General features: G+C 34.0%; 1 protein-coding gene across 1 annotated transcript; it reads right to left on the bottom strand.

Moving 5' to 3' along the window:
- Nucleotides 1-58,134: 58,134 nt before the first annotated feature.
- Nucleotides 58,135-108,925, bottom strand: LOC129218015 (transmembrane protein 164-like). The gene is made up of 5 exons (XM_054852193.1): nt 108,587-108,925; nt 103,895-104,014; nt 94,378-94,462; nt 65,174-65,274; nt 58,135-63,319 (listed from the first exon to the last, which is right to left on the bottom strand). The coding sequence occupies exons 1-5, from the start codon at nt 108,923-108,925 to the stop codon at nt 63,029-63,031; spliced, it is 936 nt and encodes a 311-aa protein (XP_054708168.1). The 3' UTR covers nt 58,135-63,028.
- Nucleotides 108,926-144,179: the final 35,254 nt, after the last annotated feature.

Below are 144,179 nucleotides of genomic sequence, written 5' to 3'. Positions count from 1 at the left end.
ATAATCTGTTTAATAAAATATGTAGAGTTTTTTGTTGTTCTTGAGCACTGATTAAAAATTTCCCGATTTATCTGTTGAAAATCACTGTATTCTGTCAGTGCATTATGTTTTTATACATCATTCATTAAAACTTTTTATACAGTTTAACTTCAAATTATTTGACAAAAAATCCCAGCAGATTCCATCGCTATTTCCATTTGAAATTGCATTTGAGGAAAAATATCAGCAATTTGACGCAGTAAAAAACATTTATCGCCGCTTGAATTTCATTACGTTTCATAACGAAACTACCATTCTTGCCACTCTAATCTCTCTCAAACCAGTCTCCGTGCTTGGTCATGGCGGCGAATGGAAGCAGTATACGAGTCGTTCCTCTACCCTAATATAGAACTCTTTGGCTGTAGCATACCCACAAGTCACTTGTTCCTCGATTCTGCAGCAGGTGCAAGATACCCTGAATGTTCCCGTGTCAACCAGAACCATTTCCCGTCGTTTGGTCGCACGCACACGTGGTTTGCAATCACGGCGTCCGTTAAGAAGACTGCCATTGACCCCACAACAGGGGCGGATCCAGAAATTTTTGTAAGGGGGGTCAGGTTTTAATGAGCAACATTATACCATCTGCGAAAAAAAGCATGAGGTGCTATTAGTCAAGCAGGGGAGGGGTGTTTCAAGCTGGGCACGTTACAGTAAGTTTTAACTACTGCCTTGGTAAGGTAAACGGCAGTATCTGCAGAAAAGAGTTTTCGAGATATTTGAAGAAACGTGTGTTGGATTCAATACTAACAATAGGAAAATGTTGGAATTAGACGCTTTTTTCGCGGCTTATTTTTCGGGAAACCAAATAAGCGAGCTTGTACAGTCAAGCTAACGTACAACAGATGACAAAAACGTTTAAAAAAAATGAAAAATTAAAAATTTGCAGTTACTGCCCTTTACCCCCTGATTACAGCTGTAAAATTGTTGGAAAAAGCACACACATGTGGTCTGAGGCGGAAGAGTGCTCTGAAAAAACGTTATGATCATTAGAGATGATTGTTCGTTTGAAAATGAACAAAAAACAAATAGCCCAGCAAATAAACCCGGTCGATCCTTTGAACTATGACGCGCTGAAAAGAAATACCTTACAAAACCACGCAAAAAAAAAAGTTAGCATTGATATCATGTACTCTTTCTTTGGATCCAAAAAAATAAAGTTTAATAATAAGCATTATGAAATTCTTGTCACAGGGGGGTCAGCTGACCCTTTGATCCTCCCCTGAATCCACCCTTGCCACACAACATAAACATCAACGTTTAGTATGGTGCCGGAGTAGAGAGACGTGGATGACAGACTGGCGATATGTCGTGTTCTTAGATGAATCCCGCTTCTGTTTATCCAGTGATAGTCGCCGCATACGTGTGTGGCGTCCACGAGGAGACAGATCTAATCCGGCAGTAACTGTGGAACGTCCCACCGCACGACAACGCGGCATAATGGTTTTGGGCGCAATTGCGTACAATTCCATATCACCTCTAGTTCGTATTCAGGGCGCTATGACGGCCCAACGATACTTGGATAATGTGCTGCGGCCGGTGGCAATCCCTTACCTTCAAGGGCTACCTAATGCAATTTTTCAGCAGGGTAACGCCCGACCACACAGTGCTCGCATCTGCCATGCTCTCCAAGGCACACAGATGCTTCCCTGGCCACCATACTCTCCTGACCTGTCACCAATCGAACATGAGTGGGATGTGATTGGACGCCGTTTGCAGACTCTGTCCCTGCCTAGTTCAGAAGACGAACTGTGGCAAATGGTTGAAAGGGAATGGAGAGCCATCCCTCTGGACACCATCCGCACCCATATTGACTCTGCCTAGACGTGTTTCTTCGTGTATCGCTGAACGCGGTGGTCCTACATCCTAATGAGCCGACGCCGTTCTCACTCTGTATTCTGCCTATCATTTTGAAATTAAGATCATTTATTATTCCTTGCTGTCCCTGTCTTTTTCCAAATTTCATCACTTTCTGACGACTCCTTCTTTGGTGTTGCATTTTCAATGTCGAGCAGTAAGGTAATGCACTAGTAGTGGCCATAGTTAAGCATATTTTGTGTCTTTTTTAAACTGTGGGTCTACAATATTGATTCCATTTTTAAAACTCAATGAGCGTATTATAGCCCAACTATTCCTCAATCGTCCCATTTTCTAAATATGCCAGAATTTCAATTTTTCAATTTTTTATCCATTTTTTCCCAAACTTCAAATTTGATCCATTAGTGGCCACTCCAAAATCTGAGATTTTCAGTAGTGGCCACATGCATGAGTCAGTAGTGGCCATCTGACATTCTTTCCTTAGAAATTACATTACTTACTTTAAATTCAAATAGCTGATGAATAAAATTGAATCAATATGATAGTTGCATTAAGTACCAATGTACAGTGAAATCCCATTACAACGAATACCAATATAACGAAATATTCGTTTCAACGAAAGAACTTTTCAGTCCGGACTTCATTTCCATTGCGCTACACGAATTCCATTGCAACGAAATTCCCGATACTACGAACAAATTTTGAGGTTCCTTGAAGCTCGTTAAAAAGGGATTTCACTATATTAATCACATTTTTATAATACATTTCTTTCTTCAAAGTATATACGTACTTAGGATAAAATAAAAAGTTTTCAGTAGAAAATTTGCATTTGTAATTTTTGTACGCTAATGTAAAAAATAAAGTAGAAGAAAATGTATGTACTTATATAAGTATTATACATATAAACATTGGTAAGTATGAACTGAATAATTACTTTCTCTTCAAAATCATTCATGATTATTAATAAGGTAAGCACACCATTCAATGTAATTGTAGGACAATTTGTTTCCTACAACTTACCAAGGCACATCAGTGGATATAGGAAATTGGTTGCGTAAGTTTTCAATACTACTTAAGGCAGGGTATCCGCGCACCTGGAAAGTCATGGAAAGCAATAGATTTTGGCTATGATCGAAAATGGTCATGGAAAATCATGATTTTCGACCAAAATTACTCAAAAATCATGGAAATTGACAATCGGTCATGGCTTTTGAGTTCAAGAACATGCATATTTATCGAATTCTACGGATTGGATTAAAAATACGCATCTTGGCCATTTTGGACGCTTTTTTGCGTCAATTCCAAGTTTTCACACATTTCGAAATCCGATTGCATCCGTTTCTATGTGATTTTACCATTTGGACATTTATAATTATGTATTTAGCATTATTTTGAACCCTCCTTATATGTCTTATTGTGTAGTTGATGACTTTTAGACTTCTAGTTTTTGCCGATCGCATTCAATGCGAAAATTTTAAGTCTTCGTTTTGATTCAAGAGACTCATAAAAATTATCATTAATTCTCAGTTGTGTCTTGAGTTAATGAAGATTTTAGAAAATAAAATCGGTCTGAAGAATTAACTACGGACGTTTTGAACATCGATAAAATACAGAAATCAGGGAATTTTCAAAGGTAATTTTTTTTAAAAAGTCCGTAAATGTTACATATTTCACAAACTCGGAAATTTTACAATATTTGTAACCTATCCTAATACTTTGGCGGTAAATATCTGGTATTGTCTGGTAAATTAATTTTTAAGTACTTTAATTTAATATTTTACTTTTTTCTGATTATTTATGTTATTTATTGTAAACATAATTTGAATAACCACTAAATTATTGCTAGTCACAGATATTTTAGAAAACTAGTAGTAGTACAATGCTCGCATTTTGTTATTCGGTAGTACGGTATTCGGTTCGTCCCCCTTCCCAAAAATTTGAATTTCGGGTGCCCTTGACTATTAACAGTCATAAATAAATATGAATCAAAAGGTTATTAATTGCTAAATCGGTTCTAGTCGCCAAACTCCCGTTTATTTTATTTTTTATTATTTTTTTATTTATTTTTTTTAACCAACAAGCTATTTAATATTTTTTCCCTCTGTGATATGCGCCTGAAGGCTAGGGCCTAGGGGATGGCGTGATGAGTAATTCTGGCCCGTCCATACAAGGTAAACGCACCTAGCAGTCGCCACAGTGAAGCATATTTTGTGGCTTTTTTAAACTGTGGGGCTACAATATTAATTAGTATATTTGAAACTCAATGAGCATAATTTTGCCCTACTCTTTCTCAATCGTCCCATTTTTTTTAAAATGCCAGGATGTCAATTATTCAATTTTTTCCCCAAACTTGAAATTTGATCCATCAGTGGCCAGTGTACATGAGTCAGTAGTGGCCATATTATTGTTTAGAGATTACCACCGGGTGGCCTCTACTAGATCACACAATAATTTTACATTAGAAATGAGGCAGGTTATTATGTTAAAGTATTACAACTTATTAAAAGGAAAATTGAGTTGATTTATGAAAAACCTTCCTGATTCAGTAGTGGCCACTCGGTGGCCACTTTTGAATTTCCTAACAGTTTTGGTACTAGTAGTGGCCACATAAACTGTCAGCCAATAAAAGAACTATTTGGAGTTGAAAACGTTCCAAACATGATCTTTCACATTTCATAACATGGTAACAGCTCTAAAAATATTATTTTTGAGCATTGTTCTATTCATAATACAGCACAATGTTTTTATACCTCGTTACGAAGAAGCGTTAGAAGACAGCTGAAAAAACATGGACAATCCAGACGACCATACTAAATAATTTATAATAATTTTCCATGATGCTCTACCTACTCCTCCTTGAACTGTTCACTACAATATAGCCTGAACTTTACCTTTTGCAAATTTGAATCCATTGGGAGACCTGGAATCCTTATTTTTCAAATATAAACCTTAAAGTGGCCACTACTGGTGCGTTTACCTAATATATATTTCAGACTTTTAAAATAATAGCTTTCGAAAATATTAAAGGTCAAAATTTAAAATTTAACTTTTGCAACATATCTTAAAGCTTGTTTCAAGATCTTTAAAATTGTATCAAGTTTTTATATGTAGTGCAATTAGAAGTGACGAAAAAATTATGTGTACCTAATTTCGATTTTTTTGTAATGACCCCGAATTGATGAATATTTGTCTTAAAAATTGAAACTTGGATTTTTACTAATATTACCAAATGCTATCTGAATGAAATTTTAGAAAAATCAGAAGGGGTTAGCTCGAAAATCCGAGTTTTTTGATCGATTTGATATTTAATGACCCTGATAGTCATGAAGGAAGGTGTGGTTATTTCCAACGTTTGACTAACTATTTCACAAAATTTTCCAGGAATATATTAAACATAGAATTAGCAGAGTGGGGCTTCCATAAATGAAGTCACATTTTTTTCCCCAACATCTTTGACCCCGCCCCTCCCTCCTTTGCCACAAAGTGTCACCCTTCCTTTTCCCCTCCCCTCTTTGTCACACGTCACGCTATTTTACATAAACATTCTTATGAAGCAGATACAATGTCACATTTCTTGTCACTATCTCACGAACTCCTCTTCACCCTAAAAGTGTAACATCACTTGTGGACAACCCAGTGTCTAAATTACATAAAGTATACACTACTGACTTCATACTGACTGTGAAAACAAATCAAGAAACGTTTTAAAATATCAAGACAGTGTAAATATTTTATAAATGTGATGGAATTTTTGTATAGGACTCCATATAAACTATTTGTCAGTGAAAGGCTACAGGGATCAAAGGGGTCACTTAACCATCACATGTTGTAATCAAATTTACTGATGATAGAATCCATGTCAATTTAACCTTGATGGACTCGGATTTTTTTTTTTTTTTTTTTTTGAATTTATGTTAAAATTAATAAAAAAAGTATAATACGAGTGTTTTTTTGGTTTTGCCCAAAAAAATTCCTGAACCGAGATACAAGCCGCCAAAACTGGCGGCCCGGTCATCATTTCTCACTAGCAATTTTCGAAAAATCTTTTAAGTTCTCTGGTTCAGAAACGGTTCAACATATTCTATTACGGTTTGTTTTATTTAAAATTTTTTTTCCTTAAAAAAAAATAAACACATTTTTCAAAATTTAGCATACGTTTTCTGTCCACAGTCTTTTGAGAAAAAAAATTCAAACATTACCCCCCCCCCCCCAATGCCAATTTCAAAAGTTTATTATTATTATTATTATTTACTGTTGATTAGTACCACTGCGTACTACATTGCCTGAAAAATTTCATTTAGTAGCAAGTGGCCAGAAAAAACTTTAAATTTTGTTCTGAAGCAAAATTTTTATTTTGAGTCGCCACTATTTCTATTTTATTAATTTTAGTGAAAACAAGATGGCAATGCGCGAAACGAATCTTTCAGCACTACACTGAAGGGTTTGAATGCGATAAAATGTTATGACCCGAGCTAACGGTTACGGAAATAGAGGTCTTGCAGGTTAAAACGGAACACCCTGTATATATATATATATATATATATATATATATATATATATATATTGGTTATAAATTTATTATTAAAAATATATTACTTAAATATCAATCAAACGAAATGACCTACACATACTTAATATAAATTTAATGTAATAACATTTACGTACCTACCCAGATACAGATATACGTACTTGCTGATTTGAAGTCCTTTGCGAAAGCAAGCTCAGTTTTGTAGTTTATAATTTTTGACTTCAATAAAACATTAAATAGTAAAAAACTTCAGTAGATTTTCTTTCTTTTTTTTTTTTTTTTTGGTTTCTTTGAGCATCTCGAGCAATGCGTTCTACGCATTCAGCCTAAGTTCTACGTCGCATTTTTGTAGTCTTAAGACAAGGGGCATCCTAATTTGCTGTCTCCGCTGGAAGAAGAACTTCAGAATTCTGCATGGAATTTCGAGTACAGGATAGATTGGATGAGTGCACTGTTAAAAATGGGTATTCAAAAATAATGAAAATTTACTCATTTTTGAATACTTTCATTACTCAATATAGCTCCGAATCAATAAGGTTCAATTTTGAGAAACACATGTACCCATTTTTTTGAGTACATTCTGGTAATCAAATATGAGTACACATTTGTTTCAATTATAAACACATTCATTTATTAATAATGAGTTTTTAGCTCAGTTATATGTACTCATTTTTGAGTACATTTTTGAATCAAATATGAACACATTCATTAATTAATAATTAGTTTTTAGCTCAGTTATATGTATTCATTTTTGAGTACATTTTAAAATCAAATATAAATACATTAATTAATTAATAATGAGTTTTTAGCTCAGTTATATGTACTCATTTTTGAGTACATTTAGAAATCAAATATAAACTCATTCATTAATCAATAATGAGTTTTTAGCTCAGTTATATGTACTCATTTTTGAATACATTTAGAAATCAAGTATAATGGCTTATTTCAAATATATGAATTGGGTCAGCTCACTTTTGAAAACATTTTGAATTCACATTCTAAGTATTGCCATGCACTTTAGTGCAATTATCATTTCAGTCATTTAAAAGTCCATAAAAATTTTTGAGTAAAGTAGTGTGAAAATAAGTGAATTTTGTGTTCCATTTTTTTAAATGCATAATGTAAAAAAAATTCCGTAAAAATTACGGTTTTTTACCGGCAGCTGGGTTGGTTGTGCAAAACTGTAAAATTTGCGGAGAATACCCCTCAATAGAATGGTGTTTTACTATACAAGGCCAAATTTTTCCCATAAAATTTACAGAGGGGCCGTGGTAGCCCGATCGGTAGAGTGTCGGATTCGGAGCCGGAGGGCCTCGGGTTCGAACAACGCCCCCTATATCTGGAAGGCCTGCTCACGGGCGAGTCACGTGGTCAAAATGAGGCCAGTTTCTCTCGCGCCGTGACTTGACGGAAATCGGTCGGGAAAGCGCCGTGCGTACAATGTAACACGAATTTAAATATTAAATAAAAAAAGGTGACGCATATCTTTTTTCAATTAAATCACCAATCTAATAGAATAGACAGCTTATTTCTACTTCACCTCACAGAATCACTTATTTTACTAATTTTATAAGTGAAACTTGTGCGTTTTCCAGGGCAGAAAATTAATCTTCAAATTTTACTTTCACACGTTTTCAAAATTTCAAATAGACATCGGGGGGTTGGGGAAACTTGTACCGTAAATAATTATAAAATTATTTAGAGCGTACATTTTTTTCATGTACGGTTATTAATAAATGAGAAATATTTTATTGAGTCTTGTTTAATTTGAAGTTTCCAAGTTTCTTTTTTTTTGAAGAAATAATTATCTCTGATTTTTCAACTTAATCTGCTTTGGTAAAATGTTCTTTTGCTATAAATATCAAAATAGGCAATTAGTTGAAGATTTTTGGGTGGAACTATACAGCTTTGGCAAATTAGTATAACTACTTCAAAAGGAAAATAAATAAGTTGAGCCTACACATAAGTAAATAAATATTCCTAATATATTTTAAACAAAATATCTGTGAACAAATAAATGACTTAATTGTTTAAAGAGATTTTGCTTTTGTTCATATTGATGTAATTTTGTACTTTCACACAAGTAATCCTTTCTTGTAGAAAAAGTTCTGAAAAAAATTGAAAAAAAAAAAAAGGAATGCTTAGCATATGTTATGCTTTCAACTACCTTATGAATGTGATACTCAAATAAAGACAATATTTTAAGCACAGTAACTTTTATTTGCACATGATAACACATACGTCACATAAAAAACACCTATTACCATTTATGTTACACATGAGGTCAAACAAGAGCTAACACTCAAATTATTTAGCTATTAGGAACTCACAATCAAAAACATGAAAAATTAAGAATCAAGTACTAACAGTTCACACTACATATGCAGAGGTGGTGGTCTACTATTTTACACTCATAAATTCTCATAAAGCACGGTTTAATTTAATTGACTCTTTTCTTTTTTATATACAGCATCAATAATGATTAATAATAATTAAATTTTAATTGATAAAACTTAAAATTATTAAATAAAATAGAAAAATTCAGTTTTTTTTTTTTTAAAGGGTTTAAGAAGATGTTCATTTCTCTTTGTACAATACATTAAGAAACTTCATTGTCCATAACTAATTAGAAAGTAAAATTCTGCACACTTTCACAATCAGGGTTGCTAATCAATTTTGCAAGAAAAATTCCCTATGATTTCCCTGCATGAAAATGAAACATTATAAACGAGCGGACACTGATATTTGAAAAAGAACATAAATATCTTGATAATTTCACCACAGGTTTTTAAAAAAAAATCTAAATAAGTAAGGGAAAATAAATAAGAATTCATAATAACTGAAATAATAGCATGGTGATTGAATATATTCAACTTTTTACTCAAAAAAAAAAAAAAAAAACTTCTTTTGACCATTCATTACATGGACCTAAAAGTGTGTAAGTGATCCAGAATAATGATTATTGACGACTAATTTCATACACTCAAAATTATCATGAAATTCAAGAATCTATTTTTATGATGAATATTTTAATATTTAACTTGAAAATAAAAACTTAAGCAAAATTGCCATTTTTTATTTTACTTTATTAATATTATCATTATAATTATTACTAGTAATTTATTTGTTTTTTGGTGGTTTATATATTAGGAAATTGATTTTCGCAACTTCAATTTAAGAAGAAAAAAATTCCCTGTATTTTCCTGGTTTTTGAGGAAATTTTTGAAATTCGCTGGATGGTCAGTTCTTCTTATATATATATACATTAGGGTGTCCCAAAAAATTGAAAGTCGTTTTTTTAAAACGCATACCCTCTTATTTTTTTCCTTTTATATCAAAACCGTTGGAAAAAAAGTTTCATGCAATTTGAAGCACGGTAACCCGTGCCGACTTGCGCCTAAAGGCCTAAACGTGTAAATAGCACGTGTATTCATATAAGCAAGCGAATGCTGGCGACGCGATACTTTGCAAAGCTCAAAACAGCTGTAAATAGTGCACAGAAAACAAATGAAAACAGAAAAACATATGTTGGGGGGAGGGGGGCTTATCCGTAGTAATTTGCAAACCGTCAAACATGTCAGTACGAATACATTCCGGTCAGCGAGCGGTCCATAGGGAACGAAACATGGCAGTGGAACTGCAAAGTTTGAAAAAAGGGATATTTTTAATAGGAGTCGTAAAACAACAAACTACGGGCTTGAAACTTCCCTCTAACAGACAAGTTCTGTCGGTTTTGTTTTATAACATTCGAGAAGTAAATTTAACCATCAGTGAAAGTGCAAATATCGCTATTCGGGAATGCATCATCTTTTGGGAAAAGGCACGCGTTCCCACCAAATCGTTGCTAAATTGTGTGAATAAACTTAAAAACCTGTATCAAATTTAGAGAGACTTTAAAAAAAAATGCAGAGAAACTGCAAGAAGTATTCAGGCAGCGCCAACAAGAATTTTCAAGTAATTTAAACAATTTATTCAATATTGCACATGCTGATGCACTTCGGTTAATCAAAATAGAGGAAGATGGGACTGTTGCCTGCTTTGAGTGCTCAAAAATCAAAAGACGATCGCTTATCTATAGTTATTTTATATGGATGTGACGGAACAACTCATTGCTGAGTCTAAACTGGATAATTCCACAGGAAAAGAACAAACAAAGGCTGTTTGAAAGGCAGTTTTAGATTGGAATCTCGAAGACAAAGTTAAGTTGTGATATTACAGCTTCCAGAACAGGTCCTTTAAGTGGTTCTTGCGCTATTCTTGAGCAAAAATTTGATAGAGAAATGCTTTCCTTTGCTTGCCGCCATCACATATATGAACTGATCTATCTCACTTAAATACAGTGCTATGGAGGAGCTGCGGAGTTGTTCCGAACTGTACCCTAACTTGGAAAATTTACTTGACTTTTACCGTGCTGAACTTACTAATAATACGCTCAGGGATGACTATCAAGAGTTGACAGAACTGCCTATCATATTTTTAGGTGGAGATACAGAAAATGAATTTAAAATAAGACCACCGGGAGTCATGCACAAAGCTCGATGGATGGCTCGAGCGATTTACTCCCTAAAACTATTATATTTAGTTCACAACTAAAATTAGATACGAAGGAAAATGAAGCATTGTTTGATGTCTGCTTTTTTGTAGTGACAATATATGTGAAACCATGGCTTCAATGCATTTTGACAGTCAAAGCACCCAAAAAAGATTTGTGCTTTTTGATAAAAGTTTACGAAAATGTGGACCCAATTATCTCAAAAGCTGCTCTACAAAAATTCATCCAGCTTTTATGGTATGGTCAATAATATTTCATTTCTTTATGTGAAAAAGACTGTCTCAAAGCTTAGTACAGTAAACGATGCAGCTGAAAGAGCGGTAAAAATGATGCAGAACTTTCATGATTTGCTAACAGCTGATGAGGAACATAAACAATCTGTTACGTTGTGTTCAAGAGCGAGGACATTCTATTCTGACTGCAAAAAGCAAACATTGAATTAAAAATATGTACAGTAATGTTTCTTTTAGTCTAATATTGTTGTAAATATCTGCTTTAAATAAATTGTTGTCGCGTGTAGTAATGAATTATGCAGTTAGCAATTTTTCCACTGTAGTCGCCTTACAGGATTTTAGGTCCAACTTTGACCTCAAGTCGGCACGGGTTCCCGTTATTTAATTGCAATGGAACTTTTTTCTCATGTTTCTGAGGTGAAATGGAAAAAATTTGGAGGGTATGCGTATTCCATTTCACAAATTTTTTTTCGCCATTATATCTTGGGACACCCTAATATACATATATTTGAATTCCCTAAGTTTTCCCTGTTTCTTCAGGTTTCCCTGTGGCGTGGCAACCCTGACAATAATCTGCAATGTACATCACAGTGTTTCCACCTATTCCCTAGGTTGTAATTTAAAAATAGTTTAGGATAATTCAGTCAAACTTTTACATTTTAAAAGATAACTCATAGAAACAATATAAAATTGCTTATTTATTTAGTGTGGACAATTTACGTGCATCTTTCTTAAATTTTTTCAGTGTATTTTTTTCTTTTTGATCTTTTTTCATTTTTTGAAGAGAATCATTTTGTTTTTTGCAAAAGTTGTTCAAAAATATATTAATGAAAACCCATACAATTTGTTTTACAAGAAACAGAGAATCATGACTCTCACATTCATCGATACCTAGAGAAATATCATTTTCATCCAGTACATCAAGAGTTAAATATTTTACAACCTTTCTGTGATTTTGACAACTGATAAAATTTGATTCAAAATGTGTTGACAACAATTTGTTTACAACTGCATATGTGAATTGAGAAACACAAACAACTTCGGGATGTGGGTATTTAAACCCCCCTCTGTCTAATTTTGATATCCAATCATTGTTTACATCTGTGTCAAGGGGCTTATCAATGCATAAAGTTGATCGACATTGTTCACACTTTAGTTTCAATAGAACTTTATGAGCTGCATATCCACTAATGTATGTTAAAATTGGCAAACTCGATTGAGTACTTACCATTTCTTCCGGAGTGATTAGAAAACCATTAAAAAAAGGATATGAATCTGAGCTATCTTCATCTTCATCCCAATGTTTGTCCTGAAAAAAACTTAGTAACAATTCTCCACAACTTTTCGATTTTAACACAAGGGGTAAAATTGTTTGCATTCTCAATTTTGTTTCAGTGTCATAAATTTGACGTATACTGACATTGTAATTTGACCCTGCCAATGTACGGTAAGACCCAAATCTGTCTTCTAATGAGTCTGTTTGTATTTTCCCTGGTAAAAAATAATCGAAATTTAAAGTTTTAAAACAGTACTCGGCAAGAGCAAGCATAGCTTTTGTAGTATGGCTTATAGCTAGATGGGTTTGCTTTGTTAATCCACCAGTTGTACAATTCATTTCCTCCCATTTGTCTAACCAATTAATAAAGTTAGTTAAGAACTTATACTGAGCTGTGTCAGTATTTGGTGTGAGAGGCGTTTGGAACTCATCCCTTTTATGCTCACCCTTATACAAAGTTTTCACATTCATTATTGACCACCACTTGCAAAGAATCTGAATGTAGTCTGCTGTTTGAATATGATGGTTTATATCATTTTCCTCACCAACCAGTTTAAGACCTTCAGCCACTACATTATTAAAAATTTGTAAGACCAGTTTCACATTTTGTTTCTCAAAGCTGGTTGGAGCCAATGCTTTTTCTCACAGCCCATAACCATACTTTAACAACTTTTCAGATTCAATTTCATGCAATTTTTTAATGCATGAAAAGAAGCTGTACAAAAAGGTAGAAGGGTGTCAAAATTGGGATAGTACATGCAAGTGCCTAGATTTTTTTGATTGATTCAATTATTTCTAAGGCACTTGAGGATATGAACGGAATCAAAAGAAAAATAGAAATATTTTCCTGGACTTCCAGGATAATCATACCTAACCCGCAACTCAGGGTGAGAGGCAAACATACTAACGGCCTTTTTATTAATAGCATTATTGTCAGTGGCTACTGATATGACATTAAACCCTATGGCAGCTAAACCAATCAAGATTTTTTTTTATATATGAATGGAAATCGTCAGCATCTATGCTACGGACTGGCAAAATATGTGCCACATCTTTGTACGGAGACAATAAACTTTGGATCATAAATGTGAAAGCACTGGATGCAGCATTTGAGTCATTGTGGGACATACCAAATATTTTCCCCCCGACATAATCAAAATTAGGCTTTAAATGTATTTCATCAATCATCAAACTGATAATTTTCTCTTTCTCCTCTAAAAAAGTATATTTTTGTTTTACATAACTTAAAAAATTCTCATCATCTTGTTCACTGCAAGGATTCACATTAAATTCTGCACATATTCTTCTCAAAGTACTTACATGAGGTAAAATAAAAACATTTGAACTTCGTAAAAATTTGTAACAATGAGGAGAAATAGACTTTAAGAGACAACAAAATACGAGAAAACTGGGAGAATACCTACGTTGCTGTTTTGTTACATTAAAGTTAGCAAACTGTTCAATTACAAAATTTAAAAACTTGATCTGTGAATCATCATTGCAACTATCTTTAAGTTTTAGGAGAAGCTGAACAACAACATCACAAATTACTTTTGATTCATCAGAATTATTCACATCTGACTTACTTAACATTTTCAAAGAAGACAAAATTTTAAACAATATATTTGAATCATCGACTTTCATTGGAAAATCAAAAGTATCTAGTTTTTTTAACGAAAAATTTTTATGGAATACATATACATTTAAATCATTCTTTACAAGCATGCTGCACAATACCTCATGAGTTTCTGACAGATGCAACAAGAGCACGGAATCTTCTTTAGGAATGTAAGTCCAAAATTCATCAAGTTTTTGCTCTTGAAATCATTGCTTCAGTTCTTTTAAGGTAGAAAACAGAGTTTTGTTTTTATACTCATTGTCAGCAATAATACTTGCCTCTTGAGCTTTTTTAAAGAGAGATTCCTCTAATCTCTTACGTTTTTTAGAAGGAGATTCTCGTGCAGGTGTGACTGATGGCTGGAGGTAAGATGGACAGTTACCCGGCAAAAATACAGGAATCGCTCCGTCTCTTAAACGAGGATGTTTTAGTTCACTCTTTAGAAGTCTCATCGACTTTTCATCGAAGAATTCTGCTTCATGAAGAATGTCTTCTTTGCGAAAATGTAATTCACATACCTAAGGAATAGAAAACTCATCAATAAAAAAACATATGCAAAAAAAAAATATTGAATATTAAGAAAAGCGTTTAACTGAAAATGATAAAACTCAACGATATTGAACTGTATTTTTCTACTTAAAATCGGGCAGATAGGTGCAGAAAAAGATTTTAAAAAATCTTTCTGCAATAATAATTATCTGTCATCTTATAGATATGCGACAGGCGTCTCAGCATTGCATTGTTTACCTGATATCGGATGTTGCATAAATTTTAAATTTGCAACATTGTTTAACAAAATTATTACTTAGCGAAAAATAATTATGTTTCACTTTCAAATATATTTTGTTGATATATCAACTATATTTGTTAGAACACCAGTGACATAGCCACGGGGGTCCAGACCTTTCTCCTAAAATGAATAAGAAAATTCAAAAATAAAAGTGTCCACTCTTTTAATATTTTCCTATCGCATGCATAAGGTATGGAAATCAAATCTGAGCGCATACATTCCCCAACTCTTAAATTTTGTTATAAAAAACAAGTTTCACAAAAAAAAAAGAAGAAGACGTAATTGGGTTGTGCTTTTCCTATGAAAAAATGCCAAATGTCTTCGAAGAAGAGCATCGATTTGGATTAAAGATGCATCAAGTTTAAAATAGAAAATTTTTGAACTATTTTATGAAGTGTAAATGCATTTCCATTTAACATAGTAAATTTATCTATATATTAAGTATAATTATCAATTTAATTTAAAATAAATAATAAACCATTTCAAAAAAAGCAAAAAAATAAATAAATAAAATAATATAGTAAATGGGTAATTTGCTTTATGTTTGTCTGCAAGTAAAAACTGATGTTTATTATTATTAGTTGCATTCTGTTATTTACTTTATTACTTTTCATTCTTTCATATTTTATTTTCATATTGGTATGTAGGTTATATAGACCACTGAGCAAACTCTTGTATTTAGATATCATAGCTACTTTATCATTACTAGCTGCATTCTGTTCATTACTTTATTATTTTTCATTCTTTCATATTTTATTTTCATATTGGTCCCCCGACACGACGACGCTTGGATATATTACTGCTATTATTTATAAGACAATTTATCAGAAACCTCAAAAGCCGATAAATATATTATTTTAAACATTTTTTAGTCGGGTATTTTTAGTTCTTTATTTTAGTTTTATTTAAGGTTTTTTTTAGTCGGGGGTTTTTTAAATTTTTAATTTTAGTTTCATTTAAAGTTTTTTTCAGTAGGCGATTTTTAAAATTTTTAATTTAATTTTTATTTTATGCTTTTTAAAGGCCAGAATTCAAACTTTCCCGGACGTGAAATTGTAACACGAGATTCTGTGCCACTGAATCTGCGTATTCTGACAATAGTTGCAATTCAAGTTATTGCTAACCGTAGTATGCAAGTTATTGCTCACCGTGATATGTAACTTATTGCTCACCGTATGCAACATAGTGTTGGAAAAAGGTTTTGTTCACCGTGCAATTCGTAATTATGTTGCACAAAGTTATTGTAAATACGCGATCGTAATATACAGTCGGACCTCCATATATCGAAGTAGCAAATTGCCGGGAAAAAATTCGATATATAGAAACGATCTTATTTTAACATAAAAAACTTCTAAATCATTAAAACGTGCATGAAACCCAATTTATAATTTAAACGAGCATTAAATGAAAGATAACAATAAAAATATTAATTTTGCAGAAATTACATTTTTGCGCCTTCATACATCTTCATTCTTCGGCAAATCAACTTGATCTGTAACATTAGGGGATTTTCGTTTTGACAATGGAATCGAGTGAAAAGCAAAAAATCAATCTACTTAACTTGAATGATTTTTACTGAAGCTAAAAAGACTAGGAATGATACTCAACAGACAAAAGGGATAGCTTGAAACTGATTTTACAGTGATACTGGTTACAACTAAGATTTGAAATAAACTTGAGGGAATGTAAGAACTCCAGAACGGAACAACGACCGAACTACACACTCCTAAACCCCAGATTCCTCAAGTTTTGTAGCAACCTTTAGTGAACATAATTTTCTCCGCTAAGCTTCATTTTTCATGATACGAACAGTCTAAAGCAGAGAAAAACCTACGAGTATCTCGAAAAAAATTTCGATATATAGAGATTTTTTCGATATATAGAAACAACTTTTCTATGTAATGAACATAGAAATTTGCTGGGATTTCGATACATGGAAAATTTCGATATGTGGAAGTTCGATATATGGAGGTCCGACTGTAGTTATTGCTCACCGTATGTAATATAGAATTGAAAAAATGTTTTTCCCCGTACATTTTGTAATTAGAGTTGTAATATTCTGTTGTAAAAAAGTTTTTGCTCACTGTGCACTTCAAAATTATGAAACACAAAGATAATATAAATATGTGATTGTAAAATAGTTATTGCTCACCGTAGAATGACTGTTATGGCTCACCGTATGTGATGCAGTACTATTTATAAATTATTGCTTACTGTGCATTTCATAACTTATAGACGCAGTGAAAGGTTTTTTTGTAAATTGCATAATGCATTATTCTAAAAATGAAGATCTTTTTCACAGGAGGTGAAAAACATCTCGGCTCTTTTATGTAAATGCAACTTCTATCCAAAACCAATGTATGTATGACGTTTTTTTATATCTCACCATGCATTTATCAATTTTTTAGAAGTATTTAACAGTTTATTTGTAAATTGCACAATGCAGCATTGATGTCTTTCAAGTTTCTGTAAAAATGTAAAATTTTCTTTAAAAACGAAGTTCTATTTTCACAAAGAGTATGAAGCTTCTCAATGGCGGGAAGCACCATGGTCTTACATGTAAATACTAACATTATCCCTAAGTAATCCTTCTATATTGTTTATTATTGTTCACCATGCATTTCATAATTTATACAAGTAACTCATGATGTATTTGTTAATGATACAATGCATGATTAATAATCAAAAATTATTGTAAAAATGTGAAGTTTACTTTAAAACTGTTAGAGAAAAGCATTTCTCTCTCTCTCTCTCTCAGCTCTTACATGTAAATGCAATTCCTATCCATAATAATTGAGTATATAATGTTTTTAATTGTTAACTATGTATTGATTAATTTATAGGAGTAACTTAATAGTTTGCTTGTCAATTTAACATTACGGTATTAATTTTTCATATTGTAAGCAAATATAGTCTCGTTATGGAGAACTTATTATCAAGTGGAATGAATAAATATCCTACTGCTGTTATAGTTGTAGTTATTTTTGCCCCTAATTCCTTCGTTTTGTATTTAAACTGAACTTTTAAATATTTTTTAAGAGGGTTATTTGATATTTAAATTGTTTAGTTTAATATTTTTTTAGAGTTTGTTTTCCATTTTGATACATTTTGTATTCTTGTTACACAGAATGTTTTGAATAAAAATTAAGAATTAAATTTTAAATTTCATCAGCACTAATTTCAGCAAAATTTGACAAGCAGATACGCGTTTTATTTATTTACGCGAGGGAGCAAAGCTTAGGATTGCGGGGAGGGGGGGCATTCCCTCGACCCGATTGAACATTACTAAAATCTAGCAAGCCTGTGCATGGCCGAGTGAATCATACTAAAGATTTGGAAATCTTATCAATAGTTATGTAACGATAAATGATTAATATGTTCACTGAAATATGTTGAATTCAAATCCGTATTTCTTGTTACTTTTCGGCAAAAAGGTTTTTATATTAGTGGTATTTCGAAAGAAAAAATATTTTTGCAGTGAAACACACAAGTGTTCCAAAAATGTATTCATGCAACGATTTATGCTTGATGAGAACCTAATTTCTTCCATAGCTGTTTGTGCAAGATGTTGCTTTCGCTTTTTTTTTTTTTTTTTTTTTTTTTTTTTCAAATTTGAAGAGTAAAATATAAATAATAAAATTTACGAAACTCGTTATGAACTTTCCTTTCACAGTTTGAAAACATATCCACATAAAATATAACGTTTAAAAAATGTTCTGAGAACAGTCGGATGTTGAATGTTCTATCGAGCAATTTAGGCAAGTAATTTTTGGGTAATTTAGATACAACCCTTCAATTATTATCCTTACTACGATAATAAAGGTTACGAAGCTCGTTATGAACTTTCTTTCACAGTTTGAAAACATATATATCTACATAAAATATAATGTTTAAAAATATGTTCTGAGCACAGTCGGTTGTTGAATGTGCTATCGAGCAATTTAGGCAAGTAATTTTTGGGTAATTTAGATACAACCCTTCATTTATTATCCTTACTATGATAATAAAAGTAAAACTTACTTTCAAAGTTCGATGAAAACTCTTCCAATTTCCAATCTTCTAGTTTTTTCTTGACGAACAGATCAGCCATCTCGATCGCTCCGCAAGACAGCACGAAAAACGCGCCGAAAGCGTATGAACATTGTCGACACTTGTTCACGCTCTTGAGCGACGCGTAGCATGCGCAATGAGAAAAGAGTTCGAAGCTCGCGAGTTTTATTCTTGGAAGTCACGCTTATTATATTTCCTATTTATACATGAATATTTATTAAACCATGTTCTTGAAACGTTAGCTGCAGTATTAAATGATTGTATGCATCTTTATTCATGAATTAGTGTTTGATAATGTGTTGTATTCTTATATGATGACTTGGGTATGTTCGTATATGATGACTCGTATTTCTCGTATGTTAGTATTTGATGCCACATTTACTCATTTTTGAATCAATTGTATTCAAAAAAAAAAATGAATACATTCAGAGTTTCATTTTTGAATACATTTTTTTTAACAGTGTGCTCGTGCTCCGATTCCTGTGACAACGAATAGTCGACAAGGCATATGTTTTGATCGCTTACAGCATTATTGAATACTCATTTATGTTCCTGTGTTGTCACTTGGCAACTGGAAGGTTCTTTAGGCATTTTTAAAAATTATGATAAATCGCTTAATGTTCCGCGCTTTGCAATAAAGCAATAAATCTCTATGAAAACTTAGGCAAAAGAAATGCTTCGTGCGTTAACAATGGCTCTCTCATCGAACAACTAAGAGTACAACAGCTTAGTATTAAAAATTGTGGAAAATATCGTCTGCGACAAACAAAACAAATGGAACACAATCGTTCAGTTGCTACACGTTTATTTATCGTCTGCCAAGTATTGCTTGTGTTTACTCGTTTGTTATCTTTTATAACTGTATATTAGCAAGAGCTGATTTTGTTTTATTGTTTTTAGAACGCGAACATAAAGAATCAAAGAACATTTTTCAAAAAATGTCTGAGACCTGTGAAATAACAAATACATAATAGTTTTAAGTCTCTATTGCGCTGAAGAACGCCTTAAGGTAAATTTTTGAGAGGCGGTAATTAACAATTTTTCCCAATGATAAAATACGACCTGGCACTGGCACGCATACCTACATCTAATGAGAAGCGATTAGGAATCATTTTAAAAAATGCAATATTGTCTCTGAGTTTGCCGAATAAAGGAAATTTTAGAGAGGTCACACAATGACCTTCCATCGGGACGCTATTGCTTGCGCTTAGTTGAGCTTAAAGAAAAAAAAAAGTGAAAACAGTTTTTGCGTCTTGGTGCAAGTTTTTGCAGCGATTCATTTATGTTCCATTCTTCGGAGAATTGTTATGGACAGGTATAGAGCAGTAAATACATACTGCTGATTACCTGCACAATGTAGCGATAATATCAGTTGTACTACAAATCATCACTGATAAAAAAAAAATGCTTTTACTTAGCGGCAACCAAATAAGCCTGTTTGCACCATAAAACGGAAGTAATATAAATTTCAAAAAAGCAAAAAGAGATGAAAATGGGAAATTTTGCAGTTACTGCCGTTATCCCTCCCACGGTCCCAGGACAGAAGGGTTTTGGGTAAAAAATTTCAAAGATGCAAAAAAAATGAAAATCAAAAGTTTTCAGTTACTTCCGTTTGCCTGCCCACGGGAGAAAGTTTCCGTTCTGCAGTGGGCAGGTAAAGAGCCAGTAAGTGCATTCTGCCGATTACTTGCAAAATGTAGCGATAAAAGCAGTTACTGCCATTTGCCTGCCCACGGGACAAAGTTTCCATTCTACCGCTGACAGGGAAAGGGCAGTAAGTACATACTGCCGACTTCCTGCACAATGTTGCCATAAAAGCAGTTACTGCTAATTACCACTGATAAAAAGAATGCTTTTTTTCCTGCGGCAACCAAATAAGCATGCCCTATTGTTTGTACCATAAAACTATAGTAATAAAAATTTCAAAAATGCAAAAAAATGAAAATCGAAAAATCTGCAATTACAGCCGTTTACCTGCCCACGGCAGTACTGATATCACTACGCTGTAAGAAATAGGGATACGCAACTGCAACAAACTTATGCAATTATTTTATGTGGAAATTTGTATTTGAAACACACAACTGCTGAAGCTTACATATATAAAATTGTCCCCTTCGCCCAACATGTGTTTCTGTAACATTGTTAGCTCTCAATAACTCGCAGTCTCAAGGGACCCAGAAAAAACTTCGAGTAATCGGTAGTTCGAGTCATCAGAAGTTCCTCCCCCCCCCCCCCAGCCCTCTTAAAAATATTTATTTTCTTTTTTAGGAATAGTGCATAATAGATAAAGTATAATACTTATTGTAGCGATAAAATGATTAGAATTACAAAAGAATATTACAACAAACAATACATTTTGTCAAGATACTTTGGAAAAGATGTACTTTTTGACTGCTTTCGTTATTTTATCGCAACTTAAAACGTCACTAAGTTTGTAACCACAATTCGACCTATCCAGGTTTTTGGAATTTTCCAGGTAAAGCAGTAAAATAATATCTGATATTTGCTGATTAGCTAGAGGTGTGTAAGATCCATCAATATCTTCATCAGAATCTAGTCAAGCAGACACTCCACGGACAACTTATACAATCGCATGAACACACACACAAGCATCGTGCTCCTCAGTATTCAATCATTTTCCTTAGTATTCAAGAAATCTTTCATTTTCGCCTAGTCCACATCAACGAACATTTCAAAATGATCCCATCGATCACTTAAGCTTCCTGGTCAGTTATCATTGCTATTTATGAAAAAAAAAAAAAAAAAGCTCTTAAAGCAGTTTTAACTACTGTTTCTGTCGTAGGCTGAGCCTTTTTTTTTCCTTGACTTCATTTCGCATTGCTTTTATACGTCTTGGTGTCCTAAAGCAAGAGTACTTATGTCTTCCAAAAACAAACTATATTTTTCAATTTTTACCAAAATTTTTAAGTCTCTCAAGAATTAACCAGCAATAAACTTTTGGGCCGTCAACCACAACAAAAGTAGCCAACAATCGGCTCCTTTTCACGCAATCTTGCATCACTGTGTGCATTAAAGAGCACAATTGTACGAGAAAATAAACTATCCCTCGCAGACAATCTGATAAGCCAAACGAAGGGAAAAAGGAAACATTTTTTCTTCTCGTTTTGGCTGTATTTTTATGCATAAAATGAAAACGAAAAGTATCGAAAAAACTTTCGACTTAAAAGGAGCACATTCGAGATATAGATACAACTTTGTATTGAAAACACTAATGTTTTTGGGACCGACTGAAAACTTCGCGACAAAGGAATATTAGAGTTTATAAGGCTGAGTTATGGAGAGTCGACTGTACATTACTGTAGTACAAATTTTAGCAGACATGAAAATCAACTTAATATCAGAGGTAGGAGTACAGGAAGGAACATACCGTATCTACTCCCATTGCCGCGTTTGAAGTAACTGTGAGAGAGCGGCGGCCATGTTGGGTGGTGAGAAAGGGGAAAAAGACTCCTATTACTCGGGCGAAAATTTCGCATGTTTTATTACTTTTCTCGCTCAAATTGATAATGAAAGTATCTTTTGCCTACCTAAGAAATAAAAAAATAATGCACAACACAATTATATTTTACGCTTTAAATTTTCAAAGAATAAACTAATTGCATTACTAATGTCTTTAATTAATTAAAATTAATTTAGTGACAAATGAATGATCAACTGGTTTGAAAATACAATTTTTAATAATAAAACACAATGACTTTCCCATAGATAAGAATGCAGAATTGTCAAAACTTTGCAGCCTATGTCCATGTTATAAAATTAGAATACAACACAATGAAAAAAGCAGCTAGAAATCAACAAAGATAAATAAAGGAATAACATAAATGAAAACCTAACTTTGATAAAGTTACCAGAATGAGGATAAAACTAAAATAAAACTGTAACAAAATTTAGATAGTTTTTAAAAAAGGAATCCCATGTATATAAATGTTAAATAGCATAAAATTCTAGATAACTTCTTGAAAACCTACCCATCCAGTTCTTTGAATTTTGATGATTCATTCTTTATTTATTTATTTTTTTAGAGATGCACGGAATACTTGGTTGGTATTCGGTGTACTGCATATCGGCAGACAAACCGAATATTTGATTTGGCAGAGTACTTCAATATTCGGCAACCGAATAGTAAACAAATTTAAAGCTTCGAAAATTCCCAAAGAAACATTTTTTTATACAATGAATGAAAGTATCAGAATAATTGTACCATGTCACAGCATTAACTAAAATTCTCACTTATTCATTTTATCACATCTAAATTAATTTTAATGTTTGAAAAAACGCTCAGACCTTAAATTTAAATTTTGTTGCTTTCCAATGTTTATTAAATCTTCTGACACATTACATTAGCTTTACTATTATAAACAAATATGGCACAATTACCAAAAAAAATCCATAATGTTAATTAGTAATAAATTTAAAACATTAATTTATTACTAGTTTACATTAACTGCTATTTTTAACTTAAACTCATAGATGTAGTAACCTCTATGCATAATATATCCAGTTAAAGTTAAAAAAAAAAAAGAAACGCATTTGGATTTTAAATTTTGTATCATTTTAATTTCTAACTAGCTACGTCGCGCGGCTTTGCACGGTCCACCTCGAAAATAAAAGTTATGTCAAGTGACGCGTGTTCAACAATCAGGCTTTGAAAAAAAAAAATCAGTAAATATTATTCAGGCATATTTCAGAAAAATAACCAAAAAGTAAACTTTTTAAATCCCCCGATTACAGAAGAAGCCTTTAAAACAAAACCCAGAATTTTATTTGCTCATATTCGAGACAAAAAATGGCAACGGATATTTTATCTCAATGACTTTCCTCACCGCTATAAATTTTAATAAAAGCATTGTTAAAAAGTTGAGATGAAGCACTGAATAATAATTTGAATGGAGGAAAGCCTTCATTCCTTTAGCTTTTCAGGAGGAGGAGGAGGAAAGCTTTTCAATCGAAAAATAGGGATTTTATGTCAAAATCTAAGTGTCATAATTAATAGTTTTTAATTGATATATCCGCTAATTATTATAGGACGATTATGTTAAATAGCCAAACATAAAGACGGGAAGATTACGAATTCATCGATACCTGGTTCGATGGTCAGTTCACTGTCGTTCGGGAGAAGAAACTTGAACATAGATACATAAGTACATACGCTCAAGTTTTAATTATATAAGATTTTTACACCAGATGAAATAATGAATATTTATTTGAAAAAAAACAACCTATTTAAAATTCATATTTGTAATCAAAGTTTAATTTGCACTTAATAACAAAAAATAAAAGCATCTGACAATGTTTCGAATTTCATTTCACAATTTTATTGATAGAATTGTTTATAAGTTACCGAAGAGTAGCAGCAAATCACATCAATAAATTTTAATTCGTAACGATTCTTTAAGCAACTCGGGTTTGTATTTGTAAAAAAGATAAATGCAGGATTATTTATGACGCAATACGTTATCATCATTATCTGTTATTGAACCACATATTATGGAAGAAATTATCCATTTATGCGGAATTAGCTAAGAATCTCCTTCCTACGTGCATTATTAGTGCAGTTGAAGGCAGTGGCATAGCGTGGGGGGGGGGGGGGACAAAGGGGGTACTCGCCCCGGGCGGCACTTTGCTAGGGTCGGCATATTCTGTAACACTACATTAACTCGAAATGGCTTTTTTATTTATTTATCTATTTATTTATTTAAATTAAGACGGCGCTTTGCTAATGAAGTATCACTAAATCAACACCAAAAAAAAAAATTTTTTTTTTTCTTTTTTACTCTTCAGTTCTAACTTGTCTTAGGAATTTTTTCTCGTTGAGGCACGAGCACAAAATACTGGATACTCACATGCATGAGGACCATAATCACTGGCGCTGACATAGAAAGAAGAGAAGAGAAAGGACAATCTCGTTGGGAGGATTATAGATCACGAAGATCGACAAACAGGCAGGGGCGGACTGGGTCAACCAAAAGGGCGCCAACCTTAACTTCCAAAGGGAACGCAAAGGTTTTAAAGGTGCAAAAATAAACAAAATCGCACAGGATTGAGGGCTTGAAAAAAAACGAAGGCGCACAAGTTCAAGGGCGCCAAATATAAATAAAGTAAACGAAGTCGCACAGGTTTGTGGGAGCCAAAAAAAAAAAAAAAACGAAGGCACATACAGGACGTTCGAGGGCAGATTGGCCCGCAGGCCAGTTCACCCCCATGTGTTTCCCTTGACGGGACTAAAAAATCTTATGCGCCCACGTTTTATTTTTTTCTCCCACCCTCGAACCGTTTTTTTTTTTTTTTCATATTATTTCATTTGTGCCATCGAACGTGTGTGCCTTCGTCCCCCCCCCCTTTTTTGCGCTTCCCTCGAACCTGTGAGCCTGTTTCTTTTTGCTCCCTCAAACCTGAGCGCCTTCTCTCTTTTTTTGCATCCTTGAACATGTGCGCCATCGGTTTTATTTTATTTTATTAACGAAGGCACATACAGGACGTTCGAGGGCGGATTGGCCGGGCCAGTTCTCCCCTGCAAGTAGTCACTGCCTTAACAAACGTGATTGCGCCTCCACGTGTTTCCCTTGACGGGACTAAAAAAACCTTATGCGCCCACGTTTTTTATTTTTTTTTCCCCGCCCTTGAACCGTTTTTTTTTTTTTTTTTTTGGCGCCCTCGAACCATTTTTTCTTCCATATTATTTCATTTGTGCCATCGAACGTGTGCGCCTTCGTCCCTCCCCCCTTTTTTGCGCTTCCCTCGAACCTGTGAGCCTGTTTCTTTTTGCTCCCTCAAACCTGTTCGCTTATTCCAAGCTCGAAATTCACCTTGCGAGATTAGTTCTGATCGCCTCACTAGATGGCGCTATAGGGAAAAAAGCGGTCTCGAAAGGAATATCTCGTAAGTAGCAATTCCAATCGCCAAAAGAAGGGGAAAAGTGACTTTTCGGGCGCTTATTTGCGGAGCGAAATCTCGACTGCCCTAAAGTAGGTGAGATTGTGCGATTTTTGCAATACAATTTGGGAGTTTGTCTTTCTGAAAGGCATTGGCTCGAGGAAAACGAATTTGGATGTTGCCAAACTCAGAGATGGTGCAGGGGGCAAGGGGGGGGATTCAAACTGCACTGGGGGGGGGGGCAAGTGGTTTTATTTAATTAAATTTTTGTGACACAAAAATGGGAGTTAGTTTTTCTGAAAGGTATTGGCAAGCAGAAAACAAATTACAATGTTACGAACCTTGAACATAATGAAGGAGAGGGAGGGGGGTTAAAACTGCGCTGAGGGGGGAGGGCAAGTGGTTTTCCGTTAAATTTTTGTGACAAAAAAAATGGGAGTTAGTTTTTCAGAAAGGTATTGGCAAGCAGAAAACAAATTAGAATGTTAAGAACCTTGAACATAGTGAAGGGGGGGGGGGGGGAGTGGTTGTCCGTGGAATTTTTGTGATAAAATTACGGCAGTTGGTTTTTCTGATAGATATTGGCATGAGGAAAACGAATTAGGATGTGGCCAACCCCAAATGGTGCAGGGGGCAGGGGGGTTATAACTGCAAACATAAAATAGGTATATATGCAACATTTTTCGCTTTACAACTAGTTTTCAAAGCTTAAAATGCTTAATTCAACTAATAATAACATTATAATGCACAAACATCCGAATTAAATTGCAGACACGTGTTTCGGAAGACACGTGTTAAGAGCTCCTTTTTCAATGTAAAAAATGTTAGTTTGTGAATGAAAATGCATTCGGCTAAGGTTGATAACTTCCATTGATTCCACTTTCTTGTAACCAAACCCATCATTTATGAATTAAGGTAAGGGTGGGGGGAAGGGGAATCGGGGGCACTCCAAATTTTCAAGATATAATGCATTTGAAATAATTAAGGTTCTAGGAATTTCCTACTCCCTCTTATTTTTTTGACCGCTCGACGGCCTGCACAAATGCGTCTAGGGCAAATTTTATGTAAAAAACTTTTATAAATTTTATTTTTCTTTTGTACATTATCCCACTTAAAATTTAATTTTTTCACAAAAGTACTAGTTGTTTCTGAAAATTGTATGAATTTCAAATTTACACAGAATATACAATCCCTTTTTTGCGTTTTAGGGTGGGGGTGACAACACAAATTACCGCCCCGGGTATAACCTATGCTGGGTACGCCACTGACGTAGGTAATTTTTTTTTTTTTTGTCTTCTTTTGCTATAAAATCCTCCTCCCCCCTTTTTTCCTAAATTCTTTATTTATTACCTACTGTCAATATTCAATTTCAATTGAATTCAATTTGTAAGAAAATTTATTTTTCTTTATTGAAATCTGATATTGATTAACTAATTACAAAACAGTAGAAAGGCTGGTAATTTCTGGGGAATTGTTTCTAAAATTTGATTTTCCATTTCGCCGACATCAAAATTAGCAATATTATACAAATATTGTATTCGATTATACTGTAAGCATTTGTAAATTGGCTGCTATATAATATGATGCATTTCAAGGAAAAGAGAATGCTTCAAAATGCTCTTTTTTTTTTTTTTTCTTTTCTTCTTCAATTTAGGATCTTTCCTTTGGGTTGAACTTTAAAGTTCTTTATCAGCTGAAGAGAAATAATGATTGAAAAATTTATTCATTTTACGAATATTTTTCAATATACATTTACAGAAGCAGAGTATTTATTTATTTTAAACTGCTCTTGTAACCAAGATTGCTGTTTTGACCTTTTAATCTTGAAAATAAAGATGGAATTGTGTAATCATAGGTACAAATTACTTGTTTTGAAAAAGAAAATTTAGAGAAGTACTGTTTTGAGGATATCTTAAGATTGGGTCTTGGAAAACAATACCTAGAAAAAATGGAATTTGAAAACCGGAATATTGAAGTAATACTTTTTATTTAGCATATGCTTATTAAATTATAATTTTAAAGGAGAAGAGAAAAAAAATCTGGAACATGTCTTTGAAACTGAGATTGTTGTTATAATTGCAACTGGAGTGGGGGGAGGGTTGGTTTTTACATCACTAATCCTAATATGGAACATTATATATTCTGTTATGTCTGCTCCCATCACCAAAAGCTCAATCAGCACAACAAACTTTTTACATTTTATAGGGGTGCCCCTCCCCCCAAATATCCGGAAGACTCCCCCCTCCAAAAGCAAGAGCCCCCCCCCCCCAAATAAAAAAATACCCTTCAAGCCCCTTTAAAAATTTCAATGGCGCAGTCAGCGCCATGCCCTAACACCCCCCCCCCCCTGCATTTTAGTGTTTTTTTTATTCAATTTGAATTAGCAGATTTTTTCATCAAGACTTTTGGATGCCTCTAAAACTTTCGCACTCTGCACTTCATTAGACACCGCAACAACATAATATTCAATCCACAATTACGAACCATTTATATTTTTTCGTCTGCATTTATGACAGTTAAGGGTTTTTTTTTTTTTTTTTCTTTTTTTAAGTATCATTATTTTTTTAAAGTTATTATTATTATTATTTCGATTATAGTTTCTTGGGAAAAATATATTTCATATAAGACGTTCTTACTAATACAGATGGTGTTATATAGTAAATCAACAAAATTTACGGTTAATTTTTATCATATTTATGTATTGGCTGTTTTCACCTCTTCGATTTTTGTTTTAGACACTGTAATATTGAAATATGTAAAAAATATGACTTACTTTTTGCCATTCGACAAAGCTTTTTGCACCGGAGCCCTCGGCCATTTTTCCTTTGTGAACTATTTTGTACAATTCTCGGAGAATTAATTTTTAAGAACATCTGGATTTGCTTCAAGAAAATCTAAAATTATTTCGGTGTGATTCTTTGTAATGTAAAACGTATTCTTTAAAGAGTAGCCATTAGCGTGCAAGTCGTCAAAGTTCGCGCTTTTCGTTGCAAGGATTAAACAAAACAAAACAAAACTAGCTGCACTGAAAGGACATTGGTTTGAAGAAGTCACGTGTACCTCCTGGCCGACCAAACTAATCGAAAAAATCGGTGCCTCTTCGAGAGACAGCTGCGAGCTGTTCAGAATAGGGAAGTATTCGATTTTCTAATTTTATTTTTATATGATAGAGTAACATACGTGAACATCATCTGCGAAAAAATTTTTACGATACGACTAATACTTTTTTTTTAAATAATTTTTTTAAGTTCACGCGCGAGTGACGTCATTTGCTTGTTCACGAAATCAGTCCTTTGACAGACGTCACTGCCGCGCTGTGAGGCGGTGGGGTTGGCTAGGACCACGGAGTAGGAAGAAGGAGAGAAATGTCCTACGGGATTGCGAGTGTAAAAGCGGCAACGTTTGTTCACTATTTCCAGAGGGCGCTGTATGTGCACCGCTCCCGACAATCGCAGCAGATCAATGTAAATGATGCTAAGTTTCTCATTTTTTAGAGGCAGCTATTAAAGCACAAAAAGAAAAAAAACTACTGGAAATTGGTTGTAATAAGGGGACAATATAGCGGACGATGTACGGCTTTCGTCCACAGGAAGTTAGCGCAGTATTTTGATGGAAAAATTTATTTTATTTTTCATCACCAACTTGCCGAATTCGTCTGCTATTAATATTGCGCTGTGCGATGTTGTATTTTTTACGAGTTGGAATGTTTCTATTCCTGTAAATAATTGACGAAATGAGAACGTAGTAGTAATTACGTAAATTCTTTTATTAATTAGTTGTAAATTTCGTGACATGTTTCGAGAACTAATTAAAGCGAAATAAATTTTTGCTTTCACGACCTTCAACAGATAAAAATAAATATTAATGTTCCATTCACTTAACTTCAATCTGATATTGATTATAATAATTTTAGTCACGTATTTTTATTCACGTGTTACTCACGTGATATTGATTATAATAATTTTATTACGTGTTTACTCACGTGTTTATCTGCTTAAACAGATTGCATTTTTTTCGACAACCAAATGGAAAAAAAATCGACAAACCTTATTCATTCAAAAATATTATACCTTGGAACGCTTTTTTGAGATAGTTTGTGGGGTTTTCTGTTGAAAATAATCATGTGTATTTTTTAAATGAAAAAGGTTTCCCGATTTTTTTTCGATTTGGTTGTAGAAAAAAATGCAATAATAATAAAAAAAATAATGATAACAATTCTGTTTAAGCAGTGAGTAAACACGTGAATAAAATTATTACAATCAATATCAGCTTGAAGTTAAGTGAATAGAACATTAACATTTATTTTTATCTGTTGAAGGTCGTGAAAGCAAAAAATTGTTTCGCTTTAATTAGTTCTCGAAGCATGTCACGAAATTTACAACTAATTAAAAAAAGTATTTACGTAATTAATTCTACTACATTCTCATTTCGTCAATTATTTTCAGGAATAGAAACATTCCAATTCGTAAAAAATAAAACATCGCACAGCGCAATATTAATAGCAGACGAATTCGGCAAGTTGGTGATGAAAAATAAAATAAATTTTTCCATCAAAATACTGCTCTAACTTCCTGTAGACGAAAGCCGTACATCGTCCATTATATTGGCCCCTTATTACATCCAATTTCCAGCAGTTTTTTCTTTATTTTGCATTAATAGCTGCCTCTAAAACAATGAGAAACTTAGCATCATTTACATTGATCTGCTGCGATTGACGGGAGCGGTGCACATACAGCGCCCTCTGGGAAAAGTGAACAAACGTTGCCACTTCTGCATAGTAAAGATTTATCTCCTTCCCTTTAATCTCCCTGGCTAGGACAAAGAAGTGCTTGGCGATCTTTCGGGGAAGGCGCGGGAAAACAAAGAGCCTTCTAACAGCGCGCATAAAAGGATAGTGAAAATCCTTTGCTGTCTGTAGGTTTTAATGCATTGTGCGATTGTTTTTAATTTGATTTTCTTTGTCATGGCTAGTAGGTTCAATTACAAGTATTGCTTCGTTCTTGGATGCGTATCTACATCTAAAAAAACTCCTCACAAGCGATTTGTTATTGTTCCGTCCAGCAGGATCTTCGAAAGAAGTGTTTTCAAGTGTGTTTATTAATTAAAATTTGAAAATATTGCACTGCATTTTAATTAAAAACTATGTCAAGTGAGAAATACAATTTGAAATATATGTTCACAACTGTTCATAAATAAATGTTTAACAAGCATATGAGATATTTTTTTAAAAATGCAAGTAAACAAAGGAATTTAAACCCTGCACAATAAACTTAAATAGAAAGTAATAGATGCATTACTATTAGCATTTTAATAACAATGCAAAAACTATTAATACTTTCTTTTTAACATTCAAACTATCTTCAAATTTTAACTAATACAAATTGATAATTTAAAAATACATTTTCAGTTTATCACCTAGAAGCGTTTCTATATTTACAAGACCTTTCTCACATGCAAAAAGGTACTGATTTTATGAAATGAACACCATTTTCAAATTTATTATTTTGATCAAAAGTGCAAAAAAATATATTTTTCCTTTTTTTGCAAAGTTGCACAAAAACTCGAGGATAATAAACATGTATTAATGAATTTAAAACAATTTTCCACAAAAAAAAAAAAAAGGAGATCAACTTTTATTGCCAACAAAGCGAAAAATTTTCATGCGAAAACTGCTCTAAAACTTAGTACTGGAATCACTCGCAGTAGGGTTGTTACAAAATGCGCGCCTCATTAAAAGCCGCCAAGTAAGAACTGGAATAGCGCTCTTACATTGTAATTTATATATTCAAATAAAAAAATCATCGACACACAAACGACGGAAATGATCAATCTTAATAAGGGAAACTAATGCGAATAATATGAACTGCAAACATAGACGGATATGTACGTACAATTTTAAAGAATAACAATGGTGAAACTTTGTTGTCTCACTCCCCGTACTTCTAGGACATTAAATCTCTCGTCCTTTCGAAAAAAAGTCAAACACCATGAATGACTTTACTTGAGGAAGGTTATTGGATTGACCTTTCGTGGATCCTAGCTCCATGATGGAAAAAATGCTGGTTAAAGGTTTTAATAAGGCTGAAAAAGACAGTGCTATTCACCTCCTGGTAGGCGCAACATGGCATGGAAATGGAGCTCTGATCGGAACAGGGAAATGACGTCAGCTGCTGACGTTTTAGGCCACACCTCTTTTTTGCGCATCGCTCTTTAAAAAAATCATAAAAAACCAATCGTTGGTTTTAAAAATCCGGCCATGGGGAATTTTTGTGTTTTGTAAGCCTGTCAACAATGTGCAATAATTGAAATAGGAATATTTGATAGGTTGATACTTCCCTATTCAACGTTGCGAGATTTTTTCGACAACATCGATCACGTGACGGGAAATCTCGAAGTCGAAACGTGAATAGTTTGGAATGACCACCCTGAGCGCCTTCTCTCTTTTTTTGCATCCTTGAACATGTGCGCCATCGGTTTTATTTTATTTATTTTTTATTATTTATTTATTTATTTATTTATTGCATTCTCAAAACCTATGCGTCTTCCGGTTTTTTTTCCCCTCAGTCTTAACCTTGAACGCCTTCGTTTTTTTTTTCTTCACCCTGGAACCCTTTTTTTTTTCATTTTATTTCATTTGTGCCTTCGAACGTGTGCGCCTTCGTTTTCTTTTCTTTGTGCCCTCCCTTTGAACCTGTGCGCATGTTTCGTTTTGCTCCCCCAAACCTGTGCGACCTTTTTTTTTTAGGCACTTTGAACTTGTGCGCCTTTGTGTCTTTTTTTTTTTGAGCAATCACGATTGCTTATTGCTTTCATTTGACTGTTTTTGGCGTGCTATCATTTTTCCCACCGGTGCGGCGCCACCCTCTGCCAGCACCACCCGTCGCATCGGCCGGCCTCACGATGCTGATCCTCTAGCGAAAACCGTCTCCAGGTTGCGTCCATATCCTATGCACACACGCTGTTGCGAAAGCGACCTCGACCTCCTGTGAACTGTAGGAGCGCCCTCTCGCGGACGAGCGAGAAGGCTGGAGAGAGTGAAACTTGATTTCACGGAACACAGTTGTACGGAACTTGATTCCGAAAGAATAGGACTTTAAGCTAGGAACTTGATTCCACCAATCTTCTATTTTTTAATGTGTGTGTGTAAAAATTAGTCTAGTGTAGCATTAGTAGTTTAATCGTTCATTAAAATATGTTATTAGATATTTAGGCTTCGTCATTGGTGCTACTACAGAACATATACGCAAATCAACAAGGGATAATAACGGATTACTTGCCGCCCGGGAAAGAAAATCAGATTAGATGCACGGGGATTTTGCAGGTGAGCACCTTTTTACCTGACTTTCATTATCCAGTGCATGACGTAATTACATACGTTAAATAGAATTGGCATCCCTGCCGGGATTGCAAGAGTTTGTTATTGATATCGAAAGTAGATGCATATATGTTTTTATGTTCAGGAATCACACATACGTAAGGCCATAAGTTAAAGACACATAGCTTGTGACATTATTTATGATAAGAAAAGTTATTCAAGGTTAGTAATTATGGCAGACAGCTTAATAAATAAAGCTAAAAAGAAGCGTGGCGCAATCAGAGCGTCCATCACCAGGATAATTACTAAAATTCAGAATGCTTTAGAGAATTTAGATACAGATTCTAGTGATGAACTAGAAGAACTTTTAGAACATTTAAATGAAAAATCTTACGAAATTAAAGCGGTTGATACCGAAATCGAATCATTAGTAGAAGAGAAAGAGTTAGACGCAGAATTATTGAGTGCCGAAGAATATCGCGATAAAATTACCACTTGGCGGTTCAGAGCCACAAAGAAACTGCGATCTCTGACATCGGAACAGAAACGAGAAATAAGCCACCCGGAACATTCGACTTCTAACGAAGTAAGAACAATTCAAGAAACAAAAGAAAAAGTAAATATTAAACTTCCGAAACTTAGTATTATTAAATACTTCGGAGACCATAGTGAATGGCTATCATTCTGGTCCTCTTTTGAATCGGCAATTCACAAAAATGATTCATTGGATCCCGTAGATAAGTTTAACTACTTAAAAGCTTATTTAGGAGGTAATGCACTAAAGAGCATTGAAGGTCTCGCGATGACTTCTGAACATTACGAAAATGCAATCGAAATACTGCAAGAAAGATTTGGAAATAAAGAAGCTCTCATTAACGCGCATATGAGTAACCTACTAAATATTTCCCCACTCAGAAATTCGGATGATACTAAGTCATTCAGAAACATGTATGACAGAATTCAGACTCAAATCAGAAGTTTGGAATGTTTAGGTGTTTCCACGGACAGTTACGGAAACCTTTTGTGTCCTATTTTGATGAAAATGTTACCCCGTGATATTATTTTAGATTTTAATAAGGAGTACACTGATTTGAAATATACATTGAAAGAAATCATGAATTTTCTTTTACGGCAACTCAATTCAAGAGAACGAACATTTTCCGATTGCGAAATCGTTTCTTCCCCCTCGCGGCGCCTCCCTGCCGAGCGTCTGCAACAAGAAAGATCCCATAGAGAAAACAGAAAAGCAGCTTCAGCAGCTGATTTATTCGTTGGCGATGCAAATGAAATCGCATCTTGTGCATTTTGTAATGAATCATCCCATAGAAGTGAGAACTGTAGTTTCGCGCGTAAAAAATATCTCTACTTCGGAAGAAGGGTATCTGTTTTCGATGCTTAGGAAAGAAAAGACATTTGCAAAAGTTTTGTAAATCCAAGGTTATTTGTTCTTTTTGCGGTCATAATCATGTTTCAATAATGTGCAACAGAGATAAGGTCTTTGAAAAAGAAAATGAAAAGAAATCCGCGAATGAAAAAGAAAATGAAAATCGCGTATTAACTAATAAGGCAAATTATTCAGAGGTACAGTTGCAAACTTTAATTGTATCTGTAGTTGGCAAAGGCATCAAGAGTTATTCTATGAGGGCAATATGCGACACAGGGTCCTCCAACAGTTACATTTCTCAGTATGCGGCGTCAAAGTTAGAACCAGAGAGGGTGAGAAAAGAAAGAATTAAGCATGGTCTTTTCGGAGGTACTGTGGTTTCAGAAAATCATAATAGGTACAAATTGAAGTTAGTTAATCCAGACAAAGAGTTTAGCTGTGAAATCGAGGTATTAGATGAAAAGCAAATATGTGCTTCTATTCCGAAGATTAAAAATACAGTATGGGTTAAACAATTAGAAAATAAAGGGATTTACATAAATGATGTAGGTGGAAAAAGGAATTTATGTCTTTATGACAAGGATCCCGAAGAAATACATTTGTTGCTTGGAGCTGATGTATTAGGAAATTTGTTCACAGGAAGAATTGAACGTTTGTCTGAAAATAACATGATAGCCATTGAGACTAAGCTGGGTTGGACTCTAATGGGTAAAATGTATAATGAAAAGGATAACACGGAGAAATCATTATCAGTTTTGTCTTTATCTATGCATGTTTCCGACTCTAAATTAGAAGATTTGTGGCGTCTCGATACGCTAGGAATTTCCGCTCGTGAAGAAAACATAACTAAAAGTATGTTAGAAGAAGAAACTAGAAAACATTTTGTTAGTACTCTAAAGAGAGATGAGAAGGGCAGGTACGAAGTTGCCTTGCCATGGATTGTAGATAGTTCCCTTTTGCAGAGTAATCGATTGATAGCAGAAAAAAGTCTCGCTAAGACAGAGAAGAAATTAATTAGCACTGATAAAAGGGAAGATTATCAGAAAATTTTTGATTTTTGGGAATCGGAAGATATTATTGAATCGGTGAATGACAAGAAAGAGTTGGGTGTGCACTATTTGCCTCACCGGCCAGTGATCAAAGAAAGCAGTCAAACCACGAAAATTCGTCCTGTATTCAATGCTTCAGCACACTCTAGAAACAACCCATCACTTAATTATTGCTTAGCCAAAGGTCCAAACTTAATTGAGATAATACCCACTATATTGAACCGATTTCGAAAATATCGGATAGGTGTATCATCAGACATTGAAAAGGCATTCCTGCAGATTAGCGTCAGGGAAGAGGATCGTGACTTTTTAAGATTTTTATGGTATGATGATGAACATAATCTTAAAATTTTTCGTCACCGGTGTGTCGTTTTTGGTTTGACGACTTCTCCTTTTTTGTTGGCTTCGACACTGAATTATCACTTAAGTAATGTATCAGAATCTTGTAGAGAAACCGCAGAAATGCTCAAAACTTCCTTTTATATTGATAACTCTTTAGTTAGTCTTAATTGTGTCACTCAGACTGAAAAGTTCATTCAGGAATCCAAATCCATTTTGTCTTCTGGACATTTTAACTTGAGATGTTGGAAATCAAATGTTGGAAATTCTATGATTGAAGAAGTGAAAGGGGAATCCAAGGAAATTCCTGTGCTAGGTTTGAAATGGAATTTAGAAGATGATTGCTTAACTTGTAAAGTAGAGAACACCTGCAATTTAAAAGATCCTGTCACAAAGAGAAAAGTGCTGTCCGTAACACAAAAAGTTTTCGACCCGATAGGATTTACAGCACCAGTAACTTTAGTACCGAAATTGATTCTGCAAGAGACCTGGATCCAGAAAATTAAGTGGGATGAAGAACTCCCAATACTTTTGCAGAAAAAATTCCAAATTTGGATGAAACAGTTGCATTTACTGTCAGAAATAAAAATACCCAGATGGATTAACATTGATCAGGAAAAGGAAGACCGAGTAACGCTCCATGTATTCTCAGATGCCAGCAAGAGTGCTTATGCAGCATGCATCTACGTGCGAAGCGAAACGACATCCGGTCCAAAAGTCCAATTGGTGAATGCAAGGAGTCGAGTAGCGCCGATAAAAGAAATGACCATTCCACGACGGGAGTTACTTTCTTGCCTGATAGGAGTAAGACTCGCGGAAACTGTCAAGGCTGATTTACAAATGTTTAACTCGATTTACTACTGGACTGACTCAACGACAGCTTTGGGATGGATCAGAAGAGACCAGGCTCGGGGTACTTTCGTCCATAATCGTGTCCAAGAAATAAGATCCCTAACGGACATGTCTGACTGGCGACATGTACCTGGAAGTTTAAATATCGCAGACCTCCCAAGCAGAGGATGCTCTTTTGAGCAGTTACAGAAATCAAAATGGTGGGAGGGACCACCTTGGTTATACTTACCTGAAACTGAATGGCCTCGATCTGAAGAGCAACCCGATGAAGAATTACTAAACAAAGAAAGAAGGAAAACAGTTGTGACATTGATGGACAGAGAAGATAAGTCAGATTGGTACTTTAGACATTTTTCCTCCTTCAAGAAAATAGTACGAATGATTGCCTGGATGTTCCGATTTTACGGAAATACAAGAAATTTAGGAAAGAATGGATCTCCAAATCTTTCAGTCTTGGAGAGAGAAAAGGCGGAAAAAACACTTTATCGGTTAATCCAAGAAGATTCCTTCACGGGGATTACAGATCCAAGCATTCGCACTCTAAGACCCATAAAAACTGAAGAAGGAATTTTGAGAGCAAAGTCAAACGTTGCTCAGCGAGATGACAAAGAAGATTTTCGCTATCCTATCATCCTACCTTCTAATCATCCTGTTGTTCATCGTTTAATTTTTGAGAAGCATGTAGAAATGCAGCATGCAGGAGTTACAATACTCATGGCTCAACTAAGAGAAACATTGTGGATTTTAAAATCAAGGAAAACTATTCGCAATGTGATAAGAAAATGCGTAAAATGTCAAAAATTTGATCGCCCTAAGCTAGAAGTTGAACCAGGGATTCCGCCCGAAGATAGAGTTAGAGAAGCGGCTGTGTTTGAAATCACTGGAGTGGACTTAGCAGGACCTCTTTATCTTAAGGATGGCTCAAAATGTTGGATAGTACTGTTTACATGTGCTATTTACCGTGCCGTACACCTTGAGTTGGTTACATCATTATCGACAGAAGCATTTATGCAGTCTTTCAGAAGATTCATTTCTAGGAGAGGGAGACCACATGTAGTCTATTCAGACAATGGTTCTAATTTCGTAAAGACACGCAGTGCTCTCTCAAGAATCGATTGGAATGCCATTGCTGCCGAAGCAGCTGATCAGAAAATACATTGGAAGTTAAATCCTCCGTCCGCCGCTTGGTGGGGCGGATGGTGGGAGAGATTAGTGAGGATGGTGAAGCAGCTTTTGAGAAGAAGTTTAGGACGTGCATCTTTGAATTACGAAGAATTAAGCACAATTTTGTGCGATTGCGAAAATATCTTAAATTCCCGACCCATCACCTATGTATCCGAGGATGTTAAGGATCCACAACCCTTGACACCTCTTATGTTCCTTCAGGAGTTGCCATCATCCGGAGTACCCGACCTTGATGAGGTGGATTCAAAGGAGCTTGGTCGGAGAGCAAGGTACCGGCAACGACTTAGGAGGGACATAAGAAATAGATTCCGGAAGGAATATTTAGGGCAACTGCGACAATTTGCACTGAAGAAGCGTAAAAGCAACCCAGTTAAGATAGGAGACATTGTACTGTTGGAAGATACGAACAGGAGAAGAATAAACTGGCCGTTAGCGAAGGTTGTGGAGATTTTTCCTGGCAAAGATGATATTGTCAGACTAGCTAAAGTCAAAACAGAAAACGGTACGCTCCTCCGCCCTGTGCAAAGACTGTACCCCCTGGAGATAAACAGCTCGACTACAACAGGTGCCCAGGAGCCTGCAGCGGCAAACCAGGATTTGTTGAGTTCATACCACAGACAGAACTCAAGGTGGGAGAGTGTTGCGAAAGCAACCTTGACCTCCTGTGAACTGTAGGAGCGCCCTCTCGCGGACGAGCGAGAAGGCTGGAGAGAGTGAAACTTGATTTCACGGAACACAGTTGTACGGAACTTGATTCCGAAAGAATAGGACTTTAAGCTAGGAACTTGATTCCACCAATCTTCTATTTTTTAATGTGTGTGTGTAAAAATTAGTCTAGTGTAGCATTAGTAGTTTAATCGTTCATTAAAATATGTTATTAGATATTTAGGCTTCGTCATTGGTGCTACTACAGAACATATACGCAAATCAACAAGGGATAATAACGGATTACTTGCCGCCCGGGAAAGAAAATCAGATTAGATGCACGGAGATTTTGCAGGTGAGCACCTTTTTACCTGACTTTCATTATCCAGTGCATAACGTAATTACATACGTTAAACACGCATACATACACGCACCAACACACACGCACACACAAACACCACCATACACACACATACCCCTACACACATACACAAACACATACACACACGCATGTATACAGACACCTACACATACACACAAATACACACAACTGCCCACACATTCATGCCTGCACACAGACACAAACACATATGCTTACACACACATACACATACCCTGTCCCCACACACACAAACACTCATACACACAACTACCCACACACTCATGACTGCACACAGACACAAACACACATGCCAACACACATACACATACCCCCCCCCCCCACACACACACATACAAACACACACTCGTGATTGCGAAAAACATAATTTGAATTCAAGATGACAAAATTCAAATTAATTTTTTTTTTTTTTTTGCACCCTTTGAGAGTCAAAGTTGGCACCCTTTTAGGGGACCTAGTCCGGCCCTGGTAGAAAGATCCATTTTGGTTCCAAAACGTAAATTTCGAATTAAAAAAAAAAGAACTATCCATCGAAATTTTTTCGAAATTATCTATAAACCTTCCCAGCACTAACCTAGATAAACTGAAAATTTTAACGAAATCGGTTCGGTAGTTTCTGAATTCACCCCGTACAAATAAATTTTTATAAAGAAGATATTAATGCTAAATTGTAGGCACACTTAATTTCTTTCGTAATCTTCAGTGTGATCGTAACTTCAATAAATATACATAATCCGGGAAGGTTTGTGATTGAAGAACTATGGTGCAACTTATGCAACATACGGTGCTTCAAGATTTATTATTATTTTTTAAATTTATATTTATTTAATTTTAGTTATTAATTTATTTATATTTATTTTTAATATATATTTTTTTTTCAAAAGGGGTGTCAGGAAAAAAAAACGTTTTCCTGCTCTACATCTTCAAAATGGGTACCCGGTAATTGAGAGTAAGGGAAAAGTTGGGTCATTGAAGCTAGGGTTAATAAAATGTAGTGGAAAAGAAAAAGCAGGCTCAAACGCGAACTTGCATAAACACTTCATTTTTCTCCTCCCGAAAGGTTGTAATGGGATCTGATGATGGCACTGTGGGGAGAAAACGGAGGGGTGGTGAGCGACAATGCAAGTGAAATGCAGCAAGTTATGTCACGAAGTCAATAGCAGTTGGATTGTTGCCAAGTAAAACATTAGATTGTTCTCCAAACTGCAAAATACACTTTGGAAAAATCAAAAATTAGTGCTTTAATGAAACAATTCAGAGAGAATTAATTGTTTTTTTTTTTTTTTTGGGAAAAAGATTGCTTTTCTAGCACAGAATTAGCAATACTGCATTCTAGTTGAGAAAGAAAACATGTAGCATTTTCAAAATATCAGGAATATTAGGACAATATGCTAAAAATCAGGATATTTTTTTTTTAATCAGGAAAACCAGGAATATGGGGAAACATTACGCGAAGTTTATTACAAAAAATAATATATATATATATATATATATATATATATATATATATATATATATATATTAGGGTGGTCCTTATTTATATGGGAAATTTTTTTTTCGGAATTCAACTAGTGACGCCCCCCAGTTTTTTGACACTATAATAAAAAATAATCAGTGCAAAATTTGAACTCGATCGGTCAATAATAACACGTGCCCCTAGGACGTTGAACTTTAACACTTTTGATAATTTTCCCACAAATCTTCGAGTTTTTACTTCAGACCCCGTGCATCGTTTCTCCTATGTTTGCAAAATATTTTTACAGCGAGGTAGCACTAAAATTAATTTTTTTAATTACTTCATATCGTCTAAAGATTTTACATTGAATAAGAATGAAATAGTGCTTTAGAAACTTTACCTTAATCGTACGCTTTTCTCAATTATCTCAATCGTGTGCATTTATTTTCTGATAGTCTTGGACTGTCTGTAAAATACTAAATTGCTTTTGTGACTCATATTTGGTAATTTGATTGTGAAATTCTTCGATTAATTGTGCTCCTCTTTCAGTTGTATCATTCACAACTTTCAGCATTTTAACGATATCTCTTCCTTTTAAATAGCTTCCTTCACTATGCCATGAATCAGGATCAAATAGGAAAACATCTTTTGGTGTTTGTAACTTATCAAACAGTTTTATTGACTTGTAATTGATTCTATAAAGAGGAAGATCTTTACTAAGAAAGTATTCCAAATCATCTACTGTTATCTGAAGTTTTTTATACAGTCATCAGACACGTCTTCCTATTCAGCAAGCATTTTTTTGAAGTAGTCTTTTCCTATCTTCAAAGTTAATTCCTTCATCCAATACGGACAGAGCTACTAGTTCATCCCCTAAGTACCATAAGTGATACATAAATTTTTCAATCACTGCTTCTGCTGCATGTTTGTCATCATTTTGTACGCTGCAGGTTTTTTAGACACTAGACTTTATGTTAATTTAAAAGGCCTAGGACGGGTTGCTGCGAAAAATTATATCTTCATACAACATTTAACTGTAAAACAGCATTTACGGACATTCTCTTCATGTAAAGTTATTTTAAATTGTTTCCTAAATATATAAATATTCAAACAATAAATTCCTTTTGCCACCCATCTGGCTCACAGATAAGCTCCAGGTTGCCGAAAACATATCCCTGTAGGAGGGAGGACTTCACCAAGAAATATTATTACACGTTATGAGAATTCTCTAATATTTTTTAATTCCGCTTTCAACGAACAATAATATGTCATCAAATTCTTCTTTTAGAATTTAAGTGGTAAGGTGTACTTTTTGAATTTTGAAGCGCTTAAATAATGGAATATCGAGTCTAGAACTAAGAAAGGCAAGAAATTCTTGGCAAGAACACTCTGCAGTACGATTTCAAGTGCACGATGATAGCAATACAAATGCAATATATCACTGTTCAGCTTTTGCTCTAAAAAATTACATGCACAATTTATACGGCCGGTATTGTAAGCCCCTGTATAAAACACTACAGCTTGAACAGTTAGCAATAAAGAGCAATCATCTAAGATATCATATATAACTGAAGAAATATCTCCGAAATTCTGTGTAGAAGTTCAACATTGGGACCTGAAGCTATCATGGTAAGCCTATCGGCGTTTCTTTCCAGTTACTGGATGTAGCTTTGTATCCCTGGGAATAACTAAAATATCTAAATTTAAATTCATGAAATCTGATTTTACCTCTCGAAGATTTTCTCTTGCTCTCTTAAGGGATGTACGATTGATCATAAGGTTATTTGGATTTAAATTTACTGCATCTATATTGTTAATACATGAACAGCATCTTTGTCCCTAATATGGCATTTGTCTAACATTGATGAAATGCGAGCAGATATCAATATTTGTCAAGCTTTGTTGCGTTGTGGTAGACCAGATATAGAAAAAGGTTCAACAGGTTAGGATATATACCCATTTCGGTTTCTAAATCTTGTGAATTGCAAGAGGAATTTGATGATAATAAAGGACTATGAATTGAAATAGAAGACAGTTTAAAGCTTAGATTTTTACATTATTCCGATCTGGAATTTTTTTAAATTTATGTTTTAGATATGGAAAATGAAGTTCATTTTTATGGTAAGGTAATCGAGGATTTTTCAAAATTTAAATTATAAGAATGCATAAACATTTAAGTATATAACTAAAGAACAACGAATTAAAATATAATTGTCATTACTTATATTTATAGCATGGGAACCTAGTGACCCTATTTGCTACACCTTTTACGTACACAGAAAATTTTCTAAATCAATACCCCCAAAACATGGAGGAGGCAATTTGTTGTTGTCGAAAATCATTCATTAATGACCTTTAGAATCCCTTGTGTCCATCTCGGTGGAAAGAAATGTTCCCCTGCCACTTGCTTTGAAACGAGCGTGAATAGCGGTATGCCTGTCATAAGGACATTGGTGTACATGTACCCAATGTAATATGAAAAATTTTACAGAATGAAAGTGAGAGAATGGTTGGTCTGGAAGTAGTAACATCTATTAAGGTTCAAAATTACTTTAAATATGAAACCTAGGAATATTTTTACATAAAAATGAGAAAATCCGCAATTTTTTCTTCGAAAATAAAAAAAAAGAGCCCTAGGGGCACGTGTTAATATTCATGGATTGACTTAAAATTTTGCAAGGATCATTTATTTGTATAATGGAACAAATTGAGGGGGGCGTCGCGTAAAATATCAACAACTTCATAAATAAGAACCACCCTAATATATATATATATATATATATATATATATATATATATATATATATATATATATATATATATATATATATATATATATATATAATAATTATAATAAAAGTGAAGAATATTGAAAAGACCACACCAAAAGCCAATAGATGCGCAACGCAGCAAATCTAAAAAGTCAAGTAAATATGCATTTCTTGAATACAGACACTACTTTTTAATTGAATTGAAATCACGTTTACATGATATTGTCAACATAGAATCTTCATACTTCCATCTCTCTGCTGATGAAAATAATACCATTTATGATTTAAAAAATGCCTATGCCTTTACAGTTGTTGATAAAGCCAGTTCTAATTATTCTATCTGCTGCAAAAAATGATATGCTAATATTTTGAAAAATGAACTTGAAAAAACCATCACTTATAATTGCTCCAAACTTAATGAATCTTCTATCATCAAAAAATTTGCTGCCGCTTACAAACTTTTTAAATTGACCTGATTCTGTTAACTTACCTTACTTACATGCAATTCCAAAATTTTATAAAACACCTGTTGGTTTTCGTTTAATATGTTCTGCTACCAACACCATTGGAAAAAATGAGTGTAAAACTTGAACAATTTCTCAAAAAAATTCTGGAACAACTTAAACAACAAAAGAATTGGTTTTGGATTGTTAATAAGTGTAGAAGTGATCAATTTACTGAATAAGCTTGATATACATTACTTGGAAACATTTGATTTTGAAAACTTCTTCACCAATATCCCACTCATTGAACTTTTTCCTCTGTTTCAGAGCTTTTTAATTCAGTTAAGGACTCCTTTGATTTTAATGAAATGTTTTTTCTTGGTCTTTTTAAATTTTGTATTTTCAATAATTTTTTTTTTTTTAAATGGTAATTCATGTTTTCTTCAGATTAATGGCATTGCAATGAGAGCTAATTTTAGCTCTACATTAGCCAACCTTTTTCTTTTATTTTTAGAGTTTTAATGTTTAGAGAGGAAAGTTTTAATTGATAATCCTTCTTCTGCACTTCTTTGTTGCAGATCCATCGATGACCTATTGTGCATAGATTTTCCAAATTTTTCTAAAAAACTATATATCATAATTCATTAATGCTCAAAAAGACTAGTTTTAATCAAAATAACTACAATTTCCTGGATATTAACATACAAATTTATTCAAATTGTTACACTACAATCTATGATAAAAGGCGTGAATTTAATCTCAAAGTTAACAGCTTACAAGATTTTTCCTCCTGTTTGACACATTGACTGCGTCGTCTACACAGGGCCGTCGCCAGGTGCATTCGTTTGGGGGGGGGGGGGGGTGTTGAAACTGATTTTGCCGACTGACTACAAACTTTTTGCCGACAGCCGTGGCAGAACTAGAAAAAAGTTTTAGGGGGAGAGGGGGATACATTTGAAAAAAATGAACTGATAAGGAAGGGAGGAGAGGGGGGGGTTAAGGGGTTCTCCCCGGGAAATTTTTTTAAACTTGTAGTTATAAAACGCAATTTTGAACTCTCTTTGCTGAGCGGAAAAATCTAGAAATTGAAGTCGAAAAAACACGATTGCAGGCCATTTTAGTGACGTTAGGGAGAAGGATGGAGCTCAGGGACTGTCCCCTATTGATTTTTTAATAGATTTAAATCAACTCCTCTTCCCCTCTAAATTTTCAAAATTGTAGTTTCAAAAACGTAATTGCCGACAAACTTTGAACATTTTACATGAAAAAGATAACGGAGCTCTTCCCTGGAAAATTTTCAAAATTATGGCCTAAAAACTAAAAAGCAATATTTTATATTCAGGGGCTATTCCATTAAAGTTGTTTATAAGCATAGCTTAAGCAATTTTCGATATTGTTTGGCATTTGGGAGCGTTCTCCTAGAAATTTTGTAAAATTGAAGAGCTGGAAACGAAATTTCAGATGCTCCATAAGACTTTCGGTGTTTGTGTGTGGTGTGGAGGGCTTCGGGGAAGTAGCATTTTGAAGATTTTTGAAGCATATTTTCAGACGAACCAGAAAAAAGATTAAAAAAGGAAAGAAATGGCGTGTGTGTGTGTGGGGGGGGGGAGACGTAGCTGAACAATGATCAGTAACTATTAAACATTTTTAATCAAAGATTTCTTTTTAAAAGGAATTAAGATTTTCCCCTAACATTTTTTTTAATATAAAGATCACTTTGTTTTCACAAGTTGTGGTCTTCGCTTCTCTTCAATAGTTAAGAATAGTTTTTAAAAACATTCAACTTATCACCCCCCCCCCTTCTGGTTTCGCCACTAGCCGACAGGAAGGGAGGAACCATGGAACCCTTTCTCTTTCTTTAACGTCATGAAACATAGCCTAAAAGTGTAAGGCCTTCAATTTCGAAAAAAATTTCCCCTCCTCTTAGGTCTTTGCACTTAACCTAAAACTGCGCTTTGGAAATTTCAATACCAAAGACTGGGGAGACATCCCTCAATCAAAAATTAGCGTCAAACGCATTTTTAAGAATTCAATTTAAGAAAATTCCGAAATTCCCGCTTTCCCAAAAGTTACTATCAAAGATAGCCTGGACCTGAACATGCGCTTTTAAGATTTCAATTTCAAAATCTTTCCGAGATAAATCCCGAAACACTCCCTCTCACCTTATGTATCCAAAGGTAGTTTAACACTAAACTTCAATTTCGAAATATTTCCGATAGAAACTCTCGACACCCCTAATATCAGAAATATAGTCTAAAACTGACTTCAATTTTGAAAAAAAAGAAAAAAATCGAGAGGGAGAGGCACCTAAACCCTCTTTTGACATTACCAAAAATTGCCTAAAATTGCGATTTTCGATGTGAATTTAAAATATTAACGTTCTGCTCTTGATGGAAGCCACTCTCCCAGTATCTATGGCAGCAGCTGTAGGTACAACTTCAAACTTTATTGAAAGGAGTAGTGCAGATAGTCAGATAGTCAAGAGCGTCTAAATGGTCTAGTTCTGTCTGATGTCAATACAGAGTGAAATCAAAGTCTTATTTATTTGAAACATTTTTGGAAAAAAAAAAAAACAGAAATTTCAATTTTCAATGTTTTTAAACTTTTTCTGTGCAAATTTAAGTGAACTGTTAATCCTATGGCAGGTGAAAACACTTCAGTATTTTGTCTCTTAAATGAGAAAATATTTTAAGCATATTACTCATGCATAAACTTTGAGGTATTTATCTTTTTTAAAAAATAATCAGAATCACAATAGAGTGTATTTGTATTTTAAAATACCCTGCGAATGTGTAACAGGCAGATTTACACTCAGTTTTCCATCTCAGCACCCTACTTACAACTTCATTTTTCAGTATTTAGGAAGATATATATATATAAAAAAAGAGAGAGTCTTAAAATTAATGCTTTCAAAATATTACATTAAAATAATCATACCTTTTCTGCTGCATTTCAATGTTTTTTCTTAAGCTCAAAGTAAGATCAAATGCTTTCAGTTTTTCCCTTACTTGCCACAATATTGCTCATTCACATGCGAATAAAGTTCAAAACTTCAACTAAACTTCTTTTTTTGGGGGGGGGGGGGCAGTTCAGAGTGCAGAATAAGCAAAATAGCTCTTATAGAATAATCACTCAAGTCTTCTACTTTTCTAATGCCTGATGCTTATGATGCAGCCAGCAAAAGGGCAGGAAAAACATCAAAAGCAATGCCACTTATCTCATTAACCAATTTCTTTTTCTGGCGGAAAGTTCACTAAACACGACAAAAGGTCCAAAATCAACAGCACACAACAAACTGATCCGAGGCTTCCCTAATTTTCCCTCGAGCTCCTAGTTCCAGAGAATGATTCTAAACAGAAAAGAGCCTGAAGGCCCGACGTTTCTAGTGCCACCGCAGTCATCGCCGTCTACTCGGCGGCATTTCCGAATGCTACAATAGACGGACTAATGTCCTGTTCTCCTGTTACTAGTTATCACGACACAATACACTTCTTCTGTCGACAAATAGGCATCTGTGCTATTTCGATTTTTACACATCAGCCTAGAAGAAGCGAAAATGGTGCTGAATATGTATTCAGAAGTTTGTTTCAAAATCTAACATTTTATATCTACCAAGATGACTTTGTTTTGTAATATTTTAATTTGTCTTTCATTTCAGCGCCCCGTGTATTTTTTCCACTTTGCTGTGATTTTTATTGACGATACAACAATGAGTCGAAGGCCCAGCTCTATATTTATTAATCTACTTGTATTTTTAAACTAAAGTTTGCCGTTGGTTTCTATATACTGTACTGAATAATTATTTGGAAAAAAAAATAAAAATAAAAATGTTTGAAACGTACATCTTGGTTGCTCATAGTTAGGTTATCTTAATGTGTAATACAGATTCCCGAATTTTCTAAATAACATTTTAAGATTATATTTTCTTTTTAACCTTTACACAATAAACACTAAAATGAAATTCCCCCTTGTTTTAGCAAAAAATTCGTGCTTTGCATTTTAAAACTGTTAAATAAAATGGAAAATATGACCATGGGAATTCAGAATTAGCTCTAAAAATAAAAAGCTGATTATAATTGAAATTGCCGACTGAGATAGTTATAGGCGCCCTAATGGGAGGTCCCTGTGACCTCTCGAAATGTCTTCATTTATACAAATACAAAAGTGACGACCAGCAACAGGCTCTGGGCCCAGCTAGACTGGTCCTAGTCAATTTACAATCCCCAGTGAAGATCAATGGCCCTCTTAAAACTGTCTACTCCTTTGCTCATTACCACCTCTTCCGTTAAGCTGTTCCAAGGTTCCACTACCCTGCTAAAATAATAATTTTTCCTAATATCCATGTTAGCCTGAGATTTAAATAGCTTAAAACAATGACCCCTTGTCCTGTTTTCAGTGCTAAACTTTAGCCCCGTAACATCTTTCGTTTTAATAAATTTAAACAGCTGAATCATGTCCCCTCGGTCTCTTCTTTGCTCGAGACTGTACATTTTTAGCCTTCTAAGCATGGAATCATAATCTAAGTGGGAAAGTCCACTTATTAACCTTGTAGCTCGCCTTTGAACCCTTTCCAATACATTAATGTCTTTCTTAAGATAAGGAGACCAAAACTGAACAGCATACTCCAAATGGGGTCTTACCAAACTTCTATATAAGGGCAGAAGAACTTCTTTAGATTTATTTGAAATAGATCTATTGATAAACCCAAGCATCTTATTGGCCTTGTTGCTAGCAATGCTGCACTGTTGGCTAAACTTTAAATCCTGACTTTTTAGGACCCCCAGATCAGTAACTTTGTCTGCCTGACTAATGACTGAACCTTGCAAATAATAGCTTGTACACTTATTTCCATGCCCTAAATGTAGCACTTGACATTTCCCAACATCAACAGCCATACCCCATTTATCAGCCCACTCCGTAATATGATCTAGATCCTCTTGCAGCTGATTTGCTTGTTCTTCATTATCTACAGTCCCCATAACTTTGACATCATCAGCAAAACAATTCATGTTCCCTGAAATATTTTTGTGAATATCGTTCATAAAGACAATGAACAAAACAGGCCCTAACACTGATCCTTGAGGAACCCCGCTTAAGACCTCACTCCAATTAGAATAATTTCCCCTTACAACTACTCTTTGTTTCCTTCCGGTCAGCCAATTTTTTACCCAAATGAAAGTTTTCCCCCCTATTCCTATATCAGCTAATTTGCTAAGTAGAGCAACATGCGGTACCTTATCGAAAGCTTTTTGAAAATCAATGTAAACAACATCTACAGGCTTCTTATTGTCCAAAGCCATGGTAACTTTGTCATAGAAATGTAATAAATTAGTTGCACAAGATTTACCTTTCCTGAAACCGTACTGAAAACTAGTCAATAGATTATTAGTCTCTAGAAAATTTACTATCTTAATTTTCATCAATGTTTCAAAAATTTTGCAAACCACCGAAGTTAGACTCACAGGTCTATAATTTCCCGCACTCCCTTTAGACCCTTTCTTGAAGAGCGGTGTAATGTTAGCCAGCTTCCAGTCCTCTGGCACTGTCCCCGAATTATAAGAAGCATTGAAAATGTTTGCGATTACATCTGCTAATTCCTCTGCACATTCAACTAAAATTTTCGGATAAATATTATCTGGCCCCGGAGCCTTAGTCTCTTTAATTTTTTTCAAATGATGTAAAACGTCATCCCTGGAAAATACAAAGTCCTCAAGCTGTACTGTAGTTCGTGTCTTGTTGGTGTCAACTGTTGAGATACAGTTATCGTTAAAAACACTCGAAAAAAAGTTATTAAGAACATTAGCAATATCACTATCGTCCTGAATTAAAATTCCGTGCTCATCAACCAGTGGCCCAATATGACTATTTCGAACTTTCCCCGAATTAGCGTATGCAAAAAACCTCTTGGGATTCCTGTTCATGTTATCTGCCAGTCTTTGCTCCAACTCTCTTTTCTGAATCCGTACCAAATACTTAAATTTAAGCCTTGCCTTACAATATTGGAGCCTATCTGCACTGTGACCTGTTTCTCTAAACCTATGAAAAGCAGCTTGCTTGTAATTTAGAGCGTCTTTAGTTTCCCTGGAGAACCACATTGGCCAAATTTTAGTGTTGACACCCTTTCTCCTAAAAGGAACATGATCCCTAACCGTATTCGCTAGATTTTCCTTAAACTCTGCCCACTGAAGATTCACATCGCTATTGTCCAATCCAGAAGAAAAAACTGCTTTCAAACTCTGCCGAAGTGCCACAAAGTCAGTATTTCTGAAATTGGGCACAAACCTAAAATTCTCTACTTTGTGCATATCAAATTTAATCCCAAACCTAATACTGTTGTGGTCACTATGTCCAATGTGTTCCCCTACACATAACCCCTGAACAGAGCCTTCCATGTCGCAGAAAACTAGATCTAAAATCGCGTCCTGTCGAGTACCCTGAGTTATAATTTGATCTAAGAAACAGTCACCAATTACTTTCAAAAAATCCTCTTCTCTGCTATTACTATGGTAAAAATTATTCCAATCAATTCCTGGAAAATTAAAATCTCCCATTATGATGACTGACCCCTTGCTAGAAATGTCACTAATAATACTAAACATCTGTTCGTCTTGACCCTGGCTTAAGTTGGGTGGCCTATAAATATTCCCCAAACGTAGTTTTTTGCCCTTATTACTAATCAACTCCAGCCAAATCATATCAATCTCATTAGGTTTATCATTAATTACCAATTCATTGCAAATTAAAGTGTCTCTGACATAAAATAAAACCCCACCACCTCTTTTACCTACTCTATCTTGTCTAAACAAATTATACCCAGCAATAGATAATAAATCATCATCACTTTCGGTAGCCCATGTCTCGGTAACTCCAATAATATCCACCCTCTCGTCTATAATTATGCTTTTCAATTCTTCCATCTTGTTCCTAATACTACGAGCATTTGTATAAAAAACCTTAAGTAAGCCCATCTTACTTTTATTTAATGCTGCACGATTGTTTGAATCCCAAGTGTTAAAATCTTTTCTCTTATTAGTCACCCTATTTCCGTTTCTACTAAAATCCCGATAGTTAGTACCCTTTCGAATTCTGCTCCTTAAACCATGCCCCCCATTCCAACTTAGTTTTTTGATTCTGAAGCCTCTAAAACCAAACCACTAACCATTTTGACCCCTGTAGAGCTCAGATGTAGGCCATCCCTAGCAATCCAATCTCGTTTACATCTACTCCACACATCAATAAACCTGATACTACGCTTAACGCAAATTTCCTTGAGTACCAGGTTCATACACCTAGCCCGTTGGTTTAACCAACTCCTATGCACTCCATACCTGGGAAGCAAACCAACCACTTGGACATTTGCCGAACAGTTGGTTGCTTTGTCCAACAGGGAATCCCATTCCTTTGTAAACTCATCATTGTTACTATGGCCTACATCGTTAGTTCCCACCCACAAAGTAACAACATCCTCTTTATTAAATACCCCCTTCTTTTCAGCAACCCTATTTACATCTCTCACCCGAGCCCCTGGCAAACAACATCTAGCCACCTTACGTCTAACTCTGCCTATTGAGTTTCCCACCTCACGCACCATTGAATCTCCCAAAATTATACCCTTTTTTCCCAGTCAGTCGCCTCAGCAATAACTTTCCCCTTTACCTCTGGAATTTTCCCACTATCTAACACACAGCTAATTCCCACATCCTTTTTACTAACTTCCTCCTTTAATTCTGGAATATTCCCACTATCAAACACACAGCTAATGCCAACCTCCTTTTTGCTAACTTCCCCCTTTCCCTCTGGAGTGTTTACCCCATCTACACGCCTACAGCCTAATGCTAACTCACCCTCCAAAGTAAGCATCCTAACTCTGATTTCTGAGAGTTCAACACAATTTGTGCAAATGAAATCCTTCTCAGACTCATCCTTCCCCTTAAACAAGCAGAACATCTGACATAGGTCACAAGAAATCCACTTGTCCCCTTTACCACTTTTAACCTCCTTCATTATGCATATAACTCCCATTCTAGCTCAAAATGGTACACTTAAAAAGTCAATACAAAAATACAAAATTGGAGAAATATTGCTAATTATTAGAATTAGAAAGCATTGGAAGTAAAAGATACAAATATTACTAAATCCTAAGACAAGCAGTAAATTAAAATAAACAAGTTACACCCTAAACAGAGCAGTCAGGCTTAACAAGAAATCAGAACAATTTAGGCTTAGCTACACAGAATAGAAAAACACTTTAAGAAAGCAAGTAAATCAAAAATAAGACTTAAAAGCACAAGAATACTTAATTATATGATAAAATACAATAAAAATACTGAAACTAAAGTAGTAAAATAAACAATTACAGTAAAAAATCACTTATCTCAGGAGCAGCAAAAACACTCCCCAGCAACTGTAGCGCCCTCTCAGGCATTGAGGCTCAGGCTCATTTGGCAAATTTCGTCTGACAGTTCGGCGAATTTGGAGACATTATTGCAATTTTTAAATTCCCGAGTGTCCCTTCTCATGGGTGCATATTGCATACCCTTATTTTATCATTCCGGCAAATTAAGATCCCCCCCCCCCCACACACAAAGAGAGAATTTCCCAAAAATTTCAGTTCGGGGCGTCCCTGGATACAATGTCGGCAAAATCCAATTTTGTTGAAGTAACTGCTGGAAAATTGAGAATGCAGTGCAATTAGCTGTCGGCTAATTGATTATATCTTTCACGTGATACACAAAGACATGCCTATGCAAACTATTTATGTTTTTGATTTTTCCTTCTAAAGGTGAAAAAGTGCACATGTCAAGCTGTATATTACTTTACTCAAAGATTTTAAGTCCAGAATCAATTGAAAAAGATTAAAAAATGCCGACTCTAAATGAAATTTCTCAGTGAGCGCTTATTGTGTCGAGAAAATAAGCAGTCGTAAATTAAGCAATCGGCATATAGTGAGCAGTTGAAAAAAATGATCCTGTATGAAAAAATTTTTATCAGAATGAACATAAAGCACTGTCAAACATGGTATGCCCGCACAAACTGTTCATATTTTCTTTTCTCCTATCAAAGCTTATTATTTATTATAAATCTTAAAAAATCAAACGTTTCCTGAATGCCGAAACTAAAAAGTCAACAGTACCGATTCTGGTTAATTTGACGATTGGGCCGTGCCATATTTCTCACGGACCAGTCAAAGCGCCCTTAAAATGACGCGCTAAAGAAAACAGTCGGCGAAAGAATGCCGAAGTAACTTTGTTGACTTTTTTTTAAAAAATTTTCATTAAAATGAACGCTTTGAAATTCCGAAATATTGAAAATGCCGACTCAAACTCATTTTGCCAACTGTATGAAGTCATTGGGAGGGAGAGACACCCCCCTCACCCCCCCCCCCCCCCTATAGCGACGGTCCTGCGTCTACAGCCTATATAAGAACTCCCTGCGCTAAGCTAATTATTTGAAACAATTTGAAGGGAAAGTTTTATTGGACTTTTTCATGAATAATACAGCATACAAAACAAATTCTATATTTTTTTTCTAGAAATTTTCCACACTGATATTTTTCAAAGCAAGGGAAAACATGAGGTAGGTTTGGACGCACATGTTTTGCATTGATAACGCAATTCTTTTCGAATGTTAATAGAATGGCAGACGATGCATTTTCTTACATATACTTACATATGTAAGACATATACTTACTACAGCACAAAAAACTCACGCGCTATCTCGTTTGACCGCACACATGCCTGCTTGCATCAGAAAATGTTTTCACACCACACTCAGTAGAGACGCGATCTTGTGTTCTCTTTTTGAACCTTGTCTAAATGTTTGTTTATGCGCGGCAGAACAACCAGGAAAACCAATGGAACCTGCTGAAAAAATATAGCAACGTGTTGGCTGGAGGACGAGTTATCTCGTCCCTAACGCATACAGCACAATTCTGGAGGACGAGTTACCTCATCCCTAGCAGTCAATGTGTTAAGTAAAAAGGTTTTTATTGCCATCATTGTTTCCCAAGCTATCAGAATAAAAAGAATTTGCAATACCATTTCCACATTTAGTCACGAAATTTCTGTACTCAAAAATATACTTTTCAATAATAACTTCCCTAAAAATCTGATTGAAAGCATTTGCTTAAGTATAAGCCTTCGATGAACATTTCGCTTCTTTTGAAACCGTTTAACTGTGTAAATGTATGCTACAACCGTGACAAACCTTTTTTTTTTTGGATCGCTGGGGTGGAAGGATTTTACACGTGCAGGGGTCGAAGTGGTCCTATATATCCTATATTTCCTATATTTTCAAAAAAAAGCATGAAAATCGTCCAATATTACTTATATTTTTGGAACATGTCCTATATTTCCTATTTTCCTGTTTTTTATCCAATTTATTTCTTTAAAACAACAGTAAATAAACTATCTGACTTCGGATTTTTCGTCGAAAGTACGTGTGCAAACGAATTTCAAATTAAAAAAAAAAAAAAACGCAACTCACTAAATCCTGCAACAGGCATCTTCTCTCATTGGCTACAGCAATATGACGTCACTGTAGTGGGTGGAGTTTCGAGAACGAATTCTGAAGTTGGTTTTAGAATTTTGCGTTTGGCAACAGCAGTTTGTTTTGTTTTCCAGCGTGATTTTCGGTTTTAGGCCGTGGTAGCCTGATCGGTAGGGCATTGGACTCGGGGCCGGAGGGGCTCGGGTTCGATCCCCGCTGGTCGAAGACCCACCGTCGTCATTAAAGGGGACTGGGCGACGTTAAATATGCTCGTGGTCTCAATGTCCTCCAAGTGAAACGATACCTCTGGGGGGTGCTAGTACCAGGTAGCTATTAGCTCTTGGACTAGTTCTAAAATTCTCATTAACTGCTCGATCCGGTGATGGTGCTGCCATCTATCGGTATATAAAATAATGGAGGCAAGGCACTTTGCATGCAGTCCTCGACATAAATACAGTTGTAGTCAGTTGTGACTCTTGAATAGAATAGAATTTTCAGTTTTTGTTTTCGCAGGTATATTTGTGTTTAGTGCATTTTCTGATCGGAATGTTCTAATAGTCTTTTTGCAATCTTTTCTTTTTGTGAAATTTTATAGCACAAAATATCTATATTTGTGCTACAAAGCATTGGTTATTTCCTGTTAGTTCTCAACACAAAGACGGTTTTTATTTATTTATATAAGCTATGTTTGTGACACTTCTATCCCTGAAAAAATTGTGAGTTGCTGTATTAATTATCAATAAATTTCACTTTGTTCTTTTTTTTTTTTTGTCTACAAAGTACACTTTTTTCAAAAATTATTCTTTCAACTACAGGAAAGTCATTTCAGGTGTAAGTTATAATTTTGTTTGAGGTTTTTTTTTAAATAAAATCATTGATGAGAATAAATAAATAATATATATGTATTATATCTTTTTTCATAGCGAAACTATTCATATAATGTGTCCTATATTTTATGTGGAAAATGTCCTATATGTGACAAGTCGATCACTTCTACCCCTGCACGTGGGAAACAGACGACTGGCATGTTTTTGGATTAATCTCCTTGGATATGGACTTATTTTTTACTTTTACGTTGATAACTGGAATGACTTCTGTGAAGTTGAACATCAAATGGGTTTATTATAAATGGATCTCAAGTTAAGATAATTTTGGTTATTGGCATGTACTGTCCCGGGGATGGCTAATTATTTCGGAACTTGTTTTCCTAATTAGTCGAGGCGAAACCCCGTGCTTTTAATTTTAGGTTTGAGCTCTTGTTAATAGTTTAACATGTGGTGCATTTGCCCAATGTTACTCTATATTGCATGTACTGGAGCTTAAACACTCTCTTTTAGTTCATAGTTAAATTTTTTGGTCTTTTGACCATATTTATTGAATCCTCCATGGCTGATGAGCTCTGGATTCATACTTTGTCTTTTCCTATTCAATAGCTGTTTGCAATTTTCCTTTTTCTCATCATTATTTTTCATATAATTTGTTTAATATTATATATATATATATATATTAAGAGAGCCCTGAAAAAATGCTACATTATTCAAAAACACACTTTATTAAAAAACTTTTCAATCATTTTTTTGATAAAGATATTCTATTCCTTTTTTCTGGTTACCACTTTTGTTGTGTGTAAACCAAAAAAAAAACTAAAAAACTGATTTTTAAACTGTGACTAAAATAAAGTTATGAGTTTAATAGATATCAATGTAATGAATTAATGGCATTGAATTTTATTGTATGATCAAGTGTCAATTCAAACAAGAAATTGTTTCATTTTTAAAGAGGAATGTTACTGAAAACCACTTTCACCCATCCTTATCTCATTAACAAGGAGCAAAAAATTGCCTTAAAATTATTAATAAAAAAAACCTGATTGCAAGTGTTATAGATTTGGCCATCTGTTATGAACAGTGTCAAACTGCCAATAACTAACAGCCCTAATTTCTCTCAACAATACTTTTCCAAATTAATTTATTTTTATAGCAAAAATGCAGTTTTCAAGAGCTCCAAGACAGTAATTGAGGCAACAGTTTATTGTCTAGATTTGAGCTGCACAGCATTTGGCCATCGTCCACCATGTGATTGGTTCCTCTCAATTGCTAAATTTGCATTTTGAAGTGACTGTTAGTTTTCAACTACTTATCATGCCGTACAGGTTATGATGAAAATATGTTGGGTTGATATTTTTGGAGATTGAAGGGACTGATGGGGACATAGTGAATGATACTAATATTTTTAGTTGCCACTTTTCATGTTCAGTCACCACACAGTGAGTGGCCACTGCTAATCTTGATCCTGAATTGTTAGAAACACATTCCCCATATTTAAAAGGAAACTATTAAGCAAAAGTTAATAAAATTCCGCAAGAAAACTGCATGTCTAAATTAAAACTAGGGTTGGTTAGGGGAAGTGGGTCACTGGGGTAAGTGGATTCACCCCCCCCCCCCCCAACACTGAAATATGGATAGAAACTCTTTTGTACAGATCATGTTAAATTTCATCACAGTGATTGGTTTTGCACATATTTGTGATATGTGGAATTTTTCTCTAGGTCATAGCACTTAGTCAAAAAAAAAAAATCTGGAAAAATTTTTTTTGCGAGTTCAAGCAACATTTTTCAAAGAAGTGTTTCCAGGTCAGTTTTTATTATTTTTTTATGATAATTAATTTTCCACATATAGTTTAACTTAAAGTTCATACAGCAACAAAAATTTTTGTATAAAATATTATTAATAACTATTTAAGAGGAGAGGTCCCACTTACCCAGTACATTTTTGCTATATGGGGTAAGTAGGTCCCCTCACTATGGGGTAAGTGAGTCCCCCTATAATAATGGGGATACCAAAATCAAAAGCAACTCTGATTAAATATTTGTATTGGTGAAAAAAAAGACAACTATGATGACTTAGTAGAAATTGATAGTTCAGCTACAAAAACTGCTAAAGCTGGTGATTACATATTTGTGAAACATACATGAAAGAAAATCATTCAGATTGAAGTAGGTCTAATGTTGGAAGTTGATGATACAAATTTAAAAAATCTGTTGAATTTACAAGATTGAATAGAAATAGTGAGACTTTTTATTGGCATAGTGCAGATGATGTTGAAATAATTACTGAGGATGAAGCGATAGTGGTTCTTCTTTAGCCAACTTTACATAGACTCAGTCATTTAGTGTTTCCAATTTCTTTTTCAACTTATAGTTTTGGCAAATTTACTCAAATTGGTCTTAATCAACTGTATTATATTCATTAAACACACCTTTATATGTAAGAGTAAAATATATCCCTATAAGCTTTCAATAAATTTCACAAATGAAATTGTTTTGTCTTTTGTTTTAAAATTTTCCATGATATAGATTTAAAAGACAGTAAGTATCTAAAAAAAAATAATTCACACTAAAAACTTACATACTTCATCATGTAAGACCCCCTTACCCCTTTTCTAGATATGCTTCATTTGAATTTAAATAAAAGGGGGGTGAGCCACTTACCTCTTACTAAGGGGTAAGTGGGACACCCATCCGATTTTTTTTAATATCATCGTTAAGAATATTTAAGGCATTATTTTAGAAAATAATGATGAACTTTTGTTTATCAATAATGTCCAAGATAAAATAAGACAAGACGTATAAGGGATATAATTAAAATCAAAAAGTAATTAAAGGCAAAAGTATTGTATAAGGTTTCAAAAACGAACTATTCTCAAAAGGGGTCCCACTTACCCCAACCAAACCTAGTTCATAAAACAAATAAAGCAGCCAAAGACAACTAATGGTAGTTTTTATCACTTTTTTTTTGCCATTTTTATACTAAATGCATCATATTACATACGTACGAAACCTACTGATTTAGTTTCCAATCAGAGATAATATTGCGTGTTGAGAAAATATAACTTTTTCACCAATGTTTTGAGGTAAAAGCATAGTAAAATTTAAGATTTTTCATAGAATTTGAACTTAACTGACACTTAGATTCAAGACATAAGAACATTTCAAACTTCAATTCAACAATGTTTGAATTTAACTATTTTATTTTAAAAGTTTTTTTGATACATGTGCATTACACATGCACTAAACCAAACTTTTTAAAAGTGCACAAATTACGAGAATTGAAATTGATACAATCTAAATGAATATGCAAACATAATAGACTTTCAGAGGACATAAATGTTCATCAATAAATAAAAATAAAATAAGCATGAAACAGGTATAAAATAAATGGTAACAAAAATAAAGTTCATTCCTACAGCAATGTATAAAAAATATATTTAAGTCTGAATTCATATCGATATTTTTGAATGAGTGTGTTTCCAGAGTATGAATCTATCATATAAAAGCATAAAAATATCATTTACATAATTCAAAAATAGTTTTCAAATTTTTGAGGATAGTAATTATTAGTTTTTTCATCATCCATAAAAACATGGATTATTTTATGTACCAAAATTATCTCTTGCATTTTGAAAAAAAAAAAAAAAATTGCGAATGTAGCAAATTTCATTCAGTTAGAGATTTAGTTTTTATGAACCTTAATCTTTTGAACTTTGAGCTATAGTGACTGAGATTATTAGTTTTCCAGCTTTAAGAAACATTTTAATAAGCTATAATATTGCTAAAAGATATTAAAAACTTGAATGAGCTATTAATTTCACACATTCAAAGAAATAAATCATAAAAAATCATATGAAATTTGTTACTTTTTAAAACTTCAAAAGTCACTTTAAATTATTACATGCTACAGTTCAAGAAATTTCTATGAAAGCTTACATCATAGTTTTTGACTTACTGATAGAGATATCTGCAATTACACATGTAGAATATAGTTAGAACTATATATTAAACTCTTAGAAGAAATTGCAACTCCATAAATTCACTTTCGGAAGTTGAAGCTACTTCAGAAATTTTCCTATGTAAATCATACATAGTTATTCTGAATCTAAATGTCTGCTCTAACATTTAAAACTTAGAGCAGCTGCTTAAAATTTCATATTTATCGCCAAAAAAAGAAATTTCTATTGATTGATGTTTCATTTTCTAAGTTCTGCAAAGTACTAAGATAGAAATGTTACACATCTTCAAATAATTTAATAAGATAAAGTTCTCTCTCTTTTGTTAAAGTTTCAAATATACTGACATGTTTCGAGAAATATTTATTGAGGAACAGGTAGGGATACAAATAATGTCTCAATAAGTACCACATCATTATACAAGTACAATAGGCATAGGAAACATATTTAAATGGAAAGAACAAGTGTTGAGATCATATGGTACAAAGTGGAATAAATTCTGCATAGTTCAATAGTTCTTAAGTCTTATTAAATCAGAATTGTCTTTTGAACTCAGAATTTGTATCAAACATTTTGAAAAATAAAAATTTAACTAATGGTAAATATTAACAAACAAGTCAAACTACAAGTGTTATACAATGAAGCTTTGGGTAAATTGTACAATCCTATACCTAAGCTTTAAGATGGCCTCGGGTACCACTGTGCATCAAGCTCTTTATGGATGCAAGTACACATTTCTTGAACTCACTCATATGTACTTTTTCTCTATGGGGTCAAGGATTAGTAATAGCTTGTCAAATATTTAGTGCCAAGATACTGCTAGATCACTAGATATAAGATGTGCAAAGAACATCTTTTTAAATAGAATTTCTTTAATTAGAACATTTGCTCAGTATTAAAACTTTCAAGCCACAAAAGAACTTGATATTTAATTGATGAAACATGTTAAATATATGCATTGTTGGAAAGAATGTTTTTGTGCATGATTACAGTCTTTTGATAATACAAGCAAGAAATTCAATTAAAATTCAGCCAAAGAAAAATTAATGCACAAAAAAATTCATTAAATATTCAGGTTTTTATAAGCCATAGGTCAAAAATTATTTATTAGCAACCAATAAATTTCTTTCCAAATAATAAGAAATTAACTAGCGTTGACCTAATGAAATAATGAAAAATTAAAGTCAACTCACCTTCAACCACTAAGTACACTTATCAACACTTATGAGGGATACAATATCAAGGTGTCTAGAGTCGTGGAAAATTCCAGAGTAAAAAAAAAAAATGAGAATTCCCCTTGAAATTCTCTAAAAAATGTTAAGCTTTGGGCATAGGTGACAAAAAATTTTAAATAATGAAGATTGCTCTACAACCTGTGAAATGAGAGAATTTCAAAATAAGTAAAGAGGAGTAATAAATTACCCTGAAGATATTCAAGATTTTTAACTACTTATTTTCATTATCCTTCACCAATTTCCCATTTCTGTATGATGTTAAACATACAAATTTTTTAAACTATGATAGCACATACATAGGGAAACATTCACTAACTAAAATGTACATTTGTACAAGACTTCAAACTTGATTGCATTGAAATCAAAGTAATACAATTTACTTTGAAAAAAAAAAGGGATTTGGCAAAAGAAATCATCAGAAGTAGTTGCTTACGAATTTACTTACTGCAAATGCATGAACTAAGTTTGGTGAAATACAAAATGCGAAATTCCTTCACATAAAAAAAAGGAAACTCTTTTTGTTCCTTATGTCTTCCATGATGAAATTCTAAACAAAAAAAGTACTGCTGTTGCTCCATTTTACTGTACAGCAACTTCATTAAATACGAAAAAGGAGTCAAAGCTGTTACACAATTACAAACATTTTTTCTTCATCAAAACTGTAGAGATATAGGATGGGGAAGAGTGGGGGGTTAACTCCTACCCCCCCCCCCCCAAATTAAAACTGATGTTAAACCATATGGCCAATGCTAGTACATTAAATTATAACATACAAGGTCCATAATTAAGGCATTTAGAGCAAAAGTGGATCAACTACAATTATGACTTGATCCACTTTAGCTCTGAATGCCTCAATTATGTATGAAATTACAAGTTTTTTTAATAAACATACTAGTGCATACATAGAGAGTTGATCATAGCAATATGTAAGAACTGTTACAACTACTTCTTCTCCCCCCCCCCCCCACAAAATGAAAATCTGTGCTGGTGATACTATTAACAAAAGAAAAAGATGGGCTCTTTTTGAAAGCAGAAAAAGAGAAGCACAACTCATTCAGCTTTCTAGGGCAGCAATCTCTTTTGTTACCACATAAATCCCCCCTCCCCATCTGATGGGCAAGTCAAATTTCAATTACAGCATTTTGTACTTATTAATCTCATATATATTTAAAAATTCATTTAAATACTGAGTTGCTCACTTTCAGAACATTTCCACATTAACTTCATAAAACTACTATGTGCATAACTACATGTGAACATATTTTAAAGGTTTATTTACCAGTAACAATATTACCTTTAAATAAAACAAGTAGAAAACCAGGTGTTTTGCAAGCAGTGTTCAAGTAAGAGCAATATGATTTTAAAGTACTTTATAAAAATTAATTAAAATTGAAAGCAAAGTACTTGAGCAGTTTAAGTGTAATAGAAAATTAAACACTTTAAGCAACTGTAAATACTTGCAAGTCATTAAAAGTTTTAAAACATTCCAAAGGATAAAATATAGTTTAAAGTATAATATAAAATAATAATTGCTGAGTAAAATGAATTTCGGAGAAAGTATTTACATGACCAGATGCAAATATAAAGCTGAAGAAAAAATAATTTCCGTTCACTAGCACATTGCATTCACAGCAGGGTGAGGGGGTGAGTGTCTGACTTAGATTTTTTAAAAAATAGCAGAAAAAGTTAAATTAATATGTAGAGGAAAGGCATCTATTACTTTGCATAACCTAAGCATTAACAACAAATGCGCTCTGTCAAACATACATGTAACACTAAACATTTTTAAAAATATCTTTTAAAACCAATGTGTTATTCAACATTACAAAAGCTCTTTACACATCTTTGAAATCACTTAAATCAAAAAACAAGGGAAATTAATAGCATCATGAAACTTTTGATTGCCATCACATGTCCAGTACAGAAAATGAGCAACACTGTTTGTCTTTTTCTTACTATGTAAAAGAATTTCTTTCATACATAAACATGGGATAATTTGTATCAGCATTTTCAACACTTCAGTGCTGCGTCACAAAGTCCAAGAAAATTAGTTACAAAACTGGAAATAAATTTGACCAATTTCTATTCAAGATATTAACCAACATATGAGACATTTCAACAGAAAAAAATTAGGGAATGAACTCATAATCAAAATCAACTTTTTAAATCAAAGTAAGAAATTCCAAAAAGATAAACAAAACTGGAAGTCCACAGTTAGGTTATAACATGGGTTTTGAATGTGAATGTGAGATATTTTGTTTATTATGAAATGTTAGGCATTTTAATGTGAATGAAACTAAAAATAAGATGAATAAATAAAATTATTGAATAGATAAAAACATTTCGGGTATTATGAATCTCATGACCAGAGAAAAAAAAATTAAAATATGAAAACACAACATAATTCGAGAATAAATATCACCTGGTTATGCTTGTACACGCTGAAACCTTTTATAGGTAAATATAAATATATCAACACAACCACATTGATCAATACATGCAAACATAGCAGTAAACAATCATTTCATGAATTTGTGATGGACTAGAATGTGGATGTGGGTAGTAAAATAAAGGTTTACGTAACACAATGAGTTAAACAAGGAATGAACTAGGAATGTCAAAACAAATTTCTTTTACCTTGCATTTTAATCAAGTCTTAGCAAGAAAAACACAATCGAGTAATACATATACTCCATTATATTTTCAAATTTTGTTAGAATAAATGTATGTTTATTAATACTTAGATTTTGTCAAATCATAACATTAATATCATGTACGATAGATAAACATATATAGCAATCAATAAGTATGTTTCTGACAGGAATATATCTTTGGCAGTGAGCTACCTAAAATGTAAAATGGTAACAAAAACTCATTTTGATTTATTTAATCCTTATGAGGTGAATCATCAGTTTTTAATGATTTCCTAGTCATCTGTGTCTTACAAATGCTACAAAGCTGCTGGACCCTTAAAGCAGCCATTGCAACATATTTCTCACCAGTCCACACAATAGTCCCAAGTGCTTGTAAAATAAGCAGGCTAAGTTTTGTATAAACTTTACCAACAATGAGAATGGAAGCTGTTTGATGAAAAATAGCCCAAATTCTATAATTTGGCCCATAAAATGGATCAGATACAGCAGGACAAATTATATTATTAAGGTTCACTTGAGTTATCTAAAATTAAAAAGAAAAGAATAAATGTAAAAACAAAATCAATTAAAAAAAAATCCTAATAAATAAAGTATTTTTGTACAACTAATAACTATGGCATTTTTATTTTTTAATATCTTTTACCATAAACCATTTGTGTTGAACATTAAAAATTTACTAAGGACCGACCCGACACACACACACTCCTCATATCATTTAATCACCAATAATAAACTCAAAATTAAAATGAAGATAGGTATTTATACAGTACAATCATTTAAAAATTGAAAACCTAGTAAAAAAAGTCAGCCTTCTTAATTTCAATTCTTATATATATTTCTTCAATTGAGAAATCTCTTACGCTTCATTTTGATCTAGGTTTTGTAATTTTAAACCAACTGAAGTTTCTGCTCAAAAGAATATTATTTCAATTCTAGACAGATAAGATTATGAAATAAACTTCAGATGACATCAGAATCAAGTTAAGATATGAACAAAGAAAAAATAACTAAATAAATATTATTTAATCAAGGGGAATAGACACTGTATCAGGGTTGGCAAAAACAGGGTTTTTTTTTAAAAAGAAAAGCCCATGGACCGAGGGTTTTTTAAATAAAACCAAAAAAAAAAACTACTAAAGCTGGTTTTTTTAAAGAAATGTGTGTTTTTTTTTGTCTTTTTTGAGGGGAAATGTTGGTACTTGTAGCATATTGTAGTGTAAGTATATGGACAAAGCACAAAAATTGTCTTGGTGTAAAAATAGCTGGAAAATTTAGCGTTTTCTGAAGAAAAGTATAAAAGACGACAAAACCCAAGAATGGTGAAGTTTCAGAATTTTTAGTTTCCATGATTATCAACAGTTAAGGCAAAGTTACTTCTCGAGTGATAAAGTCTATTGTTCGTTTGTTCGTTTTTCAATTACTACTTTTTTTTTTTTTTTTTGAATTTTACTTTATTGTATTTCATTTTTTTATGCAAAACTACTGTAGAACCTCAAGTAATTTAAATCCCTTTTTACTGAATTCCAGCTTAATCAAGATTTTTCTTTGAATTTTATATTGCCAGTTTTTCCATTTCTGTGTACAGAGTAAGAAATATTAAACTTTTTCGTAAGATAATGAAAATACTGTACATTCTATTCTGTTTTCTGTCCGACCGTTTGTAACACATGTTAATTTCTAAAAAATATACCTGGTTCATTCGAAATTTGTGACGTGTTGGTTTGCAGAAAATAATTGAAATGAAAGCCTTTTAGCTAGAGTAGTTTCCTCTGTACAATCTACAAATATTGAGAAAATCAGACGTAACAGGACTTAGTCAAGATAATTTGAGTTATTTATTGATCAGTTAAAGAAAAAAGTTAAACATATTTATTTAAAATCTTTGAAGTATTTTTTTAATGCTATTAAGAGCTAAAAAATACTATTAAAGTTCAAAATTCATTTTTTTATGTCCATTGTCTGTGGTGAAGAACAAATAAAAAAGAAGTTTACATTGTGAAAGCATTTAAATTAATTAATATTTTTAAAAACTTCTCAGAAAATTAAAAAATCCAAAATGGGCTAAATAATGGGTTTTTTAAAATGAGTTTTTTCAAAAAAAAAAAAAAACCATTGGGTCCAATCCGGCCAACTCTGCTGCACTGTAAGTGTCTATTCTCCTTGATTTCAGAATATCTTTTTCCAGTAATAATTCAAATTTTAATTTCCCTAGAATTTTATGTACCTAATTTTAAGAAATGAAAAACATAACCTAATATGAAAATGCTACTAGAAACAAATTTTGTAGCTAGATTATACTTAACACATTACAAAAAAAAAATAATAATAATAATAAAATAAAATAAAATAAAATCACAGTAAAATAATATCTACTCACCATCCCTAAAATCTGAAGAACCAAAAAATGATACAAGAAAAGAAGACCTTCTGTCAGCATAGCCCAACTCATGTCACTTATTGGTTCTACTGTGTAAACACCTAAAAAAATTGAAAATTCACACTTCATATTATTCATAGAACTTGGGGAAAAAATATATAGAGTAAAAGCTCCAGTAGTCGGCCATTTAAGAGATCAATTGTTGAGGTTTGTTAACCTATAAATTTCAGCTATCAATACAACAATGTAAACCTTTAAGCTGTACCTTTCTGATAATGGTTCACTAGCTTGTTTCTGGAATAAAAATATTTTTATTTTAAAAACCAAGATATTGTTAATACAAAAAAATGCTCTAGTGCTCGACTGAGCATGAGCCAGTAGTCGGCCGTTTCATTTTCGCTACTCTTATGAGATGTACAAAATAATTTGAACAAAATTGAACGCGAAACTTACAGAACAACAGTGTACTTAAAGAATTAATTACTCCAGTAATTACAAAAGAATTTTGCATTCTGGATGTCTTCATACATTTATCCAGGAATGGACTGGCCAGGTCGGCTCGTCGGGGATCCCCGACTGGGCTAACCGCCGAGTGGGCCACTTCAAGCAATTTTTTTATTGAACTTAATGCATTTAAGTTCACACTTAACATTTTTTAAAGTGTCATAATAAAAAATATAAAAAAACTTTGTGTGAAAAAAGCGTTTGGAAACAGGTTCCCTTCCCCCCTCCCCCATCCAAAGCAGGGACCAAAGTAAATTGCCGAAGTTCAGACATGCAAACTCTTTCCTCTCTTATCAACCTTTTCTCAAGATTTTAGCGCTCAGGGGACCGTGGCTCCTCCATTGAGAAAACGGGAGAGGGCCCAAGAAAACTGGGGTCCGACGCGGCCTGAAAAACGGCCCGGGGCAAAAAAAGAGGGTTAAAAACTTATATTTATATGCCTCATGGGCAGATCCAGGGAGAGGGCCATGGGGGCCATGGCCCCCTCCGAGAAAATTTCAAGAATAGTTAAAATCCCCTTTTTTTGAGCAAAAATGCAAAAAATTTCCCTTACAATGCATACAAAGTATAACAATAAGGAAAACAATGAGAAGAGGGCCATGGTCATCCTGAGAAAGTTTCAAAAATAGTAAAAAACCTTTTTAGAGATAAATATTAAAAAAATCCTTATTATTCCTCGAAGTCCAACATGAATATAAAAACAATGCCGAAAAGTCATAAACAGGGATAGAAGTGACATTTGCCAACAAAAATATAGGAAAATATAGGAATTTTCTGAAAAAAATATAGGAATTGGATAGAAAATATAGGAATTTTCTGAAAAAAATATAGGAATTTGATGGAAAATATAGGAATTTTTTGCAAACAATATAGGATTTTTTCGAAATAATATAGGAACATTTTGAAAATAAAAAGAGGACATACAGGAATTCTTATAACAAGACAGGCCAGTAGGACATTTTTTTTTCAAAATGCAATACAGTCGAACCTGTCTATCTCGAATTTTACGGCACATAAGAAAAATTCGAGATACGGAGGCTTCGAGATACAGAAGTTTTGAAAAAAGTTCTAAAAATAAGTAATTGGAGCAATGACTCGAAAGTAAAACTTTGGGAGCAATTTTACTAATCAACAATGTCCCCTTCCTTTCAGTTTCAGAATGGATTTAATTGCTGGAAAACTTGCTTTTTGTACATAAAGTTTTAATTCTGGAGGATTATGTGACTGCTAATATTAAGAAAAGTGCTTTCTGTCTCTAAATTCCAGTCAATAAAGATTGTTGTGGATGGAATTCAAGAAAGACACTTAAGTTAAAATTCGAGTTATGCAGGTTTTCAGAAAATTTCATTCAAGACAAACATGGGGGAAAACATTGAATTAATACTTTATGTGCAGGGAAAATGAAAAACTTCGACCCAGAGAGGTTTTCGAGATAGGCAGGTTCGAGATAAACAGGTTCGACTGCACTACTATTTGATTACAAACATGTAATAACACTACCTGACATAAGTGCAATACATACGCATAAATAAGTCTAAAAATACAATTCTGCTTTGTTCTTAGAATTTTAAGCACTTAAGCATCTTGTCTGATTCCATCCCGTGAATGACCAAATATGGCGACTATGTTTCACACGTAGCTGCTGGTCCGGTAGCTTTCCGGTTGGAAAAAAATGATAGCTCCAGATTTACCCTATTATGTTGTTTGTATATTTATTTTGTGAATGAGCTGCTTTTGAATATGGAATTTTGTGAATGGGGCCACTTTTACGATGCGTAAATTTGTGAAGGGTCCGCAAAGCGGACCCAATTTGTGTCTGGAACGACCCCAAAGTGTGCATGTCTTTTCGACTTCCTCAATTCTTTTAAAATCGAGAACAGCTTTGCGTATTCTTTTTTGAAAACTTGGCTGTGCGGCCTCTTCGGAGGCATTATTATTAAAATGAACGTTTAATTGATACGCGAACTGCAGCACCTACATTCCACACAATTAAAACCAAAACAATCGAAGTTGAGATGAGCTATCCCGCAAGTAACAATAATTGCAACCGTAGCCAAATGCAAAGTTCCAAAAAAAGAAAAAAAAATCGTGCGTGTGGAGACCTGAAACGGTAAGTGTCCGGAGAGCCCTTCCTAGAATGACATCATCAAAACCTACACAGCCCATGCGCCCATCATGATCGCCCAAGTTCATCGACGCCGAGTTCGAAAGTGAAGTTTTGAGGACTTGCGCAGGAGCTTCATGGGCTCAGAATTGAGCTGCAGAGACGAGCTAAAGTCAAACGCTGCTCCACTCAGGAAGAAACACGGTTTTAGCTTTAGAAAAGGAAGGAGACAATTTTCAATTAAAAAGAGGACTAAAGAGGACCAGTTAGGATTAAAAAGATGACCTTGGGAGGACCATTCATTTAATTTCAAGGAAGCACCAAAAGGCAAATTAGCTGCCTGCTGCTAAATCCATGAAGATAATTTGTTAATTAACCATAATACTGAGATTTTTAATGATACAATTCCTTTATCTTCTGCACAACTGTTCTTTTTATCCATTGAATAATAATATTATTTACACAAACATTTGGATGGGAGGGGGGGGGGGGGTTGCTGGTAGTCCCACAGAAGGATAGATGAAGCTGTGCTTCATCTTTCCTTAGTTTAAAATTATTTTTGTGTTTTTCTGTCTTGTAATGCTTCTTAATAGCATTATACCGTTCAAAACCGATATGAATCTATCATACACCAAACAGATCTACTGTATTCAAAGTTTTCCTAAAAATGTCTGAAATGCTCAATCACAAAGGGAAGTAGATCACATGAGGCTTAGTTTTGCAATTTTCATATTCAAAGTATATTTTCAAGAATCATAAAGCTTACATTAAAAAATTACTCCATGATTGCAGGGCCATGAGTGCTTTGAACTTTTATGGGGGGGGAACAAATCCCCCCCTTAGCAGGCATCATGCCGCCTGCCTTGTCTAGTGGTCAGAGAAGTCTGACTGCGACAGGAAGGTCCGGGTTCGAATCCCGGCTCGGGCATGGACGTACTTTCTTTTGTCCTTTCTTTGTGTGAATCTAATGTTATGCTGTGAATAATTGCCTACCCTATAAACTGGTCCTTATGACATGTGTGTACTGTGGAAGTCAGACTTCACACCAAATGACAGTGCGGTTGGAAAAATGAAGCAGCGCACCCCAAATTGCCAGCCTAGCTGGCACATGAGAACAACAGCAGGCATCATGACAAGGAAATGATGTACACAAATTCAACTTGATGAAATTACATACTTCAACTTTGTTTCATATACAAATGCTACTTTAAAATGCTATGTACTAAATTATTTAAATTTAATATCCACCCCCCCCACACACACAAAAAAACAGTAATAAACGAAAATAAGCAAAGAATAATCAAAATTAAGTTTGAAAAACTAAATAAACTCGAATTAAACACAAAATTTATTAATTTTTTAGTTATTTAAATAAAAACTAAAACGTATCATGTCAAAATAACTTCTAATTGTCATAAATATAAAAATATTTATAAGATGCAAAACTATTGAAAGCTCACAGAAGCATATTTTCACGAACCAAGTTCAATGTTGGCATGTTTCCCATAAAACATTTATTTTCTACTAAATTAAACATAAAACATGCTAATCTAAGGTGGCATATGGGAAAATAACGTTCGATTAGGAAAAATATTTCAACATTTACATGATTCAAAAAGATTGAAATTTCAAACACAAAAAGCAATTTTCCACGAAGTCCGAGTAAGTTCAATGTTACCGTGGTTTCCAAAATAATTCCTTCGTTAATTATTGAAATTAAATGAAAAATAAGCTAATCTAAAGTAGCATATGTCAAAATAACTTCCAATTGTGGAACACATCAAAATATTTATAAGATGCAAAAGGATTGAAATTTCAAACGCGAGATGCAATTTTCCGTGAAGTCCGAATAACCTCAATGTTGTCGTGGTTTCCAAATTTTTTCCTTCTTTAATTACCAAAATTAAACGAAAAATAAACTAAACTAAGGTAGCAGATGTTAAAATAACTTCCAATTGTGGAACACATCAAAATATTTACAAGATGCAAAAGGATTGAAATTTCAAACGCGAGAAGCATTTTTCCGCGAAATCCGAGTAAGTTCAATGTTGCCATGGGTTAAAAATATTTCCTTCGTTAATTATTGAAATTAAATGGAAAATAAGCTAATCTATAGCAGCATATGTCAAAATAACTTCCAATTGTCAAATACATCAAAATGTTCACAAGATGCAAAAGGATTGAAATTTCAAACGCGAGATGCAATTTTCCGCGAAGTACAAATAAGTTTAATGTTGTCATGGTTTCCAAATTTTTCCCTTCTTTAATTACCAAAATTAAACGAAAAATAAACTAAACTAAGGTAGCATATGTTAAAATAACTTCCAATTGTGGAACACATCAAAATATTTACAAGATGCAAAAGGATTGAAATTTCAAACGCTAGAAGCATTTTTCCGCGAAATCCGAGTAAGTTCAATGTTGCCATAGTTTCCAAAATAATTCCTTCGTTAATTATTGAAATTAAACGAAAAATAAGCTAAGCTAAGGTCATGTCAAAATCACTTTGGATTGTAAAAACATCAAAATATTAACAAGATGCAAAGGGATTGAAACCTTAAACACGAAAGCAATTTTTCGCGATAAATCAAACCGAATATATATATATGTTCAGAAAATTGCACTATTGAAACACAATCCAATGATTTTTGAAAGAATTCAAGTAATAAAGAAACTTTTCATACATTTTCAAGGTTTTCAAGCACTTGAAAAAAAAAAAAAAAAGACCTTTTTTTCCAATAACCTTTTAAGGTTTTTTTAATGGGTGTACGAACTTGGTTTAACACGCGCTGCAGCGGCGTGTTTGGGTGTACAGTAACTTTTAACGAAATGAAAAAACTTTTAAAATGTGATATTTAAGTAAAAACTATGTAAAAGCGGACTAATCAGACTGAAATGTTAAAAAGCGGTCTAAAGCGGACTTTACCATAAAAAAAGAATTTTGGCGGGAAAAGCGGACCATTTGGGAGCCCTGCTTAGATAAAATGGCGTCTGCGCGTCGCTCGCGGAAATGCAGTAGCAAAAAGTCGGGGGAAAAGTAAAAAAAAAAGGAAGCGGAAACTGAAAATATAGGAAAATATAGGAATTATAGGAAAATAGGAACCTTTTTTAGAAATATAGGAAAATATAGGAATATAGGAACGCTGCGATGCCTGGTCATAAAACCACACTGCGTACGATTCAAGTACTTAGTTTTTTAAAACCCTCTGTCCTAGCTTAGAATGAAAAAATCGAATCAATTTTTTCATTCTAAGTGGACTTCCGAAACTCTCGAACCCTAACCTTACCCGAACCCTTAGTCTAAAATGCGTTTTAAAGTCTATAAATTAGAAAAATTTCCTGTGAAGGGCCTTTTAATCTCTCCTCCCCTTAACATCACCAAAAATTGTCTAAAACAGCCTTTTTAAAGCTACAATTTCCGGGAGAGTGTTCCAACCCTCTTCAAACAATAATTAGAATGCATCTTCAGGACTGTAATTGTAAATTAGAAATATTTCTTGGTGTGGGCTCTCAAATCTCTTTTCCACTTATCATAAGATCGTATCAAACTATGTTTTTTGCTCTACAATTGCAAAAAAAATCTGCTTGAGAACACCGGAACCTCCCTTATTAGAGGTAGTGTTTGCGTTTTTAAAGTTTCAACTTCGAAAAATGGCCTGGGTGATGGAGTCGAACCCGAGTCCTTAATATTACAAAAGAAAGATAAAATGAATTTCTAAGATTACAAATCCAAAAAATTTCCTTAGATGGGCCCTCAAATTTCTCCTCATTCTAACATCATCAAAGATCATCTAAAACTGCATTCTTAGAGCAACAATTTCGAAAAATAGACATGGGAGCGCCACCAAGGCTCTTCTCCCCTTACATTACCAAAGATCGTCTAAAATGCATTTTTAAGACTACAAATTCCAAAATTTTCGGGGAAGAAACCCCCGGACCACCTTTACTTCAGAGTTAATATTATACTTACAGTTGGTTCATATCGGCTCCTTCTTAAATCAGAAGTCCTATACAGTCGTCTCAGAACAAACAGTACTGATTACAGGAATACCACTTTGAGGCGATGATATAAGCACACGTTTGTTAAGAAAAGAGGAAAATTATTCGGACAGTTACAGCCTTTACATTAAACTTGTGTCGCCTAGTGAAAATTCCTTAAAAAATGCTCTGGTAATAGGTGGGCTATATTGATATTTGTAATATTCAAAAATTTCCAAAGCATCATATTTTCGAGAATTCTGCCTGGATCCGCCCCAGATATGCCTATTAACAAAAATTGAAGGGGCCTGCATCATTAGTTAAAGCAGCCACCCCGACCCTGCTATAAATGCGCGGGCCATGCTTTGGGGTGTTGATACATGAGCAGGGGCATGCACAAAGGGGAGGGGCAGAGAAGGGACCCCTGCTGGGCAGGTTCCGAACCTTAAGGGGGGGGGGTCCGACATTTTTTAAATAAGGGGTGAAATATCTGTAGAGACCTAGGGGTAAAGGAGATGGAGGAAGGGGCCCGTAAAAGTCATTTGTGATGGACCCCAAAATTTCTGTGCATGCCCCTGCAGGGGTAGATCCAGGTTTTATTTTTTGGGTCCCCATTTTGTGAAAAAGCAAAATATTTTTGTGAATTTTCTTTAATTTTGCAAAAAAGACCTTCTTGTAATTTTTTTCTTGGAAAAGATTATGTTAAAGCATTTTTAGCTGTCGTATCGTTAAAGAAAAGACCTAGACAGGTTTCAAGGGTGATTGCAAGTTCTTGAAGAATACCTGAAAGCTGTCAAGAGAAAATGCGCTGGGGGAAGGGGGGAAGTAAGACCCTTAACATTTTATTCGTAATTTGACACATACATTACATTTATTGTTTTTTACAAATATACATATGCAAGGCACACTTTCTTAAGGTGAAAGTCTCACAACAGATTTCCTGTTTGCCCCTATGAAATACTTTTGGAGCAATGAAAATTGCACATGCTGCTGAACGTAATGATAACTCCTAATAAATACAATTTGAATAGACTCAAAGATCTCACATGTTTCTTAACACAGAATTGAAATACTCATTAAAGATGATATGTATGTCTTAGAAAAACTTAAAAGAAATTAAAACAAAAAATAATACTGCACCAGCATTCAGCCTTTAATTTTTTGACATTTGCGTTCTTACAGAGTTGGTATTTTGTTTAAAACTTTGCAATTTGATGATGTAATAAATATATTTAAAAAATTTATTTGTTTGACTCTTAACAAGGTACAGTAAACATCAAAAATGCGAAAAATTCGTTTACCATGGCAGATGTAAGGAAATCAAGATTTTCAAAAGAAATAAAAGTATAAAAACAGCATATAAAAGAATTTTATTTTAAGTAAAGTTATTTTAGAATTGGATTTTGAAACTCAACACAAATTAATACTAAATATATATTGCGTAATCAAAATAAAATTTAGAATTTTCCTGAAAACAAGCCACCAATCACAATCGTTCCTCTCCCGTCCCCCCTCTGACGCTCTCAAGCAAAAACACCTCACGCAGCAAGCAAAAAGATAAGATGGGGGAAGGTGGAAGAGGGGTTAGCTTCCATGTAGATGCGTACACATTTGCGGTTAAAAAATATTGTGAAAAGGCTGCCTTTTTATAAATTTTTGTGAAGGGGCTGCTTTTACGACGCGGAATTTTGTGAACGGGGCAGCTTTTGCGATGGGGAATTTTGTGAATGGGGCCGCTTTTGCCATGCGGAATTTTGTGAAGGGGCCGCAAAGCGACCCCAATTTGGCGCTGGATTGACCCCTGCCCTGGTATTCACTGGTAGTGACATATTCAATTAAATGCTGTCGGTTGGCAAGAAATTTCATTGGTCTATTTGTAAATTATAGCTATACTAATATTTTCCTCTCAGAATCGCATACGGGAAAGCAAGTCTGGACTACGATAAACTGAATCTGAAACAGGCCAAAATTTCGACTTAGAAGGCGGATTAAGGACTGGAGTTCCGGGGGGGGGGGGAGGCAAGGTCTTTTTTTTTTGAGCAACATTAGTTGTAATAAGGGGCAGTTTTAGACTTAACGGGGTGCCTAATGCATTAATGCATTTCAGGTATCAGGTCCGTCTGTAGTCCTAAAGTCACCAACGATAGTGGAAGTCTACAATTGAGGACTTTGATGCAAAATGCAGTTAAGTCCAAACTTTTCCTTTTATTTTTTAATTCATTTTTGCGTGTGGAGAGTAGATGTTCCGATTGGTACAACAACGAGACACAAATGTAGGATCAGACCTCTGCTTTGTTAATGTGGGAAAGATATTAGCCTTTCTATCTGACACTGATGTTATTTGTTGGTCTTACCAAAAATGAGTGAGTCTGGACTTACCTGGTTCTTGAATCAAGGCCCTGAATTGTGTTTTTACGATTTAAGTATCGAAAAATTGCCAGACAGTCTTCGAACTTTCGCCATTCCCTTAAAGTTACTAAAGACAGCTTAAAATTTCACTTATAGAAATTTCCGTGGGAGAACTTGATAACCCTTTTATCTGCACTATAGCCTGAAATTGATTTGTTTCAGGAAAAAATGCCCAGAGGGAACTAGTGTATCTCCCAGATCAAAAGAGGGGCAGTGCGCGTTCAGATCAAAGGGTACTTTGTTAAGAGAAGTGTTTTCAAATAAAAAAGGTGCTTCTTTTACTTTTTGGCATACCAGGTACATGCAAAATTCAAGTGTTTTCGATAGTAATTATTTTTAAAATATTAAAAAGCTTTTTGATGTTTAGTTTTACAGGTAATGCAAAAAACATTCAGATAGATTCTGATCAGATTCTTGTGGATAAATGACTGAAACGAGGGAGGGACGTTTCAAAGGCATCAGGCTTGTGTGAATCTTTACCTTTTGAAAAAAAAATTCACTGTTGTGAAGTTTTGCTTAAACTTTTAAAGGAGCAAGGAGAGTCAAAGGTTAGCTTTAAAGTGGAAGGGCACGGTGCCCTCCCAAAAAATCTTGAGGGAAACACTCGGGGAAATCTGTGTCCTTTACTTTTAATGTTTAAAAACATATAAGATTATGCTTTTAAAATTTCAATGTCGAAAAATTCCAAAGGAGAGTCGCCAGATTCCCTATAGTAACTAATTGTAGTTTAAAACTGGGTCAAGTATACTTCAGTTTTTAAATGCTTCCAAATGAGATCACCAAGCCTCCTACACTCTCAACCGTGACCAAAGATAGTTTTGTGTTTTTTAATAGTTCAAAGTGGAAATCTTTTTCGTAGAGAGCTCCCAATTCTTCCCTGTTCCATTAATTTTACCATGAGTAGCCTAAAATTGCATTTCTAAAACTTCCCATCTCTGAAAATTTCCGGGAAGAGCACTCGACATTCTATTGTAAACAAAGTTAGGCAAAAGTAGATTTCAATTTTGAAAGGAAAGAAAAGTTAAGAAAACAAAATCGCAGAGGAACTCCTTCCTTTCTCTCTCCTCTAACGTTACCAAAAATTGTGAAATTTCGGTTTTTGACATTAGCTTTGAAAATATCGCTTGGAAGGGGACTAGAACTCCTCTCCCTATTCTTTTCTCCTTAAGGACACATAGAATAACCAATTTCTAAAGATTTACTTGATTCCTCCCTTTCTTCGTGTCCTTCCTATGTTGTCAATATAGAAGCCTAAAGATGTGCCTTTTTCGACTTATAACCATTAGTATCCTTCTTTCAAGGCACATAAAAAATGTCAGAGTTCGCTTTTCTCGTATTTTACGTTTCACAATTTTCTTTTTTTAGAACTTCAAAACTTGATTTAGAAACTTAAAGGAAAATAGGAACTAGCGGTAGTTTAATCAGACCCCGAAGTGGTTTCTTGGGGGAAAAAAGCAGGAAATAAGGAATAAAAAATTGAAAAACTAGGAAAAGTAGGAAAAAAAAATCACTTAAAAAAGTAGGAAAATATAGGAAGAGATGGGACTACACACACGTAAAGAGGAAACAAATTTAGAGTAAATTTTATTTCTAATGTTAAATAAACTAATGGTATTATTTATTTAAAACTGTCCCAAAAATAAACTAACAGTACTTTTGAAGTATTAAATGGATTTAATGAAAGGCCGAGTATCAAAAACAAAACGAAAGAAACAAGCTGACAATCATCAATATGAAAAATAAACTGGTGGAAACAAAGATATATGAAAATAAAATCCAAACAAAGAAACACTTTTCAACAATACAGTTGTAAAAGGGGAAATTGACTTTCAATGAATCTGATCCCAGTAGATGGCAGCACCATGCAGCCTACACTTGCTGAAGTGAGATAACCAATGATGTGGTTTTACCTCGTTGCTATGGCTTTCTGCTGACCTATGAGATTTCAAGAATTTTCCCGCTTCTTCCAGTCTGCTCTCAACGAAGAGTATCAAATTTCTTTTCAGCGTTTCTTGCTGTTGCTAAAATGTTCTTCTGGCGTGTACAAAAAAAAATGTGCTTGGTGTTAGTGGAAAAGGAGGCGCAAGTTTTTTTAATCTTCTAACAAATAATCAAAGATTCATGCACATTTAGCCTAGAATAATCAAGAGATGATGTAAAAGATAATATAAGCAAGCCCGTTTTAAGGATGCAGTGAGATGGATGTTCATCAAGCGGAGAAGGTGCTAATGACTGAACTGTGCCGAATCTCCAAATGCTGATACCTTAGTATAAGCAGCAATTATGGAAGGTATCGAGTACAGCAATAGCGATCTCCCACTAGTTTAACAGACGAGAGCTTGTTCGCGAGTTCATATATTCAACATTGTGAACGTTTGTATATTCTTTGAATCCTCCACGTGCAATGGAACTCATAATAATTGTGAACTCATCCTATGAATTCCCCATATGTTATTCAAGTCTTTGTTCAGGAATGTGTACCCGCAATATAATTCAAATGAATTTTTATCAATGAGTAAATGAAAAATAAACCAGTTCGGTAAGTCAATATTTACCTATATTTTTCTTTGTATCTTGCATGCCTCTTCATGGCCATTAGGCCTACACCATCGATTCTCATGATTCCGCAGTCTGGCATTTCCAATATGCCAGTATGGTATTTTTCAGAACGCATATATCATATCGATAATACGGTGTATCATGTATGATAATAAATTCCACTATTTTCAACCATTAATTCCAATAATTTAACATATCTCACCCATATGGTGCCGGACTAAAAGAAAATTTAAGTTAGGTCTTTCTGGGTTTAAAAAAAAAAAAAAAATCATGAGATAAATTATGTGAATTGTGAGAGTTAATTTTCCTTTGGAACTTACCTTGGATCAATTTTAACTGTTCAATATGTTTGTTATATATGATTTTTCCCATGCAAAATGATTTGAAAATATATGTATTATGATGTTAATTAAGGTTATGTTTTGGATTGTGTTTTTGAAAATATAATTGGACATTCAAATTACATATGCTCATATATGGTTTTCGCCAGGGGCGGATCTAGAGGGGGGCCATAGGGGCCATGGCCCCTCCCAAAGCCTTGTGATTGTAGAAATTTTTTTAAGGAAAAAAAGAAAAAAATATTATGAGAAGATAACAAAATTTAACACATGTATTTTACTGAAAAAGAAGTATAGGCCTTAATTGGGAGATAAATTATATTCCTATCCTCAAAACAAAACTTTTATTTCCAAAATTTTTCTCCATCTTTTACATCATTTCTTGATTCCAACTACAGACACTTGGGCGATCTCTAAATGTTGCGTTCTCAGAGTATACCTATATTGTTCACAAGACCAAAGAGAGCCTAAATATTCGTTTTTATGGCTTCAATTTCGAAACAAGGAGGAGAACCCTTTTCCCATGACCTTTCACAAATGCCATGATATGTAGCAAAAAATCGCATTTTAAGTCTTTTATTTGGAAAAAGTGTCAACGGAAACTAGCTTATCCAGCCCTTATCACTTAACTTGCTTAAAAGCAACTTATTTTTTTTTTTTGGAACTTCAATTACAAACGAATTTTGATAGGACTTCTCCCTTCCTAGTTTATATCGTGATGATAGCTTTAAAAGGAGATTTTTTGGAGGAGTTCACGAATCTTCCATCCCTTTCTAAAATATGTATAAATATAGTTAAAAATCGAATTTTTGGAGCCTCAAAGGCAAAATATTTCCAAGAAGGAAGGATTCTAAGCACCTTCACATTTCCTTTAACGTAAGCAAACATTACCTAAAGGTGCATTTTTAGGCTGGACAGCTGAAGAGCTAGAAGAGCACCTCTCATCTTCTAATTTCTCAATATAATGACAGAATATTTTGATTTCTAAGCTTTATTTTCAAAAAGTATTTTGGGGCCAGCGCCCGAAACCTGATCTTTCCCCGTACATCATCAAAAATAGACCAAATGCGTTTTTAGTTTCCTAATCTCAAAAATTGCTTGGAAATTTAAATTTTGAAACATTTTCGAGGGAGATTCCTTCCGAGAGGGCCCAATTTCCCAATAGGCAGAGTTGGCAACTACCTAGGCCGGTAAACTTTTCAGGGGCGGCAAATTTGCTATTTTAAACACATTTTTTGAATTAAATTGTTATTCTTGAAAGTAAAATATTAGCATTCTTTCATTTTCCACAGAGACAATTTTCTCTTGTAATTTAATAATGATTACTTTCACATATCTTATGAAAGTCAAATGTTTTTCAATCATGGTATTTGCCGAATAAAAAATGTTTTGAGAGATCACTGTGATAATTTCATCGGGGTACCTCAGAATGTGAAACGCCATCATTTCTTCATAAGTTTGACAGTTTGAATCTGGGGAACACTTTTTTACGTTTTTTTTGAGTCAAGGATATTTTGCTTCTTTTAGGGGGGAGGGGGCGGCAGATTTCAAATTTGCCTAGAGGTGGCATGGAGGCCCTGAGGAGTTTGTTCAAAAATTTCGGATGGCCCCTCCCAAAACAATCGGCTGGATCCGCCACTGGTTTTCGCTCAGGTTACTGTTTGATTTTCATGTATACTGTGCAATATTATTTTGCGGTTTATTTTTGAATTTATGTGGTTAAATATTGTTTGATGTGTGTGAAATTATTTTCAAGTGTATTTAACTTTAATTTGTTTTTTTTTTCTCTTGCTCACATAAGTTTGTCATGGCAAACTCCCTGATTTCATTGCTTTTCACTTTTGTGGGAGAAACAGATGAGAATGTAAACACATTCATAAGCAGTATGGAAGATATTTCCAAACTTGAAAAATGGTCATTCGAGAAACGAATAATTGTTCTTAAACTCCAATTGCGAGAGAAAGCCTGTGAATTTGCTTTAAAATTTCTAGAGAAGAATACGAACGCGAACTTCAAAGAGTTGTGTGAGGAATTGAAAAAGAAATTTTCTACACAAACTAATTTCGAACTATCTCAAAAATCCTTCTGGGATATAAGCCAGAGGCCAGGGCAATCGGTCCAAGAGTTATGTGATCAAATTTCAAACTCGGCAGATGCCTATCTTAACCCAAACAACAACTCAACTCAGGACATTTTAGACTTAATGGGCAAAACAAAATTGTCAACATTTTTACAGGCTCTCAGGCCTGATCTGAGGTGTGAAGTAGAGAAACAGGGTCCCAAGACTTTCGAGAGCGTTAGCAGGATTGCTAAGAATGTGGAGAAAGCATTAGATAGCACCGCAAATTATTCCACTCAGTCATCTCAAGTCGAGATAAATGTTTTGCTTCAGAGTCAGGCAGTTACAAATGAAAAAATTCAAAAATTGACTGATTCAATCGCTAGCCTTAAACACTCTCACACTTTAAATCTCTCTGCACCGATTTTTCAGCATGAAGTAAATACCCTAGCTACTGGTTATGCGCGAAATACTTCTAATGTACACAGCAGGCCCATGTCCAGGTTTTCATAAAGGGAGGGGTTTTAAAGCGGGGTGGGGGGATTAAGAGTTCAATTCACTACAAACTTTGGTTTTATGTTAAATTACTAATCCCAGCATGGCATTTATAGACCTGTAGACTACTGTACCATCCCCCACCCCCGCCCCAGAAGAATAATTTTGGCTGCGCAAATAGCAGCAGTATTCCTTCATTTTACATCTTTTCAATCTAACCTTGTTTGTTTCTTTTTAAATCAAATCTATTTATGTTTATTATGCAGTATATTGCAATTAGTATTAAAAATTGTCCACAGATTTTTTTATAATGTAGCATGTACATTAGGTTTCATATTCTGGAATAATGCTTAATAAACTAAACAAGAAAGAGCTTATGGTCGATACAAATTACATTAATAAATACAATCAATGCATCTTTATAGCTGCAACATATTACCGCTTTCATCATAGCCTTTTAAAGCAATATTAACGCTGTTAATGCTTTGTGTTGACAAATCATTCAGTGGTTCAGCCATAATAGTTTTCCAAAATGTTATTTCAGCTGGTAAAGCTCTAAATTTCTTAAATTACAGAAAAACTACAGAGAGAAAGGGTTTTTTGAAGCGTTGCACACAAACTTTCACATTAAAGCTATAAAAGTCAGCTGTAAATTTTCTTTTGGTTTATTATTTTTTTTCCCAATGGGAGGGGTTTAACCCCTAAAACCCTCCCCTTGGACACGGCTATGGTACAGAGTCATAATTTTTTGGCTCCTTCGACTTTGTTTGGTCGGGTTCCCATTCTGTGTCACATTTGTGGCAAAGGTCACATCACAACCAAATGCTGGTTCTTTCCGGGGAATTTTCGTGGGGGGCATTTTAATACTCACAGATCAAGAGCAGGTTTTAGGGGAAATAATTTCAGGCACAGAGGTAGATTCAACAAGCCCTATGATAAAAATCACAGAAGGGGCAATTTAAACTAGAGGTGGGTTTTCGGCATAGCAGTAATGGCCAGATCAATGTCTCGGAAACACACAATGAAAAAGAAATTCGAATGTGGCTTCCTATTCCTCCTTTTTCTTCAATTAGGGAAAATAAACAAAATTTCAGTCGGATAATTATACACATTGGTCTAATTGGAATGACAGACAAAATGTTTCCTTAGGTCCAAATTTGGAAGTGTCAAATAAAATGATAAATTCTGAGGATTCTAATGTTTGTAAACAAAGGGGAAATTCTGATTCTAATGTACTGAAGGACATCAAATCACAGAATGGTTGCAGTCCAGATACTGTAATGGTTCAGGATGAGTCCAGTGTGCGAGTAGTTATGTCATGTACCAGTTCGGACAGTCCTTTGCCTATTATTGAACTTAATATAGCTTCAAATTCCTATAAAGCTTTATTGGATTCTGGTGCAAATCTTAGTCTAATCCAGCAGGAAGTACTAGAAAAATAAAACAAACCACAAAACTTAATTATGTCTCAAGATCAGTTAGGATCAAAACAATTAACAATGACTATGTTCCTTATTTGTCAGCTGTTGACCTTAAGTTCAGGATTCAGGACAAGTGGTTCTCCAGTTTATTTTTTGTCACCAATTTTAACTGGAACGCAAATTGCAGCATAATATTAGGTTATGATTTCTTTCATAGGAACGAAATTATTTTGGATTCTGTATATAAAAGAATCATTTCCGAAAAGACCACCTTAAAATTTGTGACAGCTAGCTCCAAACATGAAAATGTTGTCAATTGTAATGGAATAACTGGAAATCAATTTAAAGTCAGATCTGATACAAATATTAAAATTAAATCCAACTCTTTTGAAATCATTCACCTTAAAACTCCTAAGGAACTCAAAAACTCAAACTTAATGATTTTTTCTCCCGGGAATATCAAAAGATCATTCAAAATTTTGGATTCCATTCATCACGCAAAAGATTCAAACGCTTTTTCCATCATTGTTGACAATACTACTAGAACTGATTTAATTATTCAGAAGGGACAAATTTTAGGATCTGTGCACAGAATTCTTGATAGTGAACTCACACAGCCTCAAGAAAATGTAGAGACTTTACAAATTAACAACTTAAATTTTAAGGAGGTTTTGAAATTGCGAAAAGATGAACTGTCGGTTGAGGATTTTGACTTGGATCATTTGAATCAGGGGGATAAAAAAGAGATGCAAGATCTCTTGATAAACAATTTTTCTGTTTTTTCCAAATCTTACAATACATTGGGATGTACTGATGCAGTTGTACCCGATCTTAAATTGTTGCACCAATTCCCTCTTCAGACCAAACCTTACCCAATACCCAAAATACCTAAATTTTTTGCACAACAGGAAATCAAGAATTTGTTAGAAGCAGGAATAACTGAAGACAGCACTTCAAATTATTCTTTCCCGATTCTTTTTGTTCGTAAGAACCCGAAGTCTGATGAGCCAAATCAGGAGATGAAATTTCGCATGGTAGTTGATTACAGTCTTCTGAATGCAATCACTGAGCCTTTTAAGATCTGTTTACCAAAAATTAATGACATCATTCAGGGAATTGCCGGGAAGAAATTGTATTGTGTTTTGGATTTAAAGGCGGCATTTTTTCAAATCAAATTAAAACCACAGGATAGGGAAAAATTAGCATTTTGCTCAGAATTAGGAAATTTTCAGCCAACTCGTCATCCTTTTGGTAGTTGTTTAAGCACATCCTACTTTCATACACTCATTTCTAAGGCTTAAGGCCATTTAAAGGGTCCAAATTTGCAATATTTTTGGACGACATAATTATAGCCGAAAATGATTTGGATTCTCTTTTTTAGACCTTGCAACTTGTTTTTGACCGACTTAAACTTTTCAACTTAACACGTGATCCTGCAAAATTACAGCTTTGCAAATCCGAGATAACTTATCTTGGTTACAATGTAAACTGCAACGGTTTCTCTCCTTCGGAGGGTAACATTAACAAGGTGAAAAAATTTCCAGTCCCAAAAGATGTAAAACAAGTCCAAAGCTTTTTAGGTATGACTAATTATTTCAGACACATGTTTTATAAATATGCGGAAGTTGTTTCGCCAATTATTAATTGGACCAGAAAGAATGTTCCCTTTGTCTGGTCCAATGAATGTCAAGATGCTTTTGACCATATGGAAATGTCCGACAGGTTCGATAGTGCAATTTTGTAGTTCAGTGGATAATGTTCGATAGTCGATAACAGCACAATTAGAATTTTCTTCACGGACACAAACATTACACAACATAAAATATCATTTGAGTGAAGAGATGCACAAATCTTATTTCGATCTTCCTCGTTCGAGGTCAATTGTTCGAATGACAATAGAAACTTACTCCAGCGCCCTCTTCAGGCAAACTTACCAAGATTTTCCACATCCTCCCCACCTGAACTTCATAAAGTTCACTAGCTGCAGGAATACAAAATACAACAATATCTTAAATGAAATAATATGCATTAAAGTAAAAAAATGTCAATTTTTAAATGTTAAAGTCAATCATGAGGCTCATTTACTGCTTCGAGAGGATAAACCAAGTCTATTGGTCTGCGAAACAGTCCATTTTCAGTTTTTACAGTACATGCACGAACATGTCCGTCACGACCTTCAAACAGTTCCTTTACAGTACCTAGTGTCCATAAAAGTTTGTTCTAGGTGGTTCCTTCTAACAATACCACATCACCTACTTTCAGTCCTGTACCTGTGTGAGAGTTCTTAAAATTGTGAGCAGTTCTTAAGTTCATCAGGTATTGTGATTTCCATCTTGTCCACAGGTTTCTTAGCAATTTCGCTTGGTATAATTTACGCTTCTTTAAATTTGTACTAGAAGACGATTTAGTGACAAGATCCAAGAAATGTATCGGATATGTATTAGCTTCCTTTTCAAAATGTAGAAAATGCGATGGAGTGAGAGGCTGAGATTCCTCAAAGTCGTTGTAGGTGTATGTCAAGGGTCGAGAGTTCATCACAAGCTCGATTTCTGCAAGAAGAGTCAGCAATTCTTCAAATTTCAGAAGGACCTTGCCCAACGTTTTCCGGAGGGAGTCCTTAACTGTCTTGATAAGCCGTTCATAAAACCCTCCTCACCATGCCACTCTCTCCACTATATATTTCCAAGTGATTCCTTTGGAAGCTACGAAATTGTGAAAAGTTTTATCTCGCAGAAATTTCTGAAAACATTGAAATTCCTTATCTGTTGACTTGAACGTTTTCGCGTTGTCAGAGTATACTATGTTACAACTTTCACGACGCGCCAAAAATCTTCTAAAATCCAAAATGAAGGATTCAGTTGATTGATTCGACATCAGTTCCAGATGTACAGCTCTCGTGACTGCACATGTGAACAAAGTTATGTAAGATTTTACAGTATCTGAACCCTCCTTCACATATATGGGTCCGGCGAAGTCAATTCCACATACTGAAAAGGGCGGAGATTCAACAACTCTGTCCTTTGGCAACGGAGCCGTGATTTGATTTGCTGCTTTAGCTGAATATCTGCTGCAAATAAGACATTTTCCAATTATTCCTTTTAAGAGCTGGCGCCCCTTCGGAATCCAAAACCTCTTCCTGATGTTGATCAAAGTGATATCTACTCCACAATGCAGAACCCTTTCGTATTCTCTTCGGACAATTAATTCGGTGAATTTGGAACTGCGTGGCAACAATACAGGATGCTTCTCATCAAAGGTGAATTTTGAATGATCTAATCTTCCTTTGATTCTCAGGATCCCTATTTCATCCAGGAAGGGAACAAGGCTAGCTATTTTTGATTCTTTATCAATCAACGCATTCTTGCTAAGAGATTTAATTTCAGAACGATATGCACAACCTTGAGTGTTCTTTATCCAAAAATTTTCCGCCTTGGCCAATTCTACTCCAGTTAGTGGTCCACTTTTCTTTGGCGAGTTTCTCGTGTTCCAAACAAACTGTTTGATCCAGGCAGTAATCCTTAGGGATTTGGTAAGCTTGCTATGTTTAGAGAGATCTAAAAGCTCCTCTGTTTGCGCTATGACTTCAAACTGCTGCGTGTAATTGTGTCGTGAGCGATGTTCCAATTTTTCATCTTCAACGTTCAGTTCTTCAGATTTGGGCCAACATTGTTTTGGCTCTTGCAACCACTTGGGACCGTGCCACCAGAAATCACTGTGATTCAACTGAGAAATGGAAACTCCTCCGCTGGGCATGTCTGCTGGATTTTCTTTACCAGGGCAATGTGTCCAGCGTGAAGGTTCTGCGAGTTTCTGTATCTCCTCAACTCTGTTTTTCACAAAAGGTTTAAAGTCCCTAGGTGACTTTCTTATCCAAAAGTAAGCAATGGTAGAATCAGTCCACCAATGCTTCTCTAAGGGAATCTTCAGACTTGAAGACACTCGACTACTCAACCTAGAGGCTAACAGAGCACCCAGTAGCTCCAATCTTGGCAATGAGAGTGTTTTGAGTGGGGAAACATGACTTTTAGCTGTCACTAGGTTCGTATGAACGGATCCATCATTGTATACAATTCGTAAATAGACGACCGTGGCATAGGCTCTCAAACTTGCGTCTGAAAACGAGTGCAATTCAATAGTTTCAATAACTCTTTTTGGACCTTTCAAAAAATAATACCTTGGTATTTTGATTTTCGGAATATCTTTTACATTGTTGCACCATTTAATCCATCTCGCGTTTAAGTCTCCAGATATCTGATCATCCCAATCCAAACTGGAATTCCACAGTTCCTGTATGAGACATTTAATGATTATTGTAAAGGGGGGGAGAAAACCTAAGGGATCGAAAATGCGACTGGCTACCTGAAGCAAAAAACGCTTGGAATTTTTGTTTCTCTAAAAAAGTTTCCAGATGTTTGGAATCAAAATAAAAGCTGTCGGTGTCTGTGTTCCAAGATATTCCTAGCACCTTCAAGGAATCATTTTCTAAAACAATGTCACTTGATTCTTCCACGGACAGTCCTGATTCCCTCCAAAGATTTCTAAGCTCCTTGGAGTTCATTTGAAACTTTCGGAGATCCATTCCAGCTTTTAAGAAAATATCCCTGCATTCCATACTGACTTGAAGCGCTCCTTCAACGTCTTCGTGACCTCCTACGAGATCATCTACATATAGGCATTCATTCAATAATTTGTAAGCTTCAGGGTGTGTCTGCTCGTATTTAGAAATGTGATATTTAATCGTTCCGGCCAAAAGGAACGGGCTCGAATTTAAACCGAAAAGAACTCTTGTAAATTTCAGAGTCTTCAAAATATTTTCGTCGTCAAACCAAAAGAACCGACTAACATCTCTGTATTCCTCACAGATTTGAATTTGCAAAAATGCTTGTTTTATATCACTGATAAATCCAATAGGGAAATTCCGGAAGCGAACCAAAAGTTCGAAAATATACGGATTCAAATTTGGTCCGGACTCTAAGCAATTGTTAAGAGAAATCTCTCCTGGGGCATGTGACGATGCGTCGAAAACTATTCTTAATCTACTGGTTGTTTTATCTTCTTGCACAACACATCTATGTGGTAAATAAAATATTGGATTATCAGTTATAATATCCAGCTCATCTACAAATTCGATAATATTTTCAGCCAAATAATTCTTCAATATTAATTCATAATCATGATGTAAGGAATTATTCCTCAGCAATTTATTTTTCAAATGTAAAAATAGTCTTTTAGCAATTTCTTTATTATCATCTAAATTTTGCTTCATCCCTTGTTTCCATGATAATTTTTGACTGTATAACGGTTATTTTCATACTTGATAGTGGAATTAAGATTCCATAATATCAGATTTGGTGCTATCTACAATAGTTTCTGATTCAATCCCTAAACTTTCTAACTGCCAAAACTCCGCAATTTGATCACTAAAAGTATCTTCATTGACAAGAACATTCATTGTCAAAAGATCATTATTTGACGAATCAGTTTGTGCCTGCAAGCTCCATCCAAAAATTGTTTCTACAGCAACGAGTCTTTTATCGAGACGTTGAATTCGACCAGTAACTATATCGTAATAATAATCTGCGCCAATTAAAATCTCTATTTCCTTCGAATCAAATTCATAGAAGTCCGCAAGTTGCAATTTTTTCAAGTGTTTATATTTACTGATGATATTTTTATCAGGTGTTGACAAATGTGTTGCAGAAATTTTATCGATTTCAATATTTAAATTTGGATCATTTCTATTTTTTAATTTTATGTTAACAACGTTAAAAGTTTTGGGTTGTGTTTCTTTAGAGCCAAAAGTACTAAGTGAAAGTTTCTCTTTCCAAATTGTAGGCAATTTCAGTTTCCTACTAAGGTTTTGGGACAAAAATGTACGTTGAGATCCTCCATCCAGGAAAAGACGACAGGTCTGCTCAATTTGTTTACCCTGAACAACTGCAGTGCAAGTCTGAAGCAGAACGCGATGATTATTTATTTTCGCTCTAGTTTTAAAAACGGCCGAAACCACAGATTCACTTTCTAATTTCTGTTTTTCTTTTTTATAGCACAAGGCAATGTTATGTCGTTTCCCTTCGCAAATCGAACACTGATCATTTTTATTTTTGCACATCTGCATAATATGAGAACATTGTAAGCAAATGTAACATCGACCTTGACTCTTCAATATTTCGCGGCGCCTATCCACACTAAGGGAACAATCCGCTGGCTTATGCTGACTTTGACAAAACAAACAGATCATTTCATTTTCGTCAGACGCGGCAGTCATAAAATCAGCGGTTGAAAAGATTTTTCCTTTATTTTTTCTCGGATCTTTTCGATAGCCGTTTGAATAATTTTGCCGAAATTTATTTTCGTTTCTTTCTTTTTTAAATTTGTTGCTATTTTCTTCTGTGTTATTCCTACCAGATGTGAAAGATTCAACTTCGGGATGATTTATGCTTGCATTTGCGCATTCTAATGCACATAGTTGCGCACCCAAAAATTCAGTTAAATCTTTGATATTATAATCGCAACTCGTGAATTTTTTCTTGAAATCAAAAACTAGGTCATGTGGAAATAATTTCAAGAGCATTGGGCACATCATGGCACTATAATTCTCAGAACAAATTCCCAGCGATTCTAAACTTCTTATTTGTGTCTGGAATTTATCATACAGCTTCCGAAAAGCTTTAGTATCGTCACTGCGTTTTAAAGAGGGTAGATTCATTAGGTTATTCATATGTGCATTTATCAAAATGTCTTTTTGCGCGAAACGATCACTCAATAATTTTACGGCTGTGCCGTAATTTTCTGAAGAAATAGAGAATTCTTCTATAGTTCCTAATGCTGTTCCCCCAAGATGAGCTTTTAAGTAATTAAATTTGTCGATTTCGTCCAAATGTTCATTAGCGTGAATTGCTGTTTCGAAAGAATTCCAAAACGTTAGCCATTGACTTACGTTACCATAAAATTTTGGAATTGTTATTTTTGGTAGCTTAACAGTTCCACGGTAGCGAAAATCCATTCCTAATTCTTCGTTATGTACGGGTGCTACTTCTGTTTTTGACACTTTATTAGCGCTACTGTCTAGCATACGCAAAAACTTATTTCCCCTAAATTTCCACATGACAACCTTTTCACAATATTCTTCAATAGACGGAAATTCCTTTACGAAATCTTCACTACTAAAAAACTTTCCAGTTCATCATCTACTACTTTCAAAGATTTCCATTTATCATCTAATTGTTTGAGTAACTCTTCAATTTCATTCACATTGGCTGCCGTTTCACGAAGTTCTGTTTCTAATTTATTTATACACTTCATGACCGATGCCCTCAAAACACCCCTTTTAGCCTTTAGTGTAGCTATTCCTTCAGCCATTGTTATGATTCAAAATTCAATTAATTATCAAGTATATTTTCAAATAAAGTGCAACAAATATCATTCATTTTTCTTCTAAAATGCTATTATTTCAAACATTTCAAACTGCTATTCAAGCGGCAGGGTGCCAAATATTGGTGAATCAAAATGTATTCGAAATCAAAATCTTCTTACCTTCATTTATCTTCGAAAAGTTCCCGGCCGATGCACCATATGGAAATGTCCGACAGGTTCGATAGTGCAATTTTGTGGTTCAGTGGATAATGTTCGATAGTCGATAACAGCACAATTAGAATTTTATTCATGGACACAAACATTACACAACATAAAATATCATTTGAGTGAAGAGATGCACAAATCTTATTTCGATCTTCCTCGTTCGAGGTCAACTGTTCGAATGACAATAAAAACTTACTCCAGCGCCCTCTACAGGCAAACTTACCGAGATTTTCCACAGACCAGATTCAGGAAATCATTCTTACTAAGCTACTTTAAAATATTTTTTTCCCAATGTACCTATTTTTTTGGCCACTGATGCCAGTAAGGTAGCCATATCCGGCGTTTTAATGCAGAAAGTAAACAATGTTTTTATCCTACTTGAATTTTTTTCTAAAATGTTACCTCCTGCCGATCTATCAGGCGTGAATTTTATGCTGTTTATGCATCCGTCAAGCATTTCAGATAAATTTTGTTACGATTTCCATTCACTGTTCTCTGCGATGCCAAAACTTGATCATTAAATGCCATCATTATTTTATTTTATCCTCCGCAGTTTCAAGCAAATGAATAATGTATGCATATGCCAACGAGGCAATCTTTTTTTTTTTCTTTGGTGTATTGTGGTGTACTCTGTTCCTCAATCACGGATCCAAGGTGAATTTCAATGGAAAAGGAAATTACAATTGGTGAAGAGGATCAATTGTATAGTTGAATGTTGACTTACCCACACTATGAATTTTGATTTTATGTAATGTATTGTTTTAAGTATTTCTAATGTGTTTTTTTTAATGTTTATACCATGCACGCCTAGCAAACAAGGGACACTCATTTTCTTCTGCCGGGGGGTGGTAATGTAAAAGGGGGAAATTGACTTTCAATTAATCTGATCCCAGTAGATGGCAGCACCATGCAGCGTACACTTGCTGAAGTGAGATAACCAATGATGTGGTTTTACCTCGTCGCTATGGCTTTCTGCTGACCTATGAGATTTCAAGAATTTCCCCGCTTCTTCCAGTCCGCTCTCAACGAAGAGTATCAAATTTCTTTTCAGTGTCTCTTGCTGTTGCTAAAATGTTCTTCTGGCATGTACAAAAAAAATGTGCTTGGTGTTCGTGGAAAAGGAGGCGCAAGTTTTTTTAATCTTCTAACAAATAATCAAAGATTCAATGTAAAGAAATAAAAACGGAATCTTGCATTTAAATTGATTTCCGGTTTTTCTCCAAAAATCGGGAACGTTTTGCCCATCTAGGTTTTTCCATGCTTTATTTTTTTTTTGCAAATACATATTTTCAAGGAAAGAAAATAAAATTTTATAAATTTTATAATCATTTTTCCGATTTAGAATAACAATAATCATATTTATGTATGAAAAAGTTTGTTTCTGCGATTATTTTTGAAGTGATCCGTTTTTGCGAATTTCTGTTACCCGTGCCTTTTATTTTGTACTAACATCAATAAAATATGTACACAGTACAGGTTTTTTATTTTTTGCTTCCTTACGTTCCTTTTATAGTTTTTCATTGCCTTTCTGTTTAAATAGAGCTCCGTTTCACTTGTAATCACAATCAACTGTACAAAAAATTGGCAAATAGGAAATTCAGCTTTTCCCGTACTTTTTGGACAGTCGGCCGTTTACTTTAGTTAAAGCTTCTAATTGAGGGGTAAATATTATATAATTGCATCAGAATGGGCCAGTACCTGTTTTTTTTTATTGTTTCGTTAAAACAGCAGGACTGAAGTTGAGGCGATAAAAAAGGTCGATCATAAACGCCGCAACAGCATAAAAGTCACTTACGAATATTTAACTTTGAAACACACAGACGTCGCAGTGTTCCTTCCAGAAACTACTATAGTCAGTGAATTAAAGACTTAGGATTCTCTTGTTTCTTTTGCTTTTTAAAATTGACACATGCAGAAAATTATTGGTGTGGCATTGTAAAAATAAAAAAAATGCACAATTAGAAGTGCTATACTAAAGAAAGAAAAAGTAGGAAAAAAAAGGAAAAGTAGGAAAATAAGGAGAGAGCTGTAAAAAGTAGGAAAAAGTAGGAAAAATAGAAACTCTTCGGGGTCTGGTTTAATATCTTTGCTCGACTCGGAAGAACCGAGATTCGATACTGTTTAATTTAACTTTTTTAATTTACAGAGGTGGGCCAAAATATTCTTTTGCCGACTGGGCCAAAGTAAGCCAGTCCGCCCCTGCATTTATCTTTATATTATCTTCTAAACTGCAATCAGTTTGAATATTCATCACATGCAATATTTTTTAATTTATTTATCTACTACATCAGCGGTTCCAACCTATGGGTGGGGGCAAAATAATTTCAGGGTGGGGGGGGGGAGGAGCGTTAGGGTATATCAGATAAACTAAAATCAACCCTCTCATTAATGTTGTGAAAGTGACTAATGTGTACGCCAACCTCAGTTGAATCCTAAATTACCTCAAAAAATTGTATTTACTTCTTTTCATCTTGAATTTCATATGTTCTAGTTACAACTTGAGTTAAATTTTGAGTGTGAAACTGTCTAGATTTTTTCCTTTACTACTTTTCAGCCATCCATATCAGCTCCAGTTTCCCATTAGATTGCTTGTATTAAGCACGTACAGAGGGAGAGGGGATGACCTCATGTCAGATTTCAAAGAGGCTGCAGAGCCAGAAAGTTTTAGAATTCCTGTTCTACGTCATTAACTAAAATGATATCATATGCTGCGAAAGAAGAAATTTGATGAGTGGAAAAGACCACGGTTAAGCCAGATTTTTTTTTTTGGGGGGGGCGGGGCATTTGAAAACATCCAAAACATGAGAATTTGGACTCCCCCTTCCCCCCACTATGGCACAAAAAGGTTTCAGTGTTAACTGTTTATGTTAACTTTAAGACTGAACGAAAGAGTTGATAGAATTCATGACCGATAAAGAGCGAATTATTGATCAATATGATTGACATTTGACTAGTCTATGTTCATCAGAACGAAACTTAACGTACGGAACAAAATTAAAATTGTAGTTTTGGAAATAATTTCACCTCAAAGTAATAAAAGTAAAAATCCTTTTACTTAAAAGATTAGCAATCAAGGTCACGTCTAAAGCAAAATTTATCACGAAAACTTTGTTGTGAACGAACTAAAATGAATTATGTAGGCTTGTCCGTATTTTCAAAGTTTTTTTTGAGGGGGGGGGGGAAAGGGTATAATTTTGATTATTTGAAAGGAAAAAAGCATCAAAATACAACCAAAAATGCATAATTGCATTATGTTGTGAAAATCCAGAGGGGTCAATTGCCCCCCCCCCACCCCCCTATTGATTGCCCGAATGACGGGCCTGTATGTAAGTAAATTGAAATTCAGACATTTGAGGTGTCATGAGATCCTTCAACAAGAATATCAGTAAACGATGAATAAACTAAAATGGAATTAGTAGCTACGTAATGCAGTTTTGAAGCTTAGTCAGCATTATTTTAAACAAGAAATAAATTTTGATTTCCAAGAGAAGAAAACCCAAAGAAATAAATATTTGGTTATGGAAGCAGTAATGAAAGGTGTTACCAAATCACCATTTGTATGACATGTGAAGTAATAGAACATTTATTCTAAATGCAATGATGGACTAAATTTACAACACCAGTTTTCAAGAATTAGTTATGACAATACAAACAATTTATAATTAACAAACCTATTAACAAGATCACTTTATTGGATTTTGTCTATCAGCAGAAGTATAGCAAGATTAATTTAGTGCAAGCAATAACATTTTGTCTTTCAATTTCTAAAAAGGACAGATTTAACCAAAGACTTTCAAAGGTGGACAACTAAGAGTGAGAACGGATTCTCCAGATTAGATTGCCATTGTTAGACCCAATAATATGAAATAGAGTATTCTTTTTACTTTCATGTGTTGTTACATGTTCGAACGAGTTTAAAATGATCTTTTCCAGCAAGTAAAAAATTCCTTTTAATAATATATGTTGTAGATGTAAAGTAGTTTTTCAATACTTACTAGGGTTTCCGTTGCGGTAGCATTTCTGGAAAAATGCAAAAACACTAGCTAAAATATGAAAACGAAACAATGTATTTTCCCTTTTATGCTCAAAAAAGAAAAATTATACACAATCCAAGAGAGCAAGCAAGCATGGCGAATGAACTTGATCCTTTTATAAATTTTAGCCAACATGTTTCAACTACCAAACAATACTTTTCAATTATGCATTATATTTCCCCCAGTAATTGCATTATTGGAGTTTTAAAAATTAAACTTGCGCCCTCTCAATACTGAGTACGATTCTAAATTTTTTAAATTAAAAAAAAAATATTGGCTACTGTGTATTTACTGCTCTGAAGAGGTCACAGCTGAATTTTGAATTTCGCATTCAACTGGAGATGAAACACATAGAGTCTGTGCTGCTAACACCTTTCTCCCAATTTTAGCTTTTTTGCTAAAAAACGTTTGAACCCAGCTTAAACCCTGATATTCACAATATAAATAAATGATAATTTACTTTACTGATGTGAGTGTAAATGAGATACTGGTATACAAAAAAAAAAAAGAAAAACTGAATGGCATGTACCGTAGTCCAGTTAATTTTTCAATTTTTCATGAGCCTGCATTAGTTTAAAAAAAATAATATTTTAGAAGAAATTCTTCAACTTTTACAGCTAAATTTAAATTAATAATATTAAGTTCAACTTTCAAAATAAAAATATGTATCAAATGCTGGTAATCTTTAAAAATAATATTTGCTAAAATAGTTCATCTAGTCATTCACACTGGCTTTCTTCACTCTGCAAAGGCTTTTATGTTAGTTGCATGTACACAAATTTTCAATGATAAGATATATTTAAACATATATTCAGTAAATTACCGCCCATTAGCCAGGGCTAAAGCAGAAATACATGAAATACACCGCCAGCTCAGTCATTTGCAGCCGAGGACTGCAGTTTCGTGCTTATTAGCACTCATCAGCCCGGCATAGGAAAGTGATTGAGCTGGAGATGGAAAACCTCTTAAGGAAGCCAAGAGTGCGAAACAAACTGGTAGCTAATATGGAATTAGCAGACCAGACGAGTGACCGAAGCAATGGTTCGGTTCAACTCGAAGATTGAACGCAAGGCAAGGTATATTCAGTAAATTACCGCCCATTAGCCAGGGCTTAAGCAGAAATACCTGAAACACACCACCAGCTCAGTCATTTCCAGCCTATGCTGAGCTGATGAGTGCTAATAAGCATGAAACTGCAGTCCTCGGCTGGAAATGACTGAGCTGGCGGTGTATTTCACGTATTTCTGCTTTAGCTCTGGCTAATGGGCGGTAATTTACTGAATATACCTTGCCTTGCGTTCAATCTTCGAGTTGAACCGAACCATTGCTTCCGTCACTCGTCTGGTCTGCTAATTCCATATTAGCTACCAGTTTGTTTCGCACTCTTGGCTTTCTTAAGAGGTTTTCCATCTTCAACTCAGTCACTTTCCTATGCCGGGCTGATGAGTGCTAATAAGCACGAAACTGCAGTCCTCGACTGGAAATGACTGAGCTGGCGGTGTATTTCACGCACATTTAAACATACTTGTGGATAATTAACCAAAACATGTTAAGTGCAGCTTTTAATTAAGTCTTCTTTGATATGTAAAATAAAGAAACTATAATACAGTGCAAAAAAAGAGATAGAATAAAGTAAAGTTGAAGTTATTTAAATATCTAAAAAAATTTCAAACTAAGCAATGAAACAGCTTAGAAACAAACAAAGCAACAGACAAAAATTACCTCCAACACCAGTCCTAAGTAAGTAGAATGGGGTAATTAAAATCAAAAAGTGCTGAATCCAATACACCTCTAATTCCAAAGTTCTCTAAACACATAAAAATATTTTTTAAAAAACAACAATAAACAATACATTGATGAGCATTTATTATGAAATCAAAAGTATGAATATTTACGTGTATAAAAAATTTATTTAAACTCGGATTATAACATTACCATAAAAATAATACACGAAACAGAAAATTAGTAAATAGATTTTCAGCACAAATTACTTCCCCCTAGAATAATTGCACCCCTTTATACATCAATAAAGACTGATTTTACACCATGGCTCATGAATAGGGTTGAGATATTGTTGCGGAAAAAGAGGTTAAATTTGAGGGAAATATTGTCAAACTTACATGAAATCACGAATGCAATAAAATGGGTGTTCTATGAAATGGTAGTCGTGGAATAGGGTCAGGTGGGGTAAAATGGGTAGTGGGGTAAAATGGGTAGTCAAAATATATGGTTTTAAAAACGAATTATTTTAAATTAAATTTGCATTTTTTTTGAGTGGGACAATATACTTGGCTGTTCTGAATTCTGTTTCACAAAATATATTTTTCCAATAGATTGTTTTATAGTGAGAGGTAACACTTTAAATTGAAGTAGATAAATTCAAGCCGCATGTTGTCTGCTTAAACTTCTATCTCCAGCTCCTGATTTTTGAGAAATTTTTATTTCTGTGTCATAATATCTTAAGTTGGACATTTTTGTTGCTGCTTCAACTTACAGGGAAGAAAAAAAAGATTTTTTTCTATTTTTAATCTCATATTTTGAAAATGGGGTAAAATGGGTATATGGTTAAGCTTATCATTCCAGCAAGTTGTTTTAAAAGATACAACAGCATATTTTCCTTTAAATGAATATTAATTCATTTGTGATTAATTTAAAATGATTGAAACATAAAAGTATGCAATACCATGACTTTATAAAATAAACTTCGCTCCATCATAACTAATAATTAGAAGCCAGCGGTATACTTATTCTGGAGTTTGTGTGCACTTGAGCAGCACAAAATAACAATTTCCTCAGAATATGCTCGGCCCAGCCTGTTGCTGGTCGTCACATTTGTATTTGATTGCAATCAGATGCTACCATGTCCTCTAATGTACCTTTAAATTCTCAAAACTCATCCTCGTTTCAAACCGAAAATTATAGGTCACAAAGCACGATTTTGTCACTTTATAAAGATTTGAAAAGTGTAATATTGTTTGCAATTTCAACAAGAGCTTCAGATTTGACAACTACCTGCATCAGTCATTTAAAACAACTTAAATGTATGCTGGCAAATACAGGAACTACTGACAAAGATGTTTCAGAAAGGCTAAGAGTTGAAAGTGAAAAAAATAATGAATTAAAAAACAAGAAAATAAAAAATAGTGGAAAGAGAAAGTTTCCATTCAGAGGAAGTATCTGGAATAGAAACTGCTAAAAATATGCTTATGGAGCAAAGTTCAACCACAGGTGCCTGGGTATAAATATTATACTTAGAGGAAACAAGCAAGAAAGAATTTATTGGCAAATATATGGCTGTTAAGGGAAATATTATGAGTTGAAATATTTTTAAAAAATCTGAGATGGGAGATTTTTCTTATTATTCCTGATGTAGACGACATGGATTTTATTGAAAAACATCAAATAATAAAAAAAATTAATGAAACACAATTTAATAATAGAGGCCATTACTTTTTTTTTAAAGAATGACAAATATGGATATCATGCATTGAAAGAAACCTCATTAATATTTTGTCAAATTTACTGTTTGCACTATTTTTTTAAAATTAAATTGTAAAATTTTGTTAACTGACTCTTAAGTCTATATTATCACACTGCATTGAACAAATAGTATGCTTTTTTATCACTTCTCAGTCTTCAATACCCATTTTACCCTGCAGGCTACCCATTTTCACCTGCGTGGGGTAAAATGGGTATAGAAAACATATAGTCATAAACACTCCTCTCAAAAAAAAATTTGTATCAAATCATGTGTAAAAATAATTTAATTCTACTCTCAACATATGTAATGTATACATAAAACAAAAAAAAAAATTAGAAACAAAATATTTTGACAAAAATATTTGAGTCAAAATCCAAAAGTAGGTTATTTTATACCCATTTTACCCCACCTGACCCTAAATAGCAAAGCATATAACATAACTGAACAATTTAGTTTTCTTTAATGTTGTACAATATCAAAGGTTTTATTTAAACCTACATATGTTTGATTGTGCATAAAGCTGGTATTCCTTTCAGGCCGATTGTTTCCAATATTGGTACGGCTTCATATAAACTTGCAAAATATTTAGTTTCTGAGTTTTCTCCTCATAGGAGTCACAATTTATTTACTATTAAAAATTCTGTTGAGTTTGTTAAAAAAATTCATAGTTTCATTCCAAACAATTATTTTATGGCTTCTTTTGATGTTAACTCTTTATTTACGAACATTCCCGTCGAGGGTTCATTGTTATGCCTTCGTAGAAGACTTTCTGAATTTCATTTCACCAATACGGAAATTCAGGATTTAATTTTCCTTACCCGTACTTGTCTTAAGCAACGTTCTTTTGTTTTTAATGGAAAATGTTATATTATGTTAGATGGTCTGGCTATGGGAAATCCACTTAGCCTTATTCCTAGTGATATTTACATGCATTATTTTGAGGTTAAGCTGTTCCAAAAACTGCAGTTTCAATTTTATGTTCAGTATGTTGATGATTGTTTTGTTCTAATGAACCAGAATCAGTTTGAGAGTGATGAGGTTTTATCTATTTTAAATTCCATTGATCCTCATATTCAGTTTTCTTGTGAGAAAGAACGGAATAATTGCATTTCATTTCTTGATGTACTTGTTTCTTGTACTGAAATTGGTTTCGAAGCTACTGTTTATCACAAACCTTTTGCTGTTTCTTTACCTCCTCATAGACTATCGTCTCATCCTCCAAATCAAAAATATTCTGCTTTCAATTCTTTTGTTTATCGTGCAATTAATATTTGTCCTTCATCGGAACTTCTTAAAGTGGAACTTAATTATCTTAAAGCTGAGACAATTGATAGAGACTATCCGCCAACTTTGATTGATTTCATTTGTAAAAAACTTTCAAATAAATCCCAAACTAATGTTCTTAACCGAACCATCATCAGAAAGAATTTGGTTGTTTTGCCATTCTTTCCATCTGTAAGCTATCAGGTTGCTAAGACTCTAAAACATTTCCAATTCCAGGTGGTGTTCTCTCCTTTTAATAAAGTTTCATTCTCTTCTCTTAAAGATCCTATTCACCCTCTTAATTGTAGTGGAATTTATAGAATTAATTGTAGTTGTAAACTTGCCTATATTGGACAGACTCTGCGTGCTTTAAAAATTTGCTTGAAAGAGCATCACAATTATGTGAAAAAAGAACAATTAAATAAGTCTAGTATTGCTCAACATTGTTGGGATTCGAATCACTCTTTTGATTTAACTCTTATCAGATTATCCAAAAATGCCCCAATTCATTAAATCTTGACTTTTGGGAATCTTTTCACATTTTGGGGAACAGTTCTAACTTAGTTAATGATCTTAAAGCAGTTCCATATTTTTCCAACATTTGGCTCCCATATCTTTAATACTGTCCTTTCCCCATCCCCTTTTTTTTGCCCAATTCATTTTTATCTATCTTCCTTTGCTTATTTTTACCTTTGAAGTGCCCTTCTCAGTCAAAATTATTACCACGTAATGATAATTCTCTAGTATTATATTTTCATCCATATTTTTAATGTCTTTTAATTCTTAAATTTAATTATTTTATTTCTATTTAACACAAACTGCCGAATGGCAACACGTAATTAAAAAAAGTGAAAAAGACGCACGAGATCGTGTTCCACAAAATTTGGTCTTGAGAAAATAAAAATGACGACTTCTTGAAGGATATGTGATGTAAATAAAGTTTTGTCGATTTTTATAAAATAATGGAGTCAAATTCTTATACAAAATTAGGGTGTTGTTATAAACCTTCACAACACTCTCAGTGGTGACCCACGTTTTGGACAAGAAAAAAAGGAAAAAGAAAAGAAGACGGACAATGCTTTATTCTATGGTATGCTCTTCACTTAAAGTCATTCACTTGAAGGGAAATGCTCTGGCCTAAATTTTATTTTCGTGTAAAGATAAATTTTATCTTTGACTAATTTTTCTTTGTTTTAATTTAATTGCATTTGTTTATTTTACTTGTAAATTTTCAGTTAAATTTTAAAAAGTCGGTAGAAAGTTTAGATAATGTTGAATTTACCAATAATACTGTACAAAGTGACTCAGTTTTGAGAGTTTCAACCAGATTACCTCCACTATGGAAAAGTAATATAACAGTTTGGTTTATTCAAGTGGAGGCTAGTTTCAATGTTTCACGTATAACAAATGATGAGACGAAGTATAACTACTTGTTATCCGCCATTGACGTAGATACACTTAGCGCTGTTTCGGATTTAATTATAGCTCCTCCAGAGGGAAATAAATATCAAGCTTTAAAAGATAGATTATTTAAAGAGTTTTCCGATTCGCAATCAAGCCAAATACGGAAACTTTTGTGTGAACTTACATTAGGTGATAAAAAACCATCTGTTTTACTTCGGCAAATGAAAGAACTTTCACGAAATTCAATTACTGACGAATTTTTAAAAACCATTTAGTTAGAGCGTTTGCCAACACATATTCAAGCCATTTTATCAGCATCAACTTCAGTGTTGACTGAACTGTCCATTTTAGCTGATAAAATTCATGAAATAAAAATGGAGCCATCAGTTTGCAAAATTTCAGAAACACTAAAACATAGTGAACAAACGACGCAAATATCAAATTTGCAAAATCAAATTGAGCATTTAACCATGCAAGTTTCTGAATTAACTAAAATGGTATCAAAACGTTCATTTTCAAGAGGTCGTGGTAATCATAGATATAGGTCCCAATCTAGGGGTAGACGAGTTCCAACACCCTCAGATAATCAAAATACATCTAAGTTTTGTTTTTATCATGAAAAATTCGGCGATAAAGCATTTAAATGTCGCCAACCATGCAGTTATGATGCAGTTCAAAAAAACTTGCCATAGCTGCTATGTCTAATAACGATATTTACCCTGACATAGCAGCACATAAACAGTGTAGATTACACATAATGGATAAAAATACGGGATTAAATTTTTTGGTGGACAGTGGCAGTGATATTTCTTGCATTCCTGCCCATTTTTCATTCAAAGCAAAAACTCCCATCACTTACGTGTATGCTGCGAACAATTCAAAAATAGCTGTGTACGACCACAAGGTGTTAAATATCAACATGGGATTGCATAGAATATATCAGTGGCCATTTGTTGTAGCAAATGTTTCTTGCCCAATTCTAGGAGCAGATTTTTTACAAAATTTTTCACTACTAGTAGATTTAAAGAAGTCGAGATTAATTGATTCAGTCACTGGTTTGACAACGAAGGGAGAGTTAACTAAAACTCAATATAGTGGAATTAAATTAGTCTCGGATAATATGGTGTACAAAGAATTATTTAAAGATTTTCCCGAGTTATTGAATCCTATCCCAAATTTCAAAAAACCAGTCAGTCACGATACTGTCCATTATATAGAAACAAAAGGACCGCCTTTATTTTCTAAGCCCCGACGTTTACATCCAAAGGTATTAATCAAAGTTAAAAAAGAATTTCAATACCTTATGGATCAAGGAATATGCCGTCCTTCAAAATCTCCTTGGGCTTCTCCTATTCATGTGGTACCAAAAGCGGATGGATCTTACCGCATTTGTGGTGATTATCGAAGGTTAAATTCGGTCACTGTGCCTGACCGTTACCCTGTGCCACACATACAGGATGTAACGAACATTTTACACGGCAAGAAAATTTTCTCTAAACTCGATATTGTTAGGGCATATTTTCACATTCCAGTTTTCAAAGATGATATTCAAAAAACTGCAGTTACCACACCGTTTGGTAGTTTTGAGTTCTTATATTTAAATTTCGGTTTAAAATGTGCAGCAAATACGTTCCAAAGATTTATTAACGAGGCACTTTCAAATGTAGACTTCGCTGTTGCTTATTTAGACGACATACTATTTTTTTCCGAAAATGAAACGGAACACTTAGAACACATGAAAATTGTATTAGGTAGGCTTGCCAAATATGGTTTAAATGTGAATATTTCCAAAAGTGTTTTTGCTCAAACTGAAGTATCATTTTTAGGACATGATATTTCTTTTGAAGGAATTAAACCTTTAAAATCAAAAGTTGAAACCATTCAAAATTATCCTAAGCCAAAAACAATATCAGAGCTTCGACGATTCATTGGATTAATAAATTATTTTAGAAGATTTGTTAAACATGCAGCAAGACTGCTTACCCCTTTAACAGATCAAATAAGAGGATGTAAAAAGAATGATAGCACTCCTATTGAAAGGTCTCCAATTTTGAATGACGCATTTGAGAAAGCTAAACAAAGTTTGATTGGCGCTGCATTGGTCTTTCCCTCGCAGGATGGGCAGTTAGCATTACACACTGATGCTAGTGATTTCTCCATTGGTTCAACCTTAAGTCTGCAGACTGAAGAAGGGTTGAAACCAATAGCATTTTTTTCAAAAAAACTGAATACTGCTCAGTTAAAATACTCGGTTTTTGATAGGGAATTATTAGCCATTTATGAATCAGTAAAATATTTTCGACATTTCATCGAGGCGAAAGAATGTATAATATACACTGATCACAAACCAATAAAATTTGCTTTACAAAAGAAACGAGATACCTACACAAATAGGCAAAGTAGATGGTTATCCTTTATCTCTGAGTTTACAACTGACATTGAATATTTGCAAGGTAGCTCAAATGAAGCAGCCGATGCCCTTTCTCGAATAAGTACAATTAAATTTCCTACTTCGCTAGATTACGCTAAGTTAGGTGTTGAACAAAAATCTGACTTAGAACTTAAATCTGCTTTAGAAAATAAGGAATCTAATTTAGTATTAAAATTACTTACTATGCCTGATTCAAAAACTGAAATATTTTGTGATATTTCTACAGGAAAAGCACAACCTTTTAAAAAGTTTTCGTAAACAAGTTTTTTTAAACCTACATAATTTAACACACCCAGGTATAAAAGGTTCGACTAAGTTTATTAAGCAGAGATTTGTTTGGCCTTCAATGGCTACGGATATCAAAGTATGGGTTAAAGAGTGTTTAAACTGCCAAAGATCAAAGGTTTTCAGGCACACTAAAACTGAAGAAGGAAAATTTGATATTAACACATCTAGGTTTGCCCATATACACATTGATCTAATAGTACCACTACCAGAATCTGAAGGAAAGAATTACTGCTTAACGGTAATTGATAGGGCAACGCGATGGCCAGAAGCATATCCTATTTGTGATATGACAGCACCAACTGTCGCTGAGACGTTGATGTCTGAATGGATTTCAAGATTTGGTTGTCCAGAAAAAATTACATCAGATCAAGGTCGTCAATTTGAGTCTGAGCTATTTCGACAATTAACTCGATTCATTGGTGCCGAAAAGATAAGAACTTCACCATACCATCCTCAATCAAATGGTCTTATTGAGAACTGGCATCGACCATTAAAATGTGCTTTAAAAGCTCGACGAAATGAAAAATGGACCGAAGTTCTTCCCACCATACTCCTAGGATTCCGTGCAGCAATTAAAACGGATCTGAATGTTTCACCAGCCGAACTTGTTTATGGAACTTCACTTCGACTTCCAGGAGATTTTTTCGATGAATATTCGGTTATAAAAAGCCCTGAAACTATGATACAGAAGCTAAGAGATATATTTCACGATTTTGCTCCTTTACCGACAAAATCACATTCTAATATTAAGCCTTTCGTATCACAAGACTTAAAAACTTGCACCCATGTTTTTATCAGAAATGATGGGGTGCGGAAAAATCTTCAGCCGCCATACAACGGACCTTATGCAGTCATCAAGCACGGCGCGAAAGTGTTCAAAGTAATGATAAAAGGTAAAAATGTCACTGTGTCTGTAGACAGGCTAAAACCAGCATTTCTGTCTGCTGACAAGGACAATGTTAACCAACCAGAAGAAGAAATGCGTAAAAAAGATGAAGAAACTTCATATAGGACAAAATATGGACGAACAGTTCACTTCCCACAAAATTATGGACATGTCATTCGTGGTTAATGCGTAACTTTCGGCAACGCATTTATTATCATCATTACTGGGAAGGGGGTACTGAAGTGCCCTTCTCAGTCAAAATTATTACCACGTAATAATTCTCTAGTATTATATTTTCATCCATATTTTTAATGTCTTTTAATTCTAAAATTTAATTATTTTATTTCTATTTAACACAAACTGCCGAATGGCAACACGTAATTTAAAAAAGTGAAAAAGACGCACGAGATCGTGTTCCACAAAATTTGGTCTTGAGAAAATAAAAATGACGACTTCTTGAAGGATATGTGATGTAAATAAAGTTTTGTCGATTTTTATAAAATAATGGAGTCAAATTCTTATACAAAATTAGGGTGTTGTTATAAACCTTCACAACACTCTCACCTTTTTGTCTTGATTGACATTCCCCCCCCCCCTTTTTTTTCTTCTATTTATCTTTATTTTTCCTTTTTTCGAATATTTTTGTTTTTTGTTTATTTTATTTCGTGGTGTTTTTTTCTTCCATTCAGCTTTTCCTTTCTTGCGGTTCTCGGTTACCAAAATTTTCTTTTTGTTTAAGCTTCGGCTTAATCTTTGTCCAATTGAATTCTTTCTTTTTGGATTTTCCGTACCTAAGAGAAAGCTCTTGGCCTTTGCTTGCATTCCTATTGGTTCCTGATCGGTTTATAATTTTCTCATTGGTGTTTGGCTAATCCGCTATTTTTATCTTTTAAGCTGCATGCTAGTCTGCTATTGGCTTTTGTCGGATGTCTTTTCATCCATAAGCTCATTTACTTTTTGCATTGAAAAAGGCGTTCCCTGTAACGCCGAAACTGGTGTCTGCTGCAATTGGCAAATTTGTGCTTTTTTAAACGTTGTTTTTCTACTTTAATGTAGCTACTTTGTAATGTGCTATTCGTATTTAAGGAGTTTTATGTAAAATTCTCAAAATTCAGGTCTCTTGCCAGAGCAGAAAAAAATAACTAACAGGCTTGAAATTTTACGCAGTAGTACGTGTTTGGAAGTTAAAAAAATTACTGCCCTAAGGCTTAATGTTGACCTTGAAATTATTTTTTACTACATTTGTTGATGCTTCTATCAAAAAACTAAAAATAAATCTTATCTTTGAAAATAAGAAAACATCAAATAAATTTACTAATTATTTGTAACAAGCAAATAATCTAGTCAAATGTTATCACCAATTAAGTTACAGTCAATTTTGTTTAGCTTGTGATTTAAAATCACAATCAGAAACAATCATAATATAATCTTTCATTTTTTACTTTAATTTGAAAATTTGAAATAAAAAAATCAATTAAACCTTTACCTTTCTTGTGTTCAGAACAGGAAAAAAAATTGCTAAAAAAGCACCATACAAGCAGTGCATATGAATTCGAAATAGAGCAGTCACAACTTTAGAAGTAGGAGGAGCAGCAAGAAGGAATATCTGGAAAGAAATAAAAATCAAATAATGCAAGACAGCACAAATAAGTTACTGAAATTGCTGAAACTACTTTTATGATAAGGTTATAAACAAACCAGTTTAGTCAAATAGAATTCTTTAAAGTCCTGCCTTGCAACTTCGTGCTTTGACTTTCGCGGCTTCATTCCAGAGGGGTTTTAAAAAAAAATTATTCTTGTATCTTTTCTCATAGGCTTGTGTTAACTATTTCCTTAAAAAGCGTGATAAAATATTGTCTTTTAAGACAATGAAGTTTTTCTGACAGGCTGTGGTAAAATCAGTTAAGACAGGGGGAGGGGGGGGGGAAGAGAAGAATTCTAAAAACATTGAACCTGCAAGAATACAGAGGCGGGTTAGGAAGATATAGTCACTCATTTGAACTTACATCTAGCAAGTTGCATTAATTTCAGAAGCAAGTGGCAGTGTGAAAGAACTGGGTGTTATTGTCTAATTTCTTTTATATCTAGAGTGTAATACACACAAAATGCTTACTTCAGGGTGTTATTTCAAATCTAGAAAGTGCTAGTTATGTTAAAAAATGCATTTGAAGTGTCGTAAATTAATTTTCTACACTCAAACTAGGAAAAAAATTTGATTTTATAAATAAAAAATGCTACATAGCGGAAATTCAATTTATCGAGGTAGAATCTGGAACCGATTATCCATGATAAACAAGGGTTGACTGCATTGGTTTTTCATTCTCAATTTCAACAAGATCTCCTTTCAATACAAATACTTGTATCCACAATTCAGGGGTCTGACCAGAGTATATTTGGGTCCGTTAACGGAACCTTCACAATAATCCCATCAACCAAAACGGACCTTTCACAAAATCCCGATCAACCAAAACTTACTCTTCACAAAATTTTGATCAACCAAAACGAACCCTTCACAAAATTCTGATAAACAAGAGCGGATCTTTCACAAATTGCTTATTGAAAGAGCAAATTTGAAAGCAAAATAACGCATATTTCCGTATAAAACCGATAACTTTTGGAACCTTTTTTAAAGTCAAATTAGAGGGATCAGCTTATACAAAATTTGCTACGAAAAAAAAATGGCACTCTTGTGATGATCTCGCAAGCGATAAATAATTGCTACTGTCAAATAAATATAATGCTTGTTGTTGCTTCTTGGAAAGAAATTAACAGCTGAGAATAAGTTTGGATTTAAATAATTTTGTTCTTTTGTTTTATCACAGCTAACTAGCAGTGGTGTTGTTGTAAACTTTTCTGAAAAGGCGTTGGTAAGCAGTTTTCTCCTGTAAACTTTTCTGAAAAGGCGTTGGTAAGCACTTTTGCACTTTTCTCCCACTCATGATTTAATAAACAATAATAATAATATATATCAGCGAAATGAACATAGAACTGCAAAGGGATAGTAAGGGAGGGGGAAAAAAATATCTTTTTAGATAGGGTTACCAACTTCAAAGTTATCGCCACTTAGCATCTGTAGTTATACCTTTACAATGACTTGATTAGAAAATATTCTCATCGTTTTACAAGCTTGTCAATATTTGCGTTTTTATGAGCGCGGTGCGTGCGATGTTTAACTGTTATCTTGGGAGAAAATTATATGGGTTTGAGTTTTCGATGCTAACAAGGGTGATCAACTTTAAATAAACTCTTTTAGTTACCTTTTTTTTTAGACGTCTACATTTTGAAAAATGCAATCTTTTAACATCCAATGCGAGAATCCTATTTTGTTCTTTTTTCAAGCTACCTTTGCTTTATTAGGATGCAAATAAATGAAAAGTCTCTTTATTTTTGTTAGAACATGCATTTCAAGTTATGAAAGCAAAATTCCATTTTCTTTTATAAGTCAAAAATTTAAATGCTGAATCGATGGTTTAATTTTTTTTTTTTTTTTTTTTGCTTCAACTGTGTCCACAGATATTAATGATATGTTTATTATAGGACTCTAAAATGCAATTTTAAAATAATTTTATCAAAAATATTTCTTTTACATGCCACTTTTAAACTTTTGATGCCTTCACTTTGAGAATTGCGATCTCTTTGCATCCGCTATGGGAATCCGTTTTTTTAAATTTTTGATGTTTAGTATGCTTTTTTAAGAGGTAAACAAGTAAAATCTCTTTGTATTTTTCACGTTAAAATCACGGAATTTATAAGTTTTAAACGAAATTTTGTGATTTCTTTTAGCGTGTCTTGGGTGAAAAAGTAAAATGCTGAACCCGTGTCTGAATTTTTTTTTTTTTGTTACAATTATTTTAAATACTGTACAGAAATATTTTTAGTATAATTTAACGTAATGTAGAATTGTAGATAAATGTTGATACTTGAGAGAGCAATGCCACCGCTCACCCCCCCCCCCCCCCACTGCGCCAAATACTAAAAAAACACCCCAGAATGATATTCTCAACATAGAAGAGGAAAGCACTCAGTTTTAAGTTTAAATGATGCAGTTTGTGCCACCTCTAAATTCTAAATTTCGTTTTGAATATTATATATATATTTTTTTTTTTTTCGAAATTATTTGACTTTCCACAAAATTAATTCATTTTTCAAAAAATTATGATTTTTAACAAAAAACGGACCCTGTGAAAAATCCTGGGCAGACCCCTGCAATTGTTACACTGCTTTTTTTTCCAAGTAAATATCCGTGTTCCCTTCAAGAGACGCCCTAGCTTTGGCTAGTTCCCTGTGAAGCTTTTGGGTAGAGCAGGACAGGGAGTCTCCATGGGTACTAGCATTCCCTTCTGTACGAGTTTGACCTTTGGAAGTAAAAAGTTCACATAGCATGAAATTTAGTGAATAATATGTAAATTGTAACAGAGCAAATGCGTGCCAAACATTTCTTACAAGATGGTAGTATGCACTTTCTTTCTTCTAATAAAGAAATCACGATTTTATTTTAGACTTGGTACATTAATATTCAATAAACAAGGAAAAATATTTTAAACTGAAAATTTTCAGGCATATATTTGAAAGAGGACATTGTTATTTTAAGTAAATTCCTTTAAAGAATTACTTTTCAAAAATAAAGGTCAGGAACATCACTATCATATTATTGTGTTTCAGAACTTAGGGCTTATAAAAAATCACTAGCCTTTTTTTTTAATCAAATTTTCAATTAAACAAGTTAGTTTTACCTTAAAAGGGTAGAAGAAAAAAGTATTCATTTCGTGTAACTTATTAAGTCAAAATTAAGCACTCATTAAAAACTTTTTATTCCTTACTGAGTTTTTTTCAGAAAAAATGTTGAAAAATGATCGACTTTTTTGACAGAAAATAAATGTACAATCAGCTCCTGATTATCCGCAGAAGGTGGTGAATCTAGCAGATCATTTAGGGAGGGACCATTTGATATTTTTTAACCAACTTGCTTGATATGTTCGTCCTAATGGTCACCTCTCAAAACAGTACCAAATAATCGATTTTTTCGAAAAACCACCGCCCCTCTACCCATCTTCGAATTTTTGTACCAAGTTTGAATTTAAAAAAACAACAGAAACAGGGAGAATTTATAAACTTAAGATAAGGTTAATACCTAAATTCTTTATGTGTAATTTATTTCTTTGAAGAATACAATGCAAAAAGTTAAAATTTCCTTATAACTCGAATTTAGTCTGGATTCGATTACCTCAGTAGAAGGATGAAGGTGTGGGAGATTAACATGGAAAATTTTGTGAAATGCTTATTTCTAAATTAAAGTAAAAAATGTCAATTTTTGGCTTTTTTTTAAAGTAATTTTGGAGTTTTAGGGGTTCAGAGTTCCTTTCTAGTTTTTTCCAATAATTAAGTCAGTTTTTACTGTTTTTAAAGATGCCATCAGCTCTTTTCCGGGAATTTTTCAATTCTGATATTTTAAAAATGCAAAGCTAAGTATAATAACAATTGAGGGAAGGAAAGAGGGTTGCGGGATACCTCTTTTTTTAAATTTGAAACTGGAGTTCATTTTTGACTATAATAATATAACTTTTTGGAAAGAAAGGTTTGGTGGCTCCCCGCGAAAATTTCAAAAAACAAAATTTAAAACTATCCTAAAGGAATTTGGGCAGTTCAGACTCTTTCCAGTGGTTTTTCGACAATAAAGTCTAGAAAAGGCTAGTGTTGGCTGTTTTTGAGGTCATTAGGGGATGCTCTAGTGTCACTAAGAGTAAAGTTGGACAGTTCTAATTCAGAAATATTTTTAAATTACACATTAAAAGTACGCTATCTTGAGCAGGAAAGATTTGGTGACCTTACCCCAGAAGTTTTTTGGAACTGGAGTTGTAAATACTCAATCTTAGGTTATCTTTATAGATATTAGGGAAGGTGGATGGACTTGAGAATCTTCTTTAAAAATGTTAGAAAACTGAAATTTCCAAGTAATTTTTCAAAATTGAGGTCCTAAAGACACATTTTAGTTTTTTTTTTTTTATTAGGGATTACCACCAAACTCTAAAAATTCAGCTGCCAAATTTGACCAAAACAGCCCTTGTAGCACGTAAACAGTTTTTTGAAATTGATTGTTTAAGTTTGGTACATTTGATTCAGACACCCTGTATTTATCACAATACTAAGGCATTTCAACTAAAAGATGAACTATACGTACTTGAATAGCAGTGACAACATGACATGGATTCAAAATATATATCACAGTTCTAGAAGAAAATTTGAAGCCTATTTCAATTCCAAACACTAAACACATCAAGACTAAGAGCAATCGTTTTCCACCTCTATCTTCCCTCATTACTTTTGGAACTGGAGGAACAGTGCATCTTTTATAAGACCAAATAAGAGAAAGACAAGCAATAGTTAGAGCAAGAAAGGTCTCCATTATACGCCTTTCAATCGATAAAAAGTTAACGCAATCAGGTCCACCATTGCCTTGTATGCTGTGATTAACTCCATGAAAAGACCAGTCTCCAACGTCGGCAAGTTTCCAAGTCATGTTGGATTAACTGCAAAAAATAAAACAAATAAAATATTAACAATAATAGAACCAATTGCACGATTCCCATAGTATTTTCAAAAATCTCACTCAAAAGAATCCATTTGCATATCGTTCCCATACAAAGCGCCAGTGTAGGAAATAAGCGGTATTGCATTGCAGTTTGTAATTCAAAACGTATGAAACACGATCCAATATCATAAATTTCTTCGAAAATTTTGCGATGCAAAAAAAATTTGAATATTTTTGAAATGTGAATGACAAAACTAGATGTTGATATTGTATACTTAAAGATTTCAGAAGACTATTTTTATTAATAAACAATGTGCAAATGGTTTTAATTTTTTCAATTGTATAAATTTAATTTTTGAAAATTTTATACCCTAATTAATCTTGTATTTGTAGAACCACCTGTTTGGACCAGTTCTTCTATTTTTTATAAGATAAGTGATAAAAAGTTTATAATTAAATCATTGTTCAAAACTTTTTAAATGCACACATTAAACATTACATATCTTAAAACTTGTTTTTCTTGTTGAAAATGTAATTTAGCAAATGTTGCAAAACAGCTCTTCAATATCGGAATTTGAAGAGCAGTACTACTCCTCAAAATGAAATACCAAGTATATTGTTATAATTATTAAGATTTAAGAGAAAAAAAGTTTTTAAAGTATATGGAGAAGGTTGGTCAGGTCCAATGTGGCCCACAAAGAGTGGACCAACCTACCTTACGTTCTTGGTCTGAAAATCTTTTTGACAAAAAATGAAAAAATTGCCAATTAATTTTGAACTAAAAAAACATACTTTAAGAAGGGAGTACATTTCCCTCCCCCCCCCCCCGTTTTGATGAAAACCATTTAAAAAAATAAATACAGTTGCAGTTTTCTAAAAACTGCTCAGCACTACTGAAATAACACTATCTGGAATAAAAAAAAATTCAATATACAGTAAAACCCCTCCTAACAGACACCCCTCAAATGTGAACACTCCTCCTATGCGGAGTAGGGTAATTCCCCTACTCCAAGACAAATAACATTATTAAACCCCTATCCTGCGAACCCTCTCTATTGTAGACAAAAAAAATTGTCTTCTTAGTGTTCGCATTTGAGGGGTTTTACTGTAACTGTACCATGTGATTTCATTATAGGATTTGTACGACCATAGGTGTTATTGTGTTGGTCAAAAAATAAAATTAAAAACATTAACAGCGTTAAAATAATTGAGACCAGTCCATAGTCCAACGTGTTCCACCTCCCCCTATTGCTTCTTTAGTGTTCAGTTGGAATAAAACAGGGAAAATGTCAAACTTTTTAATTTTCTTTTCAAGTTTCGCTCATGACTGTTTTGCCTCCACATTTTAAGATAAACATCCAAATCTAAATATATTTTAATTTCCAAAAAAAATTTAAAAAAATATGCGAACTTTGATGCCAATGCACAACTTTTCCCACCACAAGTGACTTCAATTTGAAAAAAAAAAAAATAAATAAATAAAATTAACCCACCTTAATATGCACAGGATTTTTAAAACCTAAGTATGTTTTTTTTTTTAACCTGAGCCTTTATAGGACTCGAAATTCGGAGTTTGGAAATCTGGCAGGAGCCAAAATTAGGTAATTCAGGTATGAGAGTAATGAAAAGAGGGGAAAAAAACAAATTCAAATCAGAAAATAGGACCTATTTAACAGAATTTACATAAAAAAAGACCAAAGAAAGAATTCAGTTTTATATCAGCATGACATTTTTATAGGAAACCAAATTGGAAGTAGAATTCCAGGTGTAGCGGGTGAAAAAAAAAAGTAGTTAGCTGTTAATTACCTATATATTTTCTCTTACTTTTGCTCATAAAAAATACAAAAAACCCATTTTCTTCTGCAATTCTTACCTATAGCATTTAAAAATGATCATATTTCAGGGAAAGAGAACATTTTTTTGTTGAAAGCATAGTTTTGGTGTAGTTAGGTAGAAGAAGACTCTTGTACTTCCTTTTACAAAAAAGAAAGTATTGTATTCGCGAAAATATTTTCACTCAAAAATCGACCTTAATTTCCATTTTCCTCACCCCCGAATAAATGTTGAGTTTTTTTTCGACTCAACCACACGTGGATAAGTGCCTAAGAACTTATAGACATGCAAAATATCCACTTTGACGATTGCACAGTTAGTTACAACGAGTTTTCTCGTGAGGTCCGTATGTACGTATGTATGTGCGTATGTGTGTTGCATAACTCAAGAACAGTATGTCCTAGAAAGTTGAAATTTGGTACGTAGACTCCTAGTGGGGTCTAGTTGTGCACCTCCTCTTTTGGTTGCATTCAGGTGTTTCTAAGGGGGTCTTTTGCCCCTTTTTGGGAGGAAATCATTGTTAATCTCGATGTAAAGTCAAATGGTGTTACAATTTGGCGGACACTTGGCGATATATTGCCAGTCTTTTGGTCGCCAACTTGGCGACAAATTTGGCAAAAAAAATTTTTTATTCTGGCTTCAATTTGGTCACTGCTGGTGATATTTAGAGAGTAAACTTTTGAATCACATTAAAAATACCAATAATTGGAAAATTACATTAAATTGGAGTAAAAGGAAGTCATTCAAGGCACACATCAGCTCGTTTTTTTTTTTTTTATACCAAGATAAAGCAAGAAATTGCATTTGTACACAAGATATAGATTTTTCACTATAACATTATGTTCTAATCCACTAAAACTATATAAATGCTCTAAACTTATAAAACATTAAACACTGTTACCAGATCTAAATCTTACTTTTAGTTGAGCAGCAGCTATTAAAGCTGCATTTAACCCTGTTACATATGGAAAAATAGTTTGAGTACTATTTTCCTTTAAAGAACAAAAATTGTTATTTGCTTCCACAGAGCATGAAAGACAAGAAATTTAATAAGTTAACTAAAAATAATGTTAAAAATTAGTCCATTTTAAAGTGGATTGCAAAACACTCTGAAGGCAAAATTTTCAATTCCTGTTAAGGATGTAAAAAGATTAAGCATTTCGACACATGATGCTGAAAATAGAACACAGAAACAGTTGAAAATTAATGACTTGATCGAAAATTAGCGGAGAAAAAGGGAATGATAAAACAAGATATCAAAAGAGACAAATACAAAAAAAAAAGGGGGGGGGGTAAAAAATGAAACTCAAAAAATCATCTGTGGATTTTTTTTTCTTTCTGTATTTTTTTCTGCTTACTGTCTCAATAAATTTCTTCATTAAAAATCCTCTTTCAACATTAGAATGGTATAAAACAGAATAAGTAACTTTATGTGCAGAAAAATGTGTGGATGGGGGGGGGGAGAGAAGTATTAGGAAAAACAAACATTTCTAGAAAAAAGAGGAAAATGTTCAAAAAACTGTTTTTTACTGTTGAAGAGGAGTATTTTTAAATATGTAGAGAGTAAGAATAGTTTAGGTGGACTTGGATTGAGTTTTTGCAGTGATAATGAAAAAGATGGAATTTTGCCTTGATGTGAGGTTGGAGTGAAAAACTCAAACGAGAAAAAGGTCGTTGGAACTCAGAGTCATAAGATTTATGTTGGGGGTCTCATTGTGGGGATTATATAGCTGTGAAATACATTTACAGGGTATACCCTGGAAAAATTATGGAAATTGGGAATGGCGAATTTAAAGTACCTACCATGAAGAAATATAAGGGAAACATGTGTTGGCCTGAAAAGATGGACATAATCTGATACAAATCTAACAAAATCATCAAAAAAAAAAAGAACCATCCATTATGATAAGCGGTGACGCCGCACCTTATTCAGTTCACATGTGACTTAACTGGCTGATTTGATTTTGACTTCCTTAAATTGGTCATCGTAGAAATATTTATTTAAAATGATTATAGTTTTATTTTAAGTGTTGACAGCAAATAAAGCTATTTCTTCTTTTTAAAAGTTTAAAGTCATTTATTATACTCTGCTAATTTACAAAATTATTAGAAATGGGTTTCATCTCATCATCTTCGGATGGGAACTTCGTAACCATCCATCCTATAGCCCAGAAATGTCTCCCTGCCATGTCCATGTGTTTAGTCCACTGAAGAAACACCTGAAAGCGAAGCACTTCAACTCGGACGACATACTCAAGGACACTGTGAAGGACTGGGTCTCTTCACAGCCACAGGAATTCTGAGAACAAGGAATCCTGCTGCTTGTTCATCAGTGGGATCGTTGTGCTCAGGCCTATGATGTATGTTTTGAATAAAGTCTACATTTGTACCCACCGTGTCCTTTCGTACCTTTTCATTTGATCACCCCTTGTACTAATTTATTATTTGTTGTATTCCTACTTAAAACCAAAGGTTCTGGGACCTGGCAGCTACTTTACTGCTGTGTACAGGAACGTGGCAAGACGGGGGCGAGTGGGGTATGACACCTCCTAGATGTTTTCGACAGTCGGCACTTTCAACAGATTAGTCGGCAAAAGTATATGAATGATACATTTTATTCTGTAATCAACTTTTGGGAAAAAAAATGCAGAGTTATGAAATGAACGTAAAATATATACCAAGGCTGCGGAGTTGGAGGGAAAATGACCAACTCTAGGAGTTTTATAGTCTTTGAATTCGACTACTTTATGCCAAAATTAATCCAACTTCGACTTTGCAGGCACTTTCAGACTTAGAGGGAAAATGATCGACTCCGATTCATGAACGCTTCAACTCCCAACTCTGACATCTTTACCTTAAAATCAGACCGACTCCGCAGTCCTGAAATATATCATTCGGCATAAAGTAAGATTTTGCTCAAGTCGGCATTTGTGTAAAGTAGGCAGAGCAACAGAATTTAAAGGGACAGTAAACATGGGGCAGCACTGGACCAACTACTGTCCTATCTACTCTTACACAAAAACAAAAAAGTGCCTTTGGCGGCGGGAGGGGGGGGGGGGGCGCGTTCGATCATTGTCTACAAGGAACGAGATCTCCAACCTATGGCCCACATCTGGCCTAAGAACAGATTTGGTGATTTGGCATCAGTGACGAATAATAAACAGCAGATAAGACAGACGTCACCAAAACAACGTAGCCGCCATGTAGGCCTCCAACATCCACCCGCCCTAATTGAAAGACCCTTTATTTTAAAATTTCCAACAAATGGGAGGGGGGGGGGGGTGCCAAAATATGCCATATTCAGCTCTTTGCTGCATCCAGAAAAACTTAAAAATAATGGTTCTCATTTTTCTGTCTCTTATTGATTGAGATAAATTTTTGTGACTCACATGTTTCCATATCTTGCTATTGATTTAATCCAAAATTCACAGCTTAGGAAAATTCTGTTGCTTGCTTTTGTTTTACTTTTGATGCATGCTGTCGATCTGTTTAGCACGAGTAAAAAATGTTGCTTTAGCTCTATTCTTTTTTGTTTGCTGCCCTACTTCTACTTGAAGAAAAACAAAATTGTAAATGAGAAATCTCTGGCACATATTAAACTTAAAATAGGTGTTTCTTACAGGAGTTCGAACAATTCCATAAAACTGTACAATCAAGTATTAAATTGTCAGAGACTGAAAAGAGCAAATGAAGTGTTTGGAATAATTTTAATGGTTCTCGACTCCTAGAAAATAATTAAATGAGTCTTTGAAATTTCTTGAGAAGTGTTTCAATTTCATTTCGTATAAAGTGAATAAAATAGAAATTGTCCGAATTGGCAAGATGCAACTTTATAAATGCATTTTTTCTAAATGTGTACACCATTCCTTTTAAAGCATATTTTACTATTAGGGCGATTCTCGAAAAAATGTCCCGTGCATAATGCTAAGTTTTTTATTTTTCTCAGCTATCCCAAGCCTTCAAAAAATAATGCTGTTGGTGAATAATACATTCTTTAATATACTATCAAAGCATAACAGTTAATCCCATATTTAATTAATAGTTACTTGAATAAAATATAAAAAATAGCGTTACGTACCGGACTTTTTTTGAGAATTGCCCATTAATCATTTTATATTTAATTCAGTGCTGTGTTTGTCGTTGCTTTGGAGGGATAATCAATAACTTAACTACAACGAAAGCAGGTGTGAGCGAGTGGCAATGTGTGATCTTTTCTTTTCCTCCGGTCTTCCTCTCTGTCAGTTAATGTCAACGATTTGTCGAATTAAAAACAATTTTTATTTTGAACCATCTAAAACTGTTAAATAGTGTATGACTTTAAAAGAATTAATTCTCCCTTTTTTTCCGTGATATTTTTGTAGTTTCAAACACTTATATGTCCTTTAAAATGCAGAATTATACATATATATTTTCAAATTTTTTCAAAACCCGGACCCACTAAAATTGCGGATATTCTACAGCCCCTTTAAATAAGATCCCTGCAACACTGTCCTTGGCCCTTCTTCTTTCAAGATCAATCAAAAAAGACAACGGGAGAATTAAAAAGGAAAATAATAAAATAGAACCACATGGATTGATGTATCACAGGGAAGAGACACACATAGTGAAAGATGAAACTTAAAAAATGGCCTGTTTTGCCACCGACATAACAAGTTGTCTGGTCAAAGAGGTATCCGTCCATGCCTAAAATAGCTTAGGGGCCTACTGTCAAAATCCGCCACAGTATTTACTTACATATACTTGTACATATACGTATATATATATATACAGGGGACTGTCCAGGATTTTTCACAGGGTCCGTTTTTTTGTGAAAAATCAAATAATTTTGTGAAAAATGAATTAATTTTGTGAAAAATCAAAAAATTTCGCAAAAAAAAAATTTTTTTTTTGTTAAAACAAAATTTTAGAATTTAGAGACGGCACAAACTGCATCAATTAAACTAAAAGTTGAGTGTTTTCCTCTTCTATGACAAGAAAATCATTCTGGATTTTTTTTTCTGATATTTGGCGGGGGGGGGGGGGCATCGCTCTTTCAATTATCAATATTTATCTACCATTCTGTATTATGTTAAATTATACTAGATATATTTCTGTACAGTATTTAAAATAACTAACAAAAATATAAATAAATGAAACAATATTCAGAATAGGGTTTCGCATTCAACTTTTTGACCCAAGACACTCTTAAAAAGCACAGAATTTCGTTTAATACCTATAAATTCCGTGATTTTAACAAAAATAAAAAGATTTTTCAATTGTTTACCTCTTAACAAAGCGTAATAATCATCAAAAATTCGAAAAATCGGATTCCCATAGCGGATGCAAAGAGATCGCAATTCTCAATGTGAAGTCATCAAAAGTATAAAAACGGCTTGTAAAAGAAATATTTTTGATAAAATTATTTTAAAATTGCATTTTAGAGTCCTATGATAACATATCATTAATATCTGTGGACACAGTTGACCCAAAAAAAAAAAAAAAATAATAATAATAATAATAATAAAATAAACCATCTATTCAGCAATTTAATTTTTGACTCATAACAGAAAATGGAATTTTGCTTTAAAAACTTGAAATGAGAGTTCCAACAGAAATAAAGAAACTTTTCATTTATTTGCATCCTAATAAAGCGAAGTTAGCTTGAAAAAAGAACAAAATATGATTCTCATATCGGATTGCATTTTTCAAAATGTAGACTCTGAAGAAAAAAAAACGGTAATTAAAAGAGTTTATTTAAAGTTAATCATCCTTGTTAGCATCGAAAAATCAAAACCCATATAATTTTCTCCCAAAATAACAATTAAACATCGCACCGCACCGTAAAAACGCAAATATTGACAAGCCGACAAAATGATGAGAATATTTTCTATTCAAGTCAATATAAAGGTTCAACGCCAGACCGCTAAGTGGTGATAGTTTTGAAGTTGGTAACCCTATCTGAAGCGATCATATTTTTTCCTCACCCTTACTATCCCTTTGCAGTTCTAAGTTCATTTCGCAGATATATATTATTATTGTTTATTAAATCATGAGCGGAGAAAAGTGCTTACCAATGCCCTCTCAGAAAAGTTTACAACAACACCGCTGCTAATTAACTGTGATAAAACAAACAACCATTATATTTTTTTGGCAGTAGCAATTATTTATCGCTTGCAGGAGCATCGCAAGAGTGCCATTTTTTTTTTTTTTTTTTTCAAAATTAGCCGATTTTGTATGAGCTGATCCCTATAATTTGACTTAAAAAAAGGTTCCAAAAATTATCGGTTTATACACAGAAATATGCGTTATTCTGCTTTCAGATTTGCTCTTTCAATAAACAATTTGAGACAGATCCGATCTTGTTTATCAGAATTTTGTGAAGTGTCCGTTTTGTTTGATCGGGATTTTGTGAAAGGTCCGTTTTGTTTGATCGGGATTTTGTGAAAGGTCCGTTTTGGTTGATCGGATTTTTGTGAAGGGTCCGTTAACGGACCCAAAATCCTCTGGCCAGACCCCTGATATATATATATATATATACAGGGGCGGACTGGTCAGGTCGGCTAGTCGGGGATCCCCGACTGGGCCAACTGCTTAGGGGGGGCCAACTTAAACAGTTGACCCTTTTTTGTCAAACAAATTTCCCCAAAAAAATTACTTAAGTTGCAAATTCAAGTTCAAATTGTGTATAAAGTAAAACGGGAAAAGGTGCCCAACCTTTTTTACACTTTATATTAAGAAGGATATCGCAAGGCAGAACAAATATAAAATGTATTATTTTTTTCTAAATAGAATGGAAAAACAAGGAAAATGAAAGACAATCACTAACCAAAACTTGCTTCCAAAATTACTTCTTGCTCATTTTACTCATACAAACTTTGGATCTGTTTTTTTTTTTTTTTTTTCATTTTTTTAAAATTTTTTCAGAAACCAATACGTAACTACTTGGCTTTAAATTCTGCAACTATCATTCATAAGACTGAATGAAGATGATCAGTAGGTTTGAAATGTTTCAGAACATATTTTGAGTTTCATAACATTAAACACAACAACGGGCCACATAGATCAGATTCGCGGGCCCTATGTAGTCCGCAGGTCATAAGTTGGGCACCACTGCTGCACTTGATATTTCAATCGTAGACCAGCAATCATTGTGTATCCATTCCATAGTGAAATGAATTTAAGGCATTTAAAAAGGCTAATAGCCAAGAAAACAACAATAGAAGCACTTGGGATAAGGGAACAACTTTTGAGAGAAATCGAAAATTTGCTCTCCGTAGCCTCGAAAATCGTTGACTGCACGTTTAGAAATGGGGCAACAAATATGAGTGGACAATATCCTGGATTTATGGCCCAACTAGAAAAAGGCAACCGTAACACTCACTATGTACTCAGCTGCTTGTGACAAATTTAACTAAATGCAGTAAGTTGGCAAAAGAGTCCATTGTAATTTATCGCTACGAGTACAGTCGACTCCCGCTACAAACGCGTTCCGACTTACGCGAAATGGCTATAACGCGAGTTTTTCAGAAACAACTTTAGAGCTAAAGCGAATTTCTCGCTCTCAACGCGAAAATATTTGGAAAGGAATCATGATGCTAAGTTTCGGCTTTGTTATTCACAACTAAACATTGAACTTCGTGAATGTACTTTCATCCTTTCAGCATCACTGACTGCGCAAGTTCCCACACACTGCACTATAAACATAGCTTTATTCGTGTGTATAATCACCACTCCTCATTTTTCATCTATTTATTCTAAATATGAAAGGTGATGAAATATTGAGCACCTAGGCACACTGTTGTTGTTGTCGTGTGTCAGCTAGGCTGGCAATTTGGGGTGCACTGCTTCACTTTTCCAACTGTACCGTAATTTGGTGTGAAGTCCGACTTCAACAGTACACACATGCCATAAGGACCCGTTTATAGGGTAGGCAACCATTCACAGCACAACAACACCTTCTCACAAAGAACGGACAAGGACAGGAGAGAGAAAGTATGTCCATGCTCGAGCCGGGATTCAAACCCGGACCTTCCTGTCGCAATCAGATATCTCTGACCACTAGACAAGGCAGGCGGCATGCACACTGTTTCACCTAAAGTTTGAAGATGGAGACAAAAAACGAAAGTTTGCGATAATATAAGAAAAGTTAAAGATTCTTGATACGCTTTAACAACTAGAAATTGGGTCGAAGGTAACACGACAATAAGGCATGAGTAAATCTTTCACACATATAATTAAACATCAAGAGAAGGGAATCCGTATAAGTCCAGACCTTAGTTTTAATATGAAGCTCGCAGAGTAATGTTTAAGCAAAATGCAAACAATATAAAATTGGAATCTGGCTCTTGTATTGTAGATAATAGAGACCCTGAAAGAGGGGTGTCACCATAGATTTAAATGTTATAAAGCAAATGCGAAGCTACTGTAGTGCACTTAAAAATATATTAGAATGACGATCAGATTACGCAGATGATGATTTATCAGATAAATCATCATCTTCAATTTTTAAGTTATAAATGAAACTTATTGTATCTACTGTATAGTACTCTTACAGTGCAGTGTTTAAATAATGCAGCTTTTTTAAAAATACGGTAGAAATTTAGCTCTTTATGTGAGTATCGGTAATATATAGTTAAAAAATTGTCTAAAACAATTTGAAAGGCGTTTAAAAATTTCTAAAATGTCACATACACAATACTTTTCCAAAACGCGAGGAGTCTTGGGACGCATCCCTCGCGTAAGTCGGGATCCGACTGTACTTTCATCTCAGAAATGCATATGGGAAAGCAAGTCCGGACTACTATAAACTGAATCCAAAACAGGACAAAATTTCGACTTAGAAGGTAGAGCTCTTGAATCTCTCATCACTTCCCCTACATCTTTTTCTTAAGCCACGATGTCGAAAAATTTCCTCGGAAAGCCTCAGAATCCTATCCCTTCTGTCACCAAACATAGCGTAGAAGAACATATTTTAGGCCTTCAATTTGAAAAATTTCTTAGGGAGAGAACACGTACTTTACTTAAAACAGTGAGTACTTTAACATACACACTCGTAATGCTTCACTATACAGCCAAAAATTGCACTTTCAAAACCTTCAAAGCTGAAAATGCTCTAGGGACATCCTGACGCTTCCATATCCTCAAAGATAGCTTAAATAAGGCTTTCAATCTCCGAAAAGGGCTCTTGAACCCTTTAGTACTCTAAAAGATTTGAAATTGACTTTAGTTCGAGAAAAATGTTTTGATTAAAGGTTCGAGAAGTCAAAACCTCGCACCCCTTATGTGTCCATCGTTTCCAGAACATCAAATTGGAAAAACTTCGGAATTGACATTCTACAAATGAGGGCTTTGATGCAAAAACCAGGCAAGTCCAAATTTTTAATTTATTTCTTTTTTTTATTATTCATTTTCACGTATGAACAATATAGATGTTCGATTAGTGCAACACCGGACACAAATGTACGATCAAACCTCTGCTTTGTAGTTAATAATGTGGACAAGATAATAGCATTTCTATTAGTTAATTTTCTTATCTTACCAAAAATGAATGAGTCTGGACTCGCCTGGTTCTTGCATCAAGGCCTTCAATTGTGTTTTTCAGACATAAATATCGAAAAATTTCGAGACAAAGTCTTTGAACCATCACCGTTCCGTAAAGTCACTAAAGATAGCCTAAAATTTCACTAACATAAATTTCCGTGGGAGAGCCCCGAAACTCTTTTATCTGCACTATAGCCTAAAATTGATTTCTGTTTCAGAAAAAAAAAAATGCCCGTAGGAAACTTGTGTTTCCCCTATAACAAAGAAGGGGCAGTACGCTTTCAGATAAAAGAGCACTCTTTGATGGAAGTTTTGTCATAATAAAACGATACTTTTTTTACTTTTTGGTATACTCGCTGCATATGAAGTCCAAATGTTTTCGGTAGTAATTATTTTTAAAATATTGAAAAACTTTTTGATGTTTAGTTTTAAAAATAATGCTAAAAACATTCAGATATATTCCAATCAGATTATTGTGGGAAAATGATAACGAGGGCGTGACGTTTCAAGGACAGGCTTGTGTCAAGCTTTCTTTTGAAACAAATTTTGCTTTAATGAAGTTGAGTTAAAACTTTTAGGAGGCAAAGAAGGTTGATTAATTTTAGGGTTAAAAGTTAGCTTAAAAGCGAAAGGGCATGACGCTTTGCTAAAGAAATTGAGGGAAATACTAGGGAAACCAGTCCCCTTTAATTTTAATATTTCCAAATATTTTACAAGATTATGTTTTTAAAATTTTAAAAATTCCTAAGGAGTCGTTGGGTTTCCTATAGTAACTAAATGTAGTTGAAATCGACTCGAGTAGACTTCAGTTTTGAAATGATTCCACCTGAGACTACTGAGCCTCCTTCTCTCTCTAATGTATCCAAAGATAGTTTTGAGTTTTTTAATAGTTCAGTGTCGAAAAGTTTTCGTAGAGAGCCAGAGCCCCCGATGCTTCCCTGTTTCATTAATTTTATCAAAGGGTAGCCTAAAATTGCATTTCTAAAATTTCACATTTCGGAAAATTCCTGGGAAAAGCCCCCGACGTACTACCGTAAATAAAAATAGACAAAAATGAACTTCAATTTTGAAAAAAAAAAAAGAAAGAAAGAAAATAAAATCGTGGGGAATCTCTTCTTTTCCCTCTCCTCTATCAATACCGAAAGTTGTAAAAGTGTGGTTTTTGACATCAATTTTGAAAATATTGCTTGGAAGGGAACTAGAGCCCCTGCTCATGACTCTTTTCTCCTAGAACCTGTATAGATCAACTAATTTCAAAAAATTTCCGGATTTACCTGATTCCCCTTTTTCGCGTGTCTTTCCTATGCTGTCAAGATATAGCCTAAAGATGTGCCTTTTAAGACTTGTAGCCATTAGTATCCTTCTTTCAAGGCGATTAAAAATCTGTCAGTGTTAGTTTTATTTTACGTTTCGTATTTTTTTTCCGAACTTTAAAACTTGATTTAAAAACTTAAAGGAAAATGGAAACTAGCGGTAGTTTAATGTCTTTGCTCGACTGCAGAAGAATCGAGATCTGGTACTGTTTAATTTAACTTTTTTAATTTACAGAGGTGGGCCAATCTTTTGCCGACTGGGCCAAAGTCAGCCAGTCCGCCCCTTTTTTATATTTATATATATATATATATATATATATATATATATACACAGTCAATTCGAGATAACTTGAACATTACAATAACTTGAAGTTTTTTTCAAGATGACTCGAAATTTTTTCCACAGAAAGGAAAAAAAAAGAGAGAGAAACACGTGACTATGAGAGAAAAATTTATTCCATTTCACTTAGTAGTTCCCCTAGACCTCTAAAGCAAGAACACCTGTTGAGCCAGTGTGCAGTAAAGGAGTTAGTTACACATGCGGAAATGAGTTAGCTTGGTTTCTTTTGTTGTACTGTACTATTTACACTTTAACATGTTGCTGGAATTTGTTTTGAAACTGTCAAGTTGTCAAGTCAACTGATTGTACCTTTATTCAAAGGCTGACCTAGGTTAAGATGCATTCTTCTTCACCCTTTAGTTCTATTATTTGCTGATAAATTCCTGAGAGACAGAGCGAATTTTCTTTACTATTAAAGGATGTCTATGCAAATACCTGGACCGGATTAACGTTTATTTAAGCCCTAGGCCAAGCTTAGAGATAACACTCTCCCACTCCTTTCACATATCCGAATTGTATCGAAATCGTACCCCCCCCCCCCCCGTCTTCTCAGAGGCGTTGCAGCGTTCGGGGAATAAGTGAAAATTTTGCACCCCTTCTCCCGTTTGAAAATTGAGGGATGAGTTTTATTTTTTTATTTTTCTTTAGTGATGTTCAGAAAAGTTAGGATTCGCCGGTGCTCAACTGAAAATTTTCAAAATTGTCGATCCAGAACTGCAATTTAAGGTCATTTAAGGTGATTTAACTCAATGTAACGGTCATCTTTGATGATGTTACAGGAAAGGTTGAGCTAGGGATTTCTCTCTCTCCCCTTCCTTTTTGAAATTAAAGTTATAAAACGAAATATTTGAAAAACTTTTAATGATGCTGGGAGAGAACGAAAAAAATTGAGGTCCTAAAATAGAATTTTAGAGGATATTTTTTTGAGGAGCGGCTGATCGGTGTCTTCAGCATGAAACTTAATTGAAATTAAAGACTGAAACATTCATAGACATCTTTTATTATGTTAGGGAAATGGGTGGGGTTAAGACATTCTTCCTCAGAAAGTTTTCGAAATTGAAAACCTAAATACTTTATTGTATGCCATCTTCAATGACAAAAGAAGTAGAGATGGACTCGGGAAATGATCTTCCGTAAATTTTTCAAATTTAAATTACTAAAAACAAAATTTACATAATTTGAATTATGTTGGAGAAAGGCTAATGTCTGTGGCTATCCGAACTTTTTTTTAAAAAATTCAGGTCCTGATCTTAGGTGATTTTAAATGAATTTGGGAAGGAGGGAGGGGGTACTGAAGTCAAGGTCACTTCAATGGAAAAATTTCAGGCTTGAGCCTTAAATTTTAGATGACCTATGTGGTGTATCGAACTAATTGAACTCCGCTATCGTAATCGCAGTGACGTCAGAAGTCACTGACGTCACTGAGGAAAAACATCCTCTCAGGAACGGGGCAGATCGGAACGAACTCCGGAGATGTGCGCATTGGCGGCACACTCTGTCTTGTATATAGTATTATGTATATAGGGTCATTCCATGTCAGTTCAACCACACCCCAACACCCACCGTCTCAGATTCCAATGAAACTTTGTATACTTCTACTTTTTATAGTCCTAAGTAACCTCCTAAAATATTTCTTCTCTATTAAAAATAGTTTTTATTTTTTGGCCCTTCAAAGTTTTGCGATTTTGCCTTAGTTGTCATTTACAGTTCTCTGAGAATGAACAGCAGCTGTTTGCAAAAAAAATTATTTCTCAATAACTAAAGATAAAAAAATTTGGAAAATTTTTATATTAAATATTAAGATTTCAAGTATTTCAGAAAAAAATATGTCAAAAATTTAAATTTATATTCAGCAATTAAAAAAAATTAACAACCTGAAAAATTTTAAATTTTTTCAATAAAAAAATGATAGTCAAAATTTTAAAATTTTGGCATGAGGGTCTAAATTAAAATAATTTATATATTTTTTTTAATGATCATTAACATGTGTGCTAACATATAAAATGAAAATCTTTAGGGGACTTTGAGGGATTCTGCCCCCCTGCCCCTTATTTTGATTAATGAAAAAAAGTTGATCACAATATTACAAGCTAAGTTAATAATTGCATTAAAGAAAATTTAAATATTGAAATACATTGGTGTTTGAACTTAAATGTAAACATTTAAATACTCAAGATTTTTTTGAATTGTAAATAATTAATTAAATTAATTAATAATAAACAATAAAAATAAGGTACCGCAAAATTCGAAATTTTCCTACAGCAATTTATGCATGCTAAAAATTATTGTTAAACTTAGGGCAACATAGAAATTAAAACTTTTTATCTAATTCTAATTTATAATTAGGCAGTTTATACAAAGTATTAAAAATCCTATAAATACCAGCTCAGAGCTTTTAACTTGATTCATTAATCGAATGCAATATCAAACTGAAACTTGGATTTGGTTTAACATAGCAATTTATTGGGTATGAGTTTAAAATGGTTACCATTGCCCAAAATGTTTATAATTAAGGCTTTGCAACAATCTCATTCAAGGGCACCCATATAGGGGGGCAAGGGGGGGCTCGACCCCCCCCCTTTTCAAGTTAGAACTTCCTTGCTTTTAGTACTTTTTCCTTTGCACAAATGTAAAAATATTTCTTCTCCACCCCTTTTAATGAATAAGTTATTAAAAATGTCTAATTTTAATGACTCTACTCTGTTCTGAAATTGTTTTCTACGGGGAAAATATCCAGCTAAACCACGGGGAAAATATTTGAGCCCCCTCCCTTGCGACTTTGCATATGGGCGCCCATGATCTCATTTGACCCTAAAAATGTGTTTTGTTATCTTGAGTGTTTCTATGATCATAAATGGATCCTAATAACCTGGCATTTGTACAAATGACAGGTATTTTTATTTTACACTTCAGTAGTAATTTTTTTAGATGTTTTGTTTTCTTTTTAATATATTTGCCTGTCACCTCCCTAACTTTGGTTGCTTTACTAGCCCCCAAAAAGGAACAGCTGGTATTAGATGACAGCTGATCAGCAAGCTGTATGGTTTACGTTTATAGTTAGTTGTTTATATTATGACTGTGAGATTGGTAACTACTTTTTATTTAAAATACACTTTCTTTTTCTTGATCCCTCTTTCAACTGCTGCATTAGTTTTATCAAGGGCAGTATGTTCTTTTAAGCCACTTTTTATTTTCTACAAATGATTTATAAACATTATGCATAATTCCAGTTTAAATACAGTGAAACTTCAGTAACTGGACACACTGATAATCCAGGTAACTCGACATTTATTTTTCTTAGGGTCTGCCCAATGCTAACTTCAATGGTTGAAAAGCTTTCTAGCTTGACACACATTTTGCTAGAACTCCTATAAGTCAACATCTAATTGTTAATCTAGTTCAATTCATTCTTTCATATTGACCTTTTTTCAAAATTTTAGAAAAGTTCTTTCTGAGAATTCTATCTTTTATCCAGGGGAGTCAGCAACCACTCTGTGCTGTTAGTGCAATTCTGATAGGGTAGGATAAAATGTACTCCATGAGAGGCGTGTAGAGAAAGAAGGCACCATTACTTGTTTTCTAAACAAGTGTGAGCAGGACTTGTTTTTTTTAGCAGACCTGACTAACAAGAAGCTTTTATCTCTTTTAGACAATTATGTATTTATTCCTCACAAGATATTCAAATCCATTATTGTTTTTAAAAAGAAAGAAAACAAAAATAATAGAAAATTCATTTACTGGAATTAATTTTCATAATGTGAATGTTAAGCATTAATAAGAATAAGTGATACAAAATTTTGGAATCCCAGTAAGTTGAGGAAAAGTTGCGAGTTATGTCATTAAGTTAGGGGGGGGGGAATCTGGACAAAAAAAATTCCATGCAAATAATAATTTGTTTTCCAATTGTCATTAAAAAATATAAAAATCCATTGAATACGAGAGGTGCATAAATACTAATTTATTTCTTCATTTGCTTTGAGGGGAGGGGGAAAGGTAATTTACTTCATTTAGTCATATTATTACTAAACAATCAGGCCATTAATTTTTAAGGGGTGTTAAATGTAATTTCAAGGAATTAAAAGGATGAATTTGTCATTATACAGCAGTAAAAATATAGTGGAAAAGCAGTTCCACGATAGCAATTTCTCTCAAACGTAAGGGAGGGGGGAGGGTGGATCCTGAAAGTACTAGTAACTGTATGATTATGAATTGGTGTTAAGAATTTACTTTTGTTTTAACTTGTCTGGACTAAAATGCAGTAATCCATATGCAGATATTATTGTCTGCAACTTTTGAATTTCATGATATCTTATTTTCAAATAATTGTAATAATTTTTAACTATTTCAAATAAAAAAATAGCTTGAATATTAAATTTATATGTTTGAGTTCAATATTTAACACACTTTATATTTAAATTTTTTATATAATTGCTGGGAACTCTTATTTCAAAGACATGGAAAATCTTTTCTCTATGATGCTTTCGTTGTTTCTAGGGGGGAGGGGACAGAATCCCTAAAAGACTCGTAACTTTTTTCATAGGAAAAGTTAAAGCACATACTCATGATCATTTTCTCTTTAAATCATGATTTTTAAAACTGACCCTGATGTAAAAAATTTAGAATTTCAACAATGTTTTTTTTTTGACCAAAAAAAAAAAAAAAATCAAAATGTTTAACTTTTTGATTTTTAAAAATTTCTTTGTATAAACTAAGATTATTATATAAATTATTAGATTAATATTTTTTATAAAAATATTCAAAATCTTAACATTTTTTATGAAAATTTTCAAGAAGGTAATATTATTAGTTGCTGAGAAACATTTTTTTTTACCCATTAACAACAGCTCAGTTAGTGTCTTTGAAAATGACAAAAAAATGCAAAATCGAAAAATTTCAAAAGTCTATAAATTAAAATACATTGAGATTGAAACAAAAGAAACTAAGGGGTTGCTTTTAACCACAAAATAAGGAAGTATACCAAGTTTCATCAAAATCTAGATGGTAGGTGTTGAAATCCCATTTTTGTGGTTCATTTGACAAATTTTAAACTATTTCAAATAAAAAAAAAGCTTAAGTATATTTTTTTTTATATTTGAGTTCCATATTCAACACATTATATTTGAATTTTTGTCATAATTGTTGACAATTCTGTTTTTAAGAATATGGAAGAGATTGTATGATGTTTTATGCTTTTTTTCCAGAATGGGGGGGGGGGGGCAGAATCCCTTAAAGTCCCCTAATGTTTTTCATTGGATAAGTTAGAGTACATATTCATGATCATTTCTTTAAAAAATCGTGATTTTTAAAGCTGACCCTTTTGTTGAAATTCAGTTTTTTGCCAACACCTTTTTTTTAAAAAAAAATTCAAAATTTTCAATTTCCTAATTTTTTAAAAAAAATTTGTGCAAACTAAGATTATTGAAATATTTTTTATCAACATGTTCAAAGTCTTTCTATTTTGTGTAAAAATTTTCAAAAAGATTATAGCATTAGTTACCAAGAAATAATTTTTTTCGTAAACAACAACATCTCAGTTTGAGTGTCTCGAAAATGACAAAAAATGTAAAATCGCCAAATTTCAAAAGGCTGTAAAATCAAAACGCATTGATACTGAAAGAAAAAAAATTAGGGGGTTGCTTGTAACCATAAAGGGATGAAGTATACCAAGTTTGATCAAATTCCGAGACGGTGGGTGTTAAAATCCCATTTTTGTGGTTGATTTGACGTGGAACGACCCTATAGTAAATGTAGCAATTAGAATAGTAAAGTCTAGTATTATAATTCCTGAATGATTAATAATCCATTACATATTACAGCGAGGACAGGTTCCATAAAAAGGAGCCATAACAGTGGCGACGAGTGTGTGACGAAACCACTAATGTAGTGCTATAACAGTGTTCTCGTTTCAAAAAGGATAGGGTAATTACCCGAAGACGGCTCAAGGTAGGAAATTTATATATTTTTGTATTTTGGATTGAAAAATAATGGAGGCCCTGGTTCAGGAACTCATAAAACAAAATGAAGCCCTTGTACAAGCTCTCAAGCTTAAAGTGGATACCCCAAATGAGTCAAAAGTGACAGGGGTCAATTTTGAAAAATATGATGAAATGTCCGAAAATTTTGATTCTTTTATAGAACGTTTCGAGGCATTCTTAGATATTCAAAATGTCCCGAACGAAAAAAGGGCGAAAACGCTTATATCATGTTTGTCAGCAAAATTATACAATTTACTGAAGAATCTTTTGTCACCCGACAACCCTGGGGAAAAAGATTTCGAAACGCTCAAGGACATATTAAGAGATCATCTCAATCCGAAGCCATTAATTATTCCTAGCCGTCACATATTTTTAAACCGCAAGCAGAACGAGAATGAGCCGATTAACGCCTACATCACAGAACTTCGCTCATTAGCGATTCCCTGTATGTATAAACCAGATGTCTTAAATATGATGCTTCGAGATGTTTTTGTTAGCGGATTAAGAGATCAAGCAATACTAGATAGATTATTTGAGGAAAATGACCTTGAATTAAATCAAACCTTACAGATTGCTTTAGCGATGGAAAAATCTCATAAATCCACGGCAGAATTAATTGGAAGGCAATCTGGAATTCATAAAAATAATGCTGAAATGAAACAGAGCCAATATCGGAAGAAAAAGAGCTCTGAAGATAAAAATAATAGAAAATGCTCTCGATGTAATGGAAAAAATCATTTTACAGATGAATGTAGGTTCAAGACTTACAAATGCAAATTATGCGGCAAAATTGGTCATTTAGGAAAAGCATGTTTTTCTGCCAAAGCAAATAAAGTTAATAAACCTGTTAAGCAAAAACAGGTGGATGTAGAAACTTTTCCTGAAGATAAAGGTAATGATTCCGTGCCTATTTACACAATTCAGTATGAAGAGTGTATGTACACTGCCTGAACAAGAACCAAGGAAACCTATAATGGTAAAAGTTCAAATCGAAGGCCATTGGGTAAACTTTGAAGCCGATACAGGTGGAGCCGTTTCAATAATGTCGCTGAAGAATTTCCGAAAAATTTCAAATAAGAAAATTCAGCCTACAAAATTAATTTCCAAAACCTACAAAGGGGATAGAATTGTTCCAATGGGTTATGTAACGGTAAATGTTACCTATAACGAGGTTACGTACGCATTAAACTTGTATATCGTTAAGGAAAATTTAGATACAATTTTTGGTCGTGAATGGATGTATAAAATTAAACTAGATTGGAATTCAATAAAAAATTGCAAAGTTGAAACAAATGTTAGTCTTTCTAAATTGTTAGACGAATACAAAGAGTTATTTAGTGATGACTTGGGAGAAATTAAAAATTACGAGTGCAAATTAGAGCTAAAACCTGACGCTAGTCCGGTATTCTGCAGACCTAGACCCATGCCCTTTGCACTGAAAAATAGGGTTGGCGAGGAAATAGATCGCTTAGAACGCGAAAATATTATCGAAAAGGTACATATTTCGGATTGGGCAACACCGATCGTACCGGTGATTAAATCAAATGGTAAAGTTAGGTTGTGTGCAGATTACTCTGTAACATTAAATAAAAATTTAAAAGTGCAACAACACCAACTTCCTAGAATGGAAGATATTTTTGCATCACTGAGTGATGGCAAGGTGTTTTCCAAGGTTGATTTCTCTCAGGCATATTTGCAAATGAAAATGCACTCTGAAAGTCAAAAATTGTTGACAATAAATACACATAAGGGACTATCTGTGTAAAAGATTAATGTATGGGGTAAATGCCGCTCCGGCGATCTGGCAGAAATATATTGAAAGTGTTTTTCAGGATTTAAAGGGAGTTGAAGTATTTTTTGACGATGCTAGAATTGCAGCTCCAGACGCTGAAACTCATTTAGTAAGATAAAAAGAATTTTTTGAAAGATGCCGCGCTCATGGATTAAAAATTAACAAAGAAAAAAGTAAATTCTTTCAAAAAGAAATAGAATTTTTAGGGTACAAGATAAACTCTCAAGGACTATCCCAAACATCTGAAAAAGTTAAAGCAATTAAAAATGCCGTGGAACCCAAAAATGTTCATGAAGTTAAATCATTTATGGGGTTGGTAAATTTTTATTCGCGCTTTTCAAAAAAGTTAGCTACACTGGCTTATCCTTTGCATGAGTTAACGAAGAAAGATGTTCCTTGGAAATGGGATAAGAAATGTAAGGAAGCTTTTCAAAGGGTCAAAGACGAAATTTGTTCGGAAAGAATTTTGGCACATTATGACCCGGAACTTCCACTTTTGTTGGCAACTGATGCGTCACCAGTTGGACTGGGAGCAGTATTGTCACATAAATTTCCAAATGGTTCAGAACGACCGCTTGCTTTTGCATCTAAAACTCTTTCTCCGACCGAACAACGGTATTCTCAAATTGACAAAGAAGCCTTAGCTATAGTATGGGCTGTGAAGAAATTTTTTCTCTATGTGAAAAATACCAAGTTTACTCTAATTACAGATCATAAGCCACTACTGGCAATTTTTGGCTCAAAGAAAGGCTTGCCAGTTTTAGCTGCTACACGTCTATTGCATTATGCGTTGACTCTGCAATCATTTCAATTTGACATTATTTATCGTCAAACTAAGGAACACGGCAATGCAGACTTTCTCTCGCGTTTACCTACGGATTCGGAAAAATTGGCTATACATGATGATATTGATATCTTCCAGTTACATCAAATTGAAACGCTGCCGGTGACAGCGAAAGATTTAGCCAAAGAAACTGAAAGGGATGAAGAACTCACTCCGTTATTACGAATCCTGGAAAGTGGAGGTGAACTGAAGGGAAGGGAGATGGAATACAGCCTGCAAGATGGTTGCATAATGTATGGGCAACGTGTATGCATTCCGAAACTGTATAGAGAAAGAATTTTAAATGAACTGCATCACGGACACTTAGGTGTAGTCAAAATGAAAACAATCTCGAGATCATACGTATTCTGGCAGGGAATCGACAAGGACATTGAAAGGGTTGCAAAAAACTGTGTAGATTGTGCAGTTAACAAAACTGATCCTCCTAAAGTAAAAGTACACCATTGGGAGTACCCTAGCGCTCCAATGGATAGAATTCATGTTGATTTCGCAGGCCCTATATTTGAACACATGTTTTTAATAATAGTTGATGCACACTCAAAATGGCTAGAAGTATACCCCATGAAAACTAGCACTACTTTCAAAACTGTCGAATGTTTACGTGATTTCTTTGCTCGCTTTGGACTGCCGATCATGTTGGTAAGTGACAATGGTCCACAATTTACGTCACAAGAATTTCAGGCATTTCTGAAAGTTAATGGCATAAAACACAAACCCACAGCACCGTTCAAACCATCAAGTAACGGTCAGGCCGAAAGGTATGTGTTTACTGTAAAGCAATCTTTGAGAACTATGAAAAATTATCCTTGAACTCTTAGACAAAAGCTGAGTACCTTTCTTATGAAATATAGGAAGGCCCCCAACATGACGACATTACAAAGCCCAGCTATGCTCATGATGAAAAGAGAAATTCGTACAAGGATCGACCTGGTTAGACCAGATCTAAAGAGCAGAGTCGAGGAAAGAGTTCGCAAAGGAACTTATGAATTTTCGGATAGAGGATTCAATGTAGGAGATAAGGTTGCAGTTAGAAACTATCGTCAAGGCGATAGAAAATGGCGATTTGGAACAGTAAAAAGCAAAGACGGCCAACTACATTACACAGTAGATGTGAATGGTCAACTCTGGCAACGTCACATCGACCAGATGCGTGACGGGGGAGACATTGAAGACGTCGACTGGGTGCGCCGACCATCCTTCCGGAAAAGATCCAGTGACGTACGTCCTGAAAGCGGTACAGCCGACAACGACAACAGCAATCTCCAGGGAGACCGGTCCATGCCTTCGGAGATGAAGAATGTCCGGCCAGGATCTCCAGCCGCCATACCTATGGCAGTTACCAAGATGCCAGGAGAGCCATCAGCTGCACCTGTTCCACTTAGACGTTCCACCCGCGCGAGAAAAGCACCAGATAGACTGGGCTACTAAAGATTAAAAAGGGAGGAATGTGGTGTATCGAACTAATTGAACTCCGCTATCGTAATCGCAGTGACGTCAGAAGTCACTGACGTCACTGAGGAAAAACATCCTCTCAGGAACGGGGCAGATCGGAACGAACTCCGGAGATGTGCGCATTGGCGGCACACTCTGTCTTGTATATAGTAATATGTATATAGTAAATGTAGCAATTAGAATAGTAAAGTCTAGTATTATAATTCCTGAATGATTAATAATCCATTATATATTACAGCGAGGACAGGTTCCATAAAAAGGAGCCATAACAACCTACTATGATATGAAGGCTTTCCCCTGAACAATTTTTGAAATGAAAATTCTAAATATGCAGTTTTATAGAACTTCTAATACATCTGATGGTGCTGGGTAAAGAGATGGTGTTTGAGGATTCTTCTGGAAAATTTCCGAAATTTTAGTCTAATTTCAAAATACTAGAAACTGGGGGAGGAGGGGGGGGGGGGCTCCTGCACAGATGTTTAGAAGTTAAGGTCCCATAAAAAAATTGTTGGCAGTTTTCGATGGTGTTCGGAAAATAAGAGACACTCGTCGTCACTCTGAAAATTTTTGAAATTGACGTTTCATAAAAAGAAAGCTCAGTTAAACTTGGAAGATGTCGGTAGACGTGGGTTAGGAGAATCTCACCTGGACTTTCTCTGAAATGAAATTTATAAATTTCACAATGTTAGGTTACCTTTGGTGATGTAACATGATGGGATTAGGCTCAGAAAACGCCTTTCTCCCCACATTGCTAAGTCCCGAAACATTCATTCATTTCTTAAATATGTTGTAAAACATCTTGCCCTGGTTTTTCTTTTCCAAAAACAATTAACAGTCTTGGTTTTCCATAATGAAATTTTCAATTTTCTGCCTCAAAACTATTGTTTTTGTTTGGATAACAAATGTGTGGCCCTAGGTAAAAGCTTTTACTGGTTTGAGATGAGATTATATTTAGCAATGATATCTGAAGCATTATTTTCCCTTTTTATTTACATTTAAATATCATGACTCTTGAATTCCTTGATAGTTTCATTTTTTACTTTGAAAAGATTTAGAACTGCTAATGTCTCTCTCTCTCCATACATAAATATATTTACCTTTTCTCACATACTTACACATTTCACACACCCTCTTACACACTCAAAACACATACTTACTGACATGATTTAAAGACATCAAGAGAAAAATTGTTTGATAAACAATTTTTATACACTGAACATTTTCTATATCATAGCTTTTACGAATTCCCCTGTATGTGACTTACCTCTAATGCGTTTTTTTTTTTTACTTTGGCAGAGCTATATTTAAAAAAAAATCATAGTTCAAATCAAAGATATTGAAAATTTACAGTGGCGCCGAGTTTTGAAAACCAGTGGGGATGCTCAAACACCGAGCACCAAAAAGAGGGGGGAGGGGATCCAAACAAGGCCAAAATTTCAGAGTGTAACTTTCAAAATGTGCTTCAGTTTTTTAAACAGAAACACTTAGCGAAAAATATCAACTTTTACTTCGGTTTTTCATCACAAAATAATTCCACAAGAAAAAAATAAATAATTAAAGCAGAGAAAATATTATACAAAGACAATTTTAGAACATAATACAATTTTTTTTTCTTTGTTAAGCTTAACTAAATTTTTAAAAAATTGTCCCTTTTTGTATGGCCTCACTTATCTGCTAGCTGCTGGTGGGGGCACCGGCACCCCCAAAATTTTGGCGGGAGGGGGGGTTGGAGCATTGCAATACCCTCGGAGTCAGTGCCCCTGGAAAATTATCTATTTTGACCAGAAACAGTACCTTGACTCCAGCATTACCCCCCTCTCCTCTGATTGTTTTTTTCTGCTTAGAGGGCAGGTTACAATTAGTTCTAGCTGGATTTTTGTTCTCCAAATATTAGCACACCGCTTTCCTCTTTTTTTATCCCCCAAGGAGCTGTTCTTTTTTTTTTCCTCCGTGGAATGCACCCTTTTTGGCTTGCGCCCCTAAACCAGGGCCTCATATTAGTTTCCAAGTTGGTCTCCAATTCAGCAAATGATTGTTCGTCTAAGACGCTATATCAAGGACGTAGCCAAGGGGTGGGTCCATGGGGTCCGGACCCCCCCCCTTCCCGAAAGACCACTGTCTGCTTTTTGTCAGTTGTTGCACCTCACGTCAACAAAAATTTTTCAAAAGAGAAAAATTTTATGAAAACCGGTATTTTCCCCTTAAATATTCCCATTAATCAGCAATTTTCCTGCATCCAAGTCAATTCAGAACACGAGAACCTCGTGAAACTGCAATTCCCTCTTCCCGCCTTTCTTCTGCTGTGTCGCGTACTCCCTCCGAAAATGACGAATTTTCGCGTCTGCTTTCAACTCAGCTTGTGACCTTGAAATTCGGCCCCTTTCCCTTGATCCACCAGAATGCCATCGGCAAAGTAATTGAAAACAAACATTTATTGTCACTTTCGCCGTACCCCCAGTCTCATTTCCGTGGTTTTCTTTCTTTCTTTCTTTTTTGTTTTGACTCTTTTCCCGCTTGGACTTGATTTCCTAGACACATGCTGCACGAAGGACAGCCAGAGTGGGGTGCATCTGTTGTGAATCAGTAATTGAAATTCCTATTATTTTCTGTTTTAACTCACAGTATTTTTCTACTACACACTTATAGGAAACGTATCTAGAACAAATTCGTAATCAGAAGAAAATTAAGTTTACACGAACTAGGTAAGTTGTAGTTTTCTCTTTTGAAGGTTTCTTAACAATACGAGCAATTTTGTCTGCTAATGTGTTTTCCCATTTAAAAATTAAGTTCAAATGAAGACGAAAAAGAAATTCTGCACATTTCGTGTGTTTGAGGATGAGAAAAAACGAACATTAATTATTAATTAATTTATTTTTGCTGTTTATATTTTTGGGATGATTCATTTCAGATTCATTTTATATTTTGATTAATAATCTTATTTAAACTTTTAGTTTATTTTTAACAATAATAGATTACTTATGTCCCCAGAAGCTTACAACTTTTGAACTGTAATCCTGAATAAAAGTTCGCTTTTTTTTTGAACATTTGTGTCTTATTTTTAGCTCAAGATAACATTGAGAAAATTCTCTCCTTTCTGAGAAACAAACTAGATTTGTACGGATGTTTTTCCACCCAATATTTAAGCATGACCATGAAACATATTAAATGCCCAAAAAGAATGTGTGTTTGAAAGTAAAGTAAGTGAATAAATAAAATTTGAAATTGACGCAACGAAATTATTTTTCGCTGTATCAAAATTTTATACAGCGAAGAATGAAATTGAAAATTAATCGAATATTTTACTCTGACCAGTTTATGAAATTTCAAGTTCGGTCATATTAACATGACACATGTAATTTAAAAGTAATTATTTGAAATTCGTACTTTTAAGTCTTACTGAATTGTGAGTCTATGGTTCCAAGAAAAGAGCCGTTAGTTACTTTTAACTGAAGAACAAAATCTTTCTTCGATGTTGTTCCGTTTTCAAGTAAAGCATATTTATATTTGCTTCATAGGAATAAATTTTCTGATTGTTATTTACCGCCTTTGTACTGAGGAATTATTTAGTAAGCATCTATGCATCCATCATTAGTAAATTGCGAAGGTAGCATTAAACGTAAAAACGGACATATGCATTTAACTATAAATTATCAGGTGAAAACCTCTGCTATTTACTGCGTTACAAGCAAATAATTAAAAAAAAGGGTGAATGCGAGGTAAATTTTATTGTGTTTGTCACTTCTATATTATTATTATTATTTTTTAACTTTTAATTTTTTCAAGTTAAAATTACTTGCTATTTCTTGCACTAGAATATATTTTACTAACATCACATAAAAGAACGAAAAAAAAAGTCAATACCTACGTCATAAAATATGATATGTTTTCGCGAATACAAGATGATTACAAAATTGCTCCTATAGTGGAAGCTATACCAATTTGAAAATGAAAGAATCAGAAGTGTTATTATTGTTATATTAATTTTAGAAGATTGATTTAAATTATTACTGGATTTTTAACCACAATTATTCTAAGAGTTTTTACAAAAGATTGTCTGTAGACTTTGGAACATCAGATGACTGAGGAACAAAAAATTTGCAAACTGAGGCTATGAGTTTTGTTTCCAAAAACTGGCTAGCTTTATGCATACATATTGTTGAAAATGTATCTAATTTGATGCTGCTGTATTATCGCAAACGGGACGAAGACTACCTAAACGATCAAAATTTGACGCTTGACTCCAAATTATGAAATTTTCGAGTATAACACTTGCTTACTGCTGATAAAGACAGTAAAGTAACCAGGTTATAATCAAATAGTGTCACGATAATTCGTAACAGAGCATATTGCCATTTTCCCTGTAGTTGTTTACAATTATTTTTTTAATTTGATAAAGACTGGTTTGTACAGAAGTTGTTTTGTATTAGCAGAATAAACAGAACTCATGTTTGGTGGTGAGATAGGTGGGTGCAATGCCTCCTCTTGATCTTTTAAATGAAGCATCAAATTGAAAACATCAGACGAAAATTGCCAATAATGTTCAAATCAGTCATGACCTTATAAAAAAAACATTTATAAAAAGCAATCATTTACATTTTTTCCAAAATGTTGTTAAAATAAAAATACATAGATGCTTAATTTCATTCATTATACATTCCATTACTCGTTAGGTAAAAGATCTCTCAGGTATTCGTTTGGTTTGACAAAATTAAACCCCTAGTGCAGTTTCGCATCGCAAAGAGCTCAAGTGTCTCCATCTGGTGGAAACTCGGCGTCAAAATTTCCTGTGCCAGTCACATCCGTGCCTTAATGGCAGCATATGAAAGACTAGATGCCATATTGGTGGTTCGCACTATGTCCGAAAAGGCTAAAGCCTCTAACAAAGCCCCATTAGAAAGAAAAAAAAATACCATAACTGATCCTAAGATAGCTTATTTTACCAATTCGTTGCAAAAAAAAATAAATAAATAAAAAAAAAATAATAATAACGATAAAAAAAAAAGTCAATACGCTTTTTTTTTTTCAAATGATTGCAGCAAAGGAAGTCTCCGTCCCTCAAAGAGTTAATAGTTTGTTCAAGCTTTTAAATGATGGTTAGAAATAATAATAAGAAAACGGATAAAATTAGAAATTTCATTCAATTTTGTATTATCAAGAGAATGTTATAAACGTAAATAAATAAAGAACTAGTTCCAGTTTTTTAAATGAAACCTTGCTAATATTTTCGTCGAGAGGGTGGTTGAATTTTGCTAGAAATCTTGTTCAAATCGAACAGAGTGGCGGAATTACGTTATATAGCATTCATACAGTTATACATTCGACTCGATAGATATAGATTTCTTTATTTTTTCAAATAAAATGACTTGTACATATTTTGTTGAAATATCAAACAAAGCTTTAATATTTCATTAAATTATCACCTGCATTTTCCAAGTAATCCCTAGAACAGGGTTCATTTTCTGATTTTCTTTTATTGTGAACTTTTTATTAGTAGGAATTATCTCACTCATTTTCAAAGTATTAGAACAGAGGAAGCTTATGTGATGGAATTTTTTTATCCATGTTTGGAAACTTAGTATGGCATAATTTTGAGTTTAATGTTAATTTTATAAACTGACAATAATTTCTTTGCTACTTAATATGAAATTTTTTGAAATTAATTCCAATTAATTGCTCTATCAATTTCAATTATTTAATTAATTTTAGTTAATTATCATATTCTCATAATTAGTTTTAACTGGATTTATTTTTTAACGTAAATATGAGCTACTAAGTCTGCTTTAGTATGCCTCCTCTTTTGAAGTTCGTGCAACCTTGGACCCCCCCCCCCCCTTAACAAAGTTCTAGCTACGTGCCTGGCTATATTAGTTAAAAAAGGAGTAAAAAGGCCTTTTAGAACACCCGATTGAAAACAAGAAGGGAAGTGTACAACTGGAACGTACGCAGACCCCACATACGAACATTTACCCTTCTACAGCTTACCATTTTATTCGGCCACAAAAAACAATGCAATAATTAACTTGTTCGTACATGAATGCAGTATTAGAAATTCTTTCAGGGATAACTAAAACAGTAATTCATACTGAAATTTAAGTAAAAAATGTATATGACTTACTCCCTTTACTTTGTATTAAAAAGTAAAACAATAAAGGTCTTTTGTTTTGTTTTTTTTTTTTTGAAAACATCCGCCAATTCCATCGGCTTTTCGATGTTTTTTAAGGCCGATGGGCTGATGTTTCCTCCAAGTTAGCATCGGCCACCGATGCCAATGGCTAAATTGTCGAACCATCGGCGCTGATGCATCGGTCAAGTCCTAATGTGTGTGTATATATATATATATATAAAATTATGTGTGTGCACGTTTGAATTCGGCAAGTTTTATCATTAGAGTCGGCAATTTGAGAATTCTGCACCCCTCCCCCCCAAAGGTAAGAGGCTCGACACGTCCCTGGCTGTTTAACATTTAAAACTTTAGGTTGATAAAACCAAGCACACAAGCTCAAAAACCTGTGTGTCAATAAACTCAAATGATCCCAAGAAGCACATTTAAATTCAAGGGTATTACCATCTACATGATCATCTCAAAATGAAAATAATTATCACCTTTCCTTTCACTCGCCGCTTTCAGTAGCATCATTGACATGATCATCCCAAAGCCTTACAAGTATCACAAAACCCCTTCATCCACTCATCCCTGCAATTCACCTCTACAACACACCTTGAGCTACTAAGCACTCAAACACAAATGTCACTCATATTCAAACGCTCTATGCCAGTCATTTTTTGATACCAATCAAATTATTTAACATCAAACGCGAGCAGCAAGAAGCCTGATCAGTCGAAAAACAATACATCAGTATTGGTAGAACAAGCTCTTGCACAAATGTCTGCATTTTACGGTGCGTATATGCTCCGGCGATTTCAAAAAATTTTGTTAAAAATAAACATCAATAAACTGATTAAATAAGGCACCAGAGAAAACTAAGAGTAATTTTAGTCATCATCGCATTAAAAGTTTTGGTTCAAGTTCAACATTTGTAAGCTGTCAATTATCGAAACTCGATGCAGTTTAGAAAACAATAAAAATATATTACCTAATGCGTAACTATTTCAGTGACAAGTAGCTTAAAATAATAACATGAAGGATCAATAAAAATAGAGTTTGGTAAATAGACAAGGAGAAAACTTTCTGTTCTTACAGAAGGGATAGAATACGGAACACGAACAGTATGTCTCAAGGTTCGCAGTCACAGTTACGTATGCGATTAAAGCTTGGTACGCAAAATAGAACTCCCTAGCAAATGCGTTCTTCTTCTTCTTCTTCTTCTTCTTCTTCTGGAGTTCCCGGAAGAAAATATTGTTGAGGACTGCGTACAGCGCGCTTTGCCTCCCTTTCGTATCTTATTTTGAATTAAAAACAGTTTTGTTAAGGCAGATCTTTTTATAGCCGTCTTAAATATATTAAAAATTGCGTAGAATTATATATATTTATATATGTATTTATTTATTTGTTTATTTATTTTTGATGGGTGAAGTAACTGCATTAATGTGAGTAAAATATGCAAATAACTGAAGTAATCTGACAGTATAAAAGTAGAGCAAAGAGAGGTCGGGATCAGAAGAGGGCGAGGATAGCCCTTCCGTATCTTGGATCCCTAAGCAAATCCAGACTAAAAATGTCATTTGAACATAAGTTATTAGCCTTTATAGTTTTTATAAATAAAGTTCCTTTGTTCTATGTTTTTACTACAATTCCATATTACGTGCTGGGTATTTTCAATTTTTTGGCAGGTCTCGCAGATGGGGGTATTTGATTTCCTTAGTTTAAACAGTTTTTCTTTAGTTAAGAAGGAATCGGTTATACCCTGTTCGCACTGCAACATTTGATCCGGGTTACCGCTGATCCGAGTTAAAGTTAACCCATTTCCCTTTTCTCACTGTTCGCATTAGCTACCGCTGATCCGGGTTAAAAATACTCTAGAACCAGTTTTTTAGTGAGAAAACTGACTGGTGTCGAGAGTATTCTAAAGTTTGTTTTGGTTTTGCTTCTCGAAGTTTGCTGCTTAATGTTGCACTCGCTTAATTTGAGAAGTGTTAATTCTTTGGGCAAAAACGACAGTTCGTGGAGTTCGTGGAATGTCTGATGAAGAATTTTCGCATCGGGAAAATTTTGATGCGTCCCTGTGCGAAAAAATTATGTTTATTGGCCGCCAGGATACAAATTTTAAATCCTGCATACCAGTTGAAAAAAAGATAGCGTTATACTCTATTATTTTTCCCAATAAAGATGTGGAGTTAAGGAGTGGACATTTAAGGCTTTAAAAAATAGAAATGTAACAGTTTTTTTACACATACACTGAATATACACTTTTCTGTTTTCCTAACACCGGTAAGATATTTTAATATGGACCTAAAACTGTGATCATCAAGCATAGCTGCAAGAATTGCATTCATTTGAAATCAATACAAAAGACTTAAAAAAATTATGTGAACAACAGAAAAAATGGGAAAAATAAATTCCTCATTTTCATGTAATTTCTTTTTTTTTTTTTTTTCATTGATAATAAAAAACTAGTTCGAATAAGCGTTTTTGTGTTATGCAGGAACAAAAACAAAGAATTAAATAATTAGTAGCCCAATTCTTAGCGAAAAATAATAAAAAATAACTAAAGGCAAAAGTAAGATTTCCATACATGTTTCTTCGTTTTAAATGTGTAAAATAAAGTAGTACCGTATATACTCGCGTATAGGTCGATCTCGCGTATAAGTCGACCCCCCCTTTTTCAGAGAAAAAATCCAGAAAAATCTAAAACCCGCGTATAAGTCGACCCCCATACTTTCCAAAAACATCGCGAATTATTTTCAAAGAAATTTCAAAATAATGAACACATTTATTTACAAATAAAATAGGAATTAAATAGGAAAACATTTCTAAAAGCCTTCAAACTCGGATTCCGAGTCGGACGCAAAAAAAGTTCATTAAAGTCCGCTTCCGTCATCACCGCGTCATCGTATACATCGGCGGCTGCAGAATCGTCAATGACATCAGAGGTTGCGTTAGACGAATCTCACCGGTCAACCGGTAAGTAAGCAGTTACTAACCGCGGCGTTCTAACCGGTCGCTCCCGGTCGTGCTCGTCGAACGCACTCTCAGTCTGAATGGCGTGACTGTTGGCGATAAATATTTTAATACGTTTCACGATATTTGTTAATTGCTGATTTGATCCTTCTTAAAGAGGAATAAAATTCTCTTTACTTATGTGTATTATTTAGGTTTTTTTAGTTATTATTTTTGAATAAGTTTAATTTTTCACACTAGCAACTTATCAGCGACTACCTGTAACCGCACATCGGCATTTCTCGTAGCTTCCCGGCTCTCGTTGATCGGAAAAAAATTTTCGGAAAATTTGACCCGCGTATAAGTCGACTCCCCTTCCTTTGATATCATTTTTTTGGACAAAATTTCTCGACTTATACGCGAGTATATACGGTAGTGTAATTCGTAGCCTAAATTTAAAAAAAAGTTTATTTCTCCTCAATTACGCATGATTGATTATTTGCATCGCACAAAAGAGAGAAAAAGAAACAAAAATCACAGTCATATAATGATTTATTAATGCATGTGATTTAATAAATTAACATGTAAGAAACACAGATAAAAAACAAATATTGACACAAACCTGTAGAGTTTCATCAAGTTTTCAATTTTTGTTTTGATTTCCTCCACACTGCGGATGATAACAAACAGCGACATTTCTTTGCTAATTTTTTCAAAAATCAACCGATTTCTTTTTGACTCATTCAAATCGGTTAAGTTTTCTTTCCACATTTGGATCAGGAGCTTTGTCCATTAACAAATGAAATTACTTGATTTTTTGTTGCATGCTGTGCAGTTTAAAGTTGATAGAATTTGTTGAAATCAGAAATTAATGGTACGACTGCAGCCAGGCTCTTGATAAAATTTAAAACTGTCTATCAATTCAAAAACTGTCTATCAATTCAAACTATCTTTTAAAAACATTCTGCAAAACCCCGCTGCACTTCTCCCAAGTCTCATATCATGGCCAACAGCAAAAATGTAAGTGAGTTAAGAGTACCACAATGGTACTAGCATGTTTTTTAAATTATATTTGTTCCTTTTTCAACATAATTAGTTGGGAGAATCTCAAAATTTGCGAACAACGTTTGTTGCTCGACCAGAGGCTATATCCGCCTAGTCGAGAACTAGGGCCCCTAGTTTGGAATCTGAGAAATTATTGAAGTTTTATTGGGACCTGGCGACCAAACTGACAAGGGCCCGCCTTGGCTCTCTGCGGCCATGCACTTGCCAAAAAAGTAGTTATACAGAATTAGTTTCAATAATGTAAAACATTTTGCAAATTTAGAAAATTTCCTGTGAATGGCATTTGCCTCTTCGTATGTATTATCCAGAGCTGGCTAATTTCGCTGTATTCTAACCAAGTCCATTTTCCTTGAATTTTACTTCCTAGTTAATGTTTAGCTTAAATTACTTAATTTTGCATACATTAAGATATTGCAGCATCAATCGTTAAATATTTAATATTACAGTTCCTGTATTCTATCTTAGAGGCATATTCAACTAGATTGTGTTCGAATTGATCAAATTCTGTCGACCAGTAGTAGCCAGAAATTTACTTTTATGTGGGGAAAAATAAATTTCTGGCTGTGCTATTGGTAAGTACAATTGATCGTATTTGATTTCATCTAATTCTGTTACAGTTGAGTATGCCCCTTAATCTAACATTTGAAAAATCGTTATCGATTTCGTTCATTGTGCCTTGTTTCGTTAGACATTAAGTATAATAAGAACTAGAGATGTACCGAGTACTCGGTAATTACTCGGTACTCGGCCAAATTCTGATCAGATACTCGGCCAATACCGAGTAGTTGCAAAAAATTTAATGTTGTCCAAGACAGATACTAAAATTTATTAAAAAAAAGAGCAAACATTATATTCTGCAATCATTTACAATTAAAATTTATATAAGTCAAATTTAAATTTTGAGAATAATGAAGTTTGTAATGCTTCAATGGAAAAAATCTTTATTTTAATGTCCCCAAAGTTAATAAAACTTATTTATTAAAAATTACGAAAAAAAAGGTAAGTATAGAAAATGTGGAATTTTTATATTAAAAATGGATTTTCGCTGCAAACAAAAATTAGTTATAAAAAATGTAAAAATACCTTTGCTTAAAAAGTAAAAGGAAATAAAACAACGTTAAAAGCACAGTGCAGGAACTCTGCAGACACCTGTTTTGGCGTTATAAGGAATTCTTTTTTCGATGCACAAAATGGGAGCTTGTAGATTTAAAGGCATCCGACAGGAGTCGGATTTTTTTGTCGAATGTCTTTACATTCTTTAGCTCACATGTTATGCACTGAAAAAGACGTTCCTTGTAACGGGGGGGGGGGGGGGCAGAAACACGTGTCTGCAGTGTTCCTGCACATTTGTTTTATCTGCTTTTAAAAAATATTTATGTTTGGCGGACTAGAACTATAATTGATTGGTATACAGTGAAACCCCTCCTAACGGACACCCGTCTTATGCGGACAATTTTTAATTCCCCAGTTCCAATGCAAATAACATTTAAACCCCTGCGGACACCTCTATATTGCGGACAAAAAAATTTGTCCCGCTAGTGTCCGCATTAGATAGATTTTACTGTAATTTGTTTTTATTCCAACTTGATTAATCATACCTTTTATTTATTTATTTTTAATTTAAAAAATAATTTTTTAGTAAAATTTTTGACACAAAACAAAATTGTATATATAATGCATAATTAAATTTCAGCAGGAATTTAGTTTTAAAAACTATTATACGGACAAGGAGGTCTAGACTACTATTCCAATAAGTTCAAAATTAATCACATGTGTGTCGGTGGTTCTTCTTAAAGCATAATTGGTACTTGGTAACTCGGCCGAGTAGTGAAAGGCCGTGTACTCGGTAACTCGGCCGAGTAATGAAAGGCTGAGTACTCGGTACTCAGCTACTCGGCCAAAGTGCTACTCGGTACGTCTCTAATAAGAACCCCTATAGCAAAAAAAAGATTAAGAGGACTGAGACAGCACTGAATTAATTCTGAAATAAAATGTAAAAAAGCTTTTCTAGCTGGTCCAGTAAATGCATCAGTAAGAGTCTAAAGCTGCTT

This window comes from Uloborus diversus, chromosome 3 (assembly GCF_026930045.1).
Source record: "Uloborus diversus isolate 005 chromosome 3, Udiv.v.3.1, whole genome shotgun sequence".
NCBI classification, from domain to species: domain Eukaryota; kingdom Metazoa; phylum Arthropoda; class Arachnida; order Araneae; family Uloboridae; genus Uloborus; species Uloborus diversus.
The sequence above is the reverse complement of the archived record's forward strand: the minus strand, read 5'-3'. Positions and strand labels throughout refer to the sequence as shown.

Coding starts and splice junctions, on each gene's coding strand:
- LOC129218015 (XM_054852193.1), bottom strand. CDS start 108,925: ATGACTTGGAAACTTGCCGACGTTGGAGACTGGTCTTTTCATGGAGTT. Junction 94,463..103,894: donor CTGTTCTGAACACAAGAAAG/GTAAAGGTTTAA, acceptor TTATGTGTTTAG/AGAACTTTGGAATTAGAGGT. Junction 63,320..65,173: donor TTCTTCAGATTTTAGGGATG/GTGAGTAGATAT, acceptor TTTTAATTTTAG/ATAACTCAAGTGAACCTTAA.